Here is a 144,179-nt window from a genome sequence, read left to right on the forward strand (position 1 = left end):
AAGTGTACACTGTGATTGTGCTCTCATCCGGAACAGGTGCTTGGAAATTAGTTCTAAAGGTGCCGCACGCATGTATGTGAGAAGCAGTTCAAGGTGCACTGCTGTGCGTGCCAAGCACAAATGTGCATGGACATGACACCACTGAAGACAAACTTCATATCCTGGACCGTCTAAAGCGTGGTGAGAAAGCAATTAATTTGTGTAAAGAATATGGTATCCCGAAAAATTCAATTTCAACCTTTAAAGCAAAAAAGAGCTCAAAGACCTCATCCAGAATTGCAATCAACATAACTGGCCAGTAAAAAAGAAGAAAAAGTGGTAAGCAAATGACCATGAATGTGACTTATTTCCTTTACTTCATAAATACGTAAGTAAATTAAGCATAAATATAAATTAAACACAGTTGGTCTTATTTTATGTAAGAGTGAGTGTTTGGTGTGACAAGTGGGTCCATGTCAGCATTATCAGCTTTTTGGTATAAAAAAAAACTATTTGGGCATCCCCAAGGAGCTCATTATAGCAGGATTGCAATGTATTTATTTTTCAGTTTGTGTCAAATTTCAGTGCAGAAAAATTCAAGCATTGTTTTTGCGATATATATTTTTATTCAGTTCACATAATCCCACAACATTTTGCACTGAGGACATTTGGCACTATTATACTTCCATACATTGTCCGCAGATCTGTTGGAACAGTATGCAAACACAAGTTTCACCAACAGCACTTATATCTAGAATGGGCAATTAAAAACCACAACAACTGTAAAGTGGTATGAAGAGGGCTTTTGGATATTTATTATAAATTCATAATAAATATCCAAAAGCTCTCTCCACACCACTTTATAAATGTAGTTTTTAAATATCCATTCTAGATATTAGTGCTCTTATCTGCAAAAATCGGCAAATATCTTGGTGTATAATATATTTGGCACATAGATGCACTGATAACAGAAAATAAATGTCTTTATTTCAGTCTTCTATATTCTGTATAACATCTTATTCCACAGTATTATTGTTTAAAAAAACACATTTATATCCAAAAAAATGTGAATAGCAAAAAAGTGTATATTTCCTCATTTATTTTCTATATTACCTTTCTTTCATTCTCATTTCATACAATTATCTCTTTTCTATACTCTATTCTTAGAAAGAATTTCAGGAAGTTAGTACTTTTGCCTTTAATCTAAAAATCAAATCAAAATACATGGTGCTTTACCATATATGGTATATCAAATTCTATTGTATATTACCAATCATTTTCTAAAAAATATCATTTGGAATAATAAATAGAAAACAGCATGACATCTTCAATAGCCAAAGACTATTACATTTTATAAGTGATATTTAAACTAGTTTTCCACCATTGCTGTTGACATGCACTTTCATCATGCTGTTTTGAAGGTCAGTGGCAATCAGAGAAGTCACTTTTATATTTAGAATGGCAATCATCTCTCACCAATTCATATCATGCATTACATGCTTTATGTCTGTGTTCTAAAGAAGAAACAGAGCAGAGGAGCATACAGCTATAAATAAAATTATATATGTTGCTTTGTTGCAGATACTGCTGTACCTGATAGAAATGAGAAAAAAAAACAAATCACATTGTATAGTCAAAAAATATAGCATCACACTCAGACCATAGTAGGTCATGTTTAGCGATACAAACTAGTCAGGATGAAATGCCCTAACAGTATAAATTTCTTTTTTTGTAATGTCTGAAGATCACAACATTTGGTTTCATAGTAGCAAATCATAGCAATTGGACTTTCATGAAGACATTTTTATACCCATCTGAAAGTTAAAATTGGGAATATAACCTTGGAGAAAAATAGAAGAATAGCAAACACATTGCTGAGTGGAATTGATTGATTTTCCACATGTAAGAGTTATCCCATCTTTGAGCCCAATCTGCTGAGAGGGCCAGACCAGTGGGAGTCCTCTCTGAGCAGTCCTATTGTGAGGGTCAACCAGAAGTGATGTGAGATTTCCTCTCTTTGAGGTCCATTCGTGAGAGGCAGTCAGACCAGAGGGAGTCATTTATTCATTAAGATTTTTAACCAATTTGAATCTTACGATTCAGCATGGTGAAGTTGCACAAGAATAACTGGCCTTCTTGGACTTTTTACTATACAGAAAGTAGAATGGAAATTTTAATGTTAAAGTTTACTTCCAACCAAATCACCAGGACTTATTAAAACACTACATAATTAGGCTGAAAATGTGTCTACCTGCAATAACAATGATTTTTGTGATTACAATTTTTCCTTTTTTAAAATAGCAGAAATGCCAGACCAACAAACTGTGCAGTCTGGGTCAAAAACCTCAGGAGGACTTTTAGCAAACATCCTGTGCTGGGGTATTACAAAACCAGCAACACACTTAGACAAAACAGTGTACATCCAAAAGACTAGACACTGAAACACATAGGCACAGACTCACCGAAACTAACAGTTGAAGATTGGAGGGGGGAATCACCTGGTATTTTTCCACTCAGTACAGTTTCACTAAGTCTGTACCCATAATAGGTTTAGATTCTGGTTCTTGGCTGACAGTTGTGGAACCTGATGTGGTCTTCTGCTGTTATAGCCCATCCACCTCAAGGTTTTATGTGTTTTAAGATGCTTTTCTCCTCACCACAGAAGAAGTGGAGTTTTACCAACTTTTGGAGCTATTACAAAGTTCCTGTGGGCTCAGACCAGTCTGATCATTCTCCTCTGACCTTATTATCTTATTACCTTATTACCTTATTAAAGGTGTTTCAGCCTGCATTACCACCTCCACACCCGCTTTTCCACTACCAACGCGGCTGAGCCGTGCCGTGCTGAGTTGAGCTGAGCGGGGCTGTTGGAGTTGCATTTCGACTACAACCGCGCTGAACCATGCTGGCTGGAAGTGGGTGGACACATTGGGTGGAGTTAGCGAAAGTGGGTGGACGTCAGGTGATGTCGTTAGGCGGCGCAAACAGTGACATCAGTGACCTTTTAAGCGGTAGTCTCACAACCCGGAGAGTAAACAATAAACATGGAGGACATGGAGTCGTTAGTGTTGCTGGTCTTGGTGCTGTGGCTTGTTGTCGCCGACAACGCCAACAGATACTGGCAAGAGCGTATAGATGAGGCGAGGCGCATAAGGGTTCATAATTCTCGTAATTCTTCTTCTTCCGGGTTTACGGTGTTTACAGATCCCAGCGTGCTCGCGGGGCGTGTGTGGGCATGTGAGGACACTCCTCCTCACCAATCAGTGCACAGGGGAGTGTCTCCTCACACCCCTAGCCTCACTCAGCTCAGTTTGGCTCGCTTCAGCCCTACTCCAAAACCGTGCGAGTTTTGGGTGCTAAGCAGGGCTGAAGCGAGCTGAGTCGTGCTGTTCTTAGATAGTCGAAACGCGAGCCGTGTCGGGCTGAAGTGAGCTGAAGCGAGCTGAAAAAGGGTAGTGGAAAAGGCCCATATGGGTCCTCCTCCTCCCACACCATTCTGTGTAACCACTAGATACTGTTGTTGTGTAAAAATCCCAGATCAGCAGTTTATGAAATACTCAAACCAGCCCATCCGGCACCAACAACTTTGTCATGGCTAAAGTCACAGAGATCACACATTTTCCCTATTCTGCTGTCCAATGTGAACATTAACTGAAGCTCTTGATCTACATCTGTATGCATGAATTTATGCATCGAGGTGCTGCCTCATCTGTGAGATTAAAATCATACCATGGTCTGGAAGTCTGAACTTGTATGAAAATGTGAGGGCCAAGGCGTCTAATGTTGTGAAGTACTACATTTGTGCGTAAGACCCGTCTATATGAACAAGAAAATCGGTATTTCTCATGCATGCATACGAATAGCTGTTCACAATGGCCATTGATAAATCCCGCCCATTATACATCAATGTGCTTGTGCATGGCCAGACTCATTTCCATAAAGAAATGCCCTCAAATCGTTGTATATCAACAATTCCCTTGAAAATACACAGTAGCAGTAGGCTTACTGAATAACATTACAATGGGTGTACAGATGTTCCCATTAAAATGGACAGTGAATGCATATTTCAGCACACTCCTGACTATGTGTATGCAAGAACGCATAGTGGCAGAAAAGTGTAATATCAGGTAAACTGACCATGAAGAGCCTCAGGATCACATACTATATCATATCAGCATAACAGAGTAATTACTGATTTTGGTGCTGCAGACAGACAATGTATTTATTTACTAGACAAACTACTCATAAACCTACCAAACATTTTTGCTTTGTTCTACTTCATGCAACAGTGTCTTTATTTCATTTTCTTAGACTGTGTAGCATGTTCCATATCATTTGAAACGAGCAGCATCATTAGCAGGCTACTGAGTATTTTCAAGGGAATTGTTGATATACAACGATTTGAGGGCATTTCTTTATGGAAATGAGTCTGGCCATGCACAAGCACATCGATGTATAATGGGCGGGATTTATCAATGGCCATTGTGAACAGCTATTCGTATGCATGCATGAGAAATACCGATTTTCTTGTTCATATAGACGGGTCTTACACACAAATGTAGTACTTCACAACATTAGACACCTTGGCCCTCACATTTTCATACAAGTTCAGACTTCCAGACCATGGTATGATTTTAATCTCAGAGATGCTAATTACACAGTGTAAATAGCAGGGATTAGCAAAATGTCATCATGAATGAATAATGAATAAAGTCCAACTCTCAATACTTAATGCCTGAGACATTAAAAATTAGCTGGTGACTGTTACTTTCTCTCTTTCACACACACACACGATATTTAAAAATTTTATATTAATGTATCAGGATAAAAAATAGATGTAAAAACACTATTTTCCAAGTGTACTAAATAATAAATCATATAATTATACGTTAGAAGACTTTGAAAAGATTCTTCCTTTTAAAAGATTAAACTCTGACACCCTTTCACATCTAAAGATAATATGCACTTAGTCATAGAGTTATGCAGGCCTTATACCAAATGAATTTTCAAGCGATTACCTATGATTTTGCAAGGACTGGGGATCTTGCCATGAGACAAGACTAAGTAATATTAAATATGACTGATTTTATCGGAATGTTAAGACAAGAAAAAATATGACTGATTTTATCGGAATGTTAAGACAAGAAAAAGACTGACTTAAGACTGCTATCCTGACTACTTTACACCAAATGATCAAGGTGATGGGAGGACGCCCCAACTCTAACAAAACTCTCATGATTTTATCCCGACATTGGAAATTTGTCTGCAACAGTCAAATCATTTAAAGTCGCTTGGGGTATGGCTGGCAATAATTGGACCACTTAACTCATAGCATGTCGATGATAATTATAACTGTTTCAAGATGTTTGTAAATCTAGTTACTAGTTGCAAGGGTATTATGTACACAACACACAAGAAATAAATTTTGGAGTGTTAGGAATGTAAGCGCATAGGAACCCACTATGTAGCACACAAATTATTTGACTAGCCAATGTAATTTTTTAAACATTATAATTGTTTTCAAATCTATTATGGCTCAAGTTATTCTACAAAATGTATATGAAAGCATTTCACACCTCTCATGCATTCTTTTTTCAACCTCTCATACACACTCATACCTACTTTTTTTTCTTTTCCATTTCTCACTCTCCGATGTCAAGTGCAAGGGTTCAGCAGGGCTGGAAAATATCCATCCATTTTAATACTTTATATATATGGCCAAAAGTATGTAGACACCCTTCTTAATTAAGGAGTTCAGGTGTTTTAGCCACACCCAATTGCTAACAGGTGCATAAAATCATGAAATCTCTATAGACAAACACTGGCAGTAAAATGGGTCATAGTGAAGATCTCAGTGACTTTTAATATGGCACTGTCATAGGATGCCATCTATAGAACAACTCAGTTCATCAAAATTCTGCCCTGCTAGATCTGCCCCAGTCTAATATTATCTAAATTCTATTATTGTGAAATGGAAGCATCAGACCACGTAAACTCACCGAGTCTGCTTGCTCATTTGCTTCATGAAATGGGTTCCCTTGGCTGAGCGGCTACACACAAACTGAAGATGACTGTGCATACAGTGCCAAGCATTGGCTGGAATAGTGCAAAGCAATCTACCACTGTACTCTGGAGCAGTGGAAATGTGTTCTCTGGAGTGATGAGTTCACGATCTGGGAGTCTTATGGACAAATCTGGATTTTGCGGATGCCAGGAGAACGCTACCCACTGGAATGCCAATAATTAAGCTTGGTGCAAGAGGGATTGTGGTCTGGGGCAAGTGAAGGGTAATGTTAATGTCAGAGCATTAATTTGCTTAGCAGTAATGAACACTGTATGCTTCCAATTTTGGGCCAGGAGTCTGAGGAATGCCCTTTCTGATTCAACATGATAATGCCCATGTGAACAAAGCAAAGTCCATAAAAGTCCATTATTCATGGTTTGACAAGTTACAATTGACAAGTAACTTTGACAAGTGACCTCAACCTCATTCCAGAACTTTGAGATGAACTGGAATGTTGATTACACGCCTGGCCTTCTTGTCGATTATCATTGCCTGACCTCAAATATGCTCTTTTGATTGAGTGGGCACAAACTTCCACAGACACACTCCAAAATCTTGTAGAAAGTCTTTGCAGAACAGTGTAGGCTGTTATAGTGACAAAGCCGGGACCAACTTCATATGACTGCCCATGGTTTCAGAAAAGGACATCCAACAAGCTTATAAAGGTGTGATATCCAGGTGTCCCTGTACTTTTGGTCATATAATCTATCTATCTATCTATCTATCTATCTATCTATCTATCTATCTATCTATCTATCTATCTATCTATCTATCTATCTGTCTATCTCTTGGTTAAAAAATAACCAAGTGGGATGCAATTCCTACTTTGTGTTTATATTCTTCAGCTCATTTTTATAGAGAGTAAATATGTGCAAATACTTGATTTAGCCACAGTACATCATTTAAATTTTTTTGTTGGTACTGACTAAATATTAGTAACATCATTTGCCTTTAATTGCAAAGTTCATTGCATTGCAATCATTATGACTACGTGTCCTATAATCAGCACAATATGAATGAGTAATGACTGATTTAGTGACTCTCCTCTGGTACCACTCAGCAAGCTGTCATGAAACTATTCTGAAAATACTCTTCTAACCCATCATAACAAAATGTCAATAATTTATGATTTCCACTTCCAACAACGTATTACATATTAGATACCATAATGCATGTTTTTAAATAACAAAATACATATAAACAGTTATAATAAGCTTAATGTATGTATTTTCCTATGTAATCCACAAGCATATTTCATTCATTCATTTATTTATTTATTATATAGACACAAGTGTTTTACTGGGAAATACAGCACTCATTTTTCATAAGAACTACATCTGGGACATTAAGCAACATTTTCCAATATCCTCACTCGTAAGGATATTGATGAATTGTTTTGATTAATTTGCGTAGCTTTTGTTTGTGAATGTTTATATAATAAAATGAAAATTACACGTTGGCTTATTGCCTTGGAAGTTTATCTTCTCGTATTGAAAAACTCATTTTTCATACGAACTACATCCCAGACCCGAGTGACATATTTTCCAATATCTTGACTCAGACGATGGCACTTCCAATGTTTTCCCACTGACTTGTCAAAATGGCAAAACTGTTCAAAATTAAAATTCTTTTGATTAACTTGCATTTTTTGTGTGTGGATGTGTCTATATAATAAAAAGGATATGACACGGTGGTGCAAAGATATGAAGTTTATCTTCTTGTATTGAAAAATGTTTCACTCATTCGCTGCGCTCACTCGTGAAATATATTCGCCACTTGAAGATAAACTTCATGCCGTCATAGGGAGAGAGAGAGGATACTCCATGGCGGCATGAAGATATGAAGTTTATCTTCAAGTGGCAAATATATTTCACGAGTGAGTGCAGCGAATGAGCGAATGAGTGAAACATTTTTCAATACGAGATGTACTTCATATCTTTGCACCACCATGTCATATCCTTTTTATTACACACACACATTTATGTATTTGTGTGTGTATGTGTGTGTGTATATATATATATATATATATATATATATATATATATATATATATATATATATCACAAACATAGTACTGGGCAAGTCTGAGGCACGTCTAATGAAATGCTGTAGACCAAAAATGGCTTAAAAATAATGAAATTCAATGTTTCAACATTAAAAAAATACTATAAACAGTACTAAGCCATAATAAATGAAACAAAGTCAATATTTGGTGTGAGATGACCCTTAAGGGCCTTTCTGTGTGGAGTTTGCATGTTCTCCCCGTGTCTGTGTGGGTTTCCTCCGGGTGCTCCGGTTTCCCCTCACAGTTCAAAGACATGCGGCTAGGTTAATATGGGACGGCCTTGGGCTGGGGTGCCCTTGAGCGAGGCACCTAACTCCCGATTGCTCCCCAGGCGCTGTTAGCATGGCTGCTCACTGCTCTGTTTAGTGTGTGTGCTCATTGCTTATGTGTGTGTTCACTGCCTCAGATGGGTTAAATGCAGAGAGGAAATTTCACAAGTGTGTGATGAATAAAGTTGTGCTTTTTCTTTTCTTTTTTTCTTTCTTTGCTTAAAAAAAGTAATCTCAGGTACAATTAGTGCAGTTTTATAATGAAATGAGTTGTAGGTTTTACTGAGCATCTTCTGGACACTTTGTCACATCTGCTTCTTGAGTTTGCAGCAAAACCCAGTAGTCTTCATTATGTTTTCTTTTTTCATCTGAAACTGGTCTCTTATGTAATATGCTGCTCAGATACAAAGATTTTTTTTTCTGTAACATTTAATTTTGTCTGGGAAAACAACCATATGGTGGTGTAGTGGTTAGCACTATCGCCTCACAGCAAGAAAGTTCTGGGTTCGAGCCCAGTGGCCAACAGGGACCTTTCTGTGTGGAGTTTGCATGTTCTCCCCGTGTCTGCGTGGATTTCCTCTGGATGCTCCAGTTTCCCCCACAGTCCAAAGACATGCAGGTTAGGCTAATTGGTGGCTCTAAATTGACTGTAGGTGTGAGTGTGAATGGTTGTTTGTCTCGAGGCATCAGCCCTGTGATGACCTGGCGACTTGTCCAGGGTGTACCCCGCCTCTCGTCCATAGGCTCCAGCTTGCCCGCAACCTTGCATAGGATAAGCGGTTATGGATAATGGATGGATGGAAAGAAACGTTTGGAACTCTAAAATGAAATATTTTTGTACTGACTCGATAATGTAGAAGTCATGAAGTAGAAATCTATAACAAAGTTTGTATGAAAAAAAAAATAGGGTGCCTAAGACTTGCACAGTACTGTGTGTGAGATTGATTTTATATATATATATATATATATATATATATATATATATATATATATGTATACACACACACACACACACGTGTGTGTGTGTGTGTAAATTTATATACCTAAAAACTGTATTTGTTTAAATAATATCATCTAGAAGATGAGGAGTGGCAATCCAATCCAAAGTCCGTGGCTCAGAGGCTGCCATTATCATGCACATGAACTGTTTGCCAGTTCTCTTGTCAATAGGATAAATACTGGTAGGAGTAAATCTTCTGTTGCTCTCCACAAACTCACAGAGTTTCTGATACACGTGGGGGTACTCATGGCGGAGGAACACCCCACGAATTCTTAGCTCACGTTGAATGTTGATGAAACAAATCTCTCTAGCTTTTCTCCCCTCTTCACCTTCCTTGTCAATGTCAGCTGTACCTGGTGGTGGAGTGAGAATCAAAGTCTCCATTTCATGTTCTTTCCCATGGATATTCCTTTGTGGGCTGTAAGAGGCTAAAGCAACCTTGGCATACTTCCTAACTGTTGGGGCTTTTATCCTCGGTGGCGATCTTTCAGGCACTTGTTCACCAACAGCAATGGATACATTCAAGAGAAAACATTCATTGGGGTCATATTCCTTACCTGCTTCCTGGAGCTCCTTACAATAATCTCCAAGATTATCCATGTAACTATCTAGTTCACGTATGGACAGATATGTTGGAGACATTACGAGGCTTTCTAGGCCATATTGAAGGAAGTTTGTTGATGATCCTGGGTTTGGAAAGCTCAAAAACAGCACACCTCTTCCTCGGGACAGGTAACCCACTTTGGCTATACGTGAGAAAGCTTTGTGGACCTCTGAGGTTTCTCTACAATACTTAATAACATGACGACATATACTGCCAATTCTTCCATACAGACAGCTCTCCTTGTGAATAGCCCAGTCCTCCCTGCGGCAGTTGCGAGAGCAGTAGTATGTGTAACAGCTGTGGCAGGATTTAAAGTAGAGGCAAGCATTAAACAAGGTCTCTGTCCGGCGGCATTTATTGTTTGAACACATCATTGTCTCATCCTCATCTGGACTCTGGTCTGGGGAGCACTCCTCATTATTTTGCAGATCATCACATCTCCCCTCAGTGTCTTTTATAGTGTGAGTATCTATTGTTATGGATGTTGATGGTTTGTCAAAGGACATGCTACTCTCATATACTGCCATTGTATTCTTTCTTCCTGAAGATACTGCCAAGTCTTTACTGGCATGTATACTAGTGGGTGGTTTATAATCAATGACCAAGTCAGCTAAAAGCTTGTCAAGTTGTTCTAAGCTTTGTTGGAGTGAAGTGCTGTGATATGTCTTATCTTTAGTCGGAATGGGAATTGTCTCATGGTAAGAGGCATCTTCACCTGAAGCTTTTTTAGAATCAAGTACATCCCAACTTGCCGAGCGTGCCTCTGCCTTATAGCCCTTGCAAGGTTTGATATCATTGTCTGTAATAGTAATTTCAGGAGTGACATACCACTGTTTGCTTGAGCTTCCCTTAGTATCAACTGGGCTTTTGTCAATCAAGGAATTATCAGACAAGGATAAAGCTGCATAACGTCTCGGTGAACTTGAAAGGTTAACAACCACAGGTTTTGGTCGGTCATTTATTGACAAAGTTTGTTTCCTTTGACATAGAAGATTCTCATCACTTTTCCCATGAGACACAGGTTGTTCCCGTGCTACATGAGTGTTGAGGATATTGTCCCAAGACCTTGAGTGAGACTTTGGGTCAGTTACTGGCTCCATACACAGGTTACTGTACCAAGGGGTAAGCATAGATTCTTGTCTTTTGCTAATTTTAGCTAGTGTAACTTGAGATGTGTATTTAGGATAGGGTGTGGAAAAGCTAGACACATCTGAGCCATACAAATCATGTGATTTTGGCTGAAACATATGTGCACGATGTCTGTCCTCTGTGTAATACACTTGAGCTGGAATGTAAGCTTCCACTGGAGGTACATAGGGATCACCTACATAGAAAATCCTAGGAGGAACTGTTTGAACCTGATGTGTCCTAGGGTCATCCCCAACTAAGGTTCGTGCAGGGGGTGTCTGTATTATGTATTGTGCTGGCTCTGTATGATAAAGATCTCCTTCTTTAAAATATGGCCTGTCAGGTATAGTATGAATCACATGAGGTTTTTTATCTTGAAAATAATGTACTTTAGGAGAATAGGTTTGGCTGGGAATGGTAAAATAATCATCCTGATAGTTAGTTCTTTTTGGGGGTGAACATTCATACTTCCCCAAATTATCTAAATTGGAGAATTTAGTTGGCATATTGGGATTTGACTTAGCTCTTCTCTCCCTCCCATACTGTCTCATCTCCCATTGAGAGAGTATCCTTTGTGGTGGGGTCTTTAATGGCAGCATGTAACTGGTTGGCATACTTTGGGAATATTGATAGGTAGGTGTGCATTCACCTTTGAAATATTCAGTAGGAGTTGGTATTCTGGAAGTGGAGACATGAGGAGGTACCATAAGACTGCCACTACTGGTATACCTGTGTGATGGTATGTCCACCCTTGAAATGGATGGCTTTTGACCATGCTGCTGCGAAGCTGCATCATCAGGCTTAATGTCTACTCGACACCTTACATGAGGACTAGTGGCAAGTTTAACAGTCCTTCCTTCACCCAAACTTTCAGGCATATAAATAGGAGAGTGCCTAACGCTATCAGTCCTCTGTGGTTGCAGTTTGATGGGATGTACCTCATTAATGACAGTACAACTTGGTCCATAGAAAGATTCTCTGGCAGACACCTCTGGCCTCCACTGAGAATGTTTTGGGGACCTTTGAAAATCACGATTCCTTTTAACCACAGGAGGGGAGCCATCGGGCTTTAAAGGACTGAAGTTTGTCTGGACTCCTGAAGCACTTCTTGATCTTGTTCTTCTCCTAAGTGTAACCTCATCACTCAATTCAGCAGAAACAATTTGAGGAGTTACTTGCATGTTATGAAGATCTGGGGATGAAAAACGATGCAGTTTGTGCCTTTTATGCTGTGCTAACACATTCCAGGCAGCATCTGGGTTGGCTACATATCTGTCAGCCCTTGCACATGGGTACTCCATTTTGATTGTGTGATATTTGGGCTTGTGTAGAGATGCAATATCAAACATATGACCGTACTCTTTTGGGTTGTTCCAGGTATCTCCACTAGCATCAGTGCACTGGAGATCACATTGTTTACAGGAAGAGTAGAGCTTGATGTGAATAGAGATGAAATTCAGTTTAGCAGTTTGATACGCAGCAGATTCCAGTATGTTGGGTGGATCTGTGAGTGTCATCTTAGTCAAATTGTTTTCTCCATCAAATCATTCTCAGGTGAATATACCCTGCAAAATTAGAAAAAACAGGACCTATTTCATGCTCCATTCAAATAAGCGCATATAATACTAATACTCCAATTCCTCCTCCTACTAACAAGACTAATACAACAACTAACAATAATAATAATAATAATAATAATAATAGATCAACAACAACAACTAATACCCTCTTGTTTTCTTTAGGATTTTTCGGGGGCCAAGTAATCAGTGTTTGGAATCTTTGTTTTTGTTAGGATTTTTCTTATAAGGGGTCAAAGCTGAAATTTAGCAGTTTTTATGGCTTAGGCCCCGGTCACACCGCCCGAACTTTGCTGGAGCGTTCCTTGAATGGTAGGGAGGGGGGGCCGAATTTTGACAACGCTCGTCACTGCGCACAAAATGGGAAAAAAATCGAAAACACGGGCGTTGGCTTAGCGGTGCACCGCTGAAGCCGGCGTTGCTTTAGCGTTGGTTTAGCGGTAGCGGGCGTTGGTTTAGCGGTGACGCGAGCGTTGGTATAGCGGCGTTCTGCGCATGTGGGCTTTGGATCGGCGGGGGTATAAAGTTGGTTTAGCGGCATACCGCTTGTGACTACGGAGCTGAACGGATCGTTTTGATACAAGTTCTGATAGATTTTTGATAGAAGCTCCACCATCAGCTTGTCATACAGTCCATGTTCAGGCCTTCTCAGTATCCACTGTCTGACCCACACAACTCTGTCTCTCCTCCTTCTCTCTCTTCTCCTTTTTTTTTTCTAGTTAAAATTCTTATTACTGTTCTGTTGTCTGTATAGCTTTTCCCCTTTTTTCACTGTTGTTTAGTTGATCTTATTATCATATTTTTATCTATAAAAACGTTTGTTATTAATATTATTATTTATATTACTTTATACTTTATCATTCATATTACTTTATTTTTTGTTTATTGTTTGCTGTCAGTCAGATTATTTCTATTTTCATTATGTTTTTGCTGTCTTTTCCTTAATGTTATTATTATTTGCTATTATATTATCTTTATCATTATTTAATCATCATTTAATATTTACTATTAATATATACAACATTTTACTTTATAATTGTTATCCATAGGTACTAGTCATACTTTTTGAAATCAAATTTTATAATCAAATTCCAGTCTAGTCTATACAATGCATTTTCATTGTCTACTAGTCTAGTCAATTTAAGTCAATTTATTATTATTATTATTATTATTTTATTATTATTGTGGTTATTATTATTATTATTATTTTCACCATTTACATAGTACAGTGAGTCAATATTAAGTCAAATCATAACGTTGCCATTGCTGTTTTACGTGTTTTAATGGGACCACAATGGAAATAAGTGCTTGCGCTTTCTTGTGTAATCCTGATTTTAATGTATTTTGTACTTCATTTTACATTATGATCGAATCAAATCAAATAAAAAAATCTGTCAACAGCTTGTTGCAATCTGAGGAGGTTCTGATTGTACTGCTGGACTAGTGCACCAATCATAGCAAGTCTCTCAGCATCCATGGTGATACAGTTTTACTGTAACTTTGAGCAAATTCAATATAGATGAGGTCTGAACTCAACGGCAGCTCGATTCCAAATGAGCTCCTGGTCCATTTCTCCCCGTATTTATAGCCAAATTCTGGTCCCGCTCCGACACCTCTATACCAACGCCAAACCAAAGTTCATCGCCGCCATGGATAGCTGCTTCAACGCCCGACACCGTTCCAGCAACCCCGTGTCCGCTCGTAAAACGCTTACAACCGCTCCACCGAAGTTTGTGCAACGTTTAATCGCCGCCCGGGCAACGCTGGCGAAGCAGCGGTGGTCCAGCGTTCAAGATTTCTGCGTTGGCCTAGCGGACCCAAGCGTCCACGAACTTGCGTCTAGCGGTGCCAAACTTTGACTGGGCGTTGGTGGAGCGGGGGTGAACTTTGCCGGGGCGGAAAATTGCCCCCTCCTCACCGCTCGCAATATTTTGTGCAGCTCAAAACTTTCGGAGCGGTAGGAGGGCCCCTCGAGAAACATCAGCAGTGGCCGAGCGTATACGGCGTTGCTTTAACGGGGGCCAACTTTTGTTAACGGTGGTGAACGGTTACGAGCGGTGATGAATTTTTTTCACCGCTCCAGGAACGCTCCAGCAAAGTTCGGGCGGTGTGACCAGGGTCTTAAGCCAATAAATAGACAGATGCATTACACCAACCTTAACCTTGCTTACAATTATAATTCCTGAGAAACATTTAAACTTTAACCCACCCCCTGTGGATGACCACACACCAATGCTTCAAAACATAGTCCTAACCAAGTTCAATTTTTTGTGTGAATACATTTAATATAACATTATGAACATAAGTTATAGCTGTTGGAGTAAATTAATCATCAATATGCTATTAACTAAGATCCAGATGTGACGGAGTATTTTGACACTAATTTTAAGATACGTAAAAAATCCTATGACTTCTTCCAGTGGGCAGGGCTAAATGGTCCAGAAGGCAAATTTTTATGGCTTCAGGTAAGGAGCAAAAATAAGTTTCCCTATAAACCTTATTATACAAGAGATGCACTTGTTTTTACATGAAAAACACAACAACTGACCAACACTCTTCCCAGTAGCCAACCGTGTGAAATACGTGATGAAAACTGCCCGATGTTGGACATTCATTAATTATGAAGAAAATTATAGCTTGAGCACAAAAATGCAGCATACCAATTTTAGCTTGGCTTCAGTCTTAATTGGATCTTGAGAAAGAGATAATTTCATTTTGTTGGATTTTCTTTCACTTTTCTGCATTGAATTGTTTCTTTTTTTTCCAGAGAACCTTCCCATGCATAGACAGCAATCAGACGCCATCCACATCAGATTCGCCAAGGGGAAAGTAGATGTTTCGAGGGAGAAGTCTGGAGTTAGCAATCCCCCAACTCTGGCATTAGAGCCCTCACAGCGGGGCGACTGGATGATGGCAGCATAATTGCAGAGCCAAAGCTACTGCTGAGGCTCACCCACGGGAGCACCACCCCTCTTCGCTTCATGTGTCTTACTGAGGACAGCAAACCAGTTAAGCACCCACTGAGAAACCTGAAAGAGCTCTGGTTACAGGAGACCCTATCTTACTAGAAATTAGCTAGGCCTTTAGGGGCACCAGCAGCTTTAGTTAGGAGCCAGGGTGCAGGACATAGCAGGTAATCTTAGGGTCTTAGGCAAGCATAGGTTTTCAAAGATAGTTATTCACGTAGGAGTTAACAATATGCATGTTTGTCAGTCTGAGGTTAATAAAGAGTAACTTTGTAGAGGTGTTTAAGTTAGGGAAGGTGATGACCAATGCTGTAGTATGCTCTGGTCCCATCCTAATTCAATGTGGTAATGTAGCTTACAGCAGATCATGGTCACTAAACTGCTGGTTGCCCAGGTGGTGTTCTGAAAACAATGTGGGCTTTATAGATAACTGAAGTAGTTATCTAAGTGCAAGGCTCGCCTGTTAGGGCGGGATGGTATCCATCCCACTTGGGAAGGTGCTGGTCTCATTTCTTGCAGCATAGCTCATAGTCTCAGAACAGGCCTAGTTAACTTGTGACAATCCTGGGCCAAGGCCAGGGAGCAGACAAACAGGCTAAACTGACTGTGTGCTAGCTGCACAGAGTCGTCACTCAGGTTCCACTATATTGAGACTGTCTGTTCCCTGAGCTATACAAAAAAGTAGAACTATACAAAGTTTCTTCTAGTAATCGAATTAATATAAAATTAATTAGATCACACTGACTCTATAGCCACTGCCAGCACCTTTGATCTAAAAGTAGGACTATTAAATATTAGATCTCTTGCGTCTAAAGCACTAACTGTTAATGAACTTATTACTTATGCTTCACAAAAACATGGATTAAGCCAAATAATGAGGCATTAAATGGACCTAGTCCTCCTGGATACAATTATATACATCAGCCTCATCTAACTGGCAGAGGAGGAGGTGTTGTGGTTATTTATAATGATTATCTAGGCATGACACAGAAACCTGGTGCTAAATACGTTTGAAGTTCTTCAGACTAACATAGCATATGTAGCCACAAAAAATAAGTCTACCCAATCAATTCCATTACTTACTATTTACAGGCCCCCAAGGCCATATCCTGAATTTCCTTCTGAATTTGTGGAATTCATCTCAGGTTCATCCAAGGTTATTTCCTTAGACAAAGCCTTAGTTTTTGGAGACTTTATTATTCACTTTGATAACTCGGAAAACCCTCTGAAAATAGCGTTTGTGTCCATTCTAGATTCAGTAGGGGTTAATCAGAATGTCATAGGACCTCTGATTAACCCCTACTGAATCTAGAATGGACACGAATGGTAGTCACACTCTTGAGCTAACACTAACATTCAGAATAAATATAGAAAATATAGTCACACTTCCACAGTTTGAAGCTACCTCAGATCATGATCTCATCTTATTCAAAATATGTCTGAGCATATATGCACCTTACCACGCTACTATTTCAAACGTATATTCATGTCAAATATTCACACAAAGTTATCAATAGTCTCCCAGAGTTATCAACTTTGACTGGATCACTGTCATACCGCCACAGAACTTGATCAGGCAACTGAATGCTTAGAGTAAATGTTCTGCTATACTTTAGATAATGTAGCTCCACATAAAAGAAAAATGATTAGACAGAAAAAATTAGCACCCTGGTATAACGATTACACTCGTACTTTAAAATAGACCACTTGAAAATTAGAATGTAACTTGCATCAAACAAAACTGGTCATGTTCCATTTTGCATGGAAGGAGAGCCTCTTGAAGTATAGAAAAACTCTTAGTGCTGCTAGAGCAACATGTTTCTCCATCCTAATAGAGGACAGCAAAAATAATCCAAGATTCTTATTTTATACTGTAGCAAAATAAACTAGGAAAAAGACTACTATAGACACATGCACACCTCAAATATGTAGTAGCAGCAACAACTTCATAAATTATTTCAATGACAAAATTGAAAATATCTGACAAAATAATTCAAAATACTAATTTAAAGCCAGACAATTTAAGTAACCCTTCAGTTAACAATATAACCATACCAGATCAGCAATTATGTTTTACAGCCCTTAAATTAACTTCATTAATTTCCAGATCAAAAAATTCAGCTTGTGTACTAAATCCCTTACCCACTCGACTCTTCAAACAGATAATACAAGAAGCAATTGACCCTCTTCTAAAAATAATAAATTTTTTCCCTTGGAATTGGCTATGTACCCAAATCCTTTAAATGACCAGTTATCAAATCCATGATTAAAAAACCTGACATCGATCCCTGTCAGCTGGCCAATTATAGGCCAATATCAAACCTAGAAACCCAGGTCCTAGAAAACGCTGTGGCACAGCAGTTATGCTCATAGGCATAATATTGATGAAATGTACCAGTCAGGATTTAGAACTCTCATAGGACAGAGACAGCATTGGTTAAAGTAGTAAATTACTTCTGGCCTCTGATCAGGGCTGTGTCTCCTTGTTTGTATTGCTTGACTTTAGTGCAGCCTTTGACACCACTGATCATGCCATTCTCCTGGATACACTAGAAAATGTTGCAGGAGTCAAGGGAATGGACCTCTCTTGGCTCAGATCTTACTTAACTGATTGTTATTAGTTTGTTGATGTAAATGGTCATTTTTCTACGTATACCAAGTTAAAGTTTGGTGTTCTGCAAGGTTCTGTCTTTGGCCCTGTAACAGCTTCCCTAGTACAGTGGACAGTGAAACAGACAGGCAGGATCAAGGTCGCTTTCATTTTTATTTTTAATTGTTAATTAACACAAAACACACTTTTCAGCAGTCTCAAAATAAACTTCGGTGTGCCACTGCACAGATGTGATTTCAGCCAGGGGAACAGATCCTCACGCTCTGCTCCTCTTCCCTTTTATCTCCTTCTCACTGCACACAAACACACACACACAGCACATTAATTTACAACAGGTGCTTCCACTTTGCCACTCACCTTCCCTGGCCTCGCTCTCCATTCACAAACCAGTGATTGACCACGCCCCCACTGCCACATACTCCCACTGCCTAACTCAGGCTGGGGAGCCATCCAGCCTGCAGCTGACTCCCCCCGCCGAGAGAGGTAGTCCACTACCATCATCTGTGCTCCCGGCCTGTGGACCACTTCAAACTTAAAAGGTTGCAGAGCCAGATACCAATGGGTGATCCAGGCACTGGCATCCTTCATGCAGTGGAACCACTGAAGTGGGGCATGATCCAAGCAGAGGGTGAAAGGGCTCCCCAGCAGGTAATAATGGAGGGTGAGGACCGCCCACTTGATAGCCAAGCATTCCTTCACGATGGTGCTGTACTTCATCTCCTGCATGGAGAGCTTGCAGCTGATGTGCAACACAGGGTGCTCCTCCCCCTCCACCGTTTGGGACAACACAGCCCCCAGCTGCCTGTCTGATACGTCGGTTTGGAACACAAAAGGGAGAGAGAAATCAGGGAAGTATAAAAGTGGCCCCCCAGCTTTTACCTGGTTAAAGGCCTGTTGGTATTGCTCTGTCCACTGAACCAGCTCTGGTACTCCCTTTTTAGTGAGGTCAGTCAGCAGACAGGTGATGTCTGAAAAATTAGGAACAAACTGCCTATAATAGCCCACCAGCCCCAGAAACTGCCTCACCCCCTTTCTGGTCTTGGGCAAGACTGCAACGATTGTGGCCTATCAATTTGGGGATGCACCTGCCCATGACCCAAGTGGAAGCCCCAGATACCATATTTCCACCTGCCCAATTGCACACTTCTTTGGGTTTGCTGTGAGCCCAGCATGCCTCAGCAACCTCAGAACCTCCCTGAGATATTGTAGATGCTGCTCCCAATCATTACTATAAATGATTATATCATCTAAGCAAGCCACCGCATACGCATTGTGGAGACAGAGAATTTGGTCCATGAGACGCTGAAACGTTGCAGGGGCCCCAAACAACTCAAAACGAAGGGCGACAAATTGATGTAAACCAAACAGAGTGGAAAAGGCAGTTTTTTCCCAGGATAACAGAGTCAAGGGGACCTGCCAATATCCCTTTGTTAAATCCAGTGTCAAGTAAAAGCCAGCCATGCCTAACCGATCGAGTAGTTCATCAATGTGAGGCATTGGATATGCATCAAATTTAGACATCGCATTGACTTTTATATAGTCTACACAGAACCGGACCGACCCATCGGTCTTGGGAACCAAGACCACCAGACTGCTCCAGTTACTGCGTGACTCCTCAATTACCCCCATCTTCAGCATTGCCTGGAGTTCATCCAGAACCACATTTTTCTTGTGTTTGGGGAGCCGATATGGATGGCTGCACATCACCACCCCAGGGGAGTCTCAATGTGGTGTTCTATGAGGTCAGTGCGACCAGGGAGGGGCAAGAACACATCGGAGAACTCCTCCTGCAACCTAGCAACCTGTGCTCTCTGGGACAGTGAGAGGTGGTCTCCACAGAGGACTGGGGTGAATTGGGCTACACTTTTCAGACTTACAGTGGTGCTTGAAAGTTTGTGAACCCTTTAGAATTTTCTATATTTCTGAATAAATATGACCTAAAACATCATCAGATTTTCACACAAGCCCTAAAAGTAGATAAAGAGAACCCAGTTAAACAAATGAGACAAAAATATTAAACTTGGTCATTTATTTACTGAGGGAAATTATCCAATATTACATATCTGTGAGTGGCAAAAGTATGTGAACCTTTGCTCTCAGTATCTGATGTGACCCCCTTGTGCAGCAATAACTGCAAATAAATGTTTCCAGTAACTGTTGATCAGTCCTGCACACTGGCATGGAGGAATTTTAGCCCATTCCTCCGTACAGAACAGCCTCAACTCTGGGATGTTGGTGGGTTTCCTCATATAAACTGCCCGCTTCAGGTCTTTCCACAACATTTCCATTGGATTAAGGTCAGGACTTTGACTTGGCCATTCCAAAACATTAACTTTATTCTTCTTTAACCATTCTTTGGTATAATGACTTGTGTGCTTACGGTCGTTGTCTTGCTGCATGACCCACCTTCTCTTGAGATTCAGTTCATAGACAGATGTCCTGATATTTTCCTTTATAATTCGCTGGTATAATTCAGAATTCATTGCTCCATCAATGATGGCAAGCTGTCCTGGCCCAGATGCATCAAAACAGGCCCAAACCATGATACTACCACCACCATGTTTCACAGATGGGATAAGGTTCTTATGCTGGAATGCAGTGTTTTCCTTTCTCCAAACATAACACTTCTCATTTAAACCAAAAAGTTATATTTTGGTCTCATCCATCCACAAAACATTTTTCCAATAGCCTTCTGGCTTGTCCACGTGATCTTCAGCAAACTGCAGACGAGCAGCAATGTTCTTTTTGGAGAGAAGTGGCTTTCTCCTTGCAACCCTGTCATGTACACCATTGTTGTTCAGTGTTCTCCTGATGGTGAACTCATGTGCATTAACTTTAGCCAATGTGAGAAAGGCCTTCAGTTGCTTAGAAGTTACCCTGGGGTCCTTTGTGACCTCGTCGACTATTACACGCCTTGCTCTTGGAGTGATCTTTGTTGGTCGACCACTCCTGGGGAGGGTAAAAATGGTCTTCAATTTCCTCCATTTGTACACAATCTGTCTGACTGTGGATTGGTGGAGTCCAAACTCTTTAGAGATGGTTTTGTAACCTTTTCCAGCCTGATGAACATCAACAACACGAAGGTCCTCAGAAATCTCCTTTGTCCGTGCCATGATACACTTCCACAAACATGTGCTGTGAAGATCAGACTTTGATAGCTCCCTGTTCTTTAAATAAAACAGGGTGCCCACTCACACCTGATTGTCATCCCATTGATTGAAAACACCTGACTCTAATTTCACCTTCAAATTAACTGCTAATCCTAGAGGTTCACATACTTTTGCCACTCACAGATACGTAATATTGGATCATTTTCCTCAATAAATAAATGACCAAGTATAATATTTTTGTATCATATGTTTAACTGGGTTCTCTTTATCTACTTTTAGGACTTGTGTGAAAATCTGATGATGTTTTAGGTTATATTTATGCAGAAATATAGAAAATTCTAAAGGGTTCACAAACTTTCAAGCACCACTGTATCTCCGGTCCCAGCTCCACCCTCTCTGGAACTACCATTCAGCGTCGGTCACTATGGGCAATTCAAATGGGGAAAACTCGGTGAAGGCTTGTGGGACCTCGCGCACTGCAAACAACAGAGCGTCGAGCCACCTGTCCCAATATTAAGCATCCCCGTGAATGAACTTATGAATCATATTTTTAAGTGTTTAGTTAAATCATTCAACCAGCCCAACCATTTGCAGATGATAAATACTAGTACGAATCAATTTAATCCCCAATAATTTGTACAATTCACAGTGTGCGTGACATGAAAGTAGTGCCTTGATCAGTCAGGATTTCTTTCGGAATCCTGACTCAGGAGATAACATGGAAGAGTGCCTCTGCAACACTACATGTGGAGATACTGCCGAGAGGCACTGCTTCCAGGTATCGCGTTGCATAATCCACAATGACTAACACAAGACGATACCCATGTGCAACTTGATCTAATGGTCCAATGAGATCCATGCCAATTCTTTCGAAGGGGATCTCGATCAATGGGAGGGGGCGCAATGGCGCTTTTGGTGTGGCCGCTGGATTCACCAACTGGTATTCGTGACAAGCCGTACACCACCTGCGGACATAGGCAAGAATCACCGATGAATAGAATCGGGCCATGAGACAATTCAACATTTTATCCTGCCCCAAAGGCCCAGCCATAGGATTATGAAGAGCCGCATGGACTAAAAGTTCCCTGTGGCTGTTCAGGACCAACAACTGTGCCATCTTTTCTTTCGTTTGAGTGTCCTGCATCACTCAATACAGTCTATCCTTAATAATACAAAAGTATGGGAAGGAAAGCGCAACGTTAGGCTGGAGGATTTTGCCATCAATTATTTTCACTTGGTCAAAGGCGTGTCTCAAAGACTCATCACACGCCTGCTCCAATGGGAACTCCTCTAAGGGGTCCCCCAGAGAGAAAGAAGAGCTCTCCTCACTCTGTGTCATCATGACGCAGACGTGCCCAAGACCGCCTCCCCAGCCAACGCTGCGGTGGGATTCCCCTATGACGTGCGACTGCAGGACCCAACCACTAATATCTGTTTCATTCATGTTTTAAACCCTGGCCAATCAGTTCCCAAGATCAGTAGATGGGCGAGGCTCAGACTAACCACCGCCTCTACATTATGCTTTTCTCCCAGGAAATGAATAGTGATGGGCATTAGTGGAAATTTGTGTATATAATATATTTGTGCACACACTTAACCTTCACCAAATGTGCATTCCCCCTCGGCAGCCGAGCAATGAATTGCTCCAGCGCCACCGTGTCGATGAATCCCTCAACATCATGGTCCTCTGTTCTCAGCCACCGTCAGCAGGCATCCTGCAGCTGCTGGCCATAGGTGAAGAGCTGGCCGACCTCCAGTGTCAGGTCACGTAAGCATTGCTGATGCTGCTCTGGGATGCGGCCAACTCGCTGGAGGATTGCGCACTTCAAGTCAGTGTACACCAGTTGGTTCTCCGTGGGTAGTTGCTGTGCTTTGCTGGTCAGGAGTGGTAACAGGCGGGCCGCTCGCTGCTTATCTGGCCACCCCCATGCCCCCGTGGACCACTCGAACAGGTCAATAAATGCCTACGGGTCATTGTGCGGCCCCATTTTTATGACGGTGATGTGGGAATCCCACAGACTCTGGGGCTGGTGCGCCTGTGGGGTTGATGAGATGCAGGAGCGCCTGGCAGCTGTCCTGTTGGGCCCGCAGCAGAGCCTTGAAGTGCTGCTCCTGCTCTGTCCTTATTGCGACCAGCGCCTAGTGCTGGTTCTGCTGGGCGGTGGCAGCAGAATCCGCTCACTGAATGGGAAGAACTCCATGGCAACGGCTCTTTTCCAGCGTCCCGGCTTTCAGCACCAGTGTAACGGATTCCCTAGTACAGTGGACACTGAAACAGACAGGTGGGATCAAGGTTACTTTCGTTTTTATTTTATCCTCACTCTTTGCTCATCTCCCCTTTTATCTCCTTCTTACTGCACATAAACACACAGACAGCACATTGATTTACAATTGGTGCTTCCACTTTACCACTCACCTTCCTCAGCCTTGCGCTCCATTCACAAACCGACACTTGACCATGTCCCCACTGCCACAGGCCCATTGCTTTTTTTCTTTATATATATGTTGCCTCTGGGTAATATTATTCATAAGCACAGTATTAGCGTCCACTGTAATGCTGATGACACACAATTATATGTTTCTGCAAAGCAAGATGAAAGACACCAGCTTAATAAGATTGAGGAATGTGTAAAGATTAAACACTGGATGCTTATTAACACTCTGGGGTTGAGAGCTTCTCCAGCGAAGCTCGGCAAGTTTAGAATGAGTAGGCCATGTATTCAGATAAATATCTTCGCGAGTTTTTATCAGACAAGCATGACAAACATATTAACAGAATCTTTATACTTTCCTATGTGCCCACTGCCAAGTAATATTATATTTTTTAAATTACTTAAATTAGATGAAACATAAAACTTGTCACCTTACTCAGTCACACCGGACTCGGAGCGCTGAGCACCAACTAATGCATTCATAAAAGATGCCGTTACCATGTGAATAATCACTTTCACTCTTTTGGTTGGTTTCTCTTTTGCGGTGAGAACGCCCACTGTAAACAGGATAAAAAAAAGAGGTCTACCATAGCTTAGGCTATTTGGAGGTAAAACTTTTTGCGAGATGGCACGCAGACTTTATGCACTTCGGATGATTCAGGACAGCAATTCAATTTCAGAACAGTGAATCAATTCATGTTTCAATTCATGATTCAGGACAGCAATTCAATTTCAGGACAGTGAATCAATTCATGATTCAATTCAATCTTGAGAACTGCGATACTGATAAGCAGTACCTTCTTTTACTTCGACTCGATCCAGCCGAAGATCAACTTCAGCAAGTGTAGATATTTCTTGTATTTCTTCTGAGCAGATCAGTTGATATGCTCTCTCCAAACTCTCATGGTTACCAGAGGACCAGCCCCCTACTGTAACCCTAACTATGTTCTGGAGGCTACCCTGTAAGCTTCAGCCTGGACTGCAGGTGTTCTCAATGCGCAGCAAACAATGGAATGTCCAGCCGGTTGTATCCTTTTGGGGTTGTTCCCCGTTTATTGCAAAATATAATTTAATATAAAAACTAGGTCACCACCGTGCTGTTTGTGCGGTGTTAAAAAAAAAAAAAAATTTTGACCTTTTGGCTGGTCCACACGGCTACGGTAAGAACCGTGTCTTCCCCAGTCCAAGCCTTCATTAACTCTAATTACAGGCACCTGTAATATACCTGTGCCTGCATGACCTATGCTAAAAGTGAAGTGCTCCCCCAAGTGACTAAATCTAAAACTACACTAAAAACCTACCTATAGGTAAAAATAAATTACTCCTACACCCCGGCCCCTAATTGTGAGTGAATACTAAACCACAATTACCCAATTAAAACTAAGGAGCCATTTGTGCAGAGCTAATCTAAGTGAGTTCTTAAGACTAAATGTCTTCTTAGAGCGGCCAGGTCATCAGGTCATCTGGTCATTGTCCGTGGCACTTCGGGTCGTCTGACATGGGTCTTCAGCTTCCATCAAGAGGCATATTTTAGTGACTGGCCTTTCCAATTGACCTGTTCTTGTTCTTAACTGGACTGAACGCACATGGCCCCTCTTGTCTGGATAGGTCTGTGTGATTCGTCCCATCTGCCAGGACCCTCTTGGGGCTAATGGGTCCATCACGACCACGATGTCACCAACGGCAAAACTTCTTTTAGGCCTCATCCACTTCTGTCTCTCCTGGAGCAGTGGTAAATATTCCCTCACCCAACGTTTCCAGAAAAGGTCAGAGAGGAACTGCACCTGTCGCCATCTTCTCTTCAGATACAGGTCATCCTTTTGAAACAGCCCTAGTGGAAGGACTGGCCTTGTCTTCAGGAGAAGAATGTGGTTTGGTGTGAGAGCTTCCAGGTCATTGACATCCTCAGAGGCCTTTGTGATTGGTCGACTGTTCAGAATTGCTTCAATTTCACATTAAACTGTGTGGAAGCCTTCATCATCCAGGGTTTGGAGTCTGAGAGTGGAAGACAGGACACGCTTCACAAGCCGGATCAACCGCTCCCAAACCCCGCCATGGTGAGCGCCTGCTGGAGGGTTAAAAGACCATGTTAGACCATTTTGTAAAAGAGCATGCTGGATCTTGCTGTGGTCTAAGTTTAAAACGGCTTCCCTTAACTCCCTCTCAGCTCCAATAAAGTTGGTGCCATTATCAGATATTAAATGAGATATTTGACCTCTTCGACACATGAAATGTCGGATGGCGTTAATGCATGCATCCGTGTCAAGAGCATAGGCTACCTCAAGGTGAACTGCCCTACTTGCCAGACACATAAACAAAACACCATAACGCTTCACTCTTCCTCGGCCTTTCTTCACTTCCACTGGTCCGAAATAATCAATGCCCACGTTGGTGAAGGCGGGCAGGTCTGGAACAACTCTTTCCTCTGGGAGGTCCGCCATCTTTATGGCCTTCACCTCTGAGGACACAGACGTTAAGCAGTCATCCATGTAAAAGTTATGGAGTATTGTGTTTAGAATTGATGGTTCAAAGTGGTCTTTGTAATCTTGCACGATTCTCCTCAATGCACAATTTGCACAACCAGGTGACGATACTGCTCCAAAAAGGTGCACTTTCATCATATACTGCATAGGGGCAAGTGTTAGGTCACCATCAGGATACCACAAAAAACGTAAAAAATCAGTGTGCTCTGGAGACACTCTCACCTGATGAAACATTGCTTGGATGTCTGCCATCAGTGCTACACATTCCTGTCTGAACCTGGTGAGTACACCAAGCAAGGTGCTGGTGAGGAGGGGACCTTGCAGGAGCTGGGAATTCAGAGAGGTTCCTTGAAAGACAGAGGCACAATCAAAGACAACCCTAAGTGTTTTCTTTTTAGGGTGGTATATCCCGTGATGGGGAATATACCAAACCTTCCCATCGGACCTATTCAGCTGTTGACTTGGGACAGGCTCAGCATAACCATTTGCAATGACTTCAGACATGAAATCTGTGTATTCTTGATGGTATTCTTTGTTTCTTTTCAGCTTTCTTTGAAGACCAAATAGACGCTGCTCTGCAACACAACGATTGTCTGGAAGTGTGACATTTGCAGATTTAAAAGGCAAGTCAAAGCAGTAGTGACCCTCATCTTGATGGATTGATGACTCTACAATTTGCATAAACCTATAGTCTTCCCGGGACAAACATGAATCATCTGATGTTACTTCATTGAAATCCTGGTCGTATTGGGCAATTAACAGATCTTGTAGTTTGGCGATGGAGATCCTATTGGCAGTAACAGGAGAACAGCCATACATGCCCTTAACTTCACTGCCTCTCAGCGGACCATTCACGACCCACCCCAGTAGGGTCCTAACTGCATATGGCCCTTCACCATGGCTATTGATTACTTCCCATGGCTCCATAAGTTTTGGGGCATTGGTACCTATGAGCAATTCCACCTCTGCCTCCAGACTGGGAATGTTAATGTCTTTGAGATATGGCCAATCCTTCAAATCCTACTGAGTAAGAATGTTACTTTTGCTCACAGGCATTGTTTTCTGCGTGAACACTTCAGGTAAATCCAAAAACCTTTCTCCTGTCAGGCTAGATACCTGGAGGCCATTAAGTGAGAATGTCGTAGCTGTTTTTTCTTGGCCAGGTGTACGAAGGAGAATGTTAGTTTTGGTACCTGCAAGATTCAGCTCTCTCATGAGGTTTTCGGTGCAGAAAGAGGCTGAGCTCCCAGGGTCAAGGAAAGCATAAGTATTAATAATGTGACTCCCAGACTTGGCCTTCACCTGTACAGGAACAATGGAGAGGACATACTCATCTTTCCCAGCCCCAGAGCATTGACTGAAACATCTAGTGTTTTAAACTCAACATGTAACACAGTTGGATGACTCTTCTTGCATACAGCACAAGTTAGAGGCCTATCACACACCTTACTCATGTGACCTGGAATGAGGCAGCGGAAGCAGAGTCGATTTTCTTTAAGAGCATCAAGTTTTTCTCTGTGTGTCATTCTCTCAAGAGCTGAACAATTCACCACTGAATGTTGGTCTTTACACACAAAGCATATACCACGGTCATACCTCTGTCCAGATGGACCCTTATGCTGATGTTGGGGTGCAGATGGATTTAGAGGTCGGACAGCATCAACAGCAGCAACTGTAGCATGCCCTCTTCCTGATGGTCTGGCCTTGAACTTAAAGGAGGAGTTTGATGGTGTACCCTGCAAGTCCCCAAAGAGAGGGTCAGACAAAATTTTCACCTGACGCTCGATGAAGACCACGAAGTCAGCAAACATCGCCCTTGTGCCGCGCCTCTCCTGGAGTTCACACGCAACTACCCTCCACTTTTCTCTCAGCTTTTATGGCAACTTCATCATCATCAGACGAAGATTAGATGGAACATTCATCTCCTCCAGGTGCTGTAGATCTTCCATTACATTGCAACAGTCCCTTAGAAAGACAGAGAAAGACTGCAGGGCATTAACATCATCAGGCTTCATCACTGGCCATTGCATAGCCCTGTCCATGTAAGCTGCAGAAATTCTCATTTCATTGCCAAAGTACTCCTTTAACAATTTCTTTAACCTGGTATAGCCTTGACCAGGAGCCATGTTAAAGCAACTCCTAACCAACTCTCTTGGCTGCCCTCTGGTGTATTGGTCAAGATAATACAGACACTCTTCTTTGTCAGCAGTTTTCTTTTCAATAGCTTGTTCAAATGATCTAATAAATGCAGCATATTTACGTGGATGTCCATCAAACTCTGTGATCACTCTCGGTGGAAGGGAGGCTAGAGCTTGATTTTTAACCAACTGAGCAGTGATATTCTGCTGTTGCATAAGATCATACACAGAGGGCTGATTGTTACCAGAGGACACAGCATGGCTTGCATGTGTCTGAGTAGGTGCATTTCCATGAACAGATGGCAGGTGGTGTTGAAGCAGGGCTGGATTGGTGTTCCTGGGTCCATGGCTATCCCTCGATACTCCAGGTCTTTGTGATGGTATCTGCAATACTGAAGGTAGAGGGTTACTAGGCCCAAGAGAAGACTGGGCCTGAAAAACATGCTTATTCTTAGGCCTCACCACTAAGGGTGCTGCACTGTCCTGTTGGACCACAAGAAATTTAGGATGAGAAACAGAACGATTTGACAACTGTAACTGAGCATGAAGGTAGGCATTCATTGCATCCTCTCCATCCCCACCACCATCACCACCACCATCATTTTCAAGGACAGACAACTTAGCTGTAGCGGCTGCCAATTTTGCCTCAATTTCCAGCTGTTCCTTCTTTCTTTTCAGTCTTGCTCTCTCCATTTGAAGAGCTTCCTCCTCTGCATCTACGTCATGCATTTTCTTTAGAACAACAGCAGACTGTAAAAGAGCAGCTCTTTCGGCCTTAGCCTTTAAACGTATAGAAATGATGCTGGAAGACTGTGAATAGGTAGACAATTGACTTCTGTGTCTGGATCTTTTACTTGATACATTGGAAATGCTATCATCAGGCCTCACATCAGGTAATACATTAGCATTAGGAAATTGAGAATCAACCTCGGACACAGCACCAGCCAACCATTGACAAACTTCATTTTCAAATTTACTAATTTCCTTAGTTTTTTTCTATAAGCCAAGTTTGTTGTGCTTGGTATTCAGAGTCTGGCATTGGCATCTCCAGCAGAGTATTTTGCATTTCTATAGTCTCTTTGCACAGAACAGAAAATTCATTTAAATTCTTCTTGACATCATTGATATGAGAAGTGACTTTTGCAGACAGCAGCTCATTTATCCTTCTTTTTGTCTTACCAGCTTGCATGAACTTGGATTTACGATTCTTTTGCAAATTATCACACACCATAGAAAACCCCTTAGTTGTTAATTTCTTCACACGTTTTTCAGAATCCTCTTTAGTTGTATTACTCAGCGCATTGGAGTGTTCTGATGTAAGAACAGCGGCCGAAGCCTCGCTAGACTTTCCTTCATCCATGTTGCGCAAAGTGCACGTCGAACACAACCACCACGGATTTCAGCAACCACTTTCAGGTTTTCAGCATACAGGATTTTTACTCAATCACAGCAGTTCATCAATGCCGAAAGGCACTGCAACAGGTAAGTAATCCGTTTCCCAATCACGGCTACTCACTTCCACTTCGCGCGGGCTTGTAGGCGCAGATCCTCCAAACTTTTCCAATTACAGTAGATGGGAATCCTCTTGATGAGCCACCAGCGAGCTCTGTTAGAAAACCCTTTGTTTGTCCTGTTTCCAATTTGCGTTTCCTTAATCCATTGTTCTATTTCGTTTCTCCTGACCGCCAGAGGCGGTGCTTTCAGCACATGGATATCCATCACACGAACGTGCAGGTCGAGTAATAGTAACAACAAAGTCACGTGTGACCTGGGTGACGTCACCCCGTGACCCCGGCATAAAAGACCGGTGAACCCAGGAAGTGACCTCTTGCATCTTCTCGCGTTTGCAGGTTGCGAGTTGGATTGGAATTTGGACAAAGCGCCGTGTTAGTTTCGTTACCCGTAGGGTTGGGGCTGTGCTTACGCACCCTCCAAGAAACTGCGTTAAGTCCACCAATTCCTTTTCTCTTGTTATATTCGTATTTTACTCCGTTAAGCTGAGCGCTCTCGCTCGGTGGAGTTAGCTGATTAGCCCTCTGGGGCGGTGTCCTCGCCACTGGAGGACACCGTGTTCGAACGCTTGTGTTCGTTCAGGTAAGCGGTTTTCATTCATTTAAATTAAAGCGGTGTTTCTCGCCGCTGTTTATCAGTTCTGTGGCGCACAGCGCCTATCCTTGTTAATATTATCGACCGCCTTGTTTTGTGTAGCCTTGCCTCCGGCCTGTTCACGGGCCGGCTGTCTTGTGTTGTATTCATATTGTTTGTTACCCTGTTAAGCGGAGCGCTCTCGCTCGGTGGAGTTAGCTGATTAGCCCTCCGAGGCGGGGTCCTCGCCGCTGGAGGCCGGCCTATTTTCGTCCAGGTAAGCGGTTTTCATTCATTTAAATTAAAGCGGTGTTCTCGCCGCTGTTTATCAGTTCGGTGGCGCACGGCACCTATCTTTGTTGATATTATCGACCGCCTTGTTTGTGTAGCCTGGCCTCCGGCCTGCTCACGGGCCGGCTGTCTTGTGTGTGTTGTATTCGTATTGTTACTCCCTTAAGCTGAGCGCTCTCGCTCGGTGGAGTTAGCTGATTAGCCCTCCGAGGCGGGGTCCTCGCCGCTGGAGGCCGGCCTATTTTCGTCCAGGTAAGCGGTCTTCATTCATTTAAATTAAAGCGGTGTTTCTCGCCGCTGTTTATCAGTTCTGTGGCGCACAGCGCCTATCCTTGTTAATGTTATCGACCACCTTGTTTTGTGTAGCCTTGCCTCCGGCCTGTTCACGGGCCGGCTGTCTTGTGTTGTATTCGTATTGTTTGTTACTCCTTTAAGCTGAGCGCTCTCGCTCGGTGGAGTTAGCTGATTAGCCCTCCGAGGCGGGGTCCTCGCCGCTGGAGGCCGGCCTATTTTCGTCCAGGTAAGCGGTCTTCATTTATTTAAATTAAAGCGGTGTTTCTCGACGCTGTTTATCAGTTCTGTGGCGCACGGCGCCTATCTTGTTAATATTATCGACCGCCTTGTTTGTGTAACCTTGCCTCCGGCCTGCTCACGGGCCGGCTGTCTTGTGTGTTTAGCGGCGTATGATGTCTTCTCACGCTAGTGAGCGACTGTTTAGTTGCGGCTGTCTTTTAAACCCACGGCAGTAGGCTCGAGGTCCGGGTGCTCCCGCTTAGGCCCCCGCACCATTTTTTTTCTTCCTCTCCTGACCACGGGTGTGTTCGCCCGGTCGTTTTCGTTGCTGCCTGATTGTTTATTTTGGGATACTTACTTGGGGTGTTGTCGCCCTATTTTTTAAGTTCCCCTTTGCCAGCCAGGTGTCATGGGCCTATTCTCTTGCTGCGCGGGGCCCAGCAAGCGCCGTGGGGCGCCCCCACGCGTCTCCGCTTCCAAGGGTGATGTGCGCCGAGCTGGAGGAGATGAAGGCCCTGCTGGCGAATCTCCAGCCTCCGCCACAGGGCAGCAGTGTTCCCGCAGCCACCCCATCTGCCTGGCAGCCCGACCGTTCGCCACTTCTGTCACCGGCCGTTGATGCACGCGGCCTGGATGAGCTGTCGATCCGGGTGTCAGAGCTTTGACTGCGGTGGGTCTGACGGTCACGACTCCACCTCTCCGGCGGGTTCCCAGGCCACCAGCCATGGCACCGTGGCAGCATCGGAAGGCGGACCATCCAGCCAACGCTGAGGGCTGCATTGGCCCGTCTGGGGTTGGACACGCCCCGGTGGCCCAGCATCAGAGCGCTTTCTTCAGAGGCTCCACAGCCTTCCTCGTTGTCTGTTCCGCCCTCGGCCCCATACATCGGGGAGTTACAGAGGTGTTGGGCGGACCCTAGACGCCTCCCCACCTCCCTAGTGACTGCAGGGCCCTGGCAGCAATGCAGGACGCCCTACCTACGGCCTCCAGCAGATGCCCAACATTGAGCCCTCCGTGGCTACCCTCGTCCTTTCGGACGCCCGATGCCCGCACTCAATGCCGTGCAACCGCACGATGAGGTCGTCGGGGATACGACACGGCGGCACGAATGGGTCGTATTGACAATTCCATGTCCCATCTGCTGCTGGCCCTCGCCCAGACGCTGGAGGGGACGAGCGCGGCATCACGGGAGCTGTGCGACGCGGCTCTCCAGGCCTTTGCCTACTCGTCGCGGGAACTGGGCCGGCTGATGTCGTATCTCACCCTCGCCCGCCGGCAGATATGGCTGGCACAGTCCCCTCTGGCCGAGCCCGACCGGTGTGTGCTGCGCTCTCTCCCTGTTGTCCCCGGGGAGCTGTTTGGCGAGGCCGCTCAGCAAGCCCTGGACCGGAGTGCCCAGGTCGTCCAGGCGCGACAGCAGTTCGCTGGCCTCCGCCAGGTCCACCACCATGGCAATGCTGCCCAGTCCTTCAGGGGGCCCACACCGACTCTGTCTCGGCCACGCACCCGCCAGGAGACCAGACGGGTTGATGACCTTCGTCGCCCCACCACCTCCCGGACCCGCGGTGCCGCCCCCTACACCCAGTCCGCTCCTCGTCGCCCCCATGGTGACCAACGGGAGCGCTCTGGACGGCGCTGACATCAGCGCGCCGGCGGTCGGCCGCTTTTCCAGCGAACAGCTCCAAAGCTGAAGAGCATTGACCCCAGACCCCTGGATGCTGGTGACCCTCACCGAGGGTTACCGCATCCAGTTCTGCCGCCGACTGCCGCGTTTTCGTGGGGTCAAACACACCACCGTGAGCCATCCGGGGAAGTCCCTCGTCCTCCGGCAGGAAATCGCCACCCTCCTGGAGAAAGGAGCAATCTCTCCCGTCGACAGGCAGAGACAGCAAGGTGGGTTCTACTCCAGGTATTTTCTGGTTCCGAAGAAGGACGGCGGTATCCGCCCGATCCTCGACCTGAGGTCCCTCAACTCCCACTTGAGGACCATGAGATTCCGCATGCTGCATACAGTGGATGTCTTACACCACATCCAGGCGGGCGACTGGTTTGCCACCATCGACCTGAAAGACGCCTACTTCCATGTTCCCATTGCGCCACACCACAGGCAGTTCCTGCGGTTTGCCTTCGAGGGCCAGGCTTTCGAGTTCAATGTTCTGCCCTTTGGGATATCGCTGGCACCCCGTGTGTTCACCAGGTGTGTGGCAGCGGCATTGGCACCACTTCAGGCAAGGAGTTTGCGTGTCCTGCCTTACCTGGACGACTGGCTCGTCTGTTCACGGTCAGCAGCTCAGGCCCGCACCGACATCGCGACTGTGCTCTCACATGTCGCAGAGCTGGGGCTCAGGGTGAATTACAAGAAGAGCTCGCTGGTGCCCAGCCAGGAGACGACTTTCTTGGGCATGCACCTGGATTCGAGGTTGTTGATGGCAACCCCCTCCCAGACCAGGATCCACAACATCCGCCTGCTGCTTGGCCGCTTCGGACGGGGCAGGTCACTCGCCCTGAAGACCTTTCAGCGCCTGCTGGGCATGCTTATGGCAGCCTCCTCTCTGGTCCCGCTGGGACTCCTGGACTTGCGCCCGCTTCAGAGGTGGCTCAACGGTCTCCACCTCCACCCGGTGCTGCACGGGCACAGGCTCATGAAGGTGACGGATACATTTTTCAGGCTCCTCCGTCCATGGAGGAGGAGGGCTTACCTTCTGCGGGGTGTTCCGCTGGCGGCTATCCCCTCCCGGAGGGAGGTCATCACCACAGATGCTTCCCTGGGAGGCTGGGGTGCAGTCTGGCAATGCCGGACCGTCAGAGGCTACTGGAGTCCAGGGCAGCGACAGCAGCACATCAACGTGCTGGAGCTACGGGCTGTGTTCCTCGGCCTACAGCACTTCTTCCCAGGCCTGGCCGGCAGACACGTTCTGGTGCGGACGGACAACGCTACGGTAGTGTACTACATCAACCACCAGGGAGGCACCAAGTCCCTCCAGTGCTTGGAAGTGGCCGGCCAACTTCTGCGGTGGGCCCATCAACATCTCTTGAGCCTGCGTGCCATGTACTTGCCAGGCACTGCCAACAGGGCAGCGGATCTGCTGTCCCGCCAGGACCCCGATCCCGGGGAATGGAGACTCAACCCAGCGGTGGTTCTCGCCATCTGGGAACGTTTTGGCAGGGCAGAGGTGGACCTCTTTGCCTGCCAGGAGTCGACACACTGCCCTCTGTGGTTCAGCCTCCACGGCCCCAGCCCCCTGGGCCAGGATGCGCTGGCGCATGCTTGGCCGAGGCAACTGCTGTATGCCTTCCCCCCTCTGCCGCTGATTGTGCCAACCCTACACAGGGTTGCGATGGACCACCACGGGCTGCTGCTTGTCGCCCCTCGGTGGCCGGGCCGAGTGTGGTTTCCCAAGTTGCTGCAACTTCTGAACGGCGACCCCTGGTGCCTGCCAGTGAGGACGGACCTGCTATCACAGCTGGGAGGGCAGATCTGGCACCTGGATCCAGCCCGTCTGCAGCTCTGGGTGTGGCCGCTGAAGGGCCGGACCCCCTGCTAGGTCTTTGTGAGCCGGCAGTGGTCAACACTATTGCAAGCTCTCGGGCACCCTCCACCAATGCCCTCTACGCCAACAGATGGAGGCTTTTCTCCAACTGGTGCTTAACTCGGGGGGAGGAGCCTACATGCTGCCCCCTGCCGACCATTCTACTGTTCCTCCAGTCTCTGTTCGATAAGGGTCTTACTCCTGCCACCATCAAGGTCTATGCAGCTGCCATCTCTGCTCAGCATGCCAGAGTTAAGGGAAGGACCGTGGGGTCCCACCCCTTGGTGGCACGTTTCTTGAAGGGTGCTCTCCGGTTGAGACCCCCCCCCCCGATGGAGCCGGGTACCCACATGGGATCTTCACTTGGTGCTGCAGGCTCTCTGCGACGCACCGTTTGAGCCCCTGCTCACGGCAGACATTTCATGGCTCTCCCTGAAGACTGCTTTTCTTCTGGCCATTACATCGACGAGGCGCGTCGGGGAATTACACGCGCTGTCAGTCAGTGGGGAGTGCCTGCGGTGGCACTCCGGCGACAGTGGGGTCAACTCTGTGGCCTAACCCCTCTTTCCTCCCGAAGACCCTCTCTGCTACCTTCGTCAACCAGCCCCTTAGCCTTGCGGCGTTCGAGGCGGGCCATGGTGAGAGGTTGGAACTTTTGTGCCCAGTTCACGCCCTCAGGGTGTACGTGACCCGTACAGAGGGCTTCCGTAGGAGTGACGCCCTGTTTCTGTGCCACACAGGGCCGAGGAGGGGTCTGGTGCTCTCTAAGCAGAGGCTATCCAAGTGGATAGTCGAGGCCATATTACATGACTACAGGCACAGTGGCTCCCCGATTCCTCCGGCTGTCAGGGCGCACTCTGCACGGGGCGTGGTGGCCTCATGGGCATCACTGAAGGGCGTGCCCCTTTCAGACATATGCAGCGCAGCCTCCTGGGCTTCCAGCTGCACCTTCACCAGGTTTTACCGTCTTAATGTCGTCCCACATAATCCTGTGGCGACGGCCGTCATTCCAGGCCCGTCGTAGCAGCACTGAGTACGGGTAGGCACTCCTCATGACCTGGTTGGTATTAGTCATCCATGTGCTGAAAGCACCGCCTCTGGCGGTCAGGAGAAACGAAATAGAACGAGGGTTATGTATATAACCGCGGTTCTATGAGTTTCGGATGACCGCCAGAGCTTGGCAGTCACTCGGAGTGTACACGAGAAGATTTGCCAAGAGGTCACTTCCTGGGTTCACCGGTCTTTTATGCCGGGGTCACGGGGTGACGTCACCCAGGTCACACGTGACTTTGTTGTTACTATTACTCGACCTGCACGTTCGTGTGATGGATATCCATGTGCTGAAAGCACCGCCTCTGGCGGTCATCCGAAACTCATAGAACCGCGGTTATATACATAACCCTCGTTTTATTTTGTCCTCGGAAAAAGCTCACATGAAAGTGAAATGTTTCTTACGTCCAATAAAGATGAGACGATTCATATGATATCCACAGAAAAAGGTCCAAATATTCCAATGCTTTTACAGTATCCAGCGCAGATATTCACAATCCATTGCAAGTGAGACGAGTTCTTACAATGTCCACAGCTAAATGTTCATAAGTCCATTGAAAAAATGGGAACGGTTCTTACATTGTGGAGGCTACCCTGTAAGCCTCAGCCTGGACTGCAGGTGTTCTCAACGCGCAGCAAACAATGGAATGTCCAGCCGGTTGTATCCTTTTGGGGTTGTTCCCCGTTTATTGCAAAATATAATTTAATATAAAAACTAGTTCACCGCCGTGCTGTTTGTGCTGTGTTTAAAAAAAAAAAGAAGATATTTTGACCTTTTGGCTGGTCCACACGGCTACGGTAAGAACCATGTCTTCCCCAGTCCAAGCCTTCATTAACTCTAATTACAGGCACCTGTAATATACCTGTGCCTGCGTGACCTACGCTAAAAGTGAAGTGCTCCCCCAAGTGACTAAATCTAAAACTACACTAAAAACCTACCTATAGGTAAAAATAAATGTCTCCTACATATGTAATAGGCGAGAGGCCGAGGGCTACAGAAATGGAGACTGGCACTGCCTAATGCGCCATACGGTGCAGGAAGGACTTCAGACTTTAGATCAGTTGATATGCGTGCAGTGTAGTGCATACACAGGAAAAATGACTGAGCAATTTTTCCAGAATTAAAAGTATTTTCCTCAAAAATAGTTAATTTTGTTCTATTTTGAGTTTAGAGAGCAAAATTTGGAGTTGGAGTAGGAGCAAAATTACAGAGTAATTGTGTAACAGAGTAACAAAGCTGGTTGTGCCTCTGAATGGAGTAAAATAGTACAAGAGTTAATTTCAAGACAAACCAAAAGAGTCAAATACCAGATAATTGAAGCTGTAAAGCAGTTTAAGAACTGTGTTGGAATGTGTGAAAAAAAAAAAACATTACCATTGTGACGAACCGTTTTGATGACTTGATGTGATTAAGAGATGGCAGTGGGAGGGGTATTCACTCTTATTGAATGGAATTTTTTACTCCTCTCATTGAATACCCCTCCCACTGACAACCCTTTATCCTAAAACAATAGGACATAATTTTTTTTTTTTTTTGATGGCCAGTTAATTGTCCAAATCAATGGAGCAGATTTAAGTTTTTTTACATTCCCAAGATTGAACAATGTACAGTTTCCACATTCCCAAGACTAAACAGAATCACCTCAAGTGATCAAAACTGTTGGGTAAGGTAATGGGTTTTTTTTTTCACACATTCCAACACAGTTCTAAAACTGCTCTTTACGTTTTCATTTATTTTTTTTAAAGTACAATCATAACACACACTACATAGATATTATTGTAGCTGAATTTGTGCTAAATACAAAAAAGTAATATGACTTTGAAAACACTGCTAGCATTTGTTGAAATTGACAACAAAATCAGAGCATACCAAATTTATTAGAGTGCCAGAAAATACCCTCAGACCCCAGAGGGTTAACTTCTTTCTACTTAACTCTGACAAGACAGAAGAACTTTTACTAGGACCACTTGAAACTTGAAGTAGGTTTTCTGATTACATAGTAACTCTGGATGCCCTTTCTGTTTCTTTCCATGCAGCAGTAAAAGACCTCGGAGTGATCATTGACTCCAGTCATTCATTTGAAACTCATATCGATAAGATTACAAGGATAACTTTCCTTCATATATTTCTCAGGAATATTGTGAAGATAAAAAATATATAATGTTACTACATGATGCAGAAAAACTAGTTCATGCTTTTGTTACCTCTTGGTTGGCTTATTCTAATGCCTTACTGTCTGGATGTTCCAATAAGTGCATAAACAAGCTCCAGTTAGTTCAAAATGCAGCAGCAAGAGACCTTACTACAACTAGAAGACATGACCACATCACCCCTATCTTATCCACATTGCATTGGCTCCCAATCAAATTTTGCATTGATTATAAAATACTACCCATAATGCACTGAATGCACTCACGTCACTGCACCTGAATGAACTTCTGGTCCTTTATGACCTGCCATGCCTACACAGATCAAAAGGTCCAGGCTATTTGTTGATACTTCATAGAGTGAAGGCTACATCATGAGACAGAGCCTTTTCTTACAAAGCCCCACCATTATGGAATAGCTTTGCAAGTAGTGTTTGGGACTCAAACACAGTCTCAGTGTTTAGGCTGAAAATGTATATTTTTAGTCAAACCTTTAGTTATTAATAGTTTTTATTAGGTAAAGGAGTAGGTCTGGAGAGTCCTCAGACATAGTGTTTTGGTAAACTGGGATGTATTGATGCCCCCCACCCCCTCAGGTTTTTTTGATGGTGGAGTGGCTGGCTGCTTCATGTCCCAGGGCTCCCTCAGGTCTGTGTTACCTTCTGGCTCTCCCTTTTAGGTATGCTGTCATAGTTAGTCTTGTCGGAGTGCCAGCTTGCATTCAGTGCAAAATGTATACTGTTCTTAACCATTCTGTGACATGCTGCATACCCAGCAACCTGTGTTTTCTCTCCCCTCCCTCCCTCTCCCTCTACCTGTCTCTCTCTGTCGAGTGACATGTCGAGCCTGAGACACCAGTGGTGAGCAATTCCAGCGTTATGGACGTGACACTTGAACTCAAAATGGCAACAAATGACCCAGTGCATGTTTTATTGTCTCCCAGTATTTAAACAGGTGTTGCATATTTTAAGGCTGTACCATACTGGAGAAGTGATAGAACAAGAACAATTCCCATAGTACATCTAGGGCATGCCAGAAAATGCCAATAAAAGATGCGTTATGGATGTGACAGAAAAAGTATCACTTTTCTTGGGTGACTGTACATTTTTATCAAACTCTGTGAAATTGTAAACCTAATGTTGAAATGGAGATATCCATTTGATAGAGGGGTCCAAGGTGAATATTAAAAAAATCTTTGTTTAAAATATTTTGTATTTCATGCAGAGTTTCGGAAGGAAAAGTCAGTGTTATGGATGTGACGAAATTCCGTTACGGATGTGACGCGTCTGAAATAGACATGGCGTATGTTTAGAAAATCAGCAATTTAACCACCATAACCCTTTGAAAAACTCTCTAAATATCAGCTAAAACTATCAAAGTTCTTAAATAATATTTAGGATGGCTATTGTTTTGCTGTTTTGTGGATTTTTGCATACATTTCTGTGGCTTGTGGCAATAATATAGAATTGCACATGATCAAAGTTGATTTTAGCTTGGGTTTTACATTATAAGAAAGAAAGACTGACAGTGACACATTAGGTTGGTTACAAATTGGTTCAACTTATTCACATCTGTAAAATACAGGCCTAAGTGATATCTCTGGGAGTGGTTTTGATGTATTACATGTTGCTTTATTTTTGCATGGTGAGGTTGACATTTACATGGAATTGCCCTGATGCAGATCTTTTCTGCCCTTCGAACCTGCCTGATCCATCCTGATGCCCTACATCTGGCTGAAGTCTCATCACAGCACTTCTGTGCAGGATGGCCCCATATGGACAGTCGAAAGATGCACTTGGAAGATGGCTCTGGACGCTTACAGTTTTGCTATAACAGCTGAGAACTACACTTACCATGGTAACTTTAGGACTGCAGTTGTCATGAACAGTCTTGCACTCAAGTCTCCATCAAAGAACAGTTGATAACTTCAACAAAACAGACTTCATGCTAAAACTGCAATGAATTTCCTGGTTGCACAATTGTACTTTGTGACTATATAGGACACAGTTATAGAAGCAAGTTATTTTTTATAATCATACTATCAGTTATCACCCAGATGAGGATGGGTTCCCTTTTGAGTCTGGGTCCTCTCATGTCCCTCATGTCATCTGAGGGAGTTTTTCCCCTTGCCACTGTTACCACAGGCTTGCTCATCAGGGATAAATAAATTTATTAAGGATAAAATTAGCTCATATGTTTAAAGTCTTTTTTTCTGGAAAGCTGCTTTGTGACAATGTCTGTTGTTCAAAGTGCTATACAAATTAACTGACTTGAAGTTAACTCCACCCCTATTGGTGACCATGCCCCTATTTTGCAGACCTCAGAACCTTTTATTAAATAAGCTATTTAAATTACATGCAAATCCACTGGTTTAGTCCTGAATTACAGCTGTTTGAGTAAATCAAGCTCAGCCTTGCTTGGATTAACTGGAATGTGACTGCCATATAGTTTATAAAACATGTTTTTCCATAATTATTGAGTTTAAGACCCTGCCGACTAATTTTCCATCAGTTACTTGACGATATGGATAGTCCTATGACTAGTTGCAAAAACAAGTTTTGCATATTGTGCAAATTCTCATAAATTTTTGGGGCCAAATGGCTCAAAAGGAATATGTCTGAAGTCAAACAGAATGAATCGCATTAAGCAGCCACCCAAATACTCACTTCTCCTCTCCTTGGCATATTTTCTTGAGAGACTGTGGAATGCGAGCCCCCTAAAATTAAAACACATCCTCCGGTCCACCCCTTTTTAAATTATTAAAAACATAGACCATCAACCAACTTTTAGATACATTGTTGCTACCTTCTGGCAGTAGTACCACATTATTTACCATTACAGTGCCGGTAAAAACAAGGGAAACTAGAGTGTATTTTTTTTTTGTAAAGACAAGACCATAGTTGCATAAACTATTTGATTTCTTATATTTTAATGACTATTTCAAAATCTTGACCCTTTCCTGGTCAGAACTTATAAGATTTTATTGATACCAATGCCATTATCAATTCTGCTTATTGGTCCAATTTTTTAAGGAGTCCCTTATTGATTCCTGATCAATTTTCTCTGTGGAAGAAAAAAAAAGCAGGCCTACATAGGTTTTTCACTGTTAAAACACAGCTGTTTTATTAACACAATGTAGAATGTCTGCCTAATAACATTTGAACATGTTAAAGTAAGCATTAAAGAGCTTTGCTGGCTGGGAGCTGTTTGCCAAGTCGAGCAGCTGGCTGTAGCCTCAGAGTTATCTGTAGCAACAGTTTAAGAAAAATATTGTGGGTTCGGCCATATCGGGTTAAAAAGTGACAGCAGCATGCCAACTAAGTTATAAATTACTTATAGAAACATTGCATGCAATAGGCTTTGCATTATAGGTTCTCCAAATTGCATGCAATATGCTAAACTGTGATTACTAGCTTTCCCCTCTCTCTCACATATGCAGTCTTAAAAACAAAACACACACATGCATAGTGATGCCCGGGTTGATAATAGGCTTCACCAAGGAGCAGTGGCATAGGAAAGAGTTTGACATTGGGAGGAACAAATTTGCCCATGGTGGGTTGGGGTCATTCAGGGAGAACAGAGATGTAGCAGTTGACATCACAAACTATAGCTGGGCCATAGTGGCAGTAAAAAGTGGAATTCAAACAGCTAACTAGTCAGAAAGACTGTACTGTCAAGTGGTAGACAATTATTGTGCCATGGCAGGCAAACATAAAGGCTAGTTATTTTACAGCAAGTCGTTCTACTGTCTTCCTAGAGATTCTCAAAGAAGGACTCAGTGAATCCACCTATGGCGCATTCAGTTCGTTCATTCATTTCATTGTGGCTCTAGGAATTATTTAGCCTAAATCATTAATGAATTAGATTGAAACTTTTAGGTACAATATATGCATTGGTAATAAATTATGGCTTAATCAATATTTTTAGAAAAAAGGCTGTTTACCTGCTCACTACAACAGCTAGCCCAAATGTTTTTGACCACAAAGCTAATCTTACAGTATTTTTGAAATTCAATCATCACACTTTTCCAGTAGCAACACAAATGCTTTTTACTGTTATGCTAATCGGCTAGGCTGTTAGGCTATTCCAAGGTGGATATCAAGCAATCATAACCATGCCATGATGGTCGACTAAAAAAAGGAAAGCATATCATCTGGGTTTTGAATTGAAGAGGTTGATAATGTCATCATAAACCAAAGCGTTGATACTCTTTAGTCCTCCAGACATTTTTTAAAGAATATGGGTCAGTGATGGCTGTTTAGCCATAGTTGCATTTGCTAAGAAGTTGTTATGCAAAACTCAGACAGAACACCTGGCATGAGCTAAGGTTAACAAAACATAATATAGCCTAACATAGCCCAGGCAAGAAATCTAAGAGAAAAGGTTCTGATTGTCTAAGAAATCTAAGAGAAAAGGTTCTGAAATGCAGAATTTGAAATGCACTCCAGTGATGTTTTTTTTCCCTTTGGCTACAAATCTGTGCTAAACTTAAAGGAGATACACAGAGCCTTTATTTTTAAATACATTTCTTAGTGGATAGTATCTCCATCCTTGACTCTTGTATGCTGCATAAATGGGAATAAAAAAAAATATTTTTGAGAGTTAAAATCGACCGCAAAGTTGGCATTCGAGCTGCCCCGCTGAGCCAGCCATGCCCTGAGTACGTGACATCACAGCAGGAACCGGTTTTAAGGCCAAGGCCTTTTATAGCTAGAGACCAAAGTCAAATAAATAAAAATTTATGGTGAAAGTAAGAAATACCGTTACGACTTGCTCAACTAAGACTGATTTAACTTCATTGATTGTGGGTTGACTTGTATTAAAACAGGATAGGTGTTATAACTTATGCAACATACATACGTACATGCATGCATTTTCACTGATAAAACATAAAAGGCTAATTAAATAATCAGATGAACTGAGACAATCACATTCTGAAGCAAATTAAATAATCTCATACTTAAACACACAATACAAGTTACATGTATTAATCTAAATGCAGGTAAACAACGTGGTGGTGGGGGGGTTTTTTTTTATCCAAATGGGAGTCAGAGCTTACCCGTCTGTGTTCTTGCTTCTTGAAGGCCGATTGTTTTGAAACAATCTGACTTTCAGTTGTTCATTCAGTTCTCCGTTCATTCACTTCTTCCATGTAAGAGAGAGATGGCAGCAATATCCAGTTTAGAAATAAGATGGCTGCTCCACTCATTCACTTTTCTTCATACTGTGTAGTCCACCGTTACTGCTGGGCTCAGGCAATTACTAAAACCCAGGACGGAATGGGATGTGACCGGTTTTAGCAACAGCTGCAGGGAGGTCACTGCCTGAGTGATATGTCCCATCCCGTTCCATCTCGGGTTTTAGCAACAACCCTCGGCTAACTCCGGGAGGACTGGTGCAACTGAACTCACTTTCCTTTTAAAATAAATAAATAAATAATAAGAAAAAAAAAATACTTTCCTTTTCTTATAGCTCTCTGACGGAGAAGATTGCAGTGCTAGAAGCGCTGCAGGAAATGAGAGCAGCACCTTCCCGAGTGGGATGGATACCGTCCCGCCCTAACAGGCCAGCAGTGCCCTCAAAATTAGGCCAATTATCTATAAAGCCCACACTGTTTTCAGAGCACCACCTGGACAGCCAGCAGTTCAGCGACCATAACCTGCTGTAAGCTACATCGCCACACCGCGATGTACTTTTCACTTTCGCTTTCCTTTTTCCAGTTTTTTCCCCCCCGGTTTTTTTCTCTTTCTTTTTTCGGAAGAACACCGAGACCGGAAGCTTTCTTTTTCTCTCCTCCTGTGTAAAGTCCACAAGCGGAGGCCATCCACATCTGATCTGCTTTAATATCAACAGATCTTCATTTAAGGTACGTGAATCTTTTCATCATGGCACACCTTCAGCCTGTTCAGTGTGCTGAGTGCAGGATGTTTAGTCATTCTTCCTCCGTCACTAGCGATAGCTCTATTAGCTTTACTTGTGATAAGTGCAGATTAGTTAGCTCTCTGACGGAGAAGATTGCAGTGCTAGAAGCGCGTGTCCAGGCTTTAGAGCAGGTTAGTGAGCGTGAGAACAGTGTAGTTTCTGTTAGGGAAAGTCTGGACGCACTAGGTGGAGTTAGTAATCCCCCAACTCCGGCATTAGAGCAGCAGGGCGAATGGGTGACGGCTCGGCGGCATAAGCATAGAGCCAAAGCTTTCCGATCTAAGATGGACACAAACGCTGTTTTTAAAGGGTCTTCTGGGTTATCGAAGTGAATATTAAAATCTCAGTGTAGTAGCTACATCGAGACTGTGTCTGTTCCCCGAGCTCAACAAAAAGGTAGAAATTTTCAGAGAGTTTGTTCCAGTAACCTAATCAAGATAAAATTAGATCATACTGACTGTACAGCTGCTGCCAGCACCTTTGATCTAAAGGTGGGGCTATTAAATATTAGATCTCTTACATCTAAAGGGCTAATAGTTAATGAACTCATTACTGATCAGGAGTTTAATGTACTGTGTTTGACAGAAACATGGATTAAGCCAAATGAATATATAGCATTAAATGAAGCGAGTCCTCCTGGATACAGTTATATACACCAGCCTCGTCTAACTGGCAGAGGAGGAGGCGTCGCGGTTATTTATAACGATTATCTAGGTGTAACACACAAACCTGGTTATAAATTTAATACATTTGAAGTTCTTCATACTCATATAATGTATGTAGCCTCGAAAAATAAGTCTACCCAGTTAATTCCATTGCTTATTATTTACAGGCCCCCGGGGCCATATTCTGAGTTTCTTTCTGAATTTGCAGATTTTATCTCAGATCTGGTTATTTCCTTAAACAAAGCTTTAGTTGTCGGAGATTTTAATATTCACTTCGATAACCCAGAAGACCCTTTAAAAACAGCGTTTGTGTCCATCTTAGATTCAGTCGGGATTAAGCAGAATGTCATAGGACCGACCCATAATGGTGGTCACACCCTTGATCTAATACTAACATTCAGATTAAACGTAGACAATATAGTCATACTTTCACAGTCTGAAGTTATCTCAGAGGGGCGGCACGGTGGTGTAGTGGTTAGCGCTGTCGCCTCACAGCAAGAAGGTCCTGGGTTCGAGCCCCGGGGCCGGCGAGGGCCTTTCTGTGCGGAGTTTGCATGTTCTCCCCGTGTCCGCGTGGGTTTCCTCCGGGTGCTCCGGTTTCCCCCACAGTCCAAAGACATGCAGGTTAGGTTAACTGGTGACTCTAAATTGAGCGTAGGTGTGAATGTGAGTGTGAATGGTTGTCTGTGTCTATGTGTCAGCCCTGTGATGACCTGGCGACTTGTCCAGGGTGTACCCCACCTTTCGCCCGTAGTCAGCTGGGATAGGCTCCAGCTTGCCTGCGACTCTGTAGAAGGATAAAGCGGCTAGAGATAATGAGATGAGATGAGAAGTTATCTCAGATCATTGTCTCATCTCATTCAAAATATGTCTGAGTAATAATATATGCGCCTCACCACGCTACTGTATTAAACGTACTTTCACGTCAACTACTGCACAGAGCTTTATAAATGATCTCCCAGAGCTGTCAATTTTGATTGGGTCACTGTCAGCCCCTGCAGAACTTGATCAGGCAACTGAATGCTTAGAGTCAACAGTCCACCATACTTTAGATAATGTAGCTCCTCTAAAAAGGAAAATAGTCAGAGACAAAAAATTAGCACCCTGGTATAATGATGACACTCGCACATTAAAACAGACCACTCGAAAATTGGAACGTAAATGGCGTCAAACAAAATTGGTAGTGTTCAAATTAGCTTGGAAGGAGAGCTTCGTGAAGTATAGAAAAGCTCTTAGTGCTGCGAGATCAACATATTTCTCCTCCCTAATAGAAGATAACAAAAATAATCCTAGATTCCTATTTAATACTGTAGCAAAATTAACCAGGAATAAGTTCACTATCAACACATGCACACCTGCAGTATGTAGTAGCAATGACTTCATGAATTTTTTTAATGACAAAATTGAGAATATCCGACAAAAAATTCAAACTACTAATTTAAGGTTAGACAATGAAAGTGACCTTGTAGTTAACAATATAACTGTATCAGATCATCAGTTAGAATGTTTTACTCCCCTAAAAGAAACTGAATTACTTTCATTAATCTCTACATCAAAAGCCTCAACTTGCGTACTAGATCCCTTACCGACACATCTATTCAAACAGATAATGCCTGGAGTAATTGAACCGTTTCTAAAAATAATAAATTCTTCTCTTATGATTGGCTATGTACCCAAATCCTTTAAACTAGCAGTTATCAAACCCCTGATTAAAAAACCTGACCTTGATCCCTGTCAGCTGTCCAATTATCGGCCAATATCAAACCTCCCCTTTATCTCCAAGATCCTTGAAAAAGCTGTGGCACAGCAGTTATGCTCATATTTACATAGGAATAACATCCATGAAATGCATCAGTCAGGATTTAGACCTCATCATAGCACAGAGACAGCACTGGTTAAAGTAGTAAACGACCTACTGTTGGCGTCTGATCAGGGCTGTGTCTCGCTACTTGTGTTGCTTGACCTTAGTGCAGCATTTGATACCATTGATCATTCCATTCTTTTGGATAGACTAGAAAATGTTGTGGGAGTTAAGGGAATGGCCCTCTCCTGACTCAGGTCTTATCTAACTGATCGTTATCAGTATGTTGATATAAATGGTGATATTTCTAGATGTACCGAAGTAAAGTTTGGTGTTCCACAAGGTTCTGTCTTGGGTCCACTGCTTTTTTCTCTATATATGTTACCTCTGGGCGATATTATTCGTAAACATTGTATTAGTTTCCACTGTTATGCTGATGACACACAGTTGTATGTCTCTGCAAAACCTGATGAGAGACACCAGCTTAATAGAATTGAGGAATGTGTTAAGGACGTTAGACACTGGATGCTTATTAATTTCCTTCTGCTTAACTCTGACAAGACTGAAGTACTTGTGCTAGGACCACATACAGCTAGAAGTAAGTTTTCTGATTACACAGTAACTCTGGATGGCCTTTCTGTTTCTTCACGTGCAGCAGTGAAAGACCTCGGAGTGATTATTGACCCCAGTCTTTCATTCGAAACTCACATTGATAACATCACCCGGATAGCTTTCTTTCATCTCAGAAATATTGCAAAGATAAGAAATTTAATGTCATTGCATGATGCAGAAAAACTAGTCCATGCTTTCGTTACCTCCAGGTTGGATTATTGTAATGCCTTACTGCCTGGATGTTCCAATAAGTGCATAAACAAGCTCCAGTTAGTTCAAAATGCAGCAGCAAGAGTCCTTACTAGAACTAGAAAATATGACCACATCACGCCTGTCTTATCCACACTGCATTGGCTCCCAATCAAATTTCGTATTGATTATAAAATACTACTATTGACCTTTAAAGCACTAAATGGTCTCGCACCACAGTACCTGAGTGAACTTCTGCTCCTCTATGACCCGCCACGCCTACTTAGATCAAAAGGTGCAGGCTATCTGCTGGTACCTCGTATAGTGAAGGCTACATCAGGGGGCAGAGCCTTTTCTTACAAAGCCCCACAGTTATGGAACAGCCTTCCAAGTAATGTTCGGGAATCAGACACAGTCTCAGCATTTAAGTCTAGGCTGAAAACATATCTGTTTAGTCAAGCCTTTTGTTAATGGTGTTTATGAGGTAAAGGAGTAGATCTGGAGGGTCCTCAGACATAGTGTTTTGGTAAACTGGGATGTATGGATGCTGTCAGTCCCCACTCGCTTGCTCACTCGAGTTTGTTGACAGTGTAGTGGCTGGCTGCTTTATGTCCCAGGGCTCCCTCATGCCTGTGTTACCTTCTGGCTCTCTCCTTTTAGTTATGCTGTCATAGTTAGTTGCCGGAGTCCCTGCTTGTACTCGGTGCAATATGTATACTGTTCCTACTTATTCAGGTCACATTGGGCATACAGATTTTGGGGGGGGGGGGGGGGAGGGAAAGAAAACACAGGTGGTTACCTGTGTTTTCTTTCCCTCCCCCCCCCCCCCCAAAATCTGTCCCTCTGAGTTACATGGAGTCGACAGGAAATCTTTTGGTGGAGACGGTGGAGACCTCGACTGGCTATCATAGCCTGCAGGGAATCGGCCGTCAGACATTCTGTCGCATGTCCCAGACCCGGTGAAATGTAACTGAATTGTCTTGGCCAGCCCTAAGGGTCCCATCTGCATCTCATCATTGCTGAGGAGTGTGCTCCCATCACCCAATCAAGCATCCAGCCAGAGCAGGTCATGATATATTTTACCATATTAACATGCCATTGTGTGTTATGCCTGATGTAAAGACTCTCGTCTCTGTGAGCCTACCACACAGATTTAATACTTGTCATTTTTAGGGCATACCTAACAACGTGTTTTCTTTCTCTCTCTTCCCCCCCCCCATCTGTCCCTCTGAGTTACATGTTGATCCTGGGATTGAGATGCTGGCCTCTTCTGCCCCTCGGACCTGCTTGATCCATCCTGGTGCCCTGTGTCTGGTCGGAGTTTTATCGCCCCACTCCTGTGAAGGACGGCCCCATGAGGACAGTTGAGGGTTATCCCTGTTAAAACTGTTAATATTATAGTCAGGCTGTCTGTTGTTGCCCAAATGAGGATGGGTTCCCTTTTGAGTCTGGTTCCTCTCGAGGTTTCTTCCTCATGTCGTCTGAGGGAGTTTTTCCTTGCCACCGTCGCCACAGGCTTGCTCATTGGGGATAGATTAGGGATAAAATTAGCTCATGTTTTAAGTCGTTCAAATTCTGTAAAGCTACTTTGCGACAATGTTTATTGTTAAAAGCGCTGTACAAATAAACTTGATTGATTGATTATATTTTTCTTTAATTGTTGGTACTGCACCCTCTTTCAATACGGGCTTATAGCCAACACTCCTCAACAGATCAGAAGTTTCATACAAGTCTTCAGTAAAATGTGCAGAGCAGAGGAGAGACCACTTCGTAGCCGCCCAATGTGCCTGTGAACTTCTCACAAAATGCGTCCAAATCTTTGCAGTTTGAACATTCTTGGGCCATGAATGCAACGTAAATCCACCTTCTGTCGTGTTGCTGCACCAGCCAGCAACACATCTACGTGGCATGGCAATAAATTAGCTCAAAATGGAGGATCACAGTTGCAGTCAGCTCTGTATTTTAGTATAGCGGAAATGGCGATGAAACCTGTAGACTTCCTGTTGTGACGTTACGGACGTCAAGGTCATTTACTCAGACCGCTACCTATATAAATCACTTTAATCGTGAAAATTACTATATTATATTGTTAATGCTTAAAACTATTCCTGTGCCATTCTTGAGGTCTCAAGGCATTTATAAACTAAAGTGAGACTATGGCTCTGTGTATATGCTTTAAAGTAGCTGGAATTTTAAAATTACCATTAATAATTACCTCACAAAATGGCTACAACTGAATTTTCAGCAGACGCAACAGGCACCAAAATACTAATGAATGCATATTTGTGAAAGCACATTGCTGTTTAAAAATATATAAAAACAATGCAAAATGTAATTTTGTTAATTAGAAGTAAAAATGCATTTTCTTTAAACAGTATGGGCTGGGTAGGGAAGTATGAACAATCACTGGTCAAAATATTGCAAATATGTTTGGTTTTGGAGAGAAAAGTGTCGCTGGGGAGTCAAAAGAGTTGACTCTTATTGGTGAGCTGAGCCAAATGATCCGACAACCTGAAAAGGAGCCAAAATTCCCATCAGGTAGTGACGTTAATGACATGTTTTCTGGACCGTCCAAATTAACCATACCAGCACAAAGTTCAAAAGCCAGCAATTGTGGTCATATGGTAGTGCCCATGTTAATGCAAATGGCATGGGTAAACTGTACATCTGTGAAGACACCATTAATGCTGAAAGGTACATACAGATTTTTGAGCAACATATGATGACATATTGTTTAAACACATCATTTTTCCATGTAAAATGACTTGAAAATTACTCATTTATTGATTTATATGTAAACAGCTGCATAATGTAGTGAATGATGTCACTGCCTCAGCGCTCAAAGATTGCTGGTTCGAAACTCAGATTGGGAGAGTGCTTAATAAATATTTTCTTTTTATTCCAAGACTATCAAATCATGTTGGGTGTATGAAAACAAATTGAGTAAACACAACTTGGTTCATTTAAATCAGGTAAATTAATTTTTTTTTAAAGTGTAATTTACTGAGAGAGACTATTTTCAGGATTTACTTCTTGTAGTGATGACATCGTGGCCAAACAAATGTCCCGAACCTTTTATTTATATATATATATACACACACACACACACACACACACTATATTGTCAAAAGTATTTGCTCACCTGCCTTGACTCACATATGAGCTTAAGTGACATTCCATTCCTAATCCATAGGGTTCAATACAACATCGGTCCACCCTTTGCAGCTAGAACAGCTTCAACCCTTCTGGGAAGGCTGTCCACAAGGTTTAGGAGTGCGTTTATGGGAATTTTTTACCATTCTTCCAGAAGCGCATTTGTGAGGTCACACACTGATGTTGGACGAGAAGGCCTGGCTCTCAGTCTCCGCTCTAATTCATCCTAAAGGTGTTCTATCGGGTTGAGGTCAGGACTCTGTGCAGGCCAGTCAAGTTCATCCACACCAGACTCTGTCATCCATGTCTTTATGGACCTTGCTTTGTGCACTGGTGCACAGTCATGTTGGAAGAGGAAGGGGCCAGCTCCAAACTGTAAACACAGTCTGCATGCCTAGGTGCTTGATTTTATACACCTGTGGCCATAAAAGTGATTGGAACACCTGATTCCGATAATTTGGATGGGTGAGCAAATACTTTTGGCAATATAGTGTACATACATACCAGGGTTCTCCACAGATTGAAAATATAGGGGGGTGGGGGTCAATCGGATGACCTTGAAACAAATTTGCATAAATTTACATGTTCTATTTGCATATAATTTGCATAATATACTCTCAAATAGTAATCATTTAGAATAGAGGAATCAATTGGACTGGTACAAAACACATCATACGTCAAACATTACACACTTACACATCATATTCAGACACACTGAAATGGAACTGGAAAATATTTTTTTTATTTAGCAAACTACAAAAAAAGAACAGAAAAGTACAGAAAAGTTTTTGTATTAACTATATTCACACTGCTCCACAAAAGCTGGCATTGTTTGAAATGGAAATGTAATTGCAGGCACCACTGGAAAAAATATATATTTTTTTAGAGAGTAAAGTACATTGAAAAGATGTTGTTTTAACTATATTTACACTGCTCCATCCATGTTCACCAGTTAACAGTCTAAGAAGATAAAAAAGAAAAATGACATTGTAATTTAAACTCATTCATACAGACTCAAGCAAATTGCATTGTAATAGTTACACAGCCTAACATCAAATCAAAATCATCAAAATCAAATCAAGTTTATTTGTACAGCGCTTTTAACAAACATTGTCGCAAAGCAGCTTTACAGAATTTGAACGACTTAAAACATGAGCTAATTTTATCCCTAATCTATCCCCAATGAGCAAGCCTGTGGCGACGGTGGCAAGGAAAAACTCCCTCAGACGACATGAGGAAGAAACCTCGAGAGGAACCAGACTCAAAAGGGAACCCTAACATGATCTCTAAAATATGGTTGCACAAAATGCTTTTATATTTGAAAGAAACTAACTCAAAATTACCTGCTTTCCTCTTTTCCTAAACATCCACTTCGAAGGTGAGCTTCCTGTTCCTAATGCCTGCCCATAGTTTTGCAGCTTTGTGAAAATCAAACTCCTCTGGTGGAGTCCTTACGCCGTTTTGGCCCCATAGACTCCCATTCAAATCCTGACAGCGCTTTTACTACAAATTCACTTGTTTTCAACTCGCTCTAGTGTCCACATTTTTTTACACTAGAGACAAAAAAAATTACATCAATGTGTTCATGAGAGCCTTGTAGCGCTTAATGTGAAAGAATTTTGTGAATAGCTCCTTTCGTTTCCGTGTAAATCCTCGTTGTTCGAGGAGAGGGAACTCTGAGAAAAAGCGCTCTTTGCTTGTCATATTGTGTCTCTTCCCTGCACCTGAGCACCGTTACCAAGGCGACGAGCTCCACTCAGGGAGCAGAGAGGGGAGGGGCTGCTCTCTCAAACACACACAGGCTCACAGCATCGGAGCCTCATAGCCTGCGATACACGCACTGCATCACTCTCACCATTTCCCACAGGGGAATTGTCGTCTCTAGTTTTGTGTTTACTCCCCCCCCCCCGGCTGGCTACTTATTTGTCATGGCCGGCTAGTATGAGCCTTAGTGGAAAGCCCTGAAACGCCGAAGTGTGAAACGCTTTTCTTAGACTATAATCGTCAGACTGACTAAACTAATTGTTGGTAAATGAGTTTCACACTCGGGTGTTGTCGCATTGTCGGTACTCCAACAGAGAAAGGCTATCTGTCACAAAGAAAACAAAGGGACATCTCTTCCTTTTGTAAAGGGGCGGCAGAAATTAAACGGGGGCGGGAATCACAGAAAGGGGGGCGGCCCGCACCTCTAAAACCCCTCGTGGAGAACCCTGCATACATACATGCACAGTACCAGTCAAAAGTTCGGAAACACCTTCAAATTCAATGTTTTTTCTTTATTTTAATTAACTAAAAGACACTTTGGCCCAATCCCAATTCTAATTTCTACCCCTCCCCCTCCCCCTTGGCCCTTCCCCTTGAAACTGAGCTACAAGGGATAGGGCTTGAAATTCAACCCTTACGTATTGGGATAGCCCTTCAACGATCGCATACGTCATCGCGTACCTCCATCAGCGTTTACGTTAGCAAAACGCGACCAAATGCGTCATTGGCTGCGACCAGCCGCTACAGTCAGAGATCTCTGCTGGCAGGGTGTGATTTGTTAACTAACACCACTGAATGGGATATCTTTGGCGCTTCGTGCACCACATCCGACAGAATGAGGTGTCAGAACACTCATGTAAACAATAAAAGCGAGAATAACAGAACAAAACGTACGCAGTCAAGCAACCGAAAACAATACTCGCTCCCAAAGCTTTTTAGCAGCAGCTTGGATTTCAGAAATCGCTGCTCATTCTCAGCTCGAAAGCGAATCAAGCGGCGTGTTTCCTCTGGATAACAACTTAAAACACGTAAATAATGGAGAAAATACATTTATGACAATCTTTCGCCGCGGGAACCGCCATCTTTCTGAAATCTGCATGGCATTGTGGGAAATCACTCAAACCCCTTCGTTCGGAGTCAGCTCCAGGAAAATCTCCGTTTGGAGGGGTACAGAAGCCCTACCCCTTCCCCTCCGTGTTAACTGGGATTGGGATACCCCTACCCCTTCACGTGAACGCGCAAAATGGAGGGGAAGGGCCAAGGGGTTGGTCCAAGGGGTGAAATGGGATTCGGCCTTTGTGTCTTAAAGTAATGACTGACTGTTATTTCTCTTTACTTAGTTGAGTGGTTCTTGACATAATATGGATTACTACAGTTGTCGAACAAGGCTATTTACTGTATTTTTATTATTTACTCTTTACTGGTTGATGGTGTCAAATGCATTAAGAAGGCAAGAAATTCTGTTTTTGACAAGACACACCTGTTAATTGAGAAGCATCCCAGGTGACTACCTCATGAAGCTGGTTCAGATGATGCCAATAGTGTGCAAAGCTGTTATCAAGGTAAATAGTGACGACTTTGAAGAGTCTAAAAGATGGAACATGTTGTTTTTAACACTTTTTTGTTTACCATATAATTCCATATGTTATTTCATAGTTTTGATGAGTTCAGTATTGTTCTACAATGTAGGAAAAAAAAAACAGAATTTGAAGGTGTTTCCAAACTTTCGACTGGTACTATGGGCCATTTTTAAAAAAATGTACCTATTATGGTATAGAAGTCTTCACTTATTTTTCAGTTTCTCATCAGAACAGAGGGGTTTAATTGAAAAATGATTCACATTACTGCATAGACAATAAAAACCTCTTTAAATTTTCATACTGAAGTTTTTATCTTATTTAATAAGAAAAATAAGAGTGATTTATGTTATTTTTCTTTACTGTTACCAATGCAAAAACTAATTATTCATAAATATATATCTTACATTCTTGAACTTACTCAGGAGTAAATTTTATTTTTCACAAAAATAACTAATTAGGTGTTTAAACAAAAGTATTGAGTACATTATCCGATTTGTTTTTTTTTCATAAATTCAAAAAATATTGTGTTACTTTAGTTTCTTTACCGTTACCCAAAAACATTTTTGAAAATAATTAGTTCCTAGTGCTTGCTAAAGAGGGGGCTGTTCGACATCTTGAAGTGCCAGGATGTTGGGACTCCATTTTGATTTTTTTTGAGGCAGTGGAGGCTGAAAGGTGAGCAAAACATTTCATTAATTACTCATGTCACACAAATTTACTTTCTTTACCGTGATGCACATATAGACATCAGCGATCAAATAGAAACTATTTGTAGTTGTTGATTAAGTTTGAGTGATGAAATATGAGCAATTATTTGAAAGCATAACTGTCATGCTGTGTTGTAAGAGAATGAGACACCTCTTTACCATTACCATATACTTTCTTTACCGTTACCATTCCTAGTAATGGTAAAGAAACTTTGGTAACGGTAAAGAGAAAATCATGCATAAATGTCTGTTTTTCTCTAGATTTCCAGGCCAAATAGGCAAATAGAATTGAATTTAAAATATTTAAATCATTGTGTACCAGATGAAATATAATAAAAGCTTTTTTTTGCTTATTTTACCTAAATATAAAGAAAGGGTATTGATTCTTTACCGTTACCTTGAAAATGGTAAGGTAACAGTAAAGAAAGCCACAATTTCAGAAAAATTATTTTTTAAAATAAAAATAATAGGAATCTAGCTTTGCTGATTAGTAGGACTTGATTTTAATCAATAGGCAATATTTTTGGACATTTATAGAAAGAGTGACAATTTTTTTTTTCATTTCTTTACCGTAATTGGTACAATTTTTTGAAAATGGCCCATATAACACTGAGAATTATCTCTATCTGAAAATAAAACCTCCACGTGGTCCAAACTCCACAGAGTCAGGAATAAAATGCAGATAACAGGCGGCACAGTGGTAGAGCTTCCACATTCACTTTTTCAGAACCAAAATCACAAGTTCAAGTTTGGCTGAAAACAAACCCTGACATACCCACAGCTGGGGGTTAGGTGCACGTCAGCCATTCCTGCTGTTCCAGTGACCTTTTGGTCCCAAAGCTGCTTCTCTAACCTTTAAGCCATTGCTTCCCATGACGATGAGACAGTCTTTAAAAAACATCCACATCATCACTGAGCCATGCGTTCCTCTTCCCACCAGAGACCCGATAAGTAATCAAGTCCGCAGACAAGTTAACGATACATGTTAACACCATAAAACAAATGCTTAACTAGCCTAGGTGTCAATCACTAACAGTTATCGAGAACAGCAATCATTAACCTCTTAAAAGGACTGTATTTTATGAGCTAAAAGCAGTTTTACTCAAGTCTTTACTCAGTAAGCATTGTTGTCATAGCTACATGTAAGGCAAGGCAAGTTTATTTATATAGCACATTTCATACACAATGGCAGTTCAATGTGCTTTACAGAAGTAAAAACAAAAACAGTAAACAATAGAGAAATAAAATTACATAAAAATTGTATTTTTATTCTAAAACAATTAATTAAAAGAATTAAAAGAAATTAAAAGAAAATAATAAGAATTAAACAATAGTAAAAATAAAATATATAAACTTAAAAATAAAAAAATAAAAATATAATAAAAATAAAATAAACACTCCATCTGTCAGAAAATGAAGGTGACAGACAAAAGTAATCACTGGAAGAGTTTATGTAAAAACACTGTGCCAAACAGATTCAAATCAGTGATTAAATATCAGAGTCAAAAAACAGGCAATGATCGAGGTACAGAAAGATTATCAAAGGCAGAGACAGGGCAAAATCCAAAATACAGTCAGAAACCAGAATATCAACACCAGTGCTACAAAAAGCTTGATAATGTGTGACACGAGGTATAGCACGTATACTTTGCAAAGTCTGTGTGTAGTGAGAGTCCTTATAAGCGCGCGCTGTGATTGCACTCTAATCTGGAAGAGGTGCATGATAATTCATCTTAATGGCGCTGCACATGTGTACGTGAGTAGCAGTTCAAGGTGTGCTGTTGCACATGCAGACATGGCACCACTGAAGACAAACATCATATCCTGGACCGTCTAAAGCGTGGTGAGAAAGCAATACATTGGTCTAAAGAATATGGTATCCCAAAAAATTCAATTTCAACTTTTAAAGTCAAAGTCCATGCCTTCATTGAGATCCTCAATTCAGCGCTCGAAACTAACGGTGTCCCGATGTCCTGGGGACCATAAAAAATGTCATCGGGACACAAAATTATCATATCTGGGACAATCCCGGGATAATGGAAAAAAATAGATCTAGAAAAAAAGTTCTACATTAAAGGTGCAGTACAAGATTTTGGAATAACAGTTCTCGCAAGCCATATTTTGAAAAGAAACACTCCCACCCCCCGCGTCTCCACCCCTCCTCCCCCTCATAAAGCCTGAGAAATTCCGGCTTTATAATGGGTGTCTATTGCGTTACACACCAGTGGAGCTCGTCAAGTTAGAGTGTAGAGAGCTTGGAAAAATAGCTCAAACTTTCTCATTTAAACTGTGTTTTCAGCCCCAATTTTCACTCCACACACAATTTTCTCAAAAGTAGTAGCCACACTTGTCCTGATTCACACAATGTGTCTACCTGAGCGATAGAATTTACTGTTTTTGAATGAGAAGCCTGAAAGTAACGAGAGCACAGCCGCGCAGCCTCATAGACTCCCATTATAAACGTGGCAGAAAAGTCACTCGTTTTTAACTCGCTCTAGTGACCTCATTTTTTACACTACAGACAAAAAAAATTACATCCGTGTGTTCAGGAGAGCCTTGTGGCGCTCACTGTGAAAGAATTTTGTGAATATCTCCTTCCGTTTTCGTGTAAATCCCCGTTGTTTGGAGGGAGCGCACAGAGAATCCTGCGCTCTGTGTGACACTCTGCTCGCTCTCTCACACACACACAGAAGGGACGGGCTGCTCGCGGGCTTCAGTCTGATTGACGTGTCAGTATCCAATCATTTTGAGGTGGTACCTCAATAGGATTGGATGGCGTTTTTCCTTTATTTTACACTGTAGACTGGATTAAAAATATTTCGTTTTTTGGGTCAAACCTTCTATTGTACTGCTTGCAACATGGGTGTGCATTTCATCCATTGATGGTATGGCTGATGGCTTTCAAAACATCTCTGAATGGGGCAACAGGTATATTACATAAAAATGGATAACGGTAATGGTGAAAATGATAAGTTGGCCTTATATATGCCAAGAGATATTCAAGGTATAAGTAGATGAAAAACATAAAAGGGGTCTTATTTTCAGCTAAAGTGTACTGCAGATGTAGTGAGTTGAAACATTTTCTGAATGAGCTAGTTGGCCCCTTTTAAATAAACGGGTATCTATTCATACAGTGAGATCGCCAAAGTTTAATAAACTGAAAATGCAATAACTGTAATTTTGAAGTAGATGATGTATTGGACATGTCACTTGTTTTGTGACTTATTGTAAAAATGATAAAGGGTTCAAAATCATATAGTTACAAATATAATAGTAACTTCATATGATAATATTAACCACTGGTTATTTCATTTCAGAGAGGAAAAAAATGGGGACACTATTGCTTCCATTCGGGACAATACAACACAGAATTCGGGACCACCGGGGGACACAAAGAAAAAAAGTTAATTTCGAGCCCTGCCTCAATTCGGCTTTCTGATGACATCATTACATCCTCCAAGACTGTCCGTAACTGCAATCAAGTCAAGTTTATTTGTGTGGCACATGTCGATTTGCTGGTTCAGGAATCATTTAATCCACTCCCCTTTCTGAAGTGTTTGAGCTGATACCCATCCCCATAGCTGGTATGCATCATCTTGTTTCAATACATTTTATTTCCTAGTGCAGGGCATCCTAACCACGTGTTGGTCTGTTTTCAAACTGCTCGGCAGCCAGTTTGGAAAATCCATGTGAGGTCAGGCGCGGGTCAGAGGTTGTGACCATGCAGCCACAGCAAACATGGCAGATTGCCCAGATCGAACAAAAACTCAAATTGAAAAAAAAAAAAAAAAAAGACAATTTTAAGAAAGTATCTGACATTGTCAGAGGCAAAACATGCCATAAAAAAAGGGGAAAAAACATATCACACCAGCCAAGCAAATATTGCTGGCCAGCTTTCCCGATGGAGGGCTGAAAAGGCAAAAACAAATGCGGCATCTGATGTCAGCTTTGCCAAGATGCTGCTGGACAGGTGAGTGACAAAAGAGTTTGCACTTTGAGAAACATCACGGAAATCTTTTATTAAAAAGTTCAAGTATTAAACACTGTTAGGCCGCCGGTTCCGCCATATTTGTCGTGACCCATAATGAGGATAAACTTCAGTCTTCCAGCTAACCCCTGCTGAAATCATGGAGTGTGTCACCCTTGACTGATTCTTATAGAGTTTCCCCGGTGAGGAAAGAAGAGCTGTGGGGATGAAGGCTGCCTTCGGCCTCCTGCTCCTTTACAGGCATGAGGCAGTAGGCAATAAAGCACATGATTCAAGTACCTAGGGGTTATTCTAGCTCCACAGTGTACAATTCATCTTTTTAATACATCGACCTGTGTCACTTTAATAACAGACATCGTCACAAAACAGCTTTAAAGAAAATTAAAGACTTTAAACATGAGCTAATTTTATCCCTGTAATGGTGGCAAGGAAAAACTCCCTCAGCCAACATGAAGAAGAAACCTCTCATATCACCATGATGGGCTGAAAAAAAAAAGATGCGGCAACCAAACAACGGTGAGTGTGACTTATTTCTTTTATGCAAGAGTGACTTTTTCTCCCCTTTACTTCATAAATATGTACAGTACCAGTCAAAAATTTGGAAACAACTTCAAATTTGATGTTTTTATTTTTAAATTTTTTTCCGACATTATAGAACAATACTGAACTCATCAAAACTATGAAATAACATATGGAACATATGGAATTATATGGTAAACAAAAAAGTGTTAAACGTTTCATCTTTTAGACTCTTCAAAGTTGTCACTATTTACCTTGATAACAGCTTTGCACACTATTGGCATTATCTGAACCAGTTTCATGAGGTAGTCACCTGGAATGCTTCTCAATTAACAGGTGTGTCTTGTCAAAAATGGAATTTCTTGCCTTCTTAATGCATTTGACACCATCAACCAGTAAAGAGTAAACAATAAAAATACAGTAAATAGCCCTGTTCAACAACTGTAGCAATCCATATCATGTCAAGAACCACTCAACTAAGTAAAGAGAAATAACAGTCAGTCAATACTTTAAGACACAAAGTGTCTTTTAGTTAATTAAAATAAAGAAAAAACATCGAATTTGTGTATGTAGTGGAAATTCATTATGTCTGATAATTATAACTATTCTTTTAAGTTCGTTTCTAAAGACACGTATTTTTTAGTATGTTACCTCGCTTGTTGACAGTTTCGGCGAACACTTCCGCCTTCTTCAAAACAGTCACCAGATGTCGAGTGGTGACGTGCCTTATCAGCTGATGTTACTCTATGGAGGCGTGAACGTCCCACCCAATTTGACAGGTAGTCCACGCCTCCTGCTGTCAGGTCGCTGCCCCAGGACTGCGCTCCAGGTGTGCGACAGCGCGTACGCTCCCTCATCCCGGTTCATGGTCCTCTGCGCCCGCTTACGTATCTCCACTGCCTCCAAAATCCAACGCTGATATCTATTCTCTTCAGCGCGAATGACTCTGGCCTCTTCCCAATTCATAATATGATTTTGTCGTTTGCAGTGGTCTGAAATGGCTGATTTTAAGTTTTCTTGGCTTGCTTTTTCTTTTTTTGGATCTTGTGAGTCTTTTTGTTGTTTCTTTTTCACATTCTAATTGGTGTTCTTTCCTGCGAGTGTGGAAGCATCTGCCCGTTTCACCAATATAGACTTTATTGCATGAGCGGCAAGGGATTTCATATATGATATTGCATTTATTGTCCAGTTGTATTTTATCTTTGGGGTGACCTAGCAGCTGTCGGAGGTTCTTGTATGGTTTGACCGGGGTGTCGATGTGGTATTTCCTCATGGATCGTTGGATGCGTTCTGTAACTCCTTTTATGTATGGTAATGTGACAACGCCCCGGTTTGTTTTTTCTGTGTTTTTTCTTGTTTGTTTGTTTCTTTCCTTTTTTTGTGTCTGTGATTTTCCTTTTCGAATTGCCCACGGTGGATATTGGCAGTTTTTTAATGCCTGTTGGATGTGTTGTTCCTCCTCCTGTCTGTCTTTCTCCTCCGTGATGTTCTGTGTTCGGTCGTATAGTGTTCTGATTACTGACATTTTGTGTGCGATGGGATGTTCAGATGTCCAGAGTAGATATTGGTCGGTGTGTGTAGGTTTTCTGTATGTTGTAATTCTGATGTTCCCTTCTTCTGTGTGGTGTATTTTTAGGTCCAGAAACGCTATTGTCTTGTCCGTTTCCTCTTCGTGTGTGAATTTGATGTTGCCTGTCTTGTCTATGGAGTTTAGATGATCCGTGAATTGTTGTGTGTGACCTGTTTTGGTTATTTCAAGAATGTCATCAACATATCTTTTCCAGAAGATAGGTTTGCAGTCATCCGGTGCGGTTTCTATGGCTCGGGTTTCCAGATCCTCCATAAAAAAGTTGCATAGAGTGGCAGATAGCGGGTCCCCCATTGCAAATTCCTCTTTTTGTCTGTAGATTGTACCTCTGTATTGGAAATATGTGGACGTGGAAATGAAATGTAATAGTTTTGTTATGTCCTGTGCTGTAAGTTTTGTATATTTTTTTCAGGGTTCTGTCTGCTTTTAACCGGTTTTCTACTATGTTAAGAGTGTTTGTGACCGGTGTTTTTGTAAAGAGGGATATGACGTCATGTGATACAAAGATTTCATCCTTTTTTATCTTGATTTCCTTTAGTTCTTTCGCCAGTTGTTTTGAGTTTTTGCAGTGGTATTCCGTAAGTCCGAGGAGTGGTTTAATGCAGACATAATTAAACCACTCCTCGGACTTACGGAATACCACTGCAAAAACTCAAAACAACTGGCGAAAGAACTAAAGGAAATCAAGATAAAAAAGGATGAAATCTTTGTATCACATGCCGTCATATCCCTCTTTACAAAAACACCGGTCACAAACACTTTAACCGGTTTTCTACTATGTTAAGAGTGTTTGTGACCGGTGTTTTTGTAAAGAGGGATATGACGGCATGTGATACAAAGATTTCATCCTTTTTTATCTTGATTTCCTTTAGTTCTTTCGCCAGTTGTTTTGAGTTTTTGCAGTGGTATTCCGTAAGTCCGAGGAGTGGTTTAATTATGTCTGCATTAAACCACTCCTCGGACTTACGGAATACCACTGCAAAAACTCAAAACAACTGGCGAAAGAACTAAAGGAAATCAAGATAAAAAAGGATGAAATCTTTGTATCACATGACGTCATATCCCTCTTTACAAAAACACCGGTCACAAACACTCTTAACATAGTAGAAAACCGGTTAAAAGCAGACAGAACCCTGAAAAAAATGTACAAAACTTACAGCACAGGACATAACAAAACTATTACATTTCATTTCCACGTCCACATATTTCCAATACAGAGGTACAATCTACAGACAAAAAGAGGAATTTGCAATGGGGGACCCGCTATCTGCCACTCTATGCAACTTTTTTATGGAGGATCTGGAAACCCGAGCCATAGAAACCGCACCGGATGACTGCAAACCTATCTTCTAGAAAAGATATGTTGATGACATTCTTGAAATAACCAAAACAGGTCACACACAACAATTCACGGATCATCTAAACTCCATAGACAAGACAGGCAACATCAAATTCACACACGAAGAGGAAACGGACAAGACAATAGCGTTTCTGGACCTAAAAATACACCACACAGAAGAAGGGAACATCAGAATTACAACATACAGAAAACCTACACACACCGACCAATATCTACTCTGGACATCTGAACATCCCATCGCACACAAAATGTCAGTAATCAGAACACTATACGACCGAACACAGAACATCACGGAGGAGAAAGACAGACAGGAGGAGGAACAACACATCCAACAGGCATTAAAAAACTGCCAATATCCACCGTGGGCAATTCGAAAAGGAAAATCACAGACACAAAAAAAGGAAAGAAACAAACAAACAAGAAAAAACACAGAAAAAACAAACCGGGGCGTTGTCACATTACCATACATAAAAGGAGTTACAGAACGCATCCAACGATCCATGAGGAAATACCACATCGACACCCCGGTCAAACCATACAAGAACCTCCGACAGCTGCTAGGTCACCCCAAAGATAAAATACAACTGGACAATAAATGCAATATCATATATGAAATCCCTTGCCGCTCATGCAATAAAGTCTATATTGGTGAAACGGGCAGATGCTTCCACACTCGCAGGAAAGAACACCAATTAGAATGTGAAAAAGAAACAACAAAAAGACTCACAAGATCCGAAAAAAGAAAAAGCAAGCCAAGAAAACTTAAAATCAGCCATTTCAGACCACTGCAAACGACAAAATCATATTATGAATTGGGAAGAGGCCAGAGTCATTCGCGCTGAAGAGAATAGATATCAGCGTTGGATTTTGGAGGCAGTGGAGATACGTAAGCGGGCGCAGAGGACCATGAACCGGGATGAGGGAGCGTACGCGCTGTCGCACACCTGGAGCGCAGTCCTGGGGCAGCGACCTGACAGCAGGAGGCGTGGACTACCTGTCAAATTGGGCGGGACGTTCACGCCTCCATAGAGTAACATCAGCTGATAAGGCACGTCACCACTCGACATCTGGTGACTGTTTTGAAGAAGGCGGAAGTGTTCGCCGAAACTGTCAACAAGCGAGGTAACATACTAAAAAATACGTGTCTTAAGAAACGAACTTAAAAGAACATCGAATTTGAAGGTGTTTCCAAACTTTTGACTGGTACTGTAAGTGAATTAAGCATAAACATAAAATAAACACAGTTGGTCTTGTTTTACGCAAGAGTGAGTGTTTGGTATGACAAGTGGGTCCATTTCAGTATTACGAAATTTTTGTTAACAGATGTATGGCAGGCCAGAACTGAGTTGTCAAAAACTCTTTTATTGTGTTACTTTTCAGTCACACACACAAATTCCCAGTCACCCAGACACACGCGCGCACACACACATTAGTTGTCTGGTTCGGGAGAGAGCTCCCTTCCTTCTCTCTCTCCCTCCCTCCTTATATAGGGTGCGGTCACTGGGGAAGACACACAAACACAGGTTAATTGACATCAGGTGTAGTGATTCTGCCACTTAGCTTCCCTGACTCAGTGCTCCGGTCACAGACCGCCGCTTGACCACACCCCTGTTGCCACATACCCCCACCGCCCGACTCAGGCCAGGCAGCTGTCCGGCCTGCAGCCGACTCCCCCCCCCCCCTTTGACGGGAGAGGAAGTCTGCCACGACCATCTGCACCCCCGGCCTGTGGATCACCTTGAAGTTAAAAGGCTGGAGTGCCAGATACCAACAGGCGCTGGCATCCTTCATGCGGTGGAGCCACTGGAGGGGCGTGTGGTCCGAACAGAGGGTGAAAGGGCATCCCAGCAGGTAGTAGCGGAGGGCGAGGACCGCCCACTTGATGAGGAGGCACTCCTTCTCTATTGTGCTGTAGCGCCCCTCACGCACTGACAGCTTCCTGCTGATGTACAGCACGGGGCGATCCTCCTCCTCCACCTCCTGGGACAAAACGGCCCCCAGCCCTCTGTTCGACGCGTCCGTCTGCAACATAAAGGGGAGAGAAAAGTCAGGGGAGTGTAACAGTGGCCCCCCACACAGTGTAGCCTTCACCTCAGAGAAAGCCCGCTGGCATTGCTCCGTCCACTGGACCGGATCTGGTGCCCCCTTTTTAGTGAGATCAGTCAGCGGACTGGTGACGTCCGAATAATTAGGTATAAACCTACGATAATAGCCAGCCAGCCCCAGGAACTGTCTCGCCCCCTTTTTGGTCTTGGGCCTCAGGGAGGCCGCAATCGCTGCCGTCTTATTAATTTGGGGACGCACCTGCCCATTGCCCAAGTGGAAGCCCAGATACCGTACTTCCACCCGCCCAATTACACACTTCTTTGGTTTGGCCATGAGACCCGCTCGCCTCAGCGACCCAAGGACGGCCCTCAGGTGTTGTAGATGCCGCGGTCAGTCATTACTATAGATTATAATATCGTCCAAGTACGTGGCCGCGTAGGTGGCATGGGGGCGGAGGACCCTGTCCATAAGCCGCTGAAACGTAGCGGGCGCCCCAAACAGCCCAAAAGGAAGTGTGACGAATTGGCGTAAGCCAAACGGTGTGGAAAAGGCCGTTTTTTCTCAGGATATTGGAGTCAAGGGGATCTGCCAATAACCCTTTGTCAAATCCAGTGTCGAATAAAAGTGAGCCGTGCCTAGTCGATCCAGCAACTCGTCAATACGAGGCATTGGTTACGCATTGAATTTAGACACCGCGTTGACTTTTCTATAGTCCACACAGAACCGGACCGACCTGTCGGCCTTGGGAACCAAGACCACCGGGCTGCTCCAGTCACTGTGGGACTCCTCGACGATGCCCATTTCGAGCATGGCCTCGAGTTCTTCCCAAACCAGCTTTTTTTTTTGTGTTCGGGTAGCCGGTAAGGGCGGCTGCGCACTACCACCCCGGGGGGCGTCTCAATGTGGTGTTCTATGAGGCGGATGCAGCCGGGCAGGGGCGAAAACACATAAGAAAATTCGGTCTGCAACTGGGCAACCTCCGTGAATTGGGTCGGGGAGAGGTGGTCTCCACAGGGGATCGGAGAGGTACACGATGTCAATGTTCCCCTTTGAACCTTCAGCCCCAGCTCCGCCTTCTCCGGAACCAACACCACCAACGCCACGGGGACCTCCTCGTTCCAGAGTTTGAGTAGATTGAGGTGGTAAATCTGTAGCACCCCACCCCTGTCCGTTCGCCTCACCTCATAGTCAACGTCCCCGACTCGCCGTGTGACCTCAAAGGGTCCTTGCCACTTGGCGATCAATTTGGAGCTCGACGTGGGCAACAGTACGAGTACTTTATCTCCCGGTGCAAACTCCCTAAGGCGCGTACCCCTGTCATACAGGCGGATTTGCCGTTCTTGAGCCTGCTGCAAATTCTCCTGGGTTAAGTGTGTGGAGTTTTGCGCGCAGATCAATAACCTATTGGATTTCATTTTTGCTCGGGGAAGGTCCCTCCTCCCAATTTTCCCGCAATACATCTAGGATGGGGGCAGCACGGTGGTGTAGTGGTTAGCGCTGTCGCCTCACAGCAAGAAGGTCCGGGTTCGAGCCCCATGGCCGGTGAGGGCCTTTCTGGGCGGAGTTTGCATGTTCTCCCCGTGTCCGCGTGGGTTTCCTCCGGGTGCTCCGGTTTCCCCCACAGTCCAAAGACATGCAGGTTAGGTTAACTGGTGACTCTAAATTGACCGTAGGTGTGAGTGTGAATGGTTGTCTGTGTCTATGTGTCAGCCCTGTGATGACCTGGCGACTTGTCCAGGGTGTACCCCACCTTTCGCCCGTAGTCAGCTGGGATAGGCTCCAGCTTGCCTGCGACCCTGTAGAACAGGATAAAGCGGCTAGAGATGATGAGATGAGACGAGACATCTAGGATGCCGCGAGGCTTACGCCCATATAATAATTAGAATGGGGAGAACCCCATGGAGACTTGGGGGACCTCTCGCACTGCGAATAACAGGGGTTCGAGCCATTTATCCCAACTGCGTGCGTCCTCACAAATTTTTTAATTATATTCTTGAGCGTGTGGTTGAACCTTTCGACTAAACCGTCCGTTTGTGGGTGATAAATGCTGGTGCAGATCGGCTTAATTCCCAATAACCCATACAGTTCGCTCAGTGTGCGTGACATAAACGAAGTGCCTTGATCAGTCAGAATCTCTTTGGGGATTCCAACTCGGGAGATGACGTGGAAGAGTACTTCCGCAATACTGCGTGCTGAGACATTGCGAAGAGGCACTGCTTCCGGGTATCGCGTTGCATAGTCCACCAGAACTAAAAGTGACCGTGTTGACCGATCTAATGGTCCGACGAGATCCATCCCAATTCTTTCGAACAGGGTCTCAATTAATGGTAGAGGGCGCAAAGACGCTTTTAGAATGGCCGGTGGATTTACTAACTGGCATTCGCTGCATGCCGTACACCACCTACGGACATCACCACGAATCCCTGGCCAATAGAACCGGGCCATTATTCGGGCTAGTGTCTTGTCCTGCCCTAAGTGTCCAGCCATGGGATTAAAGTGAGCCGCCTGAAATACCAATTCCCGGCGGCTCTTTGGGATCAAAAGCTGCGTGATCTGCTCTTTAGTCTGAGTGTCCTGCATCACTCGGTATAATCTATCTTTCATAATAGAGAAATAGGGGAAGGACGGTGTGGCGTTTGGTTGGAGCGTTTGACCATCGATTACTCTCACTTGGTTAAACACATGCCGCAGAGTCTCGTCTCACGACTGCTCTAACGGGAAATCCGCGAGGGATTCCCCGAGAGAGGGAGGAGGAGCCTGCTGCTCCTCACTCTGATGCGGAGATGACGTAGACGGCTCTGTGACAGCTGCTCCCGCCAATGCCACACCGGGACCTCCCCCTGCTGAACTATGGCAGGACCCACTCTTCACTAAATGAGTCATTAACTCCCCAAATCCTGGCCAATCAGGCCCCAAAATTATCAAGTGGGTAAGGCGAGGATTAACCGCCGCCTGTACACTAAATTTTCCCCTCGAAATAGAATGTGGACCGACACTAAAGGGTAGTTGTGAACATCCCCATGCACACACAACACCTTCACCAATTGTGCTCTCCCCAATGCCTTGTCTTGCACCATGCTTTGGTGGATTGAGGCCTGATTACAGCCAGAGTCCACCAAAGCCTGATATGTATCCCCTTGGACACTCACCGGTATGCGATACGCTCCGGCCCGATCGAGGGCGGTTCCTGGCGCGTCGGGGATCCGGACCACCGCGCCCACCTCCATTACCGAGCACTGATGCCGGAGGTGCTCTGGTTCCCCGCAGCACCAGCAAACCGGCCCGGGGTCTCTCTCTGCACCGGCGCTCTGGGGCTCACTCACCTGAGGGGGGGGAGGAGAGACAGACACGGAAGCGGGAAATGGGAGGGCACCGCAGGCCGGCTGTGAGGGAGCCGGCCCTCGCCTCCGCGGTGGGGGAACGGGGCGAGGATGAGACACAGAAGGGGAGGGGGAGGGAGAGAGAGAGAGAGAAGCGAAGAGGGGATCTGTGATCCTGCCGTGGGAACAGCCGCCAAATGATCCTCTGCCAACTCAATGGCCTGATCCAGCGACGCCGGGCGATGGCACTGGACCCACTCCGCAGTCCCTTTGGGAAGTTTTGCGATGAACTGCTCCAGTGCCACCAGATCGACGACTCCCTTGGCATCGCAGTTGTCAGCCCTCAGCCACCGCCAGCAGGCGTCCCGGAGTTGCTGGCCAAATGCAAACGGGCAGCCGACCTCCTCTAGGTGCGGAGCGCGGAAGCGCTGTCGATGTTGTTCGGGGGGGTGTCCCACACACTGGAGGACGGCCCAGTGCAGGGCCGCGTAGACCAGCCGGCTGTCAGCGGGGAGCTGTAGCGCGGCCAGTTGCGCCTCGCCCGTTAGCAGGGGGAGGGGGCGCGCTGTTCAACTGGCCAGCCCGAGGCCTCTGCTGCTTGTTCGAATAGCGCGAGGAAGGCCTCGGGGTCGTCGTGCGGGCCCATCTTCGTTAGGTTGAGGTGGGGAGGGCCCGTGGTGGTGGAGGTGGTAAACCCCACCAACGCGAGGAGATGCCGGAACGCCTGACAATCTTTCTGTTGCATCAGCACCAGGGCCTTGAACCTTTGCTCTAGCTCCTTTCGGAGGGCGACCAACGCCTGGTGCTGGCTCTGTTGGGCCGTGGCGAGGGCGTGGACCAGTTCTGCGAAGGGGGAGGACTCCATGGGGCTGTTCTCCTCTGTGCTCCATCTCGGGTTTCGGCACCATTGTAAGACTTTGAGCGGGGGGGAAGCACAGAAGTACGGCAGGCCAGAACGGAGTTGTCAAAAACTCTTTTATTGTGTTACTTTTCAGTCACACACACAAATTCCCAGTCACCCAGACACATGCACATTAGTCGTCTGGTTCGGGAGAGAGCTCCCTTCCTTCTCTCTCTCCCTCCTTATATAGGGCGCGGTCACTAGGGAAGACACACAACCACAGGTTGATTGACATCAGGTGTAGTGATTCTGCCACTTAGCTTCCCTGACTCCGCCCTCTGGCCACGCCCCCGCTGCCACAACAGACTATCTGGACGTCCCCCAAGGAGTTCATTAAAAAGTGGGGGTGCAGTGTATTGTGAAAAGATTCTGGGAATTCAAAGACAGCTCAGTACATAAAGGGCAAAGTCAGAAGCCACTGTTGAATGTGTGTGACCTTCTAGGCCTCAGGTGGCACTGCCTGAAAAACAGTCATGCTAATGTGACATTTTAAGTATCACTTAACACAGTTCACTGCAACCTGAAACTATATTATGCAAGGAGAAAGCGATTCAACAATTCCATGCAGAAATGCTGTCAATTTCTCTGGGCCTGAACTTATCTGAGATGGACTGAAAGACAGTAGAAACATGTGCTGTGGTCAGACGAATAGCTTATTTTCAGGAAAACCGGACAGCGTTCTCCATGCCAGCGGTGAACATGACCATCCAGTTTATCATCAGAGAAAGGTGCAATGCCAGCATCTGTGATGGTATGGAGGTGCATCAGTGCCCACAGCATGGGTGAGTTGCATGTGTGTGAAGGTACCATTGATGTAGAGATGTATGTTGGGATATTGAAGAAGCATGTTGCCATCAAGGCGACGTCTCCTTCCAGGAAGTCCATGCTTATTTCACCAGGACAATGGCAAGCATCTTTCTGCACAAGCTACTAGGGGTGTAATGAGATCTCGTGACACGAGATCTCGCGAGATTAAAACATGACGATATTTCTCGTCAAGCTTGAACCTGTCTCGTGGGAACAAAAAAACCCTAAAAAAGTGTCATCAGTTACAGAGGATCTTTGCTCGTAGGTAGTAGTAGCCAGTGTAATGTCGGAGTTGGAGAAAATTCGGGTAGAAGATGCTCCTGCTACTTTTAAGTCGTATGTCTGTCTGCATTTTGGGTTCCCGGTGGAAACAATAAATGGCAATACAGCGACAGACAAGACACGAACCATTTGTAAGCACTGTAAGAAAATCATGCTGTACACTGCGGCTAATACAAGCACTATGCAAAAACACTTACAGCACCACCATGGCTCTCTACTTAAGCCAGTCGTGGCTGTAAAGAAAATGACGAAAGGACGGACAACACTTAAAAATGCCTTTGGACCTCAACTTCCACAGTCAAGTGCTAGAGCCATGGCAATAACAAGAGACATAGACGTTTTCATTGCAGCTGATATGAGACCATTTTCTGTAGTAGAAAATGCAGGATTTAGGCGACTCATCCACACTTTGGAACCAAAATACACCATACCATCATGTTCGCATATTGCTCGCACAGTGGTGCCAAATATTTACGAAGAGACCAAGGCTATGATTAAACAGACTCTAAAAGAGGCAGAAAGCATCGCCATAACAACTGATGGTTGGACGTCTAGAGGTACGCTGAGCTATATCACAATTACGGCTCACACAATTACTAGTGACTGGAAAATGGTAAATGTTGTACTTCAGACTCACCCACTTTTCGAGTCCTACACAGGGACAAACATAGCCGAAGTTTTACAAGCAGCTATCACTGACTGGGAGCTTACAAGGCCAAACCATGGCATTGCTATTGTAACTGATAATGCACGTAACATGGATGTGGCTGCACGCGAAGCAAGATTGGAGCCGCACATAAAGTGCTTTGCCCACACTATAAACTTAGCTACGCAGGCTGGTCTCAGTGTAGCGCACGTCGCTCGTTTGCTCGGGCAGGTGAGACGTGTGGCTGCTTTTTTCCATCAGAGTACTACAGCTACCACGGTGTTAATGTCAAAGCAGAAACTGCTACAACTACCACCACCACACAAGTTAATCATGGATGTCACCACAGGATGGAACAGCACCATTGATATGCTGGATCGTTACCTGGAACAGCAAGCCGCTATCGCAGCAGCTCTTACCAGCCCAGAGATAAGACAAAATGCCCGAACCATCAATACACTTAACAGCTCCAATTTCAGAGATGCCGAAGACCTTGTGAAGCTGTTGCATCCTTTGAAGACAGCCACCACTGTCTTATGTGAGGAGAAGAGCCCCACAGTGTCACTCATTGTTCCACTGAAGAACATGATTGAACAGAGCATGACACCAAATGATGGCGATTCCACCACTGTGGCCAACACAAAGAGCCCAATCCTCAGTAATATATAGTGGAGATGCATACAACTTTCTGCTGGAGTGCACAGCGCTGGACCCAAGGTTCCGGACTCTACCTCAGTTAGACCATGATCAGCACAACACTGTTTTCATGAGGGTACAGAAGAGGATAAAACAGCTGCAGCAAAATCAGGTAAATCACTTTAAATTGCTTCTTCCTATCGTATGTGTAACAATTTTCTGTCTAAATGTATGTTCTCAGTTCCAGCTGAAAAACAGAGTCATGGTGTGTGTGTGTGCGCATGCGCTCTTATGCATACATAAGAGCGCATGCGCGCACGCGCACACAGATATAGTTAGTGTTTAGAGCAGACCTGGGCATTTTACAGCCCGCGGGCCGCATCCGGCCCTTTGGTTCATTCTGACCGGCCCGCGTAAGGTTAATGAGAAATTACAAAATAAACGTATTTTCTAATTTTATCTCATGCATGGACTGAATGTGCATCGCTTTTATTTTGAAGTTGTGTTCAACAAAAACGCAATGCGCGCGACATGAAATCCCACGAAACCTAATCCCTCAATAACTACTTCTGTAATTTGTCCAGACCAACCACAAACTTGTACGTCATCCTTCAAACAGTCCAGCCAATCACATCGTGTGACGTCACCAGCAGGCGCCGGAGCCGATCTCCGGCGAAAAGCACCAAATGAGGTGATTAAACTACAAGTGTGGGCATCATTTTTATAATATGATGTATCTTGCTTGATATTTGGAGTAGAAAGACAATATTGTGATGTCTTTATTGTGTTTTGGGGTGAATGTGACTGAAAAAAAAAATGGTACAAGCATTCACATTTTGTTAACCATTGTTTTGGGAAATTTGATTGAATAAATGACATTTTTTGTAAGGCAACCTCGTTTTTTCCATACTCTTACCAGTCTTAGCAGCTTGTAAAAACAAAATGTTATTTATTGCTTTATATAAAGAAATACAATTAATATTATGCAGAATTTAGTTCAGCCTTTTGGTCCGGCCCTCCACAAAATTCTGTTTCTCATGTGGCCCCATGGAAAAAATAATTGCCCACCCCTGGTTTAGAGGAAGAGGGGGTATTTTCTGGTTAAGATTAATGCCAATGTTTCTGCTGTTTAAAGACCACTGCTGAGGAGAGGGCAGAGGAGGCAACCACCAGTGGAGCTCACTATCCCACTCAGGCGAAACACGATATTGGGTTCACGAGAACGAGACGAGATTTTTAAATATTTTTAAGAAAACTTCAAAGATAAAAAATATGATATGTATGCCAAAACATATCATACATGGAGGAAAAGGGTATCTGGGAGCTGATTCAGAAGTGACAGAGCCTGCTTCCAAGAAAACTGCACTTGAGAATCTGCTAGGGGACTCTTTCTCTACAGAGACAGAACAGTCAAACAGATCACAACAGATTGAGAGAGAAATTGAACACTACAGAAGAGAGGCCTCTATCCCACTCAGAAGCTGCCCTCTGAAGTGGTGGAGAGAAAACTGCACTCAATATCCTGTTGTCTCCACTTGCCAAAGCATATCTCTCTATCCCTACTACCTCTGGCCCAAGTGAGCGAGTCTTTTCAACTGCAGGAGATATAGTTAGTGCCCAAAGGTCTCAACTGCTTCCAGAAAATGTAGACATGCTCATATTCTTGAGAAAGAACATGACTATCTTAGGCAGTTTTACCAGTCTCTTAGCTCTGTGTTGTGTTGTCTCATCTCATCTCATCTCATTATCTCTAGCCGCTTTATCCTGTTCTACAGGGTCGCAGGCAAGCTGGAGCCTATCCCAGCTGACTACGGGCAAAAGGCGGGGACACCCTGGACAAGTCACCAGGTCATCACAGGGCTGACACAGACAGATAACCATTCACACTCACATTCACACCTACGGTCAATTTAGAGTCACTAGTTAACCTAACCTGCATGTCTTTGGACTGTGGGGGAAACCGGAGCACCCGGAGGAAACCCACGCGGACACGGGGAGAACATGCAAACTCCGTGTTGTGTTGTGTTTGAAGAAAATGTTGTTCTCTGTTTGCACTTTAAGCATATGACTGGTTGTGGTTTCTACTATATAGGACAAAGAAAAGTTGTATTTATTTGTGTTATTTATGTTTCTATTTTTTAAAACTTTTTTTTTTTAATAATTTGTGGAAAATGCTTCAACACTGCTTCAATTAAAAGCTAGAAGTTACGTTTCAGGAGACTAAAGGAGAGAAACCAGTCTGTTGACTGAGTTTTTTGAGTTTGTCAAATAAAACTATTTTTCCAGACATATTTTTTATCTTTGAAGTTTTCTTAAAAATATTTAAAAATCTCGTCTCGTTCTCGTGAACCCAATATCGTGTTTCGCCTCGTCTCGTGAGATGAGTGTCTCGTGACACCCCTACAAGCTACAACAGCGTAGCTTCATAGACACAGCGTGCATGTGCTTGACAGGTCTGGCACATCATGAAGAGAGACAACAGTATCATCAGACAACAGTAACCAAAGATGGTTAAGCAGCTGAAGTCTTGTGTCAAGCAAGAATGGAGAAAAATTCCAATTGTAAAACTGCAACAATTAGTAACCTCAGTTCTCATACGATTAAAAAGTGTTATTAAACTGCATAATGAAGCAATTTTTTTCAATAGATTTCAATAAACATACTGTCAAAACACAAATGCAAAGTTTGAGACAACAAAAGAAGTTTCAGGGGTTTTCTAAAAAAAAAATTGTCAGTTTGTAACTCACGGCCAAAACATATATAATACTGCTGTGATGTCACGCTGGTTGCAAACTTACTATCACATATCGCATTTCACTATGGCAAAAACTCACATATCGCATTTCACAGTAAATGCAAAAAAGTGGAGGTTGATGTGTCACCGAAGCACCAAATAACATTAGTTGTTTGAACACATCTTTTATCCCTAGTATAAGGATGCATCAGTTCCCATCTGATCTGGCTCTGTCACAAAACTGGGTCAAATTTGTGCAGTGGCATCGCCTGGACTTTCATGAACCTCCAAGCAAATATACTTTGCCATACACTGCACATTTTGAAGACAGCTGTTATGAAAGAAGGTATTCTGCCTTGATGAAAATAAACTACAGCTGTCCTGCAAAAAGGGTCTATACCAACCAGTTTCTGTGAAACTACCAGAAATCATCAGTGAACACCAAAAAAGACAAGTAAGTTTATACACCAAAATGTAAAATGTCAATAGTGAGTGAACAATCTGGGATAATGAATAAACACTCAGGCTGGCCTATTTATTATTCATTATGCAATAAAACTAGGTAAACTTCGTAAAGCGCCTCATCAATACCACTAAAGGTAAAATGAATGGCTAGGTTTCATGTCATATTTCATGCTGTTGTTGCCAGTGCTTTGTCATATCACAGCACTGATCTCTATGTAGAGATCAGTCTGTTACAGTCGTACATATGACACTGCATACGACACACAATTTATGTTTTGCTTTTCCTTTGTCAGTGAATGATTTTATTAAAATAATCTAGTTTAAAACTTACCAAACCTCAACTGCTACCATTCTTTCATAACATGCATCATGCATGCAACATGCATCAACTGTTTGAATAAGACCAGCAATATCAGCTTGTTCATCCATATTGTTATCTTGGTCTTGGGCAATTCCATGTAAATGTCAACCTTTGACATCAGCGAGTGGTTTGTCTTCATATGGTGCATACCAGCTGTTTAAAAAGTCCATAATCTGCTTCTGCTTCATTTGAATTACCTTGACAGACAGACAGATAACTATCTATAGATATTATTATAGGTCTATAGATAGATAGATAGATAGATAGATAGATAGATAGATAGATAGATAGATAGATAGACTTTGTCACATGCACAATCGTATAAAAACAATGGCAGTGAAATGTGTGTGGCAAAACAGCTCTGCGCAGTACTGTGCATAAACCTCTAAAAATATAACAGGGTTCTCCACGAGGGGTTTTAGAGGTGCGGGCCACCCCCCTTTCTGTGATTCCCGCCCCCATTTAATTTCTGCCGCCCCTTTACAAAAGGAAGAGACGTCCCTTTGTTTTCTTTGTGACAGATAGCCTTTCTCTGTTGGAGTACCGACAATGCGACAACACCCGAGTGTGAAACTCATTTACCAGTAATTAGTTTAGTTATAGACGATTAGTTTAGACGATTATAGTCTAAGAAAAGCATTTTACACTTCGGCGTTTCAGGGCTTTCCACTAAGGCTCATACTAGCCGGCCATGACAAATAAGTAGCCAGCCGGGGGGGGGAGTAAACACAAAACTAGAGATGACAATTCCCCTGTGGGAAATGGTGAGAGTGATGCAGTGCGTGTATCGCAGGCTATGAGGCTCCGATGCTGTGAGCCTGTGTGTGTTTGAGAGAGAGAGCATCCCCTCCCCTCTCTGCTCCCTGAGTGGAGCTCGTCGCCTTGGTAACGGCGCTCAGGTGCAGGGAAGAGACACAATATGACAAGCAAAGAGCGCTTTTTCTCAGAGTTCCCTCTCCTCAAACAACGGGGATTTACACGGAAACAAAAGGAGCTATTCAGAAAATTCTTTCACACTGAGCACTACAAGGCTCTCATGAACACATTGATGTAATTTCTTTGTCTCTAGTGTAAAAAATGTGGACACTAGAGCGAGTTGAAAACAAGTGATTTTGTAGTAAAAGCGCTGTCAGGATTTGAATGGGAGTCTATGGGGCGTAAGGCGTAAGGACTCCACCAGAGGAGTTTGATTTTCACAAAGCTGCAAAACTATGGGCAGGCATTAGGAACAGGAAGATCACCTTCGAAGTGGATGTTTAGGAAAAGAGGAAAGCAGGTAATTTTGAGTTAGTTTCTTTCAAATATAAAAGCATTTTGTGCAACCATATTTTAGAGATCATGTTAGGCTGTGTAACTATTACAATGCATTTTGCTCGAGTTTGTATGAATGAGTTTAAATTACAATGTCATTTTTCTTTTTTATCTTCTTAGACCAGGGGTGGGCAAACTTTTTGGCTCAGGGGCCACACTGACTTTTGAAATTTGCCAGGCGGGCCGGGCCAGCACCAAATTCATACTAAACATAAACCGGAAAAGCTTTAGTGTTATTGTAAGGCCTTCACTGACAGAGACCCAAATACAGATCAGATTGACATTTATTTTAGTTCTCAGTCAACAAAGGCAGAGCAGAAAAATGCTTGCAGTTCAATAGATTGGCACTGGATCCATCCAGAAAAGTAATACACACACACACACACACACACACACACGTGACAGTAAGAAAAGTAGCACACTTAATTCTTAAATTACATCTCTGAGCTGCTAGGATGAGTAGGATGCCAGTGTATTTGTATATTTGTATCATTTTATACATGCAACTAAATTGCATATCATTAAATTGAACTAAATTACATATCAGTACATATCATTTTTGTACATTTCACTGAACTCGTAGATTTACACCTGAGTTTTTTTTTTTAAACCATCCACTTCCAGCCTGCCAGTACAACCAACCACCATTAGTAGGAGAGGTACCACACCATGCCAACATGTTTGCAGTTCAACAGTTTGGGTACCACACCATGCCAACATGTTTGCAGTTCAACAGTTTGGGTACCACACCATGCCAACATGTTTGCAGTTCAACAGTTTGGGTACCACACCATGCCAACATGTTTGCAGTTCAGTGGTTTGGCACTGGATCCATCCAGCCCACAAAATCAAACAAAACAGCTCAAGAAAGCAAAAAACTCCAAACTGGTTTTCAGGTTCAAAGTCACTCACTGAAATATTTCCAGTCCTCAAAAAATCAAAACACAGGTTCCAAACGGCCACTCATAGATCAGAATAACCTCCACAGGCAAAAGTCCAGGAACAGATATAAGCAGAAGCAAGGTCAGCTGCTCATAATACACCTATAATAGCAGACAGGGACATAAATGAGGGGCGGAGCAGACACCCAAAAGCACATGGTACTTAAGCCTAGGTCACAACCGGACATACGATTTTTTGGGCGTGCGATTTTTTTTTTGTTCATGGAGAAAGACTGTAAGTTTGTCTTGCAACCCGAAAAAACCGTAAGCGCCCGTAGAGTTTGTTTGACATGACAAAGAACCTCTGCATCCGGTCTGCGGCCAGTCTACGGCTCGAAAATCAGCACATCACGCGCGCCCTCCGTGCGTTTCTTGCATTTTTTGCACATAGACCGGCCGTAGGAGCACGTACGGCCGGTTGTGACCTAGGCTTTAAAAACAAACACCAGCACTACAGCAGCCAACCACGACAACCAAAATTTATACTTTTTATATAATTTATACTTTTTATATTATTATTGTCTGTAAACATGTGACTACCATCTTATTACAGCTCCAACATAGTTTTAAAAAGAGAAAAAGTGTTAATACTCACATTCACTCAGCAACCGCTGAGCTGTATTCGTCCATGCTTGCGCTGACTGGTTGTTAGCATAATTAGCATGCTTGGAGGAAAAGTGCCATTTGATGTTACATTCCTTTAAAACTGCAACGGTTTCTTTGCAAATAAGGCATACAGCCTTTGATCGGACTTCAGCAAAAAAATATTTAGTTGTCCATTCTTTATTGAACACCCTGCACTCACTGTCCACTTTTCTTTTTTTAGGACCACTCATTGTAAAGTTTTATCCTGTGTTCTCGAGATCATCAGTGGCACGGGCGCCAGAATGACTTCCATGGGATGCGCTGCACCACTCTGCAAATGTAATCTCGCGTGAATACGACTGACTGGAAAGACGGATCTCTAGAACACCCGTCTACGTGATAACACTGACACTTATAGTTTATAGATCTGCTCAATCGTGTTTATATGATTGTCTTCCGCGGGCCGGATTAAAAACGCCAACGGGCCGGATGTGGCCCGTGGGCCGTAGTTTGCCCACCTCTGTCTTAGACTGTTAACTGGTGAACATGGATGGAGCAGTGTAAATATAGCCATGGAGCAGTGTAAATATAGTTAAAACAACATCTTTTCAATGTATTTTACTCTCTAAAAAAAAATATTTTTTCCAGTGGTGCCTACAATTACATTTCCATTTCAAACAATGTCAGCTTTTGTGGAGCAGTGTGAATATAGTTAATACAAAAACTTTTCTGTTCTTTTTTTTGTAGTTTGCTAAATAAAAAAAATATTTTTTCCAGTTCCATTTCAAACAAGCAGTGTGTCTGAATATGATGTGTAAGTGTGTAATGTTTGATGTATGATGTGTTTTGTACCAGTCCAATTGATTCCTCTATTCTAAATGATTACTATTTGAGAGTATTTTATGCATATTTTATGCAAATTAAATATGTAAACTTATGCAAATTTGTTTCAAGGTCATCCGATTGACCCCCACCCCCCTATATTTTCAATCCGTGGAGAACCCTGTATAAATATACATATAAAAATACAAATTTAAAAAAATTAAGTTGTATACACTCAGACAAACATTGGTAAGCTATTCTAGTTAGTTGTAGATTGTAAAGTGCAGACACAGTAAAGTGATAGTGACAGAGATGGTGCTCAGGCCTCATTCAGTATCCTGATGGCCTGTGGAAAATAACTCCTCCTCAGCCTCTCAGTTTTGGCCATAATCCGCTTTGCCCTGGACTTGCTCCAGTCTAAGTAAATATCAGACAGGCATGGTAGTGGAGTTTTTGTGATGTATTCAGCACATTAAAGTGCTTTACAGCAGGGCTTTCCACTAAGGCTACGTTTACATTACGTCGAATCAGCGGCTCATCAGATTAACGTTCTTAAAACGATTCGCGTTTACACTAAAACCGTTAGCCATGCACACAGCAACACCAATACACGGATACGCTCGGCTCCGCAGGCATCCTGCGCTCCAAATCACTCCACCCTGAACAGCGAGTACCCTCTGGAGGGTGCGCACTCCGGCCCTGCGCAGCTCACACAGCGCGCGAGTGAAGTGCACAAGCCACGATTCGGGACTAAGCCGCTGTGTGTGTGTGATCCCAGCGCACATCACTTACTACTTGCAAGTGGAAGGATGGCAAGCCTAAAGACAATCATAACTACACAATGGGCAGTATTTGCATCAGTATTTGCAGTATTTTCATACTTTTATACTCTTTAATGAAAGGTGATACAAGGCGGAAGTCCGCGCCGTTTTTCAGCAGTCGCGTCACATGACCAACGCCAGCGAATCAGGAAGGTGGATGTCACAGTGACATTGTCCAATGAGGACGCCAGCTAGAGCTCAGCATAGCGTATTCGCGTATCTCAATGTTTACACAGCACCGGACCAGATACGATCTAGATTGAATACGTGGACGCTGGCGGATTCCCGTTTCCCGGCTTTTCCAGGTGGTTTAATGTAAACGGACAGTGCATCCGCGAAGAAAACGAGATAGATACGGTCTAGTGTAAACGTAGCCTAAGGCTCATACTAGCCAGCCATGACAAATAAGTAGACGGGGGGGGGGGGGGGGGGGGGGGGTAAACACAAAATAAACTCCTGTGCACGCAGTTCCCAGGATTAAATGTATTTTCCACAGACCATTTATTTATTCACTTTACTCAAATACAAAGTAAAATGGAAGTAGATCTTTCTTTTCTTGCATATTGCATCATGAGGCGTTCCTGGCTTGTAAATCTCTTATTTTTGGTGCATGACACATTCACACAATGCTGATTTAACGACAACAGTCTGCAGTGGTGGCTACACAAACACTCGGCGAACATTTCTCCATTTGTGTATGAAAATACACTCCAACGACTCAGTTTGGTTTCATTTACAACCAAACGGTGTCTTTTGATGCTAGCACGTAATTGAACAAGAGAAGACTGGTTTACCGGAGACAAAATAAGCGTTATCTCTGCTTCTGTTTCCTCCGATGTCGCCTCCGACACACTACTGCCTCCGCCGAGTGCGTGCGCGCACACCGCATGTCAGGGCCGCGGATGAGTTACTCTCCCTTGATCAATGAAGTTGGCGGGGAATTTGTGGTTATTATCGGTACAAACAGTGCGAATCACAACTTAAATGAGTGCAAGTAAGTAAGTAAGAGCCTTTATTGTCTCTTCAAGAGAGAAATTTGTCTTGGGCACAAAGTCTGGCAATTCACATTGACTTATACACACAATGGACAACACAAAATACATTTAACGTTTAACATCCACACAACAGCATTCATAAAAAATATTACCACACACACACACACCCATAGACACACACACACACACACACACACACACACACACACACAAAACCCCCATCACCCCCCCCCCCCTCCACCCTCCCTTTCTAAGAAAATTAAAAGACCAGGGAATAAAATTGCACTTAACATAATACCACAGGTGGCAAAGCCTAAAAAACGTAACACCCCCACCCCAACACCCCCACACTACCTACTATTGAGTAATTTAATAGACCAAGAAACCATTGACAATTTAAACCTATTTGTCCTGCAGTTTGGCAGCCTATATCTTCTTCCTGATGGTAAGAGTTCATATTCTCCATGCAAAATATGTTCATCATCCTCTACGATTTTCAGTCCCTGCCTCCTCACTGCCTCATCAAATAAAACCTGAAGTGATGTGGGAGGGGGCATGCCCATTATCTTCCCCACTCTCTTAATAAGGGTTTGTAATTGGGCTTTCAATTTCACAGACAGGTTCCCTAACCAAACTGTGATACCGTATCTGATGATAGACTCAATGGAGGCCCTGTAAAATGCCATCATTATGTCTTTGTCAATGCCAAAAACTCTCAGCCTTCTCAAAAAATGCAGCCTCTGGCTAATCCTTGAGCATAAAAACTCAACATGCGGTCCCCATTTAAGTTCAAAGTCGAATACAACACCAAGGTACATTGCTACCTGTTCCACTGCCTCCCCATTTAACGTCACCAAAGCATGGTTGCCTATGGATCTGGGGTCAAAAATCATCTCTTTTGTTTTACTCACATTTAAAACCAGTTTGTTTGATTCACACCACCTCACCACCCTGTCTATTTCTGACTGATAGACCGAGGCATCTGAGTCCTGCATTAACAGACTAAGAATTACTGTGTCATCTGAAAACTTAATAATATGATTATTTGTATAATAGTTTCTACATTCGTTGGTATATAGTGTGAACAGTAATGGAGAGCTCACACAACCCTGTGGAACTCCTATATTAATGGTCAGTGAGTCTGAAAGTGTGGAGTTTATCTTTACTCGCTGTGTTCTATCAGTAAGGAAGGCTTCACACCATTTTATTATTACTGGGTTGACTTCCATACTTTTTAATTTATCTACTAAAAGGTTTGGTACAACAGTATTAAAAGCTGAACTAAAATCCATAAAGAGTAATCTGGCATATGCCCTGCTGTTTTCCAAGTGTTTTAGTATGAGGTGGGATGTAGTGCATAAAGCATCCCCAGTGCTTCTCCTATCTTTGTAGGCAAATTGATAGGGATCAAGGAGATGTTGAACTTGTGCTCTTAATTTGCCCAGCATCAATCGCTCAAATGATTTCATTATTACAGATGTTAATGCAACAGGTCTGAAATCATTATTTTCTCTTGGGCATGGCTTTTTTGGGATAGGAATTATTATTGATTTTTTCCACCCAGTAGGTATGATGTGTGTCTCAACAGATAGCTGAAACACTGGGCACCATGCTTCTGCAAGCTCACAAGCAAAATCATGTAAGATTAGTGGTGAGATCTTATCTGGTCCACTAGCCTTCCTAGTGTGCAAGGCCCTGAATGCCTTCCTAACAGTAGATGTTTCAATTATTATATTATCATCAACACCACAAACAATATTTACTGGTAGGCCCCTATCCTTCCCAGTATCAAATCTTTTATAAAACATATTTAAATCATTGGCACGTTCTTGTTCATTATGCACACTGAGGGTCCTTCCCACGTTGTTTAGGTTTGTCATGTCTTTTATACATTCCCACATATTTCTCGTGTCTTTCGTTAGAAATGCTTCTTTGATCTTAAGTCTATGCTGGTCCCGTGCCTCCCTTAGTCTCCATTTCAGTTCTTTTTGGACGCGCTTTAGCTCTACAATGTCATTAGTCCGAAATGCTCGCTTTTTCCACTTAATGCAGTCTTTTATATCGGGCATAACGTAGTCTTTGTTATTTGGGTAGATTTTGATGTTCTTCTTAGGCACCACTGTGTCGACGCAAAAGTGAGTGTAATCTGTTATCACATCCACCATAAAATCCAGATCTTTTTCCTGGTGGAATACCTCCCAATTCGTTGCGAAAAAACACCCGCTCAATTCCTCTTTAGCCGAGTCCGCCCACACACTGACTGTTTTTGTGATTGGTTTACTCTTTTTGATAAATGGCTTGAACGCAGGTATTAAGTGAACAGTGTTGTGATCAGAGTTCGAGAGTGGGGATCTAATTTTAGCAACATATGCATTCTCGATGTTGCCATAACACTTGTCCAAGATCTTGTTTTTCCGCGTACTGTTTTTCACATATTGCTGAAAACCAGGCAATACACTGTTTGGGTTGCAGTGGTTAAAATCTCCCAAAACTAGCATGGGTGCGTCGGGCTTGTTTAGCAATTGTTGGTGAACACAGTCCGCAATACGAGACGCAGCTTTCCCCGCATTAGCACTTGGTGGTATATATACCACACACACGAAGATGTTCCCAAAGTCCCTAGGTAAGTAGAAAGGTCTTAGACTTAGGCACAGCAGTTCGAGGTCAGGTGTGCACACCTTGTCTTTAACAGCGTAGTTCGTACACCAGGAATCCTTTATGTAGACACAGACACCCCCTCCCCTCCGTTTCCCCGAGCTACAGTCTCTGTCCAAACGAACGTTAGTAAACCCCTGTACCTGAGTCAATTGATCAGGGAAATCCTCCTGCAGCCAGGTCTCCGTGAAGGCCATCAAGCATGCCTCCCGGTAGTCATAACAGATCCTGGTGTTGAGGCGTAGTTCGTCCAGTTTATTTCTCAAAGAGCGCACGTTACTAAAAATGATTGAGGGCAGGGGTGGTCTATCGGGTCGCCGTCGGAGACGTTGCCGAATGCCCCCTCTCCTGCCCCGTTTTCGCGGCCTTCTCCCGTGTCCCCTCCGTATCAGGAAATCGGGGACATTTCCTAAAAAATCAGGCATCGGCGTAGCTCTCGTGCGCAGTGATAGAAGCAATTCGCTCCCGTAGCGTAGCACCTGTGCACCTGCGCCAGGTGACTTAGTTCCATCGGCGTATTCCGCCCAAACAATGGATGTGATGACCAGAATCACCAGGAATACATTTCCAAACGTCCTCCACATGCTGACAGACGAAAAACGCAGTACACTTGACGACCTTAACAAAACAACACTCATGGACCTAGACAAACTTTAGCCAACTCAGAACAACTTTAAACATGCAAACAAACAGCCAGGAGCTCTCGTGCCCGGGTCGCAACAGTGCTGCACCACCGGAAGTAAACTCATTACTCATTAGTGCGGTTCAGTTTGACATTATTGTCAGTCCGTTAGATCTCATCTCATCTCATTATCTCTAGCCGCTTTATCCTTCTACAGGGTCGCAGGCAAGCTGGAGCCTATCCCAGCTGACTACGGGCGAAAGGCGGGGTACACCCTGGACAAGTCGCCAGGTCATCACAGGGCTGACACATAGACACAGACAACCATTCACACTCACATTCACACCTACGCGCAATTTAGAGTCACCAGTTAACCTAACCTGCATGTCTTTGGACTGTGGGGGAAACCGGAGCACCCGGAGGAAACCCACGCGGACACGGGGAGAACATGCAAACTCCACACAGAAAGGCCCTCGCCGGCCCCGGGGCTCGAACCCAGGACCTTCTTGCTGTGAGGCGACAGCGCTAACCACTACACCACCGTGCCGCCAGTCCGTTAGATAAACATTTAATTTTATTAAAATCGAAAATTAATATTTAGAGCCTGTGGGCTACAAAAATAATAGTCATTAAAGTAGCCGGCTGGACTTAATTGTGTAGTCCGCTGTATGGCCGGCAGCCGGCGCTTGTGGAAAGCCCTGTTTACAGTCTTGTAAGCTGCAGTTTCCAAATCAAGCAGTTATGCAGCCTGTTAGCACTGACTCAACTGTGACACTATAGAATGTTTTCAGAACACTGGGAGAAATCTTAATTTCTTCAACCTCCTGAGGTAGTATAGGCATTGTCCCATCTTCTGCACCAGGGTGGAAGTGTGATGAGTCCAGGTTAGGTCCTCGGAGATGTGTATTCCAAGATACCTATAGAGGGATTTCACTGACGTCACCCGAAACCGGAAGTAAACAGACCCTGCACCATATTGGAAGACCAATAAACTCGTGATTAGGGGGAAATAACGGCAGCGGTATGTGAACCCACGAGAATAAAGTGGAGTGGCAAACGACTTAAACAAACAAATCTGAGCTGTTTTATTTATGATTTATTGGCCCAACAGTAGACTTGAAAGAAACCTGTGTGAGACTTGGCAAAAAACTGTGGATATAATGGATAAGTCTGTGCATGATCTGTGGACATGGCAGATTATTTCAAAACCCTGAAGCCTGCTGAAAGGAAGCAATATGTTGAGAAACTGACTCTGATGGTTTTGTCCCTTGGCTGCGTTTATTACAGCCAGCCACTGACATTTAGTGTGTCTAATGACTAGGGTGTTTTCATTAGAATTTCATGCACCTGGTTCATCAAACAACCTACAAATTTAATACATGTACTTGAAAACACTTTGAGGTAAGCAAACGCAAGAAATTCAGATTTAAAACATGCTAAATTGGCCCAAGGTTGATAACTGTATGAGGAGCAAGCCTCCCAGACTTCTACAATTTAGGATGGTTTGGGGCTTGCTCTCCCTCCTATTATATAAATAAAGCATAGTTGTTGTGTAGGCATACATCATAAATACATATGTATAATTTGGATAAATTAACCTAAATTATGGATACCTTAATAATAACAAAAAGCATTAATTTTTCAACTGAAAAGATATATTATTAAAAGATAAATATCAACAAGATTACCTTGGCCATAACTGTGTGTAGGTTATTCTTAACAACAGCTGTAATATCACAAACCAAGCCACTAACAACATAATTGTAAGCCTGTAGCCCTTTGTAGGCCTTCAAGTCATCAGCAGTGTAGGCACTGGGTGTAAACAACAAATAGTTTTACAATGTCTGGGTAGCAAACAGATGGCAGAATTGGTGTCAGGTCCTCCTTATGTTTCCATTCTCCCTTGCCCCGAGTCTTATCATATGGGTCAAACCCATCAATCACAGCCAGTTTCTCCACATACCGTGCCCTTTCTGCAGCTGGTAATGTACTCACATAACCAGAATTATCAGCCATCGTGTCACTTCACTCTCGCTCGTAGTTTGTTTTATATTGTATGTATGTATGTACTTGAGGTCTTCCAATATGGCGCCCTAACAAAATCTCGCGGTACGGTGACGTCACGCGGTAGCCCTCTAGAGATATCTTGCAGTCACGTGACCGGAATGTAAACAGCCGCCATCTTGTCGGTAAAAAACACAGCTGAATACTACTGCACTCATATACAAAATGGATCAATTTCAACCGACGGACTACACGGCTCATTTTTCTAATGAACAGATAATTAGATATATGTCTAAAATAAACGACCTACAGATTAGTGACCCTTATCGCTTACTGGACGTAGTTTTCACGACCATGTCAGTGGATATTGAACTGCCAGAGGTGGAATACCCAGATGTGTATAATTACCTCATTAACTTTCTCTCGCTGTTCAGTGGTGAAGCACTGTGTGCTTATAAATCTCTGGACAGTTATCTTTACAGAAATTCAGGATTTGTCAGCGACTCAGCCGCCCTCAGATCTGGCATCTTGTAAACAAGAAAATAACAATCCTCATTGGACGGGTCACAATGAGTATTGAGTATTGCACTGACCAGCCGATTATAGAATAGAATAAGGTAATTCCAGCTATAATTCCAAATCGTCCGTCTTGTTTACCATGGATCTGGCATTGGAGAGGTAAAGGCTTGGCAGTGGAGATTTGAGTGGCTGTTTTCTGAGCTTAGTCAACAGGCCGGCTCTGTCTGCAGCCTCGCTTTTGCTTCCTCTCCCAACGCCGCCTCCTTCACCTGCCAGACCCGATAACAATCCACAGAGACCCCGCTGGTCTCGCTATCTCGTCCGGAACGTTGTGCATGCGATGGAAATCGCTACAAACTCTCATTTTCTGCTGGAAACCAATGTCCAGTAAGTCCATACGGTTGTAGTGGATATTGAAGTCCGGTACAGACGAACAACACACAAAAATACACACAAAAAACATAAAAAACGTGCACAGGTAGGGAGAGCTTGTAGCCACAGCCGTTGTAGCAGAATTGTATATAGTAGGGTTTTCCAGAAGAAAAGGTAGAAGTAGAAGCAGAAGTAGAACCAGAAGGCGGAAATATGGCGTTTTGACCGACAAGATGGTGTCTGTTACAATCTGGATCGGCTGTGACGTCACATGCAAGATCTCTATTGCTGCTGACACTATCCACTGGTGTCCCAAGGATCCTGAGCGGGGTGTAGTTTTTCCTCTCTCTTGCACCTGAAATCCATGATCGTTTCTTTGGTTTTGGAGACGTTAACCCTCTGGGGTCTGAGGGTATTTTCTGGCACTCTAATGATTTTGGCATACTCAGATTGTGTCATCAATTTCAACAAATCTAAGCAGTATTGTCAAAGTCATGTGACTTTTTTGTATTCAGCAAAAGTACAGCTAAAATAATATCTATATAGTACAGTGGTGCTTGAAAGGTTCTGTATTTCTGCATAAATGTGACATAAAGCATCAAATTTTCACACAAGTCCTAAAAGTAGATAAAGATAACCCAGTTAAACAAACGAGACAAAAAATATTATACTTGGTCATTTATTTATTGAGGAAAATGATCCAATATTACAGATCTGTGAGTGGCAAAAGTATGTGAACCTTTGCTTTCAGTATCTGGTGTGACCCCCCCGTTGTGTAGCAATAACTGCAACTAAATGTTTCCGGTAACTGTTGATCAGTCCTGCACACCAGCTTAGAGGAATTTTAGCCCATTCCTCCGTATAGAACAACTTCAACTCTGGGATGTTGGTGGGTTTCCTCACATGAAATGCTCACTTCAGGTCCTTCCACAACATTTCAATTGGATTAAGGTCAGGACTTTGACTTGGCCATTCCAAAACATTAACTTTATTATTCTTTAACCATACTTTGGTAGAACGACTTGTGTGCTTAGGGTCCTTGTCTTGTTGCATGACCCACCTTCTCTTGAGATTCAGTTCATGGACAGATGTCCTGACATTTTCCTTTAGAATTTGCTGGTATAATTCAGAATTCATTGTTCCATCAATGATGGCAAGCCATCCTGGCCCAGATGCAGCAAAACAGGCCCAAACCATGATACTACCACCACCATCATGTTTCACAGATGGGATAAGGTTGTTATGCTGGAATGCAGTGTTTTCCTTTCTCCAAACAGAACGCTTCTCATTTAAACCAAAAAGTTCTATTTTGGACTCATCCATCCACAAAACATTTTTCCAATAGCCTTCTGGCTTGTCCACGTGATCTTTAGCAAACTGCAGATGAGCAGCAATGTTCTTTTTGGAGAGCAGTGGCTTTCTCCTTGCAACCTTGCCATGCACACCATTGTTGTTCAGTGTTCTCCTGATGGTGGACTCATGAACATTAGCCAATGTGAGAGAGGCCTTCAGTTGCTTAGAAGTTATCTTGAAGTCCTTTGTGACCTCGCCAACTATTTCACGCCTTGCTCTTGGAGTGATCTTTGTTGGTTGACCACTCCTGGGGAGGGTAACAATGGTCTTGAATTTCATCCATTTGTACACAATCTGTCTGACTGTGGATTGGTGGAGTCCAAACTCTTTAGAGATGTTTTTGTAACCTTTTCCAGCTTGATGAGCATCAACAATGCTTTTTCTGAGATCCTTAGAAATCTCTTTTGTTTGTGCCATGATACACTTCCACAAACATGTGTTGTGAAGATCAAACTTTGATAGATCCCTGTTATTTAAATAAAACAGGGTGCCCACTCGCACCTGATTGTCATCCCATTGATTGAAAACACCTGACTAATTTCACCTTCAAATTAACTGCTAATCCTAGAGGTTCACATACTTTTGCCACTCACAGATCTGTAATATTGGATCATTTTCCTCAATAAATAAATGACCAAGTATAATATTTTTGTCCCATTTGTTTAACTGGATTCTCTTTTCGGACTTGTGTGAAAATCTAATGATGTTTTAGGTCATATTTATGCAGAAATATAGAAAATTCTAAAGGGTTCACAAACTTTCAAGCACCACTGTATGTATGTCATGATTGTACTTAAAAAAAACAAATGAAAATGTTGTAAAAAGCAGTTTTAAAACTGTGTTGGAATGTGTGAAACATTACCATTTTGACAAACCATTTTGGTTACTTGAGGTGATTCTGTTCAGTCTTAGGAATGCATCAAGCACAAAAACTTAAATCTGCTCCACTGATTTGGACAATTAACTGACCATCAAAAAATTAAATGTCTTATTGTTTTAGGATAAAGGGTTGGCAGTGGGAAAGCAATGAAAAGAGTAAAAAAAAAAAAAAAAAAAACATTCCTTTCAATGAGAAGCGTGAATACCCCGCCCACTGACAACTCTTAATCCCATCAGGTCAAGTGTTCAAAATGGTTTGTCACAATGGGTAAGGTAATGTTTTTTCACACGTTCCAACACAGTTCTAAAACTGCTTTTTCACAACAGCTTCATTTATCTGGTATTTAACTTTATTTTGGTATTTGAGTCTATTCAGTGTCTTGAAATTAACTCTTGTACTATTTTACTCAGTTCAGAGCCACAACCAACTCCGTTACATGATTACTCTGCAGTTTTGCTTCCACTCCAACTTCCAATTTTATGCTCTAAACTCAAAACAGAGCAAATTCTCATTTTTGATGAAAATACTTTTAACTCTGGAAAAACTGCTCAGTCATTTTTCCTTTGTATGCACTACAGCACACACATAGCAACTGATATGCTCATAAACAGAAGAAACATTTATACTTACTCGAGTTGATCTTTGGCTTCATCGAGTCGAATTAAATAAAAGGCACCGCTCATCATCAGTGTTGCAGTTCTCAAGATTTGAATCGCTGTACTGAATCATGAATTGAATAGCTGTTCTGAATCATCTGAAGCACATAAAATCCGCGTGCCATCTCACAAGTTTTACCTCCAAACAGGTAACCTAAACTACGGCTGATGTATTTTATCCTACTTATGGTGGGCGTTCCCACAACGAAAGAGAAACCAAAAGAGTGAAAGTGATCCTCATTCCATTACCATGTGAATAGTCTTTTATGAATGTGTAAGTGGGTGCTCAGCGCCCTGACTCCAGTGTGACTGAATAAGATGACAAGTTTTAGGTTTCATCTAATTTAAAAATATATATATATTATTTGGCAGTGGGCACATAGGAATGTGTAAAGTTTGTCAATATGTTTATCATGTTTGTATGATTAAAAACTAATTTCTCTAAATACATAACCTACTCATTCTAAACATGCTGAGCTTCACTGGCGAATCTCTTGACCCCAGTGGGTTAAGATCCAAGTTGTTAGACTGACACCACTGGGACAGGTGTTTCCGTCTTGTCAAAATAAGCAGACTCGTCCTCATCCGAGATCAAGCCAACTATGACAGTATCATCTGCGAATTTCACGATGGTGTTGGAGGTGTGCTTGGGCTCGCAGTCATGTGTGTACAGTGAGTACAGCAGAGGACTCAAGACGCATCCCTGTGGGGCTCCGATGTTAAGGATGAGCATGTTGGAGACAGTGATGTCAACTCTAACCACTTGTGGCCTGCCAGTCAGGAAGTTCAAGACTGAGTCACAGAGAGAGAAACTTAGTCCCAGATTCCTGAGCTTGCAGGGCAGCTGTCCAAGCTGTCAGGTACTATAGTATTAAAAGCAGAGCTATAAATCAACAAATAAAAGTCTTGCATACTTTCCTTTACCCATTTCTAAATGGGAAAGGGTGGTATGCAGGACATGGGAAACTGCATCACCCGTACTTCTGTTTGATCTGCACACAAACTGAAAGGGATCTAATGAAGGTGGCAAAGCTGAACAGATGCAATCCTTGATGAGTCTTTCAAAAACACTATCACCAGGGATGTCAGCGTCACTGGGCAGTAATCATTCAAGCATGTTGGGTTATTTTTCTTTGGAATTGGAACAACTGATTTCTTGAAACACGTAGGGATAGTGAACTCAATCAGTGACACATTGAAGATCGTGGTGAATACTGGGGCAAGCTGGTCAGAGCAAGATTTTAGGACCAGGCCAGGTATTCTATTGGGTCCAGCAGACTTCCTGGTATTCACTTGTTTCAATGCTCTTCTCACGTCATGCTCAGTCACTGTAAGTGGGCAGTCCTTACTGTCTGTGACTATTGTGCTGATGCTTCTGGAGTTGTATGTGCCTGTGGTGCATGTTTCGTTTGGGAACCAGGTATAGAATTTATCCAGATCATTGGCCAATGAGGGGTCAACAGTGCCTGAATCTGTGATTCTAGTTATTGCCATAGGCATCTGTGGTCATGCTCATGTAATTGAGCTTCCACTCTGTCCTTATATTTCCTCTTGGCCTCTTTGACCACACATCTTAGCTTATAGGAAGCAGACTTGTAAACGTGACATATTGCCGCTTTGCATCCCCTCATTATAAGCAGTGGTGCGTGCCTTCAGAGCTCTGCAGACAGAGCCATCGACCCATGGCTTCTGATTAGGATATGTCCTAACAGAGACCAATGGCACAATATCATCTATCAATTTGGCAATGAAGGATCTCACTACTTCTGCAAACATATCCACATCATCAGAGCTCGAGTGGAATACTCCCCAGTCATTGGTGTTCAGTGCATCCTGAAGTATGGCTTCTGATTCAGCAGACCAGCGCTTAACTTCCTTGAGGGGCAAGGCATCCCATGTGATCTTTTGTTTATACTCCAATATGAGGAAGATAGCAGAATGGTCAGATTTTCTAAAAACCAGCAAGAAAACAGGTTTATAAGCATTCTTGAATGAAATATAACAGTGATCCAAGGTCCTGTTGCCTTGTGTAGAACATACAATATGTCGTTTTAAGTTCAGGAAAACTTAAAGGTCACCTTTGCTGAAATGGGTGCAGCATCAGGATGTGTATCAGATCATGCACTGTGGATTCTGCAACAGCAGTATCTGCATCTGGTGGGACGTAGACTGCATACAGAATGACTGAGGTGAACTCACAGGGCAGATGAAACAGATGGGACAGGATGGTCATGAGTTCAAGGTTTGGAGAGCAGAGATGAGTGAGTACTGTGATGCTCCTTGGCTCACACCAGTTCTTATTTGTCATGAGACATACCCCATCACCTTTAGACTTCCCGAATTCTGCTGTTTTATCCATCTGAAAGATGGTGAAGAACTCTGCAGGCTGTATGGCAATTTCCGGCGCCTAGAGGGTGAGTCATGTCTCGGTGGAGCACAGGACATTACGGTCTCATGTCACAGTGGAAACAAATCCCGCCCTGATTTCATCTAGTTTGTTTTCCAAGGACTGTATGTTGGTGAGCAGGATACTGGGCATTGATGTTCAATGTGTATGGTCTCACAATCCCAGCTTGTTTGCCTCAATATTTTTTCCTATGTCTCTTCACCATGCTTCCATTAATTCCACCAGCATCAACATCTCCAATGCATACCATCTCCTTGGGCCACTGAGAAAAGTCTGGAAAAGCGGTAAGGAAGTTGCTCCCTTGCATCTAATAAAAAGTGTGCTACGGTCATAAGTATTATTCCAGAGATGGTAGTAAAAAAGTAGTCACATAAAACTAGGTAAATAGTAAAAAAAAAAAAGGCACAGTCTATATGGAGCAGCCACAACGGCATCTGGTCCCAGCCATGCCATCTACATTGTTGAACGCTAGAGACTGGTGATTCACTCCACTCAGAATTACTAGACATCTTTTTAATCATTATTAAAAGGCTGGTAGTGTATGTCCTTTTAACAAAGGCTTTTCATGAAGTAAACAAAGCTTCGTGAAAAACAAGCACTTAGCAACCAATGTGGCATCAGCAAAGTACATCCCGCAATAAAACTCAGTCCAGTCCTCTGGACAGTTTTTTTTTTACACTAAAATTTAATAGGACACCATTCTGTTTCAGCCAGCATTAACTTTTTCAGCAATTTGTGCTACACTAGCTCTTCTGTGGGATTGGACCATGTGGCCTAGCCTTCATGCCCCACATGAATCATTGAGCCTTGGCCACCCATGACCCTGTCCCCAGTTCACCGGTTGTCCTTCCTTGAACCACTTTTGGTAGGTATTAACCACTGCATACCGGGAACACCTCACAAGATGTGCAATTTTGGAAATGCTCAGACCCAGGTCATCTAGCCATCATAATTTGGCCCTTGTCAAAATTGCTCAGATCCTTACCCTTGCCCATTTTTCCTGCTTCCAACACACCAACTTCAAGAACTGACTGTTCTTTTGCTGTCTAAATTATCCCACCCCTTGACAGATGCCACTGGATACAGACACAGGCTTGTCAAGTGAAAAAAGTGCTTTATTATTTTGCTTTTCTTTCAAGGAAATAATGGGCCTTTGCTGGTGAATGCATTGAAGCTCTAACTGGAAGCGTTCTGGAGGGTGCCGGACTGTGACGAGTGGCAGCTTCTCTTCAAGGGCATCCAGTAGTGGTTTTGTTTTTTTCCAAGTGGGGGAGGGGGTCATCTGAACTGTTATCTGCTGGCAAACGAAACAGTGAATCAGAAATAAGCATGCAGACGAATGTATCCACTCGATGTTTGATGCAATGCCTTTATATACACTCCTGGCACCTCCTGGAGAACGAATGTGCTGTATTACTGACTGCCAGGCATGCTGAATTAAACTGCTCCTCCGTCTGTGTGTTAGGTGCTGTCTTTTGTTGGTGGTGCTGAACTGCTGCTGCTCTGTCTCAGCACGGGAGATAGGGTGCTGTTCTTTCAGCACTGCTGCTGCAGCCAGCAGAGAGGGTGAAGACAAATGCTGGCCCACTGTCATTACACTGCTCCCCCTTGGCTCTGAGCCAGACATTGGAGGAGACTGTGCCCAGAGCACATGTCGTCTGAAGAGGCCGGCCACATTGCCATTGTGGGCTGCTGCCCGGTGCTGTACATGGAACAAGAAGCTCTGAAGGGAGAGTGAAACCAGTGGATTATTTTGCTGTTGGAATTTTTTTCTTTTGCCATCCACCAGAGTGGAACATGATCGGTAAAATGAGTGATACTGCAGCTCTTCCATGGCCCAACTGATGGCAAGGGCTTCTCACTCAACCACCACATACCTCAGTTCAGTAGGTGTTAGCTTTTGGCTGATGTAAAGAGTGTCCTCTTCTCCCTTGAAGTCCTGTGGCAACATGGTTCCTAAGCTAGTCTCAGACATATCCGTATGGACCAGGAAGGAAAGCTGGAAATTGGGGTGCTTCAGGATCGGAGAACCTGTGAGAGTGGCTTTTAGAGCCTGAAATGTTTCTTCAGCTGAGGGGGTCCAGAGGACTTTACTGAATTCTCCCTTTCTGATGAGATCTCAGAGGGAGGTGGCTACAAAGGAAAAGTTAGGCGCAAAGCCCCAAGTTTCTTGGTGGTAGGCCAGGGGTAGTTTTGGACAGCCTCAGTTTTCTTCTCCTGCAGATTGAGGAGACCCTGGCCGAAGCAGAACTCCCGGTCCTGTTCCTCTATTAGCCCTAGATGGCATTTTTCTTTGTTGCTCTGTCAGTCCCCCATCGTGGAATGTACCCCAAGATAGTGAAGATGATCACATCATCCAGGTAGGCCTCAGTATAGGGGCAATTACAAGTGCTGAAGGCAGTTTTGGGCTGAGCCTCACTTGAGAGGGCTGTCAGTCATTATCCCTTTGTCAAATCAAGGGTAAATATAAACTGGGCCCTCCCTAGGCGATCTATAAGGTCATCCACCCATGACGGGGTAGCTGTCAAACTCCGACACCTTCAGTCTCTCCACAAGTCATTGCAAAGTCTGGAGGCTCCCATCAGGCTTAGGCATGATGATGAGGCTGTGGATGCTTTGATAATGCCCTCCTGTAAAGCATCCAAACCACTTCTGCCTCTATAGCTTTATGGCGGGTCTCTGGAAACTGAGACCCGCCATCAAGATGACCATTCTAGCTGAGGTCTTCATTTCATGCTGCAGTAGGTGGGTCTGCCTGGGCATCCTTGAACTGATCTTCCAACTCTTGCAATTGGGCAGGTGTCAGTTCTCCTTTGTGGACCTGTTCTGGCTCGAGTGGACCTGTGGATAGAATGACAGGAAAGGCTGAAAGCACTGGCACCAATTTGATTGAATGTTTCAGGAAGTTTATATGGTAAATTTAGATGAGGGCTCTCTTAACTGGCTGCTGCAGGCAGTAGTTCACAGGACCCACTTGGTCCTAAATGACATAGGGACCCTAACAGCTGGTAAGGAATTTACCATTAGCATTTGGGAAGCGCAAGAGCACATGGTCACCAGGCTGAAATTCCCAGGGTTGGGTTGGTAGCTCGTTGTTCACTCTGGGCCATTTGCATGTGCTCTTGTATGATGGGGGCCACTTGCTCAATCCACTCTTGCATTTCCTGGATGTAGCCAACAAGGAAGCAGAAAGGGGATGGGTGCTCCCAGGCTTCTCTGACCATATCCAGTAAAGAGGACAAAGTATGTCCCAGTTTTGGCCTTCATCTACCACTGTCTCAACATCCACTTGAGAGTTTGGCTCCACGAAGGCAACAGTCTGGGGATGTTAGATAGAGGTTTTGAGGTGTTTAACCTACAGCAGCCAGCACAGGTCCAATATCGGTTTAAAGATAAAGGCGACATCCTGGTCTGTGAGCAAGTCCAGCTAAAGAGGAGCATCAGTTCCTTAGTGATGTCCCTCAATGTGGCTTTACAAAGAGGGTTGGCCCCTAGGTATCAGGTTCCATAGTCAACAATCACCAAAATGTATTCGTGGCCCCAGGCAGCAGCCTGAGTGGATCTGTGCACACCCACTCAAAAGGGATCCCAATGATGGGGAGGGGAATTAATGGGGCCAGGGCTAGTTTGTAAAGAGAGGTCCTCTGGCACTGAGGGCAGCATTTGCAAAAGTTCCAGACCTCAGCCACCATGCCTGGCCAGTGGAACCGGTCTGGGATCTTTTTAATGGTATATGAGACCATCTGGGGGCCCAAAAGTGGTTGGGAGTGGGCCAGATGCATGATGGAGTCTATCTTGACTCTAGGCATGACAAAGAGCTTACAGGATTCACCACAGCAGCTACAGCGGTAGTATAGCAACCTAGTCTTTACAAAAAATAAAATAAAAATAGGCTTTTGGGTTGCAGATTCTCCCCACTGACTTGTAGCACCTGACCCCAGCAGTGCTTCAGCTGGTCATCTGCCTTTTGTCCCCCTCTCTCGTCATCTATTGAGACAAAGCAGAAAGAGGATTAGTGAATTGGGTGAATTCATCTTCGGCTTCCACAGCTGCTCCTTCTTCTTCTGCCAAGAACACGGTCCCAGGGGGACTGGAATAGTGTGGGACTGCTGCTGACTTTTGGAAGGCTTCTTCCTCCGCTGTGATGCACCCAGAAAGATGGGAAATCCTGGCCAGTCTCTGCCTACAAGGACGGGTGTATGGAGATCAGGGACTAGACCAATCATCACAGGCCACTCACCTCTTTGGCTCTCGACCTGGACTTCTGCAGCGACCTGAAAAATCATCTCTGGTCTGGGCCACACGAGTACTCGTACTGTGGCCAAACAACTCTACCTCAGATTCGTCTATCCAGAGCAGCTTATTTCAAAAGGTTTGGTCAGTTTACAATGAACATATAGGCAAAGAAGTCTTACTTTAACATTCCTTTTGGACATCAAAGGATTGTTCCTGGCATGCCTCCCATGCAGGTCAAATTTGTCCAATCCCTTTCTGATTGTAGATATATGCCCCTTTCACACCAACAGTTGCAAGAGTTACCTGCAGATCCAGTGATGAAATTTTGGGGTTTTTGGAGACTTCTTTTACCATCAAATGGGCTGCTCTTGGGCTGAATTTGCTGGGGCAGCCTGTCCTTGACAAATTGACAGTTATTTGAAATCTATGCCACTTCTAAGTGACTTTCCTGACAGTGAAATTATTTAGATTAGATTAAATTCAACTTTGTCATTGTACAGGTACAAAGCCACTGAAGTACAGTTTATTTATTTCTAATAATTTAAAGATCTTTTTTAAATCCCTTGCCAGATTCACAGACATCCACAACCTTTATTCTGAGATCCTTAGAGAGCTCTTTTGATCTTGGCACGATGACACCACACACTTCAATAGCAAAGAGAACACCACACCCTCTATTTAAATTAAAGGTTTAAATAGAACAGGTTCCACCTGCAGGAGGTTCTCATCAATGGCACCTAATCTGGAACACCTGATTTTAATTTTATGGACTTTAAAGTGTGATAAAGTGTGTGAGGGTGTACTTACTTTCTCAATTATGAAAATGACTACAAAATATTAATTTTGTGTGTCGAGTATATCACCTTTATCTGTTGGCATTATCAAAGAATGAAATGTTTGCTTTGGTGAATAATTGTTAAAAAAATGTTTGTATATAACAACACACTTTTATATACAGGAGGCTGCAAAAGTAGGTATACAGTAATGAAAAATAAAATGTTCGCACAAAATATTAGTATTAAATGAAACCTGGCACCACTATTATAATACTGGAATAATCTCCTCTCCAAGCATATTCACACCTACAGTCAATTTAGAGCCACCAATTAACCTAACCTGCATGCCTTTGGACTGTGGGGGGAAACCGGAGCACCCGGAGGAAACCCACACAGACACAGGGAGAGCATGCAAACTCCACACAGAAAGGCCCTCGTCAGCCACTGGGCTCGAACCCAGGACCTTCTTGCTGTGAGGCGACAGTGTTAACCACTACACCACCGTGCCGCCCCCAAAATGGTATACCAGTTCAAAATTAAAATTCTTTTGATTAACTTGTGCATTTTTTGTGGATGTGTCCCCATAATATAAAGAACATTACACAGTGGCGCGAAGATATGAAGTTCATCATCTCGGGGGGAGATTGTGTGTGTGTGAATATGAGAGAAAATTCCACAAAATTGAGTCGTACACAAGCTGATAGCCAACTCAGCACTACGTGCCTTGTCGGCTATCAGCCATGTACAACGAGATTGAGTGGAATAACTTTTATTCTATCCACATTCACTGGATTTTGAGAAAGTATTTTTATTTTTTGCAAATTTGATAAAAACTTTATACAAAATGTCCAACAAAATTTCCGCTTAGAATGTAAACAAACCAGCAAAATGACAGTAACAATTGTGAAAAATTTTATAATAATTATTGAAAAAAAAAGATATGTTCTTACCATCAAATACTTTTACTCCATATTTTTTTGCTTTTTTTTTGTTTTTGTTTTTTTTTTGGGGGGGGCTTTTTCTTCATTAGGGTTTTTTGGTGGTTGGCAAACCCCCCCAAAAAAAGAATAGAGGGTGAATTCCCACTACCGACTGGGCTGAAGCATGGAACAGGAGATATTAGCAGGGGGATATTATTTTAGCCATTTCTGTTTCTTTTAAATCATTTATAATTTTGGGGTGTTTTGTTTTCGAGTAGAGTTTTTATTTCGTCCTCGGTTGGTTCAGCAACGCACGACACCATTTTGTTTTTCTCTACTCACGGTATATGAGCTGATATACAAGCTGATTCCCTCCCAAAACATATCTGTGACTGCACCGACCTGTCCAGTTTCAAATCATCTTTAAAAACTCACCTCTTCAGAACTGCATACAATCTATAATACAGTTTGGACTTATGCTTTTATGTATTCTTTAATCATTTTAACTTGCCTTAACCTTGTAAAGCATCTGAGTATTTAGAAAAGTGCTCTGTAAAAAAATATTATTATTATATCCTAGTCATAGAGTAGCCAGTCAGAGCACGTGATTGCTCATTTCCAGTGAATGTGGATAGAATAAAAGTCAAATATACTATGAGACTCTAAGTGCATATTATATATTATATTATATATGAATCATGCACACACACCATACCTTCCTATCCCAGGTCACCATCTCATGTTTAATCAGTTCTCTACAAATTAAAGAGGTTTTTTTTTTAATTGCTCTTGGTTGAAAAATGCATCTGCACAGGAAATTAAGGCTTGTCCTGCAGTGCCACTTCCCTTCTCACCCGATTCAAAATATCAGCTAATTTACGTGTCTTATCGAGATCAACCTGGATAAATTAAAAGACGGAACAGGGCTCAGGGCTGTGAAACACTATTTTACAGCATTCTGCGCCACGTGACCGATTGCATCACGCATCATTTTCACTAATAAAATGAGCGTACCACTGGCTAACAGACAAAATATCGGAATTCAAAACACATATACTGAACTTGATTAAATGTTATGTTACTAGTGGTACCATAAGTAACCCACGTCTTGAAGAAACACCTCATAACATGAAATTTCGCACATGACTAATATTCCTCACGCCCAAGAAAGCATCATGCACATAAACATGTATCGATAATGTTTGGCATCGTTTCAGAAATATTTAAAGTGAGACGCGTACCAGCTACAGTGATTTAACTAAATGCATCTAACGAAAACCTCAGCATGGCAGAAGACACGATGGAAGACTCTTCCATCGTGTCTTTAAGTTGCTCGAACTCAACTCAAATCGCTATTCCTCCATTATACGGGGAAAAAAATGCAGCGAGTGACAGTGCAGCACACTGAGGTGTATGGCGATGATCTTACCAGTGTAATCCAACCGCCATAAATATAATTATCCCCTTTCCAGATGCACCACGCTGACGAATGATTTGGTGGAAGCCTTCAGTTGGACGAAAACAGTGTCGGTCAATCATGTCGTTGTTCAGGCCTAGTATGCTAAGCACTGTATACGTCGCATACTGCCTCTCTTCTCAATAGAATAGGGTTGGCAAGTAGTGATGTCTCGGTAGGAAACGAATCGACTCTCGAACCGGCTCTTTTTGGTTTTATGTAAGGAACCGACTCGCGCATTTGAAGAGGCTTTTTAAACGAATTTCATACAAAACTGGAATTTATCGTAGGGTTACAGTTGGGTGGGTGTGTTCAATTACTCATTTATACTTTTGGCACTTGACAGACGGTCTTATACAGAGCAACTTACTTACCCCCTCCCATTTCTATAGTTGAACAGTTAAGGGTTTTGATTAAGGGCCCAACAGTTGTAGCTTGATTGTCCTTTACTAAAAATTCATAAACGGTTGCAGTTCAGGTATAAGCAGATAACTAAAAGAAAGATTAACTAATGATAAAATTAGGATCTAACTGGAATCAGTGTTACGGGGGCCGACAGTGGCAAACACAACAGGGTCCAAATGCAGAAAATCTACAAATACAGAAAAGCAACAACAACCCAAAAAACACAATGGAAATGGTCAAGGAGTGGATTCCGCCCAGTGAACTGTGAAGGGGGGACCATGGGACTGGTCATTTTAACCATAGAGATAAACACCTAGATGTATTTATCTTTCCATTTATTTATATCTCAAAATACTCCATTTAGCAATGTTTTACCAAATACAGTATGCCAATGGCTGAACAAGATCAGCCATCTTTATGTGGTATTTGGCACTGCAACAACATTAACAAAAAATTAGTATTATAGTATAAAAGTAAAAATAAATGGTTGGCTTGGACTTCCTCCACAATTAATGAAGTTTGTTGCAAAAATAAGCATTTATTAAAGAAATTCATATTCAAAACATCCATGCCAACACTCCTAACCTGTAATTAGCATTGTGCTGTCCAGTGGCATGCACAGATAGACACGAGGTGGTGCTCAAGCACCTGCCCCTCTGCCCTCTGTCCAAAAAAGTGCCCTTTTTAATTTTTCTTTTTTTACAGTTTAGAAAAGCCGCGGCATTAAAAGTGTGTGTGAAAATAATGTCCCGATGCGTGCCCCCTCCACACACACACCGGACCTCTGTCTCTCTTGCTCTGTCACGTGAACAAGCGTGCAGTGCATTCAATGTGAGGTTGCAGCAGCATAGCGTCCTGGAAGCCACGGCCTTGTCGTAGCGCAGACAACACATCGGGCAGTCAGTCAGCTCTTCCCCTGCCCCACCAGCCAGGTAACACATGAATCGAGTGAAAATGTATTGTTTGCCCTCTAAGCCCAAGCTGTAATTATTTTGTCATGAAGTAGCCCGTCACATACAGAAACAACTGCACATAAGTATTATATTTTTTGCTAGACCATTTTCAGATTTAGGAAAACAAAAATTTATTTTTCTATTTTGTTCAACTAGAGATTCCTGGCAAAGTCAAAAAGCCTTGATGTAATAAATTAACATTAAGTGGTTGTTTTACACCTTTAAAAACTAAAACGGGTCAGTGGCGACCCAAACACAAGAGGAGAGTTAAATCTCAGACTTTTATAATAAGGTGTTCCACATGCACAAAAAAGTGCCCTTTTTTCCCCCCAGAGCACTTGCCCCCCAAAATGTCTGTGCACGCCCCTGGTCCTGTCACATGATTGGCTGGCTGGATAACTGCACAAATGAGCAGGTTCCATGTTCCTATTAAAGTATGTTCCTATTAAAGTGTGTGTGGGGGGGCATACATATACAGTGCCCTCCACAATTATTGGCACCCATTGTAAAGATTAGTAAAAACGGCTAGAAAAAAAATCCACCTTTTGGTGAAGTAGCGTCATCTCACTTTGGAAAAAAAAGTGAAATAAATTTCTCATCTCGTCTCATCTCGTCTTCATCCGCTTATCCGGGGCCGGGTCGCGGAGGCAGCAGTTTGAGCACGGAAGCCCAAACTTCCCTCTCCCCAGCCACCTCGGCCAGCTCCTCGGGAAGAACACCGAGGTGTTCCCAGGCCAGCCAAGAGACATAGTCCCTCCAGCATGTCCTGGGTCTTTCCCGGGGCCTCCTCCCAGGGGGACATGCCTGGAACACCTCCCCAGGGAGGCGTCCAGGAGGCATCCGAAAAAGATGCCTGAACCACCTCAGCTGATTCCTCTCGATGTGGAGGAGCAGTGGCTCCACTCCAAGCTCCTCCTGAGTGACTGTGCTTCTCACCCTAAGGGAGCGCCCAGCCACCCTGCGAAGGAAACTCATTTCGGCTGCTTGTATCCACGATCTTGTTCTTTCGGTCATTACCCAAAGCTCATGATCATAGGTGAGAGTCGGACCGTAGATCAACCGGTAAATCGAGAGCTTCACCTTTTGGCTCAGCTCCAACTTCACCACGACGGACCGGTAAAGTGACCGCATCACTGCGGAGGCTGCACCGATCCACCTGTCGATCTCACGCTCCATGCTTCCCTCACTCGTGAACAAGATCCCGAGATACTTAAACTCCTCCACTTGAGGCAGGACTTCTCCACCAACCTGGAGAGGGCAAGCCACCCTTTTCCGGTCGAGAACCATGGCCTCAGACTTGGAGGTGCTGATTCTCATCCCAGCCGCTTCACACTCGACTGCAAACCGCCCCAAGTGCATGCTGAAGGTCCTGGTTTGAAGACGCCAACAGGACAACATCATCCGCAAAAAGCAGAGATGAAATCCTGTGGTTCCCAAACAGGATTAGCTCCGGCCCCTGGCTGCACCTAGAAATTCTGTCCATAAAAATTATGAACAGAACCGGTGACAAAGGGCAGCCCTGCCAGAGTCCAACTGGGAACAGGTCTGACTTACTGCCGGCAATGTGAACCAGACTCCTGCTCCATTCGTACAGGGACTGGACAGCCCTTAGCAAAGAGCCCTGAACCCCATACTCCCGAAGCACCCCCCACAGAATACCATGAGGGACACGGTCGAATGCCTTCTCCAGATCCACAAAACACGTGGACTGGTTGGGCAAACTCCCATGAACCCTCGAGCACCCTATGAAGGGTATAGAGCTGGTCCAGTGTTCCACGACCAGGACGAAAATCACATTGTTCCTCCTGGATCCGAGGTTCGACGATTGGCCGAATTCTCCCCTCCAGTACCCTGGAGTAAACCTTCCCGGGGAGGCTGAGAAGTGTGATTCCCCTATAATTGGAGCACACTCTCCGGTCCCCTTTCTTAAAAAGAGGGACCACCACCCCGGTCTGCCACTCCAGAGGTACTGTCCCCAACCGCCACACGATGTTGCAGAGGCGTGTCAGCCAAGACAGCCCCACAACATCCAGAGACTTGAGATACTCAGCGCAGATCTCATCCACCCCCGGTGCCTTGCCAGCGAGGAGCTTGCAAACCACCTCAGTGACTTCGGCTTGTGTAATGGACGAGTCCACCTCTGAGTCATCAGCCTCCGCTTCCTCAATGGAAGCTGTGATGGTGGGATTGAGGAGATCCTCAAAGTATTCCTTCCACCGCCCGACAATGTCCCCAGTCGAGGTCAACAGCTCCCCACCACACTGTAAACAGTGTTGGCAGAGTACTGCTTCACCCTCCTGAGGCGCCGGACGGTTTGCCAGAATTTCTTCGAGGCCAACCAATAGTCCTCCTCCACGGCCTCACCAAACTCCTCCCAATTCCAAGTTTTTGCCTCCACAACACCCCGAGCTGCGGCACGCCTGGCCTGCCGATACCCGTCAGCTGCAACATGGCCCGATAGGACTCCTTCTTCAGCTTGACGGCATCCCTTACTTCCGGTGTCCACCACCAGGTTCGGGGATTGCCACCACGACAGGCACCGGAGACCTTGCGGCCACAGCTCCGAACAGCCGTGTCGACAATGGAGGAAGAGAACATGGTCCACTCAGACTCAATGTCCCCCGCCTCCCTGAGCTGAAAGAAGCTCTCCCAGAGGTGGGAGTTAAAGACCTCCCCGACAGAGTTCCCAGCAGACCCTCACCATAGGTTTGGGCCTGCCAGGTCTGTCTGGCTTCCTCCTCTGCCAGCGGATCCAACTCACCACCAGGTGGTGATCAGTTGACAGCTCAGCCCCTCTCTTCACCCAAGTGTCCAAGACATAGGGCCGGAGATCAGATGAAACAGCAACAAAGTCGATCATCGACCTCCGACCTAAGGTGTCCTGGTGCCACGTGCACTTATGGACACCCCTATGCTCGAACATGGTGTTCATTATGGACAAACCGTGACTAGCACAGAAGTCCAATAACAAAGCACCACTCAGGTTCAGATCGGGGAGGCCATTCCTCCCAATCACACCCCTCCAGGTGTCACTGTCGTTGCCCAGGTGAGCGTTGAGGTCCCCCAGTAGAACAATGGAGTTCCCAGTCTGAGCACCTCACAGTACCTCTCCCAGGGACTCCAAGAAGGCCAGATACTCTATACTGCTATTCGGCCCATAGGCACAAACAACAGCAAGAGCCCTCTCCCTGACCCGAAGGCGACCCTCTCGTTCACTGGGGTAAACTCCAACACATGGCGGCTGAGCTGGGGAGCTATAAGCAAGCCCACACCAGCCCGCCACCGCTCACCGTGGGTGACTCCAGAGAAGTGGAGAGTCCAGCCCCTCTCGAGGAGCTGGGTTCCGGAGCCCAAGCTGTGCATGGAGGTGAGCCTGACTATCTCTAGCCAGTACCTCTCAACCTCCCGCACAAGCTCAGGCTCTTCCCCCCCCCAGCGAAGTGACATTCCATGTCCCAACAGCTAGCCGCTGTGTTCGGGGATCAGGTCGTCGAGGCCCCTGCCTTCGACTGCCGCCCAATCCACACTGCACCAGCCCCCTACAGCTACCTCTGTGGGTGGTGAACCCACAGGAGGTTGGGCCCACGTCACCACTTCAGGCTGAGCCATGTCACCAAACCCCTTATGAAATAAATTTATTCCAACAAAAACAAATCCCTCAAGAAATAATTATTTTCAACAAAAACCACGTGCTACTATTATTGGCACTCCTGTTAGCTGGACAATCCAGCTTCATTATAGGTACACATAGACATATTTCCAATCATGAGACAGCAGCACAATGCATAAAATCATATATACTGTAAACACAAACTGCTGAAAAACTTAATGCTGGCTAAAACAGAAAGGTGTCAGCATTAACTTATTCAGCAGTTTATGCTACAGTAGCTCTTCTGGGCTGACCTCCCCCAACTGTATGTAATAGGCAAGAGGCCGAGGGCTATGGAAGCAGATCGGCACCACCCAATGTGTTAGTACTGGGACAGGAGACTGCCATAGTTTGGTGGTATGAGCTCTTCTGTGGGATTGGACCATATGGGCTAGCCTTCGTGCCCCATGTGAATCAATGAGCCTTGGCCACCCATGACCCGGTCACCAGTTCACTGGTTGTCCTTCCTTGGACCACTTTTGGTACGTACTAACCACCGCATACTGGAAAAAGATGTGCCATTTTTGGAAATGCTCAGACCCAGTCATCTAGCCATCATAATTTGGCCCTTGTCAAAGTTGCTCAGATCCTTACCCTTGCCCATTTTTCCTGCTTCCAATGCATCAACTTCAAGAAGTGACTCTTCTCTAGCTGTCTAATATATCCCACCCACTGCCAGGTGCCATAATGTTATGTTATGGCTGATTGGTACACACACACACACACACAGTTTACATAATCTGGCAGAATTTGTAAAAGGTGTACCAATATTTTAAGAAAACACAAGTGATCACACAAAAAATTACTTTTATTTTTATGAGATTCAAATTAATTAGATCAGATCAGATCAGACAAAACTTTATTTATCCCCGAAGGGCAATTAGAAGGGCGAAGAGTGGTACATTAAAAGAAGAGCAAGAAAATAAAATCACAAAAAGAATAAAATCACAAAAATGGGTGGGCAAAAAAAAGTGTATTATGTACAATGGCAGGCTTGCTGCCAGTAACAAAGTTTAAAAAAAAAAAAGGCAGCAGATAAAATATGGCAAATAAATAAAATGAAGCGTGGATAAAATTAAAATGACAATATGATTAAAGTGACATTGTAATTAAAGTGACAAGGTGATATTGTAATATTGCACATCAGGACATGTGATATTGCGCTAGAGTATTGTACAGAAGACTTAAGTTATTGTAACTTTCTTAGACTTCTTAGAGTTCAGGAGGAGAATAACACTTGGAACAAACGTTGCTCTCCTCTTCTGGGTCTTACAGGCCGGACAGCAGAACCTGCGACCAGATGGCAGCTGCGCAAATGCCGGGAACAAAGCATGAGTCGAGTCCTTAAGAATTCAACGAGCCAGGCCGCTAGCCTGCTGCTCGTACACAGTATTCAGGTGGCGAGCAGGAAGTCCAATAATCTTAGAACATACCTTGACAATATTATGCAGGCGGTTCCTATCCTGTACAGTAATGGAGTAATACCAACAGCATATAGAAAAAGCTAAAACACTTTAAATGAATGTATAATAGAATGTCAACAAGATGTTCTGACTGACAGAAAAAGAGTTCAGTTTCCTTAGTAGGTACATCCTCTGGTGGCACTTCCTCAGGATCCCTTCTGTGTTGGAAGAGAATCTCAGTTGGCAGTCCAGAATGGTTCCCAGGTATTTATATTCCTCAACTGTCTCGACCGGAAAACCGTGGACCATAGTGGTGACAGCCGCCGCCAGTTCCCTTTGGCTGCTGGAGAAGGTCACCACCGTCTCCTTAGTTTTGCTAACATTCAACTCCAGGCAGGAAGAGTCACACCACTCTACGAACTGCTGAAGAGCAGGTCCATGATGGAGGGAGCCATAATGCTTCACAAAATAGTGCCATCATTAAACAAAACATAGCAATAAAGAAAAATAATGTGATGATCCCTACTCAGATCTTTACATACCCATAGTTCTTAATACTGTGTATTGCTCCCTTTAGCATCAATGATGGGCTTGCAGTCTTTTGTAATAGTTGTGGATGAGTACCTTTATTTTATTTTCTCTTCTTGACAAAAAGCCTCCAGGTCCCATAAATTCTTTGGTTGTCCTGCATGAACTGCATGTTTGAGATCTCCCCAAAGTGGCTCAATGCTACTGAGGTCAAGAGTCTGTAATGACCACTCCAGAACCTTCACTTTTTTCTGCTGGAGCCACTGAAGGGGCAACTTGGCCTTGTGCTTCGGATCATTGTTACGTTGGAAAGTCCAAGTGCATCCCATCTGCACACTCTAGCTTTTGGGCCAAAGTGTGCAAATTGTCCATCACTATTTTCTGATAATATGCTGCATTCATCGTACCATCAATTTTGAATAAATTCCCTGAGCCTTTGTAGCTCATATACCTCCAGAACATTATAGATCCACCTCCATGCGTCACAGTAGAGATGGTGCATGTTTCATTATAGGCCTTGTTGCCTCCTCTCCAAACATACAGTAGGTTGTGACCATGAAGTCCAATTTTGGTCTCATCACTCCAAATGACTTTGTTAGGTGCTGTTTGGCATATTGTAAGCATACAGTTTTGTGGCACTGGTATAGTAATGGCTTTTTTTTCCTAGCAACCTGACCGTGCAGCCCATTTTTGTTCAAGTGCCTCCTTATTGTGGATCTTGAAAAAGTTACACCACTTTCTTGCAGTGAAGCCTGTAGCTGAAGTAACTTGAGGGTTTTTCTTTGCATCCTGACCAAATTTTCCTCCAGTTAAGGCTGAAATCTTTGTTGGTCTACCTTGGTATCAAGAGAACCACTAATTCTCCACTTCTTTATCAGACTTTGAACACTACTGACCAGTATTTTCAAATCTTTGGATACATTTTTATATCCTTTTCCTGATTTATACAGATCAACTACCTGTTCTCACAGATTGTTTGAAAGCTCTTTTACTTTATCCATGGCTCAGGAGCCAGCAAAGTCTGTACAGCCCTGGAGGAAATGTGCAGAGGTCACACAAGAGCTACGACACTCATTGACTAATTGTGCACAGGCACAAACATGTCACAGGTGTGGAAATCTACCCTTAATAGTCAATTAAACCTGGGTGTGTCAACTTGTGTGAATATTATCAAGCCAAACATTCAAAAGTATGTAATCTTTTGATCACCATTTGAGTGATTACAGTTTATTATTATTATTAATATTATTATTATTATTATTATTATTTAAAAAGGGCTATCACAATTGTATGATAATAAATGGCTTCACATGACCACTACCTCAAAATAAAATAGTTTTTTTTCTGCATGATCAGTCATATTTTCCAAAAATTGTCCAATAGTTCACAAATTCTGCCAGAGTACATAAACTTATGAGCACAACTGTGTGCACATGTATATAAACATCTGGTCAAGGTGAAACTTTCGAAGAGACATTTAACCAAACAGTAGGTGTGCTTTATGTATATTTTTGTATTTGTTACCCTGTATGCATAAATTTGACCCTGTGTTGATTTCAGACAACCCAAAAGGAATTAAAACCTGTGCCCCAAATTATTGTTTTTTATATTATAGATTAATATTAAAAATAATTCTGCCACAGAAAATGACAGTTCAAATAAATCACTGAAAGCCCAGTATTGATATGACATCTATGTCCATGATGACATTCATGTCTGTGTATGAAAACTTTTATGTAAACTGCCCACAGCTCCCAACACCAATCAGCCATAACATTAAAACCACCTGACTAATATTGTGTAGGTTCCTCTTATGCCAGCAAAACAGCTCTGCAACATCAAAGCATGGACTCCACAACACCATTGAAGACCTGCTACCAAGACAGCAGGATATCCTTTAATTTTTGTAATTTGCAAGGTGAGGACTCCATGGATTGGATTTTATTGTACAGATGCATGAAAGGATTGAGATCTGGGGAATTTAGATGCCAAGTCAACACCGTGAACATTCTGTCATGGTACTCGAATCATTCCTGAACAATTTTTGCAGTGTGGCATGGTTTATTATCCTGCTGAAAGATGCCCCTGCCGTGAGGGAATACCATTGCCATGAAGGTGTGTCTTTGTTCTGCAAAAGAGGTCACAAAAGTAAAACAGTGTGGGCTTTATAGATAATTGGGCTAATTTTGAGGGCACTGCTGGCCTGTTAGGGCGGGACGGTATCCATCCCATTCGGGAAGGTGCTGCTCTCATTTCCTGCAGCATAGGTCATAGTCTCAGAACAGGCCTAGTTAATTTCTGACAATCCAGAGCCAAGGCCAGGGAGCAGACAAACAGGCTAAACCGACTGTCTGCTAGCTGCACAGAGTCGTCACTCAGGGTCCACTACATCGAGACTGTGTCTGTTCCCCAAGCTAAACAGAAAGGTAGAAATATTCAGAGAGTTTGTTCCAGTAACCTAATCAATATAAAATTAGATCATACTGACTGTACAGCTGCTGCCAGCACCTTTGATCTAAAGGTGGGGCTATTAAATATTAGATCTCTTACATCTAAAGCGCTAATGGTTAATGAACTCACTACTGATCAGGAGTTTAATGTACTTTGTTTAACTGAAACATGGATTAAGCCAAATGAATATATAGCATTAAATGAAGTGAGTCCTCCTGGATACAGTTATATACACCAGCCTCGTCTAACTGGCAGAGGAGGAGGCGTCGTGGTTATTTATAATGATTATCTAGGTGTGACACAAAAACCTGGTTATAAATTTAATACATTTGAAGTTCTTCATACTCATATAATGTATGTAGCCTTGAAAAATAAGTCTACCCAGTTAATTCCGTTACTTATTATTTACAGGCCCCCGGGGCCATATTCTGAGATTCTTTCTGAATTTGCAGATTTTATCTGAGATCTGGTTATTTCCTTAGACAAAGCTTTAGTTGTCGGAGATTTTAATATTCACTTCGATAACCCAGAAGACCCTTTGAAAACAGTGTTTGTGTCCATTTTAGATTCAGTAGGGATTAATCAGAATGTCATAGGACTGACCCACAATGGTGGGCACACCCTCGATCTAATACTAACATTCGGGTTAAACGTAGAAAATATAGTCATACTTCCACAGTCTGAAGTTATCTCAGATCATTATCTCATCTCATTCAAACTATGTCTGAGTAATAATATATGCACCTCACCACGCTACTGTATTAAACGTACATTCACGTCAACTACTGCACAGAGCTTTATAAATGATCTCCTAGAGTTATCAACTTTGATTGGGTCACTGTCAGCCCCTGCAGAACTTGATCAGGCAACTGAATGCTTAGAGTCAACATTCCACCATTCCTTAGATAATGTAGCTCCTCTTAAAAGGAAAATAGTCAGAGACAAAAAATTAGCACCCTGGTATAATGATGACACTCACACATTAAAACAGACCACTCGAAAATTGGAACGTAAATGGCATCAAACAAAGTTGGTAGTGTTCAAATTAGCGTGGAAGGAGAGCTTCCTGAAGTATAGAAAAGCTCTTAGTGCTGCTAGATCAACATATTTCTCCTCCATAATAGAAGATAAAAATAATCCTAGGTTCCTATTTAATATTGTAGCAAAATTAACCAGGAATAAGTCCACTATAGACACATGCATACCTGAAGTATGTAGTAGCAATGACTTCATGAATTTTTTTAATGACAAAATTGAAAATATCCGACAAAAAATTCAAACTACTAATTTAAGGTCAGACAATGTAAGTGACCCTGTAGTTAACAATATAACTGTATCAGATCATCAATTAGAATGCTTTACTCCCCAAAAGGAAACTGAATTACTTTCATTAATCTCGGCATCAAAAGCCTCAACTTGTGTACTAGATCCCTTACCTACACGGCTATTCAAACAGATAATACCTGAAGTAATTGAACCGTCTTCTAAAAATAATAAATTCTTCCCTTAGGATTGGCTATGCACCCAGATCCTTTAAACTAGCAGTTATCAAACCCCTGATTAAAAAACCTGACCTTGATCCCTGTCAGCTGTCCAATTATCGGCCAATATCAAACTTCCCCTTTATCTCCGAGATCCTTGAAAAAGCTGTGGCACAGCAGTTATGCTTATATTTACATAGGAATAAAATCCATGAAATGTATCAGTCAGGATTTAGACCTAATCATAGCACAGACACAGCTTTGGTTAAAGTAGTAAACGACCTACTGTTGGAGTCTGATGAGGGCTGTGTCTTGCTGCTTGTGTTGCTTGACCTTAGTGCAGCATTTGATACCATTGATCATTCCATTCTTCTGGATAGACTAGAAAATGTTGTGTGAGTTAAGGGAACGGCCCTCTCCTGGCTCAGCTCTTATTTAACTGATCGCTATCAGTATGTTGATATAAATGGTGATATTTCTAGACGTGGCGGCACGGTGGTGTAGTGGTTAGCGGTGTCGCCTCACAGCAAGAAGGTCCTGGGTTCGAGCCCCGTGGCCGGCGAGGGCCTTTCTGTGTGGAGTTTGCATGTTCTCCCCATGGGTTTCCTCCGGGTGCTCCGGTTTCCCCCACAGTCCAAAGACATGCAGGTTAGGTTAACTGGTGACTCTAAATTGACCGTAGGTGTGATTGTGAGTGTGAATGGTTGTCTCTATCAGCCCTGTGATGACCTGGCAACTTGTCCAGGGTGTACCCCGCCTTTCGCCCGTAGTCAGCTGGGATAGGCTCCAGCTTGCCTGCGACCCTGTAGAACAGGATAAAGTGGCTAGAGATAATGAGATGAGATTTCTAGACATACTGAGGTAAAGTTTGGTGTTCCACAAGGTTCTGTCTTGGGTCCACTGCTTTTTTCTTTATACATGTTACCTCTGGGTGATATTATTCATAAACATTGTATTAGTTTCCACTGTTATGCTGATGACACACAGTTGTATGTTTCTGAAAAACCTGATGAGAGACACCAGCTTAATAGAATTGAGGAATGTGTAAAGGACATTAGACACTGGATGCTTATTAACTTCCTTCTGCTTAACTCTGACAAAACTGAAGTACTTGTATTAGGACCACATGCAGCTAGAAGTAAGTTTTCTGGACGGCCTTTCTGTTTCTTCGCGTGCAGCAGTAAAAGACCTCAGAGTGATTATTGACCCCAGTCTTTCATTCGAAACTCACATTGATAACATTACCCGGCTAGCTTTCTTTCATCTCAGAAATATTGCTAATATAAGAAATTTAAATGTCACTACATGACGCGGAAAAACTGGTTCATGCTTTCGTTACCTCCAGGTTGGATTATTGTAATGCCTTACTGTCTGGATGTTCCAATAAGTGCATAAACAAGCTCCAGTTAGTTCAAAATGCAGCAGCAAGAGTCCTTACTAGAAAATATGACCACATCACCCCTGTCTTATCCACACTGCATTGGCTCCCAATCAAATTTCGTATTGATTATAAAATACTACTATTGACCTTTAAAGCACTGAATGGTCTCATGCCACAGTACCTGAGTGAACTTCTGGTCCTCTATGACCCGCCACGCCTACTTAGATCAAAAGGTGCAGGCTACCTGCTGGTACCTCGTATAGTGAAGGCTACATCAGGGGGCAGAGCCTTTTCTTACAAAGCCCCACAGTTATGGAACAGCCTTCCGAGTAGTGTTCGGGAATCAGACACAGTCTCAGTGTTTAAGTCTAGGCTGAAAACATATTTGTTTAGTCAAGCCTTTTGTTAATGGTGTTTATGAGGTAAAGGTGTAGATCTGGAAGGTCCTCAGACATAGTATTTTGGTAAACTGGGATGTATGGATGCTGTCAGTCCCCACTCGCTTGCTCACTCGAGTTTGTTGATGGTGTAGTGGCTGGCTGCTTGATGTCTCAGGGCTCCCTCATGCCTGTGTTACCTTCTGGCTCTCCCCTTTTAGTTATGCTGTCATAGTTAGTTGCCGGAGTCCCTGCTTGTACTCAGTGCAATATGTATACTGTTCCTACTTATTCAGGTGACATTGGGCATACCTAACAACCTGTGTTTTCTCTCTCTTCTCTCCCTCCCCCCCAAATCTGTCCCTCTGAGTTACATGTCGGTCCTGGGATCGAGATGCTGGCCTCTTCTGCTCCTCAGACCTGCCGGGTCCATCCTGGTGCCCTGTGTCTGGTTGGAGTCTCATTGCATCGCTCCTGTGGCGGGCGGCCCCATGTGGACAGTTGGGGGGTCATGCCTGGAGGACGCTCTGGACTCTTGCAGTGGTGTTTTTGTGGCTGGGGACTGTAGTTGACTTGCTGACTTTGGGACTGCAGTTGTCATGAACGGTTTTGCACTCGGGTTTCCATTGGTGGGGGGTTTATAGCATCAACAAAGCTGACTTTGTTAGGACTGTTTGTCACGGAACAGACAGGAGAGGAGATCAAATGCGCTCAAACCACAGTTTATTAATAATAGGGGAAAGGGAGTTGGAAGAATGTGTGTGGGTGAAGTCCAGTGGCAGGAGAACTGAGAGGCAGGGATGGCTGGTGGTGATGTCTGAGGTCTCCCATCCAAGTACTGACCGGGCCCGACCCTGCTTAGCAGCAGAGATGAAACGGGACCAGGCGTAGTCAGAGAGGTGTGGCTGTAGGGCTGAGCGAGCTGGAGATCAGGCAAAGGTACAAGAGGGGCAAGCAAGAGGCAGAGTCGACAGAACAGAAGGCAGATCAGGTTACCGGGGCTGGAGAGCAGACAGAGTCAGACAGAACAGGAAATCTTCAGGAGTCAGAGTAGTAGGAACACAGAGCAGGTTATCAGGCTAAGAGTTGCAGACGATCTGACACAGGGGCTAGGGAGAACTGCAGCTTAAATACACACAGGGGGAGAGCAGGTGATCGGCAACAGCCAATGACAGTCACTGAAAGATAATAAGAGGAACTGAGTGCGGGTGTGGCCAGTAATGCTGAGTGGAGATGTTACCTGAAGAGAGAAGCCCACAGGTAGGACCATGACAGAACCCCCCCCCTTTAAGGGATGGCTCCAGAAGTCCCTAGCCACAGATCACCAAAGACGGGCGGGAGGAAGGGGAATACCGGTGGAGGGTTAGAACTCCTCAGACCGGTCAGTGTCCATAGCCTCCGCACCCTCTTCACCGTCAGAAGAATCGTCATCCAAGGACCCCCGCCCAGGATTCGGTTCGGTGTCAGGCTCAGGCGCTGGAGCAGGGGCAGGGTCCGGAAGTGGATCCGCACGGTGAGAACCCCTACATCGGCCCCGTCGGATGGAGGGCTGGTCGGGGTGTAGCCGATGGAAGTCGGCGATGAGGGCCGGATCCAGAATCCTTCCAGCGGGAACCCACATCCTCTCCTCAGGGCCATAGCCCTCCCAATCCACCAGGTATTGGAGGCCCCTGCCCCTGCGTCGTGACTTCAGCAGTCGCTGGACGGAGTAGACCGGGCCACCGTCAATGAGACGAGGAGGAGGAGGAGCAGCTGGGACCAGCGGGCTCTCATGCACTGGCTTGATCTTAGAGACATGGAAGGTGGGGTGCACTCTCATGGACTTGGGCAGTCGAAGCCGGACAGCAGACTGGCTGATTATCCTCTGGATAGGGAATGGTCCGACGAACCGAGGTGCTAGCTTATGAGACTCCACCTGGAGGGGCAGGTCCTTGGCAGATAGCCACACCTTCTGGCCCACCCGGTAGGTGGGGGCAGGCATCCTCCGCCGGTTGGTGCCAGTAGAGTAGCTGGTGACTGACCTGAGGAGTGCAGCGTGGGCTTGAGACCAGGTGCGGTGGCATCGGCGTGCATAGGTGAGGGCAGCCGGGCAGGTGACTTCTCCCTCCTGGCTGGGGAATAGGGGTGGTTGGTAGCCATACACGCAGTGGAATGGGGACAGCCCGGTGGCTGAGCTGGTGAGGGAGTTGTGGGAGTATTCCACCCACAGCAGGTGCTCGCACCAGGCCCTAGGGTTGCGTGACGCCATGCACCGAAGTGCCTTCTCCAACTCCTGGTTCGTCCGTTCTGACTGGTCGTTGGACTGGGGTCGGAATCCGGAGGTGAGGCTGGCGGTGGCCCCGAGTAGGTGACAGAACTCCTTCCAAAAAGAAGAGGCAAATTGCGGCCCCCAGTCCGAAACGATGTCCTTGGGCAGCCCATGGATGCGAAAGACATGTTGCAAGATGATCTGGGCAGTCTCCTTGGCTGATGGTAGTTTAGGGAGGGGAATAAAGTGAGCCATTTTGCTAAAGCGGTCCACGATGGTGAGTATGACCATCATCCCATTAGAAGGGGGTAGACCCGTAACAAAATCCAGGGAGATGTGGGACCAGGGTCGCATTGGCACAGGCAGAGGCTGGAGCAAACCGGCAGGAGGCCGGCTGGAGGACTTATTTTGGTTACAGGTAGGGCAGTGTTATAGGAGCTCAGCTTAGAGCTGCGTGTGTGACCCAGGAATGACCTGGCTGACGCGTTATTAGTATCATACACTTACGAAGTTCACAACGGCTTCTTCTGTGCAAGATTTCGTGTTTATTATTTTCCATATAAATAAAACGCAGGCCATTTTAATCCGGCCGCTACAACCACAGACAGGAAACGGTCAAAGCCATTTGCCCTTCCGGGTCAACACCTGACAAACAACAGTAGTCCAACTACCTTTATACCTGCCTCCCACATAGTGACACCCAGTGTACAAATAACAGCATTACACCTTGGCAGTAGCAATTTGGCTGCTACACACCGGCCCCTAATTGTTAATGGTAAACAAACATAACAATTCAAACAAAACAAAAACAAGCAAAAAATAAAAATAAATAAAATGGTGTGACACATTTGACTGATTCATACTCCATGTACCAAACACAATTTTGTAATAGGTCTTTCAATTACGTTAGATTTGGTTTGTAATTTCACAGAGCGTACATGGCCCATTTTGTCTGGAAAAACCTCCAGAACTCTGCCCAAAGGCCATGAGCCCCGAGGTGCGGCTGCATCCATCACCACCACAACATCTCCAATGGTCAAGTTTCTTTTCTTCTGAGTCCACTTGTGTCTTTCTTGAAGCAGGGGTAAGTACTCTCGCACCCATCGTTTCCAGAAAATGTTTGCAATGTACTGAACCTGCCTCCATCGTCTTTTCACATACTGATCGTGGGGTCCAAACACTCCAGGTGCTAAAGCTGGTTTCCCTTTCAACAACAGCAGATGGTTAGGAGTGAGTGGCTCCAAGTCACGGGGATCGTCTGATAGCTGAGTGATTGGACGGTCATTTAAAATAGACTCCACTTCACAAAGTACTGTATGCAATCCATCCTCATCCAAAGTCTGCTGGCGTAGAACAGAGCTCAGAACCCTTCGAATCAGTCGGATCATTCATTCCCATATCCCTCCATAATGCGAGGCTGCTGGTGGATTGAAACTCCAATTGATTCCGACTTGAGAAAGGTTCCTTTGAACTTGGGTGTGATTTAAGGCTGCAACAGCATTCCTCAATTTCTTTTCTGCTCCGCAAAAGTTGGTGCCATTGTCGGATATCAGAGTCACAACTTGACCTCTTCTGCTAATAAAGCGGCGCAAAGCATTGATGCAAGCATCAGTTTCCAATGACACTGCCACCTCTAAATGCACAGCTCTGCTAGTCAGACAAGTAAATATCACTCCATAGCGTTTACAGATTGATCTTCCCCTTTTAATTTCTATGGGACCAAAGTAATCCACTCCTGAATTAGTGAATGGTGGAAAGTCAGGAAGAATCCTTACTCTAGGAAGATCTGCCATCTTCTGTTCAATCGCTCTGCCATTATAGCGCCAACAGAAGCTACATTCAGAAATGATCTTACGCACAGCTGAGTTAGCCTTTGTGATCCAGAACCTCCTTCTAACAGCAGACAGTATATGACTACATCCACTGTGGCCTAGGGTTTTGTGCACATGCTTGAGGATGAGTCCAGAGATATGCTGGTCTTTGGAAAGAATAAATGGATGTTTAGCTTCTTCAGGAAGAGCTCTTTACTTAATCTTCCTCCAACTCTCAAGAGCCCATCTTCCAAAACTGGATCCAGCTTTTAAATGGAACTATGTCGGCTCACAGTGGATTTGGAAGAAGATAAATCAGCAATCTCCACTTGGAACCTTAACTGCTGGCAATAGCGAATGATGGCTATTTCCGCCTCCAACAGGTCGTCCACAGTCAGGACACAAGGGTTTGTTATGACTGTTTGGGCCTTCTTGACTGGTGATAAACACTGATCAGCTCCCTTATCACTGCTTGCTACAGGTTCAGTCAGCTGTGCCTTCAGTCTCACTCGTTTCAATAGGACAGACTTTACCCTCAGAATCCATGCCACGGATGTTTTCAGACGTCTCCAATCAGAAAAATAGACAATTAACTGGTATGTTGGATTTCCTGCATTTAATATTGTAGCATTCGTAGTGACCTCTCGTTTAACTTCAGGATCATTAGAACCCACTGATGTATCCAATACAGTATTGAGCCATTCATCTTCAGTTTTCCAAAGAAATACAGGGCCATTTAACCACCGATCACCTTTCAGAAAATTTTCCATCTTCAACCCTCTTGAGGCATCATCTGCCAGATTATCTGTGGTTCGAACATGCCGCCATTGTGAGGGCTTTGTGGCTTCTCTAATGGTAGAAATTCGATTTGCCACGAATGTTTGGAACCGTCGGTCTTCATTATTGATGTATTTTAACACCGAAGTGCTGTCAGTCCAAAAGATCGAGTCCTCCAGCTGAAATTTGAGTTCTGCCTTCAGCAGCAGATCTACTCTGACAGCAAGAATGGCTGCAGTCAACTCCAATCGAGGGATAGTAACGGCTTTCAAAGGTGTCACTCTAGCCTTGCCCAACACAAAAGACACTTGAATGTCGTTGGACTGGTTTAGGATGCGAATATACATTGCTGTTCCGTAGCCATCTTCACTAGCGTCTGCAAAGTGATGTAACTGAGCACGCATAATCACACCAAAGTTCACAGGCTTAATGGACCTAGTCACCTTAAAATTGGCCAACAGATCCAATTCTTCTAGCCAACCTTTCCATTGACGCAAAAGGTCAGGTGGCAGTTCTTCATCCCAACTGCATTTCCTCCTACACAGTTCTTGTTGCATCATCTTGTCCAGTAGGGTGACAGGGGCCAAAAAGCCCAAGGGATCGTACACTGAACTGGTTACTGATAACATACCACGTCTAGTGAGGGGCTGTTGTTTCATTTCCATCCTAAACTTGAAAGAATCTGTCTCGACACACCACTGCAGGCCTAGAGCTCTTTCCACTGGAAGCTGATCACAATCTAAGTCCAGCTCCTTAAGGTCCTGTGCTCTTTTTTCTTTAGCAATGGTCTGGAGAACAGCACGGCTATTACTGACCCATTTTTCCAACAGGAAACCACCTTTCAAGCATAATGCAGTCAGTTCTTCAATCATACGGATAGCATTTTGTGGGGTGGCTGAACTTTTTAAATAATCATCAACATAGAAATTCTGAGTAATGGATTGCAACACCTCTGATGAGTATTCTGACTGGTTATCACCAGCAGTCTTCCTCAGGGCATACGCAGCACAACTCGGAGAAGAAGTGGCACCAAATAGATGTACTGTCATTCTATACTCCACCAGGTCTTTAGTGGTGTCACCGTCAGGCCACCAAAGAAATCGAAGAAAATCACGATCTTCTTCGTGAACTTTTACCTGGTGGAACATGGCTTGAATATCGCCCATGAATGCCACTATCTCCTCTCTGAAACAAATGAGAACTCCGAGCAGTGAGCTAGTAAGGTTGGGGCCTTGCAAAAGTTCTGTGTTTAAACAAGCTCCTTGAAAGGAAGCTCCACAATCAAACACCACTCAGAGTAACCCTTTTCTTGGATGACGGACCGAATGATGTGGAATATACCACACCCTTCCCTTCTTTCCAGACAGCTGCTGAGGTGTCACCTGCTCGGCATAACCTTTATCAATTATCTTATTCATATATTCTATGTATTCTTGGTGGAGGACTGGATTGTTCAAGAACTTTCTTTTTAAGCCCTGCATCCTTTGTCTTGCAATTGCAAAGTTGTTGGGCAAAAGGAGCTCCTTCCTTTTAAAGGGCAATTTCAAGGAGTATCTCCCATCCTGCCATGTGGCTGACTGTTCAGCAATTTCCAGGAACCTGTGGTCTTCTCTTGACAGTTCTCTTTCTTCACTGGCCTTATCATTGAACTCATGATTATACTGTTCAGTCAGCATTCTTTCCAATTTGCATAGGGAGATCCTATTTACTATGACTAAAGGACGCTTCCCCTCCAATGCATCATCAGCTCTAGACAGTGGACCATTGATGACCCATCCCAGAACTGTTCTAATAGCATAAGGTCCACTCCCATGGCTGTTGATAACCTCCCACGGTTCCATTATTTTAGGAGCATTAGTGCCAATTAGCAGGTCAACATTTGCTCTTATGCTTGGAATACTCACTTTGGACAGATGTGGCCATTTACTCAAGTCTCCCGGGGTTACCATGTCATCTACTGTCACCGGTATCTCTTTCTGTGTAAACACCTCTGGTAGCATGTAAAAGTCATTACTGTCTAGGCCAGTTATCTCCAAGTCAGTCAATGAATGTGCAGACACGGCTTTCTCTTGGCCCATAGTTCTTAACAAGAGGCTGGTTTTTCGGCCTGTCACATTTAATTTCTGCATTAGATCTTCTGAGCAGAATGTGGCGGAGCTACCTGAATCCAGAAAGGCATAGGTGTGTATAACTCTGTTCCCTTTTACTGACTTCACCTTGACAGGCAAGATAGATAGAGCACATCTTTCCTTGCCGGCCCCTGTTAGGCTACATGCTTTCAAAGAGGTTAACTCTTCGCTTGGTGGGCCTTTTGGATGCTCTATGGTAGTAGGATGCCTTTGAATATGAAGCACTGTAGGGTGATGTTGCCCACACACTGTACACTGCTGGTGCTGCTGGCATTGTCGGCTTAGATGCCCAAAATTCAAACATGCAAAGCAAACCCCTCTTTCCTTCAAAAGGGTCAATTTTTCCTTATGACCCTTTCTCTGAAATTGCTTACATTTCTCCAAAGCATGACTAAGCCCACAGCAAAGGCATTGTTCGTGTTTGATGGTAGCCAAACTGGATGTTTCTTCAAGATCACCCTCAGGTGTATCCGTAGAGGTGACTGTGGTGGCTACTACATTTCCCCTGGCTCGTTCTCTAGGCTGTAATTTAAACTTGAGGTTCTTTCCACCTACGGATGATGAACCTCGAATATCACCAAACAGGGGATCAGACAGTATTTTAATTCGTCTTTCAATGAATGCAACCAAATTGCTGAAATGGGCTCTGTCACTAGTAGTTTCCATGATTTCGTGTGCTTTGGTCCGCCATTGTTCCCTCATCTTGAAGGGTAGCTTTGAAATTATAGCTCTCATGTTCACTGGCATGTCCAGTTCTTGCACATATGGCAATTCCTCCATTACATTGCAGCACCCACGCAGAAACAAGGAATATTCTTGAAGTGAATCAGCATCCTCAGATTTTATATTCTGCCATGCCAAGGCTCTTTCCATATAGGCATTTGCAACTTTGTATGGGTCTCCAAAATGTTCCTTCAAGAGCTGTTTTGCTGCCCTGTAGCCTCGATAAGGAGCCATGTGTTGACAGCTACGCACTAACTCTTGTGGTCGTCCTCTTGTGAACTGCTCTAAATAATAGTGACACCCAGTGTACAAATAACAGCATTACACCTTGGCAGTAGCAATTTGGCCGCTACAGGCAGGCTCGGACGAAGTCTCGCACATCCCTGCCCATAGTAGGCCACCAGAACTGTTGGGTGAGCAGGTGGTAGGTGCGAGTGGAACCAGGGTGGCAGGCTAGACGGGAGTCATGTCCCCATTGTATAACCTGGGATCGCAGGTCTGCAGGAACGAAGAGGTGACTTGTGGGGCATGCACTGGGGCTGGGTTGGTCACGGAGGGCTTCCCGCACTCGTTCTTCGATGTCCCAGGTCAGCGCAGCAATGATACAGGGGTCAGGCAGGATGGGAGCCGGGTCCTTGGAGGGGGCATCACCCTTCTGGAACTGGCGGGAGAGTGTGTTAGGCTTGGTGTTGCGAGATCCAGGCCGGTACGAAAGGGTGAAATTGAATCGGGTGAAAAAGAGAGCCCAGCGGGCCTGTCTGGGGTTGAGCCGTTTGGCGGTGAGGATGTATTCAAGATTCTTATGGTCTGTCCAGACCAGGAATAGGACTACACATCCCTCCAGCCAGTGGCGCCATTCCTCCAGGGTGAGCTTGACCGCCAGCAGTTCCCAATTGCCTACGTCATAATTGCGTTCGGCCGGCAACAGCCAGCGGGAGAAGAACGCACAAGGGTGGAGCTTGTTGTCATCCGCAGACCTCTGTGAGAGCACTGCCCCGACTCCCACATCCGAGGCGTCCACCTCAACGATGAATTGCCGCTCCTCATCAGGCAGCCAGAGGACGGGAGCAGTGGTGAACCGAGCCTTGAGGGTGGCAAAGGCTTCGTTGGCGGCCAAAGTCCAGGTGAAGGACTGTTTGGTGCTGGTCAAGGTGGTGAGGGGTGACGCAATGGTGCTGTAATTATGAATGAATTTCCTGTAGAAATTTGCGAAGCCCAGGAACTGCTGAAGCTGCTTCCTGCTCTCTGGTACTGGCCATGAAGTAACTGCAGAGACTTTGGCAGGGTCCATCTGGATGCTCCCTTCTGCCACGATGTACCCCAGGAACCCCACAGACTTGGCATGAAACTCATACTTCTCTGCCTTGACGAAGAGGGAGTTTTCCAGGAGACGACAGAGCACTTGCTGGACATGCTGGGTGTGTTCGGACAGGGTTTTAGAGAAGATCAGGATGTCGTCAAGGTAAACGAACACGAACTTGTTCAACATATCTCGCAGGACATCATTCACCAGAGCCTGGACTACCACTGGCGAGTTGGTAAGGCCAAATGGCATCACCCGGTATTCATAGTGACCGGTGGGGGTGTTGAACGCGCTCTTCCACTCGTTTCCCTCCCTTATCCGAACCAGGTGGTAGGCATTCTGGAGATCGAGTTTGGTGAAGACCGTGGCTCCCTGGAGCAGCTCGAAGGCGGAGGTAAGCAGTGGGAGAGGGTATCGGTTCTTGACGGTGATGTCATTGAGACCCCTGTAATCGATGCGGGGGCGCAGGGATCCATCCTTCTTTTCCACGAAGAAGAACCCAGCGCCGGCGGGAGAAGAGGATGGACGGATAAGGCCAGCAGCCAGAGAGTCACTGATGTAGGTCTCCATAGCCTTCCTTTCCGGGGCGGACAGAGAGTAGAGACGACCCTTGGGTGGTGCAGTGCCTGGGAGGAGATCAATGGCGCAGTCGTAGGGCCGGTGAGGAGGCAAGGAAGTGGCCTTGGTTTTACTGAATACCTCCCGAAGGCTGTGATAACATGCTGGGACATTAGTGAGGTCGGGGGCAGAGCTGGCAGGTGGAGTATGGGTGTTTAGGATGGCGGCTCGTAAGCAGGTCCGATGGCAGTCTTTGCCCCATTCTCTTATCTCTCCAGTGGCCCAGTTGAGGTGAGGACTGTGCTGGCGGAGCCATGGATAGCCCAGGATGAGAGGTTGGCCGGGGGAATGGAGCAGGTGAAATTGGATGGTTTCGTGGTGGTTGCCTGACAGAGTCATCGGAACAGGGGCAGTGAGGCGGGTGATGGTGCCAAGGAGATGGCCATCCAGCACCCTGGCTGGAACGGGAGAGGATAGGTGGTGGCTTCACGGGCCCAACTGGCGCGCAAGCAGTGTCCATGATGTTAGCCTCGGCGCCAGAGTCAACCAGGGCGGCCAGGGTGTGGGTGGAATCCGACAGACGAAGGCAAACTTGGAGCATAGGTTTCTGGCTGGTGGAGGATTGGAGGATCATTGAACCCAACCGGGCCCCTCCTATGTCCGGTGAGCTCTGGCTTCTCCACGCGGTGATGACTGGCTGAGTCCGGCAGGCCCTCTCTCGTCGACGGGTCTGGACCCGGTGGTCAATGCAGACGGCCAGGGCGATGGCCTCGTCGAGTGTCGACGGTTGCTCGTACGAGACCAATTCATCCTTCATGTAGTCAGCCAGGCTGTGCAGAAAGGCGTCCACCAGCGCCTGCATGTTCCACTTGCTGCGCCAGGCCAAGGTCCGGAAATTGATCGAGTAGTCAGCCACTGTACGTCTGCCTTGGCGAATACTTATCAGTTCTCCGGATGCCTCTACTGATGACGAGCCCGGGTCGAAGACCTTAATCATCTCCACAGCAAACAGGGAGAAGGAGGCACATGCCGGTGTCCGGCGTTCATACTCAGCAGTCCCCCACAGGCGGGCGCGGCCAGTCAGATGAGTGATGACGAAGGCCACCTTCGCTGCCTTCGACGCGAAGGTTCTGGGCTGTAGGTCGAAGATCAACGAGCAGCTGGTCAGGAAAGCACAGACTTGGGAGGGGTCACTGTTGCGTCCGTTAAGTTATTAGTGAGTAGGAGGAGTCAAGTTGGGCAATCAATTAAAGCAATTGGATGCAATGAGTGGAGAGGACTTTCTTACTTACCTTGTTAAAGTGTTTGGAGCTGGTAAATCCTCATAGGCTGGTTTGTATCCAATGAAATTTAGAATGTATAAAAGTTGGAGTGCGCACAAAGTCAGTATTGCCATCTTGTCAAGAGAGCTACACGGCACCGGTAAGCTGCTGGTTTTATTCATTGCGCTGCTTGGGTTTGGTCTGCCGCTGTGCATGACGTATTGTTTGCTTAGTTAAGTCCTCTCCTTAGTTTTTGTGACATTGTGCGTGTAACGGTGGCTTAATAGTGACTGTTTGTTGTCCTGTGCTTCCACTCGCATCATATGTTTAAAACATTTCCTGGTTGCAAAGCAAGCGGTGCATGCTGGGTAGTGTAGTCGCTTGTTGGCAAATACTTACCTGTGTTGAGTAAGCTGGTAATGTAGTCCAGTTGAGACTTTGATGTACTCAGTGTGGCTTTGGCTTTATTGTGAAGAAATGAAATCCGCATTTGGCCCTATACATTTGTCATGCTGCTTTGACTTGACTTGTCAGAATGAAATGTATGCTTAGTAGTTTGTGCATAGACATTTATTTATTGGTGTCTTGATGTTAAACATATTTAGGAGCCATCAATTAAATTAATTGTTGTATTTATAGTAAAGTGCTGTTGCTTATGGATGTTTGTATGAACACTTGATTTATATGTTGTGGGTTATACTGGTATTTATCAATTGTATTGTGGTTTTATTTGACTGTGTATTACATTGTTATCTTCATATGTGTCAGAATTGCTGGTTTACAATACAGCCTTTTGTTTTACAGGTTTATAACCTGCCAAACGCTGCTACTGTACTGCCACTAATGTACTGTACTGCCTAATACTGTAGCATGTACAGCTACTGAAGCAAATTGTGGACAAAATAAAATAAACCAAAGACGAGTTATAACCTTCCAGTGCGCTCTTTTGATGCCCCGTTCGGTGGGAAAATCAGGAAGAACCGAACAGTTATAAACCGACGCCCACTGCACCGGAGGAAGTGCAGCAAATTAATCCCTGGGACTGATTCAAAAAGGACTCAATTATTTGCTTGTGGAATAGCCAGCCTGTCACTCCTGTGCCTGCCTGCACCATTGTCCAGCCCTGCCACTGACTACATAGCCCATTGACGAGGATAAAGAAGTTCTAAAGGCCCATTGGTGGCAACAGTTAGTTCCCCGGTCAACATAAAAGGAGTTCAAGTAAAATGGCAGACTTGGATAAATTTAAAAGTGCACGTTCAAGAGCACAAGCAGTATTCACCAAGAGGGCCAACGCACTCACCAAGCCAGGACTATTGGAGTCAACTGAAATTATTAAAGAATGGAAAAGTTTCAAAGCTGACTTCTCAAAAGTCACTGACGCGGGGTATGAGTATGTAGAAGTTCTACGGGAAACCCCTGGTGAAGAGGCTGAAGCATGCGCAAATGAGATTGAGAAAAAGACCCAGGAGTGTGAAAATCGCTTCCTGGAAGTTAAAAGGACCACTCAAGAGACTTTCTGGAATAATTATGCTGAGGAGGCATTTTTTAAACAAGCCAGAATGGCTGAGTCTGCTGTCACACAAGCCGAGGAGGAGGAAATCAGTTCTCAAGACTCGTTCAAGGACCGCAGACTGCGGAACAGAGTCCTGGACCGTGAGATTGTGGAGCTTGGACACATGCTGATGGAGTGGGAAGAGCTGATTCCGGGATCAAAGTCCTTGGACCTGCAAATGTGTTATGGTGGACTGAAAAAGCGAGTCCTGGTATTGTGTGACAAGTTGGAGGAAGACGAAGCAGAAGAGCTGAGGAGTGGAGGAAGAAAAGGAGTGGATGGAGACATCGCTGCTGATCGAATAAAGGATCCTTCCTTCCTCTCCCTTCCTGACCTGTCGGTTGACACAAAGATAAAGCCCCGTATGAATGTCGGGGTGTCAATCATAAATACTCAGCCACCCTCCCGGCAAAGCAGCCCAAGACCAGCCCAAGTAGACAGTAATTCCAAGCCCCAAATCAGCCTTCAACGAGCACGATTGCCCACATTCTCTGGTGAGATGAGGGACTATTATCGCTGGAAGTCTGAGTGGGAGGACTTGCAGGAATTGGGCAACCCAGAAGGTGTGGACTGCATTGCAAAATTCCACCTATTAAATAGTTTAGATGAGAAGGTCAAAAAGGAGCTTGTCCTAACCAGTTGTGGATCAACTAAAGATGTGTTTAAATTGCTGGATAATAAATATGGGAACAAGGCAAAGATAGTTTTGCTCATCATTAACGAGGTCCAGTCTCTGCCCCCCATCAAAGGAAACAACCCGAGGAAAACAATCGAGCTCATTCAGGCTGTGGAAAGAGCGCTGTGCAGCCTCCAGATCCTGGGCGAAGAGGATGCTGTAAAAAACCGCATTGTTGCTCAATCCCTAGAAAGCAAGCTGCCCAGTTCCCTTAAGAAGGAGTGGATAGTGTATAAAATTGACCCTGCAAATCATTTCTCTCCACTAAATCACTTTGATTCTCTCCTGGAATTCCTAAAAAAGCAGGAAGAAATTTTGGAAGAATTGGATCAGTTGGAGCAGAGTCCAGCAGAAAAAGGCCCTGGAGGTCTCAAAGGCCACTCAAACAAAACAGTCCAGAAGTCTTTCACCAAGTCTACGGCAGGTCAAAAGGATGATCAGCTAAGCTGTCCTGTCTGTGATGATAACTCCCATGCCGGCAAGCTGTTTTCTTGCAAAGTGTTCAGAGAACAAAACTTTTCAAGTAAAATGGCCCATGTGAAAAAAATGGGGTTGTGCACTAAGTGTTTACGGTCTCACCCCAAGGATGGGAAAGGATGTACGCCCAGATTTCTCTGCCCAAAGGTAGACTGTCGGAAGGAAGGGGGTTCGGACCACAACTACCTGCTGTGTTCTAAGCCACCAACTGCTAAAAGGGACGGTAGCAGTGAAGGGCAAAGTGGCACAAGAAACAGAGGGAAGGTACCCCTGGGCCTAACCACTCAACAGGAGGTGTTCCTAGCTGAGCTCACTCCGGACCTGCGGGAAAAGTACAAGAAGGCGTTCTCAAATAAGGCGTCATCAACTGCTTGCACAGAGTACAGAGATGGGGCAAAAGAACATCCAGTGGTGATGATGCTACTGGAGGTCACCACAAACTCCGGCTGTTTAATCGGCACCTTGATTGACCTTGCCTCCGACACAAATTACATCACCCATGTGGCGGCTGATCGCCTTGGACTGTGTGGTGAAAACATTAAACTTATAGTCCATGGAGTTGGGGGCATGAAGAGGACTGTCCTGACCAAACGTTACTTCCTGTGGCTGAAAGTGAAAACTTCCAAAGGAAAAGTTGCAGTGCACAAGATCCTTTGCTATGGCCTTGAGAGCATTGCAGAGGTAACTTATGCTGTATCTCCTGAGCGGCTGCAAGAGTTCTTTCCAAATGTGTCAAGGGACGAATTGGTCCGTCCCACAAAGATAGACCTATTGATCAGTCACCGAGAAGGTCGACTTGTTCCCCAGCCAATCAACATTGTGGGGGACCTAGTACTTTGGGACGGTCCATTGGGTAAGACCGTCGGAGGAACCCATCCCAACCTTATTGAGAGGGTGGACTTGACTGTGCACCGCTCTGACACCCACCTTGCTAGGAGTATGAGGTCAGCCTCAGCTGTATACATAGAGACACTCATACCCCAGCAGGGAAATGCCCAAGCCTGGAGCACAGCAACGTCCAACAAGGAAGTCCTTGAATGGTTTAAGTGGGACAGCATAGGAGCGGCCTGCAGTCCTCAGTGTGGTGGCTGTAAGTGTGGCATGTGCCCCCCAGGAGGAAAAGAAATGACCCTCAAGGAAGAGCGGGATCTTGAAAAAATTAAAGACTGCCTTACTTACATGCTGGCAGACAAACACAGTAATTCTCCTCATTGGGATGCTGCATATCCCTGGAAAGGAGATCTTACAATGCTTCCAGACAATCGGCAAGCAGTGGAGGCAACATTTAAAAATATGGAGAAACGTTTGGAAAAGGAGCCTGCATGGAAGTCTGCATACCGGGACCAAATCAATGAAATGGTCTCCAGAGGAGCTGCTGTGAAACTTTCACAGGAAGAAATTAATGTTTGGAAGGGGCCCAAATGGTATATTAGCCATCTCGTCGCCCCTAACCCTCATTCTTCTTCAACCCCTGTAAGAATTGTTTGGAATAGCAGTCAGGAGTTCCATGGCATTAGTCTTAACGATCTCCTTCACAAAGGCCCTGATGTCCTCAACCCCATTAGGGGAGTCCTTTTGCGGTTCAGAAGTGGACGTTATGCTGCACTGGGTGATGTTAAGAAAATGTATAACTCAGTGTGGCTTAAAGACAATGAAGTCCACCTCCATCGTTTTCTATGGAGAGACAACCCAGAAGATGACATTGAGGAGTATGCAGTCGTTAGGGTCAATATTGGCGACAAACCTGCGGGTTGTATCGCCCAAGTTGCCATGAAGGAAACGGCCAGCCTTCCTCAGTTCGCTAACATGGCTGAAGAACGGCGAGTCCTAACTGAGGACAGTTATGTGGATGATATTCTAACCTCCCACAATAATCTTGAGACTTTGAAGAGGATCATTAAAGGAGTGGAGGAAATTCTGGAAGCAGGAGGCTTCTTTCTTAAGCCTTGGGTCCTGTCTCATCAAAGTGGGAGGAGTGAAGATCTTTCTGGTCCCAGTGAAGATGGTGCTGCACCCAAGACACTAGTGCTGCCTAATCAAATGTCCGATAGTGAGAACAAAGCACTTGGCGTTGGCTACGAACCCGGAACAGACCAACTTCGGCTTCTCACATCTGTTAACTTTTCAAAGAAAAGGGGAAAAATGAGGACTGGACTCAATCTGCATATGGATGAAGTTAGGGAAGAAACGCCCAACCCCCTGACTCGACGTATACTCCTTAGTCAGATTGCTGGGTTCTATGACCCAATTGGTCTTGCCTCACCAGCAAAGCAGAAGGGAGTGATGCTGGTTAGGGAGTCATTCCAGGAGGCTGGTAAGAACAACCAGGACACGTGGGATGTCCCACTTTCGCCCAAGCTTCGAGATGCTGCAGTAAACCTTTTTGAAGAATATGTGAGACTGGGCCAGATTAGGTTTTATAGGAGCCTTACACCACCTGATGCCTTGGGCCCACCGATGGGAATAACATTCTCTGATGGAAGCGAGTCCTCATATGGAGCTGTACTCTATCTCCGGTGGGAGACTAATGGAGAAGTCATAGTGACCTTAGTAGAGTCAAAAGCAAAGCTGACACCCCTTGATCAAAAGGGAGATGTGATAAAGGCGGAACTGTGTGGTGCAGTTTTTGCTACTCGTCTTAAGAAGTACTTTGAAAAGCATTGCTATATAAAAGTCAGGTGCTGGATTCACTTTGTGGACAGCCAGACAATCCTGGCAGCCATACAGAAAGATAGCTATGGTTACCAGACCTTCTTCGCTAACCGAATTGGTGAGATCCAGAAGGATACTCAAGTGGAGGACTGGAGATGGATCGAAGGCAACCGAAATATCGCTGATATACTTACCAGAGGTGCAACTCCTGAGGAACTCGATGAAGGCTCAGAATGGCAACAAGGCCCCAAATTCTTGCAATTGCCTGAATCAGAATGGCCAATGAAGATGGTCAATGAAGTCATATCTTCTGCTGCTGAAGTTGTGGGAAAATTGCAGCGAAAGGCCTTTTCGGCAGTGGCTACTCGGGCCCAGTCAAAAGAGAAAACTGAGTCCAATACCACAGAACACCCTGACATCAAGGATGAAGGAGCCAAAGATGGATCACCTTCACAACATGTATCAAGTACAGTATCTGCAGACAGACAAAGACTCTGGGGAATTGGGCTGGTGCGCCTTGTCAATCCCGAGCGCTTCAGTTCTCTGTCCAGATTGTGCGCTGCAATAGCATGGACGCGACGAGCTGCAAAAGTTTGGCTGGGGAAATGCCAGGTCCCTGTGCATCCAAAGTGGGAGGTAATTTGCCCTGCATTGTCCGCTGAAGAAAGGGCACAAGCCTTCCAAGACCTGGTCCTTGCAGCCCAAAATGGCAGTCAGTTCCGGGACTCGACATTGAACCGCTTGGTTGTGTACAAGGACAAGAACTCAGGACTCCTCCTCTGTGGAGGCAGAATCCAGTCCTGGACTGTAGATGGAGCAGCTGTTCCTCTCCTCCCCTTTAAATCCTGGGTTGCGACCTTGGTGGCAAGAGAAGCACATGATGAGAATCATGAAGGTGTTGCTGCCACTCTATTACGTACCAGAAAAAGGACGTGGATTGTACAAGGGCGGAGAATAGTGAAGAAAACTGTTATTAACTGTGTCACTTGCCGCAAATTGAAAGTAAAGACTTGCCAGCAGATGATGAGTGATCTGCCAACTGAACGCTCACAGTGTGCCCAGCCATTTGAATATACAACCTTGGATCTCTTCGGCCCCTTTGAAATCAAGGATGCAGTCAAAAGGAGAACAAGCAAAAAGGTCTGGGGCATAGTATTCTGTTGTATGGCATCAAGAGCGGTTCATGTGGACATTGTTGATGACCAGTCATCTGAGAGTTTTCTCCAAACTTACTCTCGCTTCGTAGCGTTGAGGGGCCATCCAAGAAAGCTGTGGTCAGACATGGGAACCAATTTTATTGGAGCTAAACCTGCCCTACATGACCTGCAAAGTAATCTAGCCATCTTAGAGCAAGCAGCTGGTAGGAATGGAACAGAGTGGGAATGGAACTTCCACCCTGCTGATGCGCCTCACCGAAATGGAGCTGCAGAAGCCGCAGTTAAGCTCATAAAGCGAGCACTTACAAGCCTTGGAGGAACCACAAGCTCACTTACCTGGGGTGAAATCCAAACCCTCTTTTACCAGGCAGCCAATCTCACCAATGAAAGGCCAATTGACGCCAGAGCGCAAGAACAGGAAGATTCCATAGAGTATTTAACACCTAACTCTTTGCTCCTTGGGAGGACCAATAAAAGAGGAGATACGGGTGGAATAGACCTGTCCACCCACCCCTGGCGCCGTCTCCGTGCCATCCAGATTGGTGTTGACATCTTCTGGAAGAGGTGGAGTGAACTTGCAGGACCTAATCTATTTATTCGACCTAAGTGGCACCAGATGAAGCGGAATGTCAAAGTTGGCGACATTGTGTGGATTGCTGACCAAAACGCCTTGCGGGGTCAATTCCGACTCGGACGAGTCCAAGTAGTATACCCAGATAAGAAAGGACTGGTTAGGGATGTTGACGTGAAGACTTGTGCTGGCCTTCCTGCTCCTCTGGCAGTTGGGCAATCCAAGAAGAATCTTGAGCAGTTGACAGCGGCTGTCACCCTACGGAGAGATGTGAGGAGATTGGTAGTCCTCCTTCCTGTGGAGGATCAGTGATATTTGACGTCATGGGCTGATATTTTCAGCCCCAGCTTTGGAGGCACTGCCTCAGGACCTTAAAATCTAGTTCCTGGAGACACTGCCCAGGATGTCCATCACCTTAATCTCTCTCTCTTTCTCTCCTTTTTGGGCGGAAAAAGACTGGAAAAGTATATTTAAAAAATATATATATATTGTGATGTATAATGGGTTTGGCTGTGACCTCTTTGAATCATTTTTGATCAGTCGGTCAAGTGGGAGGTGTTGCGTCCGTTAAGTTATTAGTGAGTAGGAGGAGTCAAGTTGGGCAATCAATTAAAGCAATTGGATGCAATGAGTGGAGAGGACTTTCTTACTTACCTTGTTAAAGTGTTTGGAGCTGGTAAATCCTCATAGGCTGGTTTGTATCCAATGAAATTTAGAATGTATAAAAGTTGGAGTGCGCACAAAGTCAGTATTGCCATCTTGTCAAGAGAGCTACACGGCACCGGTAAGCTGCTGGTTTTATTCATTGCGCTGCTTGGGTTTGGTCTGCCGCTGTGCATGACGTATTATTTGCTTAGTTAAGTCCTCTCCTTAGTTTTTGTGACATTGTGCGTGTAACGGTGGCTTAATAGTGACTGTTTGTTGTCCTGTGCTTCCACTCGCATCATATGTTTAAAACATTTCCTGGTTGCAAAGCAAGCGGTGCATGCTGGGTAGTGTAGTCGCTTGTTGGCAAATACTTACCTGTGTTGAGTAAGCTGGTAATGTAGTCCAGTTGAGACTTTGACGTACTCAGTGTGGCTTTGGCTTTATTGTGAAGAAATGAAATCCGCATTTGGCCCTATACATTTGTCATGCTGCTTTGACTTGACTTGTCAGAATGAAATGTATGCTTAGTAGTTTGTGCATAGACATTTATTTATTGGTGTCTTGATGTTAAACATATTTAGGAGCCATCAATTAAATTAATTGTTGTATTTATAGTAAAGTGCTGTTGCTTATGGATGTTTGTATGAACACTTGATTTATATGTTGTGGGTTATACTGGTATTTATCAATTGTATTGTGGTTTTATTTGACTGTGTATTACATTGTTATCTTCATATGTGTCAGAATTGCTGGTTTACAATACAGCCTTTTGTTTTACAGGTTTATAACCTGCCAAACGCTGCTACTGTACTGCCACTAATGTACTGTACTGCCTAATACTGTAGCATGTACAGCTACTGAAGCAAATTGTGGACAAAATAAAATAAACCAAAGACGAGTTATAACCTTCCAGTGTGCTCTTTTGATGCCCCGTTCGGTGGGAAAATCAGGAAGAACCGAACAGTCACTGTCAAAGCGCTCTGGACTGCCGACCTTGGGTTCCGGGGCATCGAGTGCAGCAGGAGCACTTCCCAGAGGCCCAGGGCGGTGAGCAGCTGGAGTGCTTGGTCCAGTTGTTGTTGCTGTTGCTGATGGCCATGCTGGATCAGGGCTGTAATGTCGGCAGACATCCGGCTGACATCCCCTTCGGTGCACTGCAGCCGGTCAAGGGCAGAGGGTTCGGGCGCTGACTCCATGCTGTTCAGATCATTCTGTCATGGAACAGACAGGAGAGGAGATCAAATGTGCTCAAACCACAGTTTATTAATAATAGGGGAAAGGGGAGTTGGAAGAATGTGTGTGGGTGAAGTCCAGTGGCAGGAGAACTGAGAGGCAGGGATGGCTGGTGGTGACGTCTGAGGTCTCCCATCCAAGTACTGACCGGGCCCGACCCTGCTTAGCTTCAGAGATGAGACGGGACCAGGCATAGTCAGAGAGGTGTGGCTGTAGGGCTGAGCGAGCTGGAGATCAGGCGAAGGTACAGGAGGGGCAGGCAAGAGGCAGAGTCGACAGAACAGAAGGCAGATCAGGTTACCGGGGCTGGAGAGCAGACAGAGTCAGACAGAACAGGAAATCTTCAGGAGTCAGAGTAGTAGGAACACAGAGCAGGTTATCAGGCTGAGAGTTGCAGATGATCTGACACAGGGACTAGGGAGAACTGCAGCTTAAATACACACAGGGGGAGAGCAGGTGATCGGCAACAGCCAATGATAGTCACTGAAAGATAATAAGAGGAAGTGAGTGCGGGTGTGGCCGGTAATGCTGAGTGGAGATGTTACCTGAAGAGAGAAGCCCACAGGTAGGACCATGACAACTGTTAATGTTAGTCATGTTGTCTGTTGCTGCCCGGATGGAGATGGGTTCCCTTTTGAGTCTGGTTCCTCTCAAGGTTTCTTCCTCGTGTCGTCTGAGGGAGTTTTTCCTTGCCACCGTCGCCACAGGCGTGCTCGTTGGGGATAAAATTAGCTCATATTTTAAGTCATTCAAATTCTGTAAAGCTGCTTTGTGACAATGTTTATTGTTAAAAGTGCTATACAAATAGACTTGACAAAAGTAAACACATTCTTTACTTAAGTAGAATTATAGATACTTGTATAAAAAGACACTGATAAAACTAGAAGTACTGCTCAACTTCTTTACTCAAATAAAAGTACAGGTTCTGAAATGCATTCAAGTCAAGTTTGTGTAGTGCTTTTAACAACAGACATTGTTGCAAAGCAGCTTTACACAAAATTAAAGACTTTAAACATGAACTAATTTTATACCCAATTTATCCCTGATGAGCAAGCCTATGGCAATGGTAGCAAGGAAAATCTCCCTCAAATGACACGAAGAAGAAACTTTGAGAGGAACCAGACTCAAAAGGGAACCCATTTTCATTTGGGTGATAACAGATAGCATGATTATAAAGAACTTGGTTCTATAGCTGTCTCCTATATAGTCACAAAGTACAAGTGTGTAACCATTAAATTCATTATAGTTTTAGCATGAAATCTGTTTTGTTGAAGTTAATCAACTGTTCACTGATGGAAACTTGAGTGCAAAACTTTTTCATGAAACTGCAGTCTTAAAGATGTCATGTCAGTTGTAGTCCTCAGCCAAAATAGCAAAACTGTAAGTGTCCAGAGCCATCTTCCAAGTGCAACTTTTGACTGTCCACATGGGGCCATTCTCCACAGGAGAAATGTGATGAGACTCCAGCAAGAGTCATTAGGCATTAGGATGGATCAGGCAGGTCCAAGGAGCAGAAGAGGTCAGCATCACTGGTGTCTCAGGATCGACATGTAACTTGACAGAGAGAGAGAGAGAGAGAGAGAGAGAGACAGACAGACAGACAGAGGAAACAGACAGAGAGAGAGACACACACACACGCAGGTTATGTATGTCTGGTGTCACCTAATGGTTAAGATCAGTATACATTTTGGGCTGAGTGCAAGCAGGGACTCCAGCAAGACTAACTATGACAGCATAAATAAAAGGGAGGGCCAGAAGGTAACCCAGACATGAGGGAGCCCTGGGACATAAAGTAGCCAGCCACTCCACCGTCAACAAACCCGAGTGTGTGTGTGTGTGTGTGTGTGTGTGTGTGTGTGTGTGTGTGTGTGTGTGTGTGTGTGTGAGAGGGGGGATCTCTACATCCCAGTTTACAAAAACACTATACCTGAGGATCCTCCAGATCTACTCCTTTTGCAAATTAAAAAAATATTAACAAAAGGCTTGAGTAAAAAGATATCTTTTCAGCCTAGACTTAAACACTTAAACACTGATCCAGCCAGAGCAGGTCATGATATATTTTTTACCATATTAACATGCCATTGTTGTGTGTTATGCCTGATATAAAGACTCTCGTCTCTGCGAGCCTACCACACAGATTTAATACTTGTCATTTTTAGGGCATACCTAACAACATGTGTTTTCTTTCTCTCTCTCTTCCCCCCCAATCTGTCCCTCTGAGTTACATGTTGGTCCTGGGATTGAGATGCTGGCCTCTTCTGCCCCTCAGACCTGCTTGATCCATCCTGGTGCCCTGTGTCTGGTCGGAGTTTTATCACACCGCTCCTGTGAAGGATGGCCCCATGAGGACAGTTGAGGGTTATACCTGGAGGATGCTCTGGACTCTTACAGTAATGCTTTTATGGCTGAGGACTACAGTTGTCTTGCTAACTTTAGGACTGCAGTTATCATGAACAGTTTTGCACTCAAGTTTCTATCAATGAAGAGTTATAACATCAACGAAACTGTCCTCATGTTAAAACTGTTAATATTATAATCAGGCTGCCTGTTGTTGCCCAAATGAGGATGGGTTCCCTTTTGAGTCTAGTTCCTCTCAAGGTTTCTTCCTCATGTCGTCTGAGGGAGTTTTTCCTTGCCACCGTCGCCACAGGCTTGATCATTGAGGATAGATTAGGGATAAAATTAGCTCATGTTTTAAGTCGTTCAAATTCTGTAAAGCTGCTTTGCGACAATGTTTATTGTTAAAAGCGCTATACAAATAAACTTGACTTGACTTAATACTGTGTCTGAGTCCCGAACACTACTTGGAAAGTTCATAACTTCGGGGCTTTGTAACAAGGTTCATATGAAGGGTTCATAACAAGGTTCACTACTTGGATTTCATAACTTCAGGGCTTTGTAAGAAAAGGCTCTGCCCCCGATGTAGCCTTCACTATATGAGGTACCAACAGATAGCCTACACCTTTTGATCCAAGTAGGTGGATCATAAAGGTCCAGAAGTTCACACAGGCACAAGACCATTCAGCGCTTTAAAGGTCATCGGCAATGGTCTGAGGTGAAATGTAGAATATCAATTTTATTGTCTAGAAGAATGACCCAAAAAGTAAATTCAATCTTCCTAGTGTCCAATTTGCACCCTAAAATTGAATAAAACAGTTAAAATATACTGTTTTGCCCAATTTCTGAAGGCTTGTTACATCTCACTTATGCGCACTTTCACCGCCAGGGGACAGACGTCATGATGTCATTTAAGGCAAACAGACTGGGAGCAGTTCTGTGTTTACTTGCGAACCGAGCACATGTGTACGGACTTTGGTCATGAGAGGTTGTGTAAAATATCTGAAAGCGATAGCGATTTTGAAGTAGGAACTCTCCAAATTGAATATCGAGAGGTGAAACCATATATATGACCCTATGGCCGTTGCGAAGCAATCGGTGAATGTGGCTCACTGGTTTGACCGTGCAGCCTCAGAATCGGACAGCAACTCGGCCGACTCTGATTGCAGTGACCTCAACAAGACTCGCGCCCAAGAGCTTTATCCTGGTAGTTATGATAAATTCCTACTTTTGTCGTAATACTAAATAAGAGCCCTTTTGAAGGATAATTAAACCGCCCTCCTTAGTGGATATAGGCAACGATTACTTGACAGTGCGCCGGTAGGCCACATTAGCCTGCCATCCGTGGCATTATATTGTTTATAGCCTACTCTAAGCGAGGAAATATCCCTTTGTCTCATTTCCACAATGATTGTGCAGGATCCCTCAGGATTCTCGACTTGTCAGTTGCAAGCAAAAATAAAAATGTTTACCTCCAATCTTCTCCTTTTTGTTTGAGCGTTGCTGGTCCGTTTCTTCTTTAACTGCTTGATTTTGTTTCATGCGCACAATCTACTCTCTCCGCCTCTTCTCCTCTTTCAGAAAAAGCCAACCCTCTGGCTTCACGTGCACAATTCACTCTCTCCGCCTCGTCTCTTCTTCCGGAAAAAGCCAACCCACTCACTCTGCCTCGTCTCCTCTTCCGGAAAAAGCCAATCCGCTCCCTCCGCCTCTTCTCCTTTTTCGGAAAAAGCCAACCCTCTCGCTCCGCCTCTTCTCCTCTTTTGGAAAAAGCCAATCTGCTCGCTCCGCCTCTTCTCCTCTTTGGAAAAAGCCAACCCTCTCGCGCCGCCTCTTCTCCTCTTCTGGAAAAAGCCAATCCACTCTCTCTGCCTCTTCTCCTCTCTCAGTAAAAGGTAAAAACTTCTTCCTGAACCAGTCCCATTGTTACAGTTCACTGCACAACAATAAGGCATGGTTTTTCTTTGGAAATTCCTGAATCCACGTCTGCACTCAAGCCGAATGGCAATGTAAGTAAATGGAAGTGGACTCAACTCAAGCGGTTTGTTTGTCTTGAATGATGTCACATGCCGAGTGGTCAAGAAAATCGCCGAACAGAAATTCGCCGCGATCCGCACAAACTTATTTTAATTATTACTTATTAACAATACTTCTTGGGACCAGAAGAAAACTACATAGGGTTTTTTAACATTTAAAGTTTCAAATGTGCTTAAATTGAAAACCGTTGCCTATGACCTTTAAAGGTCAATAGTAGTATTTTATAATCAATGCAAACTTTGATTGGGATCCAATGCAATGTGGATAAGATAGGGGTGACGTGGTCATATCTTCTAGTTTTAGTAAGGACTCTTGCTGTTGCATTTTGAACTAACTGGAGCTTGTTTATGCACTTATTGGAACATCCAGACAGTAAGGCAGTCCAATAATCCAACCAAGAGGTAAAGGCATGAACTAGTTTTTCTGCATCATGTAGTGACATGTTTCTTATCTGAGCAATATTTTGGAGATGAAAGAAAGCTATCCAGGTAATGTTATCAATATGAGTTTCAAATGAAAGACTGAAGGTAATGATCACCCTGAGATCTTTTACTGCTGCATGTGAAGAAACAGAAAAGCCATCCAGAATTACTGTGTAATCAGAAAACTGACTTCTACCTGCATGTGGTCCTAGTACAAGTACTTCTGTCTTGTCAGAGTTAAGCAGAAGGAAGTTAACAAGCATCCAATATCTAATGTCCTTTAAACATTCTTCAATTTTATTAAGCTGGTGTCTCTCATCTGGCTTTACAGAAACGTACAACTGTGTATCATCAGCATAACCGTGGAAGCTAATACCATGCTTACGAATAATATTACCCAGAGGTAACATACATAAAGAAAAAAGCATTGGGCCTAAGACAAAACCTTGTGGAATGCAAAACTTTACCTCAGTATGTCTAGAAAAAGCATCATTTACATCAACAAACTGGTAGTGATCAGTTAAATAAGACCTGAGCCAGGAGAGGGCCATTCCCTTAACTCCCACAATATTTTCTCGTTTATCCAAGACAATAGAACTATCAATAGTGTTAAAGGCTGCAATAAATTAAGCAGTACAAGACGGGAGACACAGCTCTGATCAGAGGCCAATAGTAGGTAATTTACTACTTTAACCAGGGCTGTCTCTGTGCTATGAAGAAGTCTAAATCCTGACTGACACATTTCATGGATGTTATTCCTATGGAGATATGAGCATAACTGCTGTGCCACAGCTTTTTCTAGGATGTTGGAGATAAAGGGGAGGATTGATATTAGCCGATAATTGGACAGCTGATAGGGGTCAAGGTCAGGTTTTTTTTAAATCAGGGGTTTTTGATAACTGCTAGTTTAAAGGATTTGGGTACATAGCCAATTCCAAGGGAAGAATTGATTATTTTTAGAAGATGGTCAATTGCTTCTGGTATACTCTGAAGAGTCATGTAGGTAAGAGATCTAGTACACAAGTTGAAGATTTTGCTGGAAATTAATGAAATTAGTTCAATTTCTCAAAGGGAAGTAAAAAATTTTAATTGCTGATCTGATACATTTATATTGTTATACAGGGTTACTTAAATTCTCTGGCCTTAAATTAGTAGTTTACAGTTTTTGTCAGATATTTTAAATTTTGTCATTGAAAAAATTCATGAAGTCATTGCTACTACATATTGCAGGTGTGCATGTGTCTATAGCGGTCTTTTTCTTAGTTAGTTTTACTACAGTATTAAACATGAATCTAGGATATTTTTGTTATTCTCTATTAGGGTGGAGAGTTATGTTGATCTAGCAGCACTGACAGCTTTTCTATACTTCAGGAGGCTCTCCTTCCATGCTAATTGGAATACTACCAATTTTATTTGACGCCATTTATATTCTCATTTTTGAGTGTTTTTTTTAAGGTGCAAGTGTAATTGTTATACCAGGATGTTAATTTTTTCTCTCAAATCATATTTCTTTTACGTGAAGCCACATTATATATGTAACGCGGCTGTAACAAACCAGATGCTCGCAGATTATGAATGAACTCAAGGTTTTAATGAGCACAATGGAAAAAGACAATGTACAACAGCCAGGCCAGGTCAATACAGAGAGATCCAAAACAGTAACGAGGACTAGACAAATCATGGTTGTAAAATAGGCGAGGATTGAGAAACCGGGAAGCAAGAGAAACGAGCAAACAAACACAAGGTCTAGGCCAGGGGTGTCCAAACTGATCCATAAAAGGCCATGTGGCTGCAGGTTTTCATTCCAGCCATGCAGCAGCACACCTGACTTGGCTCATTCAATCAACTGAACTGTCTTCACACAGTCAAATACTTGCAGCCACACCCACCCTTGATTAAAGGGTGGGTGTGTCAGTTGATTGAATAAGCCAAATCAGGTGTGCTGCTGCATGGCTGGAATGAAAACCTGCAGCCACACGGCCCTTTATGGATCAGTTTGGACACCCCTGGTCTAGGCAAAACAGGAAAAAAACGGAAGGCAAAAAGGGTCATACGCAGGAATACAAATCAGAATAGTAATGCTCAGTAGGCTCACGAAATGTGGAGGCAATACTGTGTGAGGAACAAAACAAACAAAGGGGTATAAATACAAATGGAAACAAAAAGGTACAGGTGATGGTAATTAGAACTTGGGGGAGCCACTCCTAGGAAGTGGCTCCGGGTTGGCTGATGGAGTTCACATGGTAGTGACTGGTGTGTGAGGGGGATTGTGGGAAGTGGAGTCCTGAGTGTTAGGTGAGCATGACAGAAAGGTACAGGTGTGTGAGGGTGATTGTGGGAAGCGGAGTCCTGAGTGTTAGGTGAGCCCGGGAGCATGACAGTACCCCCCCCCCCCCCCCCCCAAGGAGGCCAAGGGACAAGGGCAACCATGACGACTGCCACTCACACTGCCAGGAATACTCCTGAATGAGCCATCAGAACTGCCGCGGTGCTGGACAGAGGGCCATCACCGCGGACGACCTCTGGGACCACTGCTGCACAGACTGCCGGGAGGGCTGGACCCATGGCGCCTGGGACGGCCCCTAGGCCAAGGTGTGGGCTTCTCTGGATGATGCTGATGGAACTCCTCCACCAACCCCAGATCCAGGATATCTCGTGTGGGAACCCAGCTACATTCCTCAGGCCCATAGCCTTCCCAGTCCACAAGGTACTGCAGAGTCCCTCCTCTCCTTTTGGAGTCCAGCAACTGGCGGACAGCATACCTTCTACGGGTACCTTCTACATACACCAGAGGTGGGGGCATGACATCGGGTGTGGCCTCGTCCAACGAACCTGAGACAACAGGTTTCAAGAGAGATACATGAAATGAGTTAGAAACACAGTAATGCACAGGCAGATCTAATTTGTAAGTAACTTCATTAATTCACTGGAGAATTTTAAACGGACCTATGTATTTGGGTAATTATTTTCTACCTCCCTCAGGAAACCTGAAGTCCCGGGTCGACAGCCACACTTGGTCCCCAGGGAGGGAGGGAGGTGCACCAGCCTCTTGTGTTGGTGGAGGACGTTCTCAATCTGCTGGTGGGTCTGTTCCCAGACCTGCTCACTCCGTTGCATCCAACTGTCAACAGCTGGGTTGTCAGAGGCCATGGCAGACCATGGCATTAAGGGGGGTTGGTAACCCAGCATACATTGAAAGGGTGTGAGACCCGTAGCAGAGCTAATTAGTGAGTTTTGGGCCATTTTGGCCCAGGGCAAGTAGTTGGACCAGTCGGCTTGGTTTTCATGACAGTACAGTCTCAAAAACTTTCCCAATTCTTGGTTTACCCTTTCACATTGACCATTAGACTGGGGATGGTCACCAGAGGTGATCAGACACACTATAACTTCTGGAATACCAAATATATGGAACACATAGTTAAAAAGGGTTTCAGCTGTCTGAAAGGCAGTAGGTAGGCTAACGAAGGGAATAAATCTAACTCCTCGTGAGAACCTATTAACAATGGTCAGAATGACCATGTAGTTCTGTGAGGGGGGCAAGTCAGTAACAAAGTCTACCACTAAATGTGACCATGGATGAGAAGGGACAGGCAAGGGCATGAGTTTACCGGCAGGGAGAGTTTGGGGTGTTTTGCATTTTGACCAGGTGGTGCATGAGGAGACAAACCTATGGATATCTAATAGCATATTTTCCCACCAATATCTGCCAGACAATAACTGGTGCATATGTGTCTCTCCCGGATCACCAGAAGACAAAGAGGAGTGGGCCCACATAATTAACTTGTCCCTGCATTGATTGGGTACATATTTACTTCCTACAGGGCAAGATTCAGGGGCAGGAGTGACAGATAGTTCTTGGCCGATCTCTTCATCTATTTCTCATCTAATGGGGGTGACCACAACGGAAAAGGCTAGTACATTAACTACCTCAGTGGAGGATTTGGGACTGGGATATATACAAGACAGGGCATCTGCTTTAGTATTACGGGAACCAGGACAATAAGAAATGGAAAAATCAAATTGGGAAAAGAATAGAGACTACCGAGCCTGACAGGGATTGAGCCGTTTAGCTGACCATAAATATTCAAGGTTTTTATAATCCATTAACAAGAGGAAGGGATGGCTCCCTCAAGCCATTGGTGCCATTCTTCAAAAGCTAGTTTCATGGCCAGCAATTCTCTATCTCCGATACTGTAATTACGTTCAGCAGGGATCAGTTTATGGGAGTAGAAGGCTAATCGGATGTAATTTGCAGGGGTCACCTACACACTGGGACAGCACAGCTCCAGTGCCTACCTCAGAGGCATCCGCCTCCACCACAAAAGGCTGAGTGGGATCAGAATGCTTCAGAATGGGGGCAGAGGTGAAGGCTACCTTGAGGGATTCAAATGCTTCCTGCGCCCAGGGATTCCACAAGAGTTTTTTGGCATTTCCTTTCAATAACGTAGTAAGAGGAGCTGCTAGACTACTGAAATTGCAAATGAAACGACGGTAGAAATTAGCAAACCCAAGAAATCACCAGAGCTCTTTTATGGAAGTAGGAATGGGCCAATTCATTACGGCTTCTACTTTCTTATAATGACACCCTCCGGACTGATGACGTAGCCTAGGAAAGAAATAGAAGGGAGATGAAAGTCACACTTCTCCCCTTTAACATACAGCTGGTTCTCAAGCAGATGCATAAGGACAGAACGGACATGACGAATATAAGTTTCGAGATTAGGGGAGTAAATAAAAATGTCATCAATGTAAGCAATAACATGTTTGCCAAGTATATCCCTAAGGACATCATTTACAAATGCTTGAAGTATGGACGGGGCATTACACAACCCGAAGGACATTACTAAATACTCATAGAGCCCCCTAGTGGTAAGAAATGTTGTTTTCCCTTCATCACCTTCCTTTATATGGACTAAATTGTATGCATTTCTTATGTCAAGTTTTGTAAATATAAACGCTCCATGATGTTGTTCTAGTGCTACGGGGACTAAAGGCAGTGGGTAAGAATAGGGTTTAGTGATCTGATTTAACCCACGATAGGCCCTGCATTGACTAAGTCCCCATCTTTCTTGTTGGCGAAAAAGAACCCTGCAGCTGCGGGAGAAGTAGAGGGACGGATGAAACCCTGTTCTAAAGCCTCCTGAACATACTCCTCCATAGCCCTCTCCTCTGCCTGAGTGGGTAAATCCTAGACTCAGGTGGAATAGCACCATCTATTAATTTAATAGAAAAGTCATATTCTCTGTGAGGGGGAAGTTTGGTAGCACTTTTCTTACTAAATACTTCTAACAAGTGACTGTATTTGGGGGGCACGGAAACTATGACATTGGTATTGGGGCTTTCTATAGTCACTGACGATACCAAAACTGTGGGAAGCGCGAGACGATGGTCATAGCAGTAACTGGACCATGAGAGTATTTCTTTATTGGACCAGGATATGACGGGGTTATGTTTTCTAAGCCAGGGCAAACCTAAAATAATAGCATGCTCACAAGAATCCGATACAAAAATCTCTTCAGAATGTAAAGCACTGACAGTCATATTAATGGGTTTCATGAGCCAGTTAACAAGTCCTTCTCCCACGGGATCCCCATCGACAGCAGTCAATCTCAGTGGCTCTTCCAGTAGCTCCACAGGAATCTGGAGTTGCTCCAACAGCTCGGTGTGGATAAAGCCCCCTTCAGCTCCAGAATCAATTAATGCCGAGAACACAAAGACAGACTGAGGGCAGTTAACTGTCACAGGTAGGAGAAAGGACTTGGAGGCCAACCCCTTAGTGGGTGCACTCACCACATTAGCACATGGAGCCTGCTCCACGCGCTTTCCCAGGGTTGGTGCTGAAGTACTGCGTCGGCGGATTTGACAGTCACGTAGAATGTGACCCCCAGTTCCGCAATAGAGACACAGCTCATCATGGAGGCGTCGTTGCTTCTCCTCTGCAGACAAACGGAATGAGTCACACTGCATGGGTTCTAGGGATTCTGGATCCTCATGAGTCCGGGTCAGAGGTGGATAGGGGCGGCGAGGAGTCAGTGCAGCAGCTGGAACCATAGGGGATTTATGAAGACCTCTCCCATGCTTCAGTTGGTCTAGGTGAATGGCTAATGATATCAGCTTCTCTAGTGAAAGACCGTTGTCCTTACACGCCATTTCCGCTAGTGTGTTGGAGTTCAGTCTGTTGCGAAATGTCACTAGTAAAGCCAGCTAATTCCAACCACTCCCAGCCGCAAGAGTACGAAATTCCAAAGCGTAGTCAGAAACTGAGCGATTACCCTGACATAAATGGGTGAGTAATTCCCCTTGAGAGTAGCCCTCATTGGCGTGATCGAAAACTGCTTTAAATTCGTTAACGAAATTGTTGTAAGGTGTCGGACTGGACTATGGGCCAAACTGCGGTAGCCCAATCTAAGGCCTTGCCCATAAGGTGAGAAATCATAAAAGAAATACGAGCCTTGTCAGAGCTCGGAGGGGAATTCGCAAAAAATATCAAACATTGTATCAAAAACCCTTTACACTGATTAGGTGAGCCATCAAATTTATCCGGTTTACTGACAACAAACAAACTCGTATCAGCCATGGAGGGAGCAGCTTGGTTAGTAACCATATGCACACCGGAGAAGCTAAGTCGTTGGAGTTGGATGGTGATTTCTTTCATGCTTTCAACAATCTGCATCAACTGTTTTTGCTGCTCACCAATTGCTGCTGCATAAGATTCTGGATGGACTGAGTCACAGAGTCGAAACGCTGGTGATGTTGTTCAAGCATCTGGCCTTGGCTGCTAAGCGCTACCTGTAGCTCCGTGTAATCCGCCATCTGCATGATGGCACAGTATTCTGTAACGCGGCTGTAACAAACCAGATGCTCGCGGATTACGAATGAACTCAAGGTTTTAATGAACACAATGGAAAAAGACAATGTACAACAGCCAGGCCAGGTCAATACCGAGAGATCAATACCAAAACAGTAACGGGGGCTAGACAAATTGTGGTTGGAAAACAGGCGAGGATCGAGAAACTGGGAAGCAAGAGAAATGAGCAAACACACACAAGGGCTAGGCAAAACAGGAGAAAACCGAAGGCAAAAAGGGTCATACACAGGAATACAAATCAGAATAGTAATGCTCAGTAGGCTCACAAAATGTGGAAGCAATACTGTGTGAGGAACAAAACAAACAAAGGGGGTATAAATACAAATGGAAACAAAAAGGTACAGGTGATGGTAATTAGAACTTGGGGGAGCCACTCCTAGGAAGTGGCTCCGGGTTGGCTGATGGAGTGCACATGGTAGTAACTGGTGTGTGAGGGGGATTGTGGGAAGTGGAGTCCTGAGTGTTAGGTGAGCCCCAGAGCGTGACACTATAAAGTATAGCGGAACCTTGACTCTAAGCATTCAGTTGCCTGATCAAGTTCTGTGGGGGCTGACAGTGATCCAATCAAAGTTGATAACTCCGGGAGATTATGTATAAAACTTCATGAAGAAGTTGACATGAATGTAGGTTTAACACAGTAGTGTGGCAAGGTGCATTATTGCTCAGACATATTTTGAATAGATGAGAAAATGATCTGCGGTAGCTTCAGACTGTGGAAATGTGACTATATTTTCTATATTTAACCTGAATGTTAGTATTAGATCAAGAGTGTAACCACTATTATGAGTAGGTCTGATGACGTTCTGATTAACCCATGCTAAATCTAGAATGGAAACCAACACTGTTTTCAGAGGGTCTTCTGGGTTATCGAAGTGAATATTACAATCTTCAACAGCTATAGCTTTGTCTAAGGAAATAAGCAGGTTTGAGATGAAATCTGCAAATTCCAAAAGAAACTGAGAATATGAACCCTGGGGGGCTGTAAATAATAAGTAATGGAATTGACTGGGTAGGACTTATTTTTTGTGGCTACATATGCTATGTTAGTATAAAGAACTTCAAATGTATTTATTACCAGGTTTTTGTGTCATGCCAAGATAATCATTATAAATAACTGCAACACCTCCTCCTCTGCCAGTTTGATGAGGCTGATGTATATAATTGTATCCAGAAGGAATAGTTCAGAAACAGCTCTGGTTAAAGTAGTAAACGACCTACTGTTGGCATCTGATCAGGGCTGTGTCTCGCTGCTTGTGTTGCTTGACCTTAGTGCAGCATTTGATACCACTGATCATTCCATTCTTCTGGATAGACTAGAAAATGTTGTGGGAGTTAAGGGAACGGCTCTCTCCTGGCTCAGGTCTTATTTAACTGATCGCTATCAGTATGTTGATGTAAATGGTGATTTTTCTAGACATACTGAGGTAAAAGTTTAGTGTTCCACAAGGTTCTGTCTTGGGTCCACTGCTTTTTTCTTTATACATGTTACCTCTGGGTGATATTATTCGTAAGCATGGTATTAGTTTCCACTGTTATGCTGATGACACACAGTTATATGTTTTTGCAAAACCAGATGAGAGATACCAGCTTAATAGAATTGAGGAATGTGTGAAGGACATTAGACATTGGATGCTTATTAACTTCCTTCTGCTTAACTCTGACAAGACTGAAGTACTTGTACTAGGAC

The 144,179-nt window shown here is 44.0% G+C and overlaps 1 protein-coding gene across 3 annotated transcripts; it reads right to left on the reverse strand.

Annotated features, from left to right (window-relative positions):
* Positions 1-9,407: 9,407 nt before the first annotated feature.
* Positions 9,408-98,588, reverse strand: ajm1 (apical junction component 1 homolog). Of its 3 annotated transcripts, XR_009651887.1 has the most exons (3): positions 98,394-98,588; positions 22,972-23,642; positions 18,371-18,556 (listed from the first exon to the last, which is right to left on the reverse strand). XR_009651887.1 is itself a non-coding variant. In XM_060912939.1 (2 exons), the coding sequence occupies exon 2, from the start codon at positions 12,624-12,626 to the stop codon at positions 9,438-9,440; it is 3,189 nt and encodes a 1,062-aa protein (XP_060768922.1). In that variant the 5' UTR covers positions 12,627-12,674; positions 98,394-98,588; the 3' UTR covers positions 9,408-9,437. The 3 variants fall into 3 exon arrangements, 1 of the variants encoding a protein (XP_060768922.1); XM_060912939.1 differs by lacking the exons at positions 18,371-18,556; positions 22,972-23,642 and adding an exon at positions 9,408-12,674; XR_009651888.1 differs by lacking the exons at positions 18,371-18,556; positions 98,394-98,588 and adding an exon at positions 23,790-23,917 and having other exon boundaries at positions 21,727-23,642.
* Positions 98,589-144,179: the final 45,591 nt, after the last annotated feature.

Source organism: Neoarius graeffei, chromosome 28 (assembly GCF_027579695.1).
Source record: "Neoarius graeffei isolate fNeoGra1 chromosome 28, fNeoGra1.pri, whole genome shotgun sequence".
Taxonomy (NCBI): domain Eukaryota; kingdom Metazoa; phylum Chordata; class Actinopteri; order Siluriformes; family Ariidae; genus Neoarius; species Neoarius graeffei.

Excerpts from the sequence above, each read along its gene's own strand:
- ajm1 (XM_060912939.1), bottom strand. The coding sequence starts at position 12,626 with ATGACACTCACAGATCCACCCAACATACTGGAATCTGCTGCGTATCAA.